General features: G+C 42.4%; 2 protein-coding genes across 5 annotated transcripts; both read left to right on the forward strand.

Moving 5' to 3' along the window:
* The first annotated feature begins 52,131 nt into the window (after nt 1-52,131).
* MCM3 (minichromosome maintenance complex component 3) lies at nt 52,132-76,755 on the forward strand. 4 transcript variants are annotated; one of them, XM_044917313.1, is made up of 17 exons: nt 52,132-52,248; nt 53,362-53,474; nt 54,093-54,301; nt 54,755-54,885; nt 64,392-64,630; nt 65,110-65,218; nt 66,269-66,422; nt 66,767-66,898; nt 67,475-67,683; nt 69,521-69,695; nt 70,043-70,169; nt 70,902-71,103; nt 73,291-73,431; nt 74,541-74,644; nt 75,279-75,364; nt 75,801-75,870; nt 76,039-76,755. In XM_044917313.1, exons 1-17 carry the CDS (start codon nt 52,171-52,173, stop codon nt 76,235-76,237), a joined length of 2,478 nt encoding a protein of 825 aa, XP_044773248.1. In that variant the 5' UTR covers nt 52,132-52,170; the 3' UTR covers nt 76,238-76,755. The 4 variants fall into 4 exon arrangements, with proteins under 4 accessions (XP_044773248.1, XP_021547686.1, XP_044773249.1 ...); XM_021692011.2 differs by having other exon boundaries at nt 70,953-71,103; XM_044917314.1 differs by having other exon boundaries at nt 52,148-52,248; nt 64,443-64,630; nt 70,953-71,103.
* Nucleotides 76,756-97,738: 20,983 nt separating this feature from the next.
* Nucleotides 97,739-99,599, forward strand: IL17F (interleukin 17F). The gene is made up of 2 exons (XM_021692081.1): nt 97,739-98,030; nt 99,182-99,599. The coding sequence occupies exons 1-2, from the start codon at nt 97,780-97,782 to the stop codon at nt 99,420-99,422; spliced, it is 492 nt and encodes a 163-aa protein (XP_021547756.1). The 5' UTR covers nt 97,739-97,779; the 3' UTR covers nt 99,423-99,599.
* The last annotated feature ends 29,986 nt before the right edge of the window (nt 99,600-129,585 follow it).

The raw sequence follows: 129,585 nt of genomic DNA on the forward strand, positions 1-129,585 counted from the left end.
AGGGTGACCCTTCACTCACCCCTCTGTGCTTCCAGAGCAGGCTATAAAGCCCCTTTCTGTAGTTCTAATGGCACTATATTGTCTTTTCTTCCTTCCTTGTCTCTTAATAGCTTACTGAAGGCAGAGATGGGTTTCACTCACAATTGTATCTCCAGTTCCTAGTACAGTCCTTTGTACACAGAAGATGCTCGATGAGCACTTGTTGAATAAATGAGGACTGAATGTTAACATATTTTTCTCTTGGTTAAAATTTATTTACTTATAAGTATCAGAAAACTCAATCCAAAAAGGGATTAATGCTTAAGCAAAAGGGGGACTTAATGAATAAGCAGAGAAGTCCTGATGTTATGTTGTGTTTAGGTGTGATTTGGTACAGAGGTCCAAATGATATCACCAGGACTAGTTTTCTTTCTCTATCCTTTGGCTTTCTTTCCTCTGGCTTAGCTCTATTCATAAGCCGTGTCTCCGTTGTGGTAGCAGGATGGCTGTACTTGCATCTGGTGTTATATCTTCATACTTTCAAGCCCAGTAGGAAAAAGTGCCTCACTCCCAGAAGCCTTAGCAGAAATCTCCTGGAATCTTAGTGATTCTGAGACGAGGTCTTCTGCCCACTCCTGAACCAATCACTGTTTGTCCAGGAGAATGAAAGTCTCTGCTTGGCCAGGCCTGGGTAACATGCCATGCTCAGATCTGCTGGAGCTGGAAGTTGGGAAGGTGTAGACTCTCCAGACAGCAGTCTTGGACTTGCCCTGGAATTTTGCAGAGGAGATCCCCCCCAAAAAAACAAATTTCCATGAAAGCAATGCCTATCATTCAAGGTATAGGGAGGATAACTATCCAGGAAAGAAATACTAAGTAAGAGACATAGGCAAAGAACTAAAAAGAATGTTTAGTGTCATTAAAGGAAAGGAGACAAATAGTTGTTTAACACCAATCACATGAGAGAAACTTTTCATGCAATATCTCCACCTAAGCCTCACAATAACCCTGCTACATAGACTTTTAAAATTTTTCGTTGACAGACTCTCTGGATAAACTGAGTCTGAGAGGATATGTGACTCACCCAGGCCACCCAGCTAGTAAGTGGTGTAGCTGGAACAGGAACTCTCTATCTCCAGAAAACCAGGTTGTAACAGGAGTTCAGCAAGATGTCAAATCCAGCAAGAGGGCCGAGATGAGTAAGCGCCATGATGAGGACTGGATATTTGGAAATAGGAAGTTCCAGCAGACTCATGATGTCTATTTCAGAAGAGCTGTGAGGGCCACAGGGATTGAGAAACAAAGCGGTGGCTCCTCTTCCAGGAAACTGAACAATGAAAAGAGGGAGAAAGGGGGCACTAATATACACCTGTTTAAATGTGTCTCCCCAGCCACAAAATGCGCTCCTCAAAAGCCAAGACTTTATTTGTTTTTATGTCTCCAACCTAGGAGAGGCCTTGCCCACACTGTCCATCACTAAGCCTTTGGGAAATTAATGAGTAAATGACTGCATGAATGGGAAGAAAAAACAAAACAAAACAAAACTATATCCCAAGAGGAAAGGAAGATAGAGAAAGAAATGTAAAGATAGATTTGAATGTGTTTCAAGGGCAAGTGCAAAGAGGTTGACAATGAGAGAAAAAGTTGATGAATGAAGCAAAGTCCCTGTGTGGTTCAAATCCCATGGAGGAATAAGCCTTACATAAAGGTTTCAATTTTTCTTTCCCCAAGGCAAGGGAGAGGGAGGAAAGTATAGGCTATGATCTTCGGAAAGTCTAGGATAGAGGGGAGAAAAACCAAGAGCACTTTTATCTACTTCCCTCAGTGTTCACTGTGAAATAGTCAAGGTGCTTATCTCTAACTCTATTGAATGTACCTTCAAGGCAGTCCCAGTGTTTTATTTTTTTTAATTTTTTTTTTTAGATTTTATTTATTTATTTTTGCAAGAGAGAGAATACAAGCAGGAGGGGGTAGGGGTAGGGGCAGAGGGAGAAGCAGACTCCCCGCTGAGCAGGGAGCCCAAGGTGGGGCTCAATCCCAGGACCCTGGGATCATGACCTGAGCCGAAGGCAGACGCTTAACCCACTGAGCCACCCACGCACCCCCCCCTTTTTTTTTTTAGATTTAGTCCCAGTGTTTTAATTCATGTCTCACCCTAGAGTGCCAGGCATAGAATAGGAGCTAAAATAAATGCATAAATTTGGGTGGAACTGAATAAAATTAAATGATCTTTTATAAGAATTTGAACACGGCCTACAGAAAGGACAGCCACAATATAATCCTGATGTCATGGCTTGTGGGGGCTTCGTAGGGTGCCGTGGCAACATGGAGGAAGGCAGTACAATGTGTACGTGTGATCTGCTCTACAGAATGTATTTGCTGGGGCAATACCTCCTTATCGTTTCCTTTTAAATACAAGCTTACGCCCCACGTCTTCAGAACATCTGGGCTTGGGCAGTGATGACTAGGTTGAGCATTTATAATCACAGACTGTTGATTTGTCTGTTTGGGGAAATTATAAGACGTGAAGTCTCAGAGGCTTAGCAGTCAGGAGCGATTTCCTAAGCCTCCTATGGGCCAGCACCAGCCGTCTCTCTTAGCGGACTGAGTCAGCCAGCCCTGACACCTGTTCAGCAGGCCACCCTGTCTCTGCCCACATGCCCCTGCTGCCCACTCCTGAAGGGTCTATGATAGCAGTCAAGCAAGTAAAGCCAGGGCTGCCAGGGGGGCCTCCAGCTGCAGAAGGTAGCCTGACCTTGAACTCTAACACAGCTTTAATTCTTCACCTTGCAGAATGAGTTAACAGGGAGAATGGATGATTGATGATTAGAACAATAGTGAATGGAAAAAAATAAAATAATCCATGGTGAAAAACTCACTCTCCTGGCTGTGTTTAGTGTCTAATAGGAATAAGGAAAAAGCCAATGGGTGGGGTGGGGTGGGTGTATCAGGAGGTTCCTTGGCCACTGGTAGGCGCCTTTATGGCTGGATTCCTGTGGGGAGGAACAAAGAAAGGGTGCGGAGGAGAATGGCGTGTAATTCCACCTCTTTGCAGTAGTGGAGAGCCAAGAGTAGGGCTGGGCAAGGCGGGGAAGCAAGAGGAACTCACCTGCCCATCTCCAGGGATTTCTGGGCTTCCTATGTGTATGAGCAGGCGGTTTATCTCCATGTACTGTGCAGAAGGCAAGAAGATTCAGTATGTCCATTTGCTAAAGGATCTTTTTTCTCTCTTTTAAGTTCTCTCACAGAGAACTATTTTACAGAACTAACAGAGCTGGGGTTACAGCCTTCTTGAATAAATGATGTCAGAAGACAAATTCCTACATCTGGAGGGATTTGACTGCCATGCTGGATTTTCAGGCACAGTAATAAGCATGAAATAATTTTCCAAATACCTGACAATAACACCTGACTCTAACTCCATAAACTGAGTCCAAATAAAATGGAAGAATCTCCTAAATCTCTTAGAACCTGGCTTCCTCCCCAACTATTGGACTGAAATTGGTCCCGTCAAGATTTCCTGTGACCTCCTGGCTGAATTATTTCACTTTACACCTGTATCCGTCTTGGCTGCTCTGCAGCCTTTAACTCCTGACCACTGGTTGAAACACTCCCTTCCCTGGATTTGGGGGCAGCAGTCTTTCCTGGTTTTCATCCCAATTCTCTAGCCTCTCCTCTTCCTCGCTCAACGGCTCAGATTTCTCTGACTCTATCTTGTCCTGTTTTAGGTACAAAGGGCAGAACCCACCTTGGCTAGTTTAAGTAGAAAGGGATAATTACAAGGTATTAATTGGCTTACAGAATCAGTGGGAGAGTTGAAGAAGTAGGCTCCAGGCTGAGTTACTAGGAACAAAGCCACACTCAGGACCTGGTGGCCAAGGAAGCTGCTGCTTCTGCCACAACTGGAAGTGCCTGCTGAGCTGGGAAATCGCAGCTGCAGCGGCCTGAGGGCCAGAGTCGCTACACTCCACACCAGCAAAATGGATGCCGCCTATCCTGCCTGGCCCCCCACGAATTCCGCTCTGAAACTGGAGTCTTATGTGAGTGCGTCCAACTGGCAGAACCCAAATCACATCCTTGGAAACCCTAGCTGCAGGGAGTCTCGGAAACGTTTTTAGCTTTCTAACTTTGCAGCACAGGAAGGCGCACTGAAAGGAGATTGAAATAGATGTTGAGTCACACAGTCCCTTAAATTTCAGTGTTCTTCAGAGTTGTGTTCTTGGCCCTTTTCTTTTCTGGTGCTAAGACTATCTCTCAGCAACTCATGGCTTCAACCACTACGTGGGTTGTCTGATTAACTCCAAGTTCCAGACTTGAGTGTCCAGCTGGGTGCTGGACAGCTCCACCTCCTCTAAGTCATATCCTCCCCAGTATCTTCTGTATCAGTGAATGGCATCACCATCTATCCGGTAATCCAAGCCAGAAATTGGGGACATTGTTCTGTCTCTCATCTGCCCTGTGCAAATGGTTGCTGAGGTATGCAACTGGCCTATATTTTCCAGTCTTCCTGCAATATGACTGTGTCCTGGCCAATATAATCTGAACATAGGTGATGTGAGCAAAGTCCGGGTGAAACCTGTGGAAACCTTTCATACGTTATTTGTGTTCTCTTTCTGCATCTGCCAACTGAATGGAGAAAACTTCGGGAACCTACAGGAGGGTTGAACCATAGATATAAGGAGCCTGGGTCCCTGAATGACTCAATGGAGCTCTGCAACTCCATAGTGCGTTGTACTATGATGTGTGTGTGGGGGGTGTGGGGGGAGGTCTTGGGGGTGGGGTCATGGAAGTGTGCCATTCAGATCTACTGCAGAGAGAGGGGGACAAGATTTACTATGACCCCCGCGGCTGCCACACTGGGCCTATCACCGTGTTTGTGCCAAGGCTACATTTCCCACGGGCTGCTACCAGCAAAGGACTGACCACGGTGAGTGTAGAAATTCAGACCCATTCCTGCAAAACAAGGGGTTCCTCTAGCAGGTGACTCTGACTCCTGGAGTCTCCACTGGCCTGGATGAACTTTTCTTAGAATTACAATGAAGTCCAGGAATCTCCCTACCCAATCTTCCTTCCCTGCGGCTCTCCTTCCGTGGTGTCAGATCGGTACCGGGGTCTGAAAGCTCTCCTCTCCTCCCTTGGCATCTTTCTATTTATCCTTCACGGGTGTTTCCCCCAGTCAACCTCTTGTGTGACTAATCTCATCTGGGCATCTGCTTCTCAGCAGCCCTGAACTAACACAGGGGAAAAATTAACCTTTATCGTATCATACCATAGAGATTTGGGGGTTGCTACAGTAGTTAGCATATTCCAATTAACCATCGAGTTCTGAATATTTCTTTCCTTTTTTTTTTTTAAGGATTTTATTTATTTATTTGACAGAGAGACACAGTGAGAGAGGGAACACCAGCACGGGGAGTGGGAAAGGGAGAAGTAGGCTTCCCATGGAGCAGGGAGCCCGATGCGGGGCTCGATCCCAAGACCCTGAGATCATGACCTGAGCCAAAGGCAGAAGCTTAATGACTGAGCCACCCAGGCGCCCCGAGTTTTGAATATTTCTAAAAGTTAGTCTCTCTCCTCTTTGCAACTGTGTTCATTTAGGCCTCCTGAGCTAACTGCTCATCTTCCCGGGTGAGTCTTCTGTGCCTGGTTGTGGTAAGCAACCCAGCTATAGAAACTACCACCTTACCTTCATGGTGATCTTTCTACTATTAACCACCACTTTTTAAACACTGTACAAGCACTGAATACATGCTCTTTCACTTATCACAGCAATCTTACAAGAAAATTATTATTAGCTCTATTTTACACAAAGGGAACTAAGATTTAGAAAAGGTAAATATCTTGCCCAATGTTATCTATCTCATTAAGTAACAGAATTGGGATTTGAACCCAGATCCGTTTGTTACCAAACTTTGCGTTCTTTTCACTTCCCCAGTGAATTGGGTTTAGGCATTTTTTTTTTCCCGTTGCCACATACCACGACAAATGACATTCATGTGCATACCCTCTCCCCTGAGTTGATCTAAGTTCTGATGCAAATTTAACTAGAAAGTGAAGCAAACAGACCACAGACTACTCAGGGAAGAGGTATGGGGTATTATATTAATAAAAGCATATTCTAACTATGTAAGTAAGTGGAATATCCCCTCAATGATATTGATGTTCTATGCATGTTCTCTTCATTTTCATTTTCTCTCCTTTTTTTTTTCTTTAAAGTAGGCTTTCAGGGCTTGAATTCACAACCCTGAGATCAAGACCTGAGCTGAGATCAAGGGTCAGAAACCTGACTGAACCACGCAGGTGCCCCCATTTTCTCTCCTTTTAAAACTAAAAATATAATAATTGGAAAATAAAGATAAAGTGGAAATAAATATAAGATTATAAACAAACTATTTAAATTATACTGGTATTAGAGGTTATATCAGGAGCCTCTGTGAAGGCTGGAACAGGGATAAGCTGGTATGGGAGTTACGCATGCTATTTCCACAGCTCTGTAGATAACTCCATTCAAAATAATATTTAAAAGCCAGTGGCTAAACAAATAATACATTATATGTTAAAAAAAAAAAAGAAGAAGATAGCAGGAAGGGAAAATGAAGGGGGGGACATCGGAGGGGAGACGAACCATGAGAGACTATGGACTCTGAGAAACAAACTGAGGCTTCCAGAGGGGAGGGGGGTGGGGGGATGGGTTAACCTGGTGATGGGTATTAAAGAGGGCACGTTCTGCATGGAGCACTGGGTGTTATACGCAAACAATGAATCATGGAACACTACATCAAAAACTAATGATGTATGGTGATTAACATAACATAATTAAAAAAATTAAATAAAAAAAATAAAAGCAAGTGGCTCAGAGTGCTGTTACATAAACATATAGCCAAGTACCTATTTAATTAAAAGCAAGGCATTTATAATTTCAATTCTTTATTATTATTTCCAAATTGTAAATGCAACTGACATAGAAGCAATCTCCATGCGTGGGTGTGAGAACTCTCACACCTCACCATGCTACACGCAAATCTGATTATGTCATGACTGCTAAATAGCCTTCAGAGGCTCCACATCCTATTGGGGAAAGGAGTAAATTCCTCAGGCAGCATCCCAGGCCCTCTGTGAACTGGCCCTTGTCTCACCTCTTGAGACCGTCTCCTTATCTACCCTCCACCCCAGCCCTAGTAAACCAGTGATGAGCTCACCAACCCACCAGGCTTCCTCCTGCCTCTCCGTCTTTGCAAATGCTATCCTTTCTGGAGGGGACGTCTTTCTCCCACTCTTGTCTTCTGAAAACTCTAAGAATTCCCCAATATGCAGTTTATGTACCACTGTCTCCAAAAAAGCTCTCCCTGAAATCACTCTCAGCCATAGCTGACTCTCAGGCTGAATCAGGTGCCCTCCCCACCACCACCCTCCCCTCCCCTTTCTTCCCTGAGGCTCCTACAGCACCCTCTGTCCTAGTGCACTATTGGAATTGTCTAATTACACAGCGGTTCTCCCATGAACTGACTTCCTTCTTAAAGTTGGAAATTGATTTTAAATAAATACATTATTCCAAAATAGTAAGTGTTTAGCAAACAAATGCTTGTTAAATGAATGAGTGACTAACTGAGGAAGGAAGGATGAATAAAAATGTTGGCTTCCCTAGTATACAATTTATGCATGCTCTACGTAATTCGTAAGGATGAATCATTTGCCAATATAAAAAAATGGAGTTTGTATCCTGTCATGGGCATCTAAGTGTATTACTGGTTTAGCTAAAGTTTGGGGGTCAGAATTTTAGGAACTGAGAGTTAGGGAAGGAAACCAATTAAGTGGTTATTGATGGACTTACTGAGGAGTCCATGAATTCACTGAAATAATATGCAAAATTGTGTTCATGTGTCTATGCACAAGTCTGCACTCACATTTATGCATTCTCCCCTATCAAGCAGGTCGACCCTTTGCTTTGAAAGGACAAGTGGAAAGCAGCCAGGTCTATTCCAGACAAAGCACCATGGAAACACTCTGATGGGCAATGAGGAGATGAGGAGGGGATAGGCCATCGTAAGAATAATGAGATGGCAGCTCCAAAGAAGGGGTGATTTGTACATTTTAATTTATGATTGGGCTCTCATCAGGTGAAGTGTTTCACCATCAAATACAGCATTAAAAATATAGTATATTTACCAATTCCAGTGGGACAGGTCAAATTTTACATCCCCACCACCACCTCTGCTCATGAATCTGTGTCTGTCCTTTGCATGCTGTTGAAGGTAATGAGGACAGGAGAATTGGTATGTGCAGAGAAAGACAAAATTGATTTACACACATAAAATCGATTTGTATATATCCCATGAAAGAAAGGACTAAATCCAGAGGTGGAGGCAAGGGTCTTCTGGAGTTTTGCCAGCAGGAGAAAGGAGGGGTCAGAAAGCAGCAGCTTGAAGATATGAAACCTAGGAATGAGCTGTCGCCATAGGGTTTTTAGGAAGTATGATTTTTTTTAGGAAGTGTGTCCTTGCCACCTCTTCACCAGGCTTCAGTAAAGACATAAACTGTTTTTCAAGGTCTTAGGCATCAGATTTATGCTTGCTTTTAGCGTGGGTGCCATATGGCAACAGGCCTCCAAGCAAGCCTCGATTTATTTGTTCAGGTTACACAGGTTTGCCTGCCTGTTCTGCCGTGAAGCAGCCTGAAGTCTACACCTGACACGCCTCTTTTGGGTCTGGGTTGGGTAAGCTGGGGGATGGTGAGTCACGAGAGGCTGATTGACCCCCTATCAGTAGTTTCACTGACCAAGCTGCTCCCAAGTTTCTATTTGTTTTGTGGGATGTCTGGGCCATTCTTCGGGAGGAGAAACCTGCCCTAGGACAAATCACTAGATTTCTGGAGGGAAGCACAGAAAAGATGGTACTATTTTCTCCTGGGCATTTTTTAAATGACTTGATTTTTTTTTTTGCTGTTAAAATATAATTCATTATAACAACTTAAAAAACATTACAGTGGACACGGTATTGTGCTGCCCTAATCCAGACCCTTCTTTCAGGCCTATTTTCCTTTAGCTAGCTGCAAGGAGGATGGATGGCTGTCAGATCCCAGCTAACCTCCTCTGCCCTGAGATTATCCTCTGCTGAAATGAACAGTTTCATCCAAAATTATGTCCCTTTCTCAGGGGCAGCCCACACCCAATGACTGGTCAACGTCCCCAAGGTGAGAGCAACTCCTCAGGGCCATCCCAGTTCCACAGACTCTCTTGGAATTTGCGGAGGCCTACATTGTGACAGCTTCACAGCCAAACTTCTCTGCTCAATCCTACTTCTTTACACTCCCACAGATGTTGATCCAAGAGTGCCTTCCAATAAGCTTTCTGCATGCTGCCCTCCACTGCAGATTCTGCCTTCCTGGAAACCCAGCTTGTGACAGTTGATGGGGGGAGTGGTGCAAGAAAGCAGATGTTAAATCTGGCTCACCCACCAGTTATCTGGAAATAAGGACCCCATCACAAGTGGTTGGTAGAGCATGGATAAAGCCAGGCCCACAGTAGCAGAGTGATTGTGGACAGTTTCTGGAATGGCATACTTTTGGAAGGGAATGCATTAGCTGGGGCAATGGACCCAGTATTTGAGAAGCATGAGGAAACTGGTAATTATAAGGGCAAAAAATGCTCTGGAGAAAGACAAGGAAACCAGCAATTAAAGGCTAAACATAAAAGCCAGAGGGCCTCCTTGCAAAGTACAATGAGACTCTCTTCTCCAATAGCTGGAGGGCAGATAAAACTGAAGATGGGGCTCAGATCTAAGCATAAACTTAGCAGAGCTCCAGAAAACCTTAAATTCTCAGTGGCGGGTTTGCTACACTGAGGTCCAAGCTCTAACGGGGAAAGAGTGGGACCCTGGTAAATGGGAGGTGGATATTTGGGTTGATGTGATGGAAATCTTGAATCTGCATATTCCCCTGAAGCCTCTAGGTGTGCAAAAAGGACCTACTCCTCCCTGTCAAAGGCTGGTACTCATCCCCGACTTAAGGAGGTACTTAGGCCTCTGACTTGCAAGACATATGTTCTCATCAGAATCTGCCACCATTTCCCTTCTTGCCACTAGACCCATCATAACCCATTATAGTCAATAACATAACCCATTAAGTCACAGCAAATGCAGTCATGGATGCACTGGGTCTACAAGAGGAGGAAAGGAACTATACCCTGAAGGAGCTGTAGGATCTGGCCAATATGTACCAGCAGAGCTAAGAGAAAATGTACAGGATTGGATTCTGAGGGTGTGGAATCAAGGGGAAGTAGAATATAAAGTTGGCTAAGGGAGTGTCATTTGGTATGGGAGCATTCTCCTGGGCTATATAGGATTATTAGGCATTGGCAAGCACCCCAGCATATACTGCTAGGACAGCTCTTAGATACTTGGAGAAAGTGATGCCCAATGCCCAATACTCAATGAGGAGTAAATGCCAGAACCTTTCTTGCAGACTGTGGAAAAAAGAACCAAATGTCCCATAGAAGGAAGCATGCTTGAGTGGATTTATTATGTGAGGCTGAAAACTCCACTAGATGACTATTTTCCATGACATTCCCTGGTAAGAGGGACATCAGATTCACTGCGGAACTCACTGGTGGCTCTCCTTTATAGTCTAGAGCTTGTGGCTAGAGGTGTCATTACAGAACTGGGCTCTTTGATAATGATGGGGATGACAATAAACTGAAATATTAGAGGCCGTGGCAGTGCTTAACCTTTATTTACTTATTTTTATTATTTATTTAATTATTTATTTCACAGAGAGAGAGAGAGCACACACACAAGCAGGCAGAGTGGTAGAAGCAGGCTCCCTGCTGAGCAGAGAGCCCGACGTGGGGCTCCATCTCAGGACCCAGAGATCATGACCTGAGCTGAAGGCAGACGCTCAACCGACTAAGCCACCCAGGCGCCCAGTGCTTAATCTTTAGAAGCAAAATGAGTTCAATTGTTATAGTGAGAAGCAAAGTTAGAGAGGAAGCAAGAGGAGCCTGATCCATAGAAAGCTATGGAGTTTGTTAACAGAAAAGAGTATCTTTTTTTTTTTTTTAAAGATTTTATTTATTTATTCATGAGAGACAGAGAGAGAGAAGCAGGCTCCCAAGGAGCAGGGAGCCCGATGTGGGACTCGATCCCAGGACCCTGGGATCATGACCTGAGCCGAAGGCAGACGCTTAACCATCTGAGCCACCCAGGCGCCCGAAAAGAGTATATCTTCATGGGCAAGATAGATAGACAGCCGACAAGAGTATTGTTCAATCTACCCAATCAAAATGATCAAGGACGGATGATCAAAAGGCTGAGGGCAGCAATACCAATAAAAACTCACGATCCTTTGCGAGCTTCCATACCTGGGTTATTTTACCCACCCAGAACTCTTTTTTTTTTTTTTTTAAAGATTTTATTTATTTATTTGACAGAGAGAGACACAGCGAGAGAGGGAACACAAGCAGGGGGAGTGGGAGAGGGAGAAGCAGGCTTCCCGCCGAGCAGGGAGCCCGATGCGGGACTCGATCCCAGGACTCTGGGATCATGACCTGAGCTGAAGGCAGTCGCCTAACCAACTGAGCCACCCAGGCGCCCCCCACCCAGAACTCTTAACTGAACCACAGAACACGCTAAGCACTACGTAGACAGAATGGCTCAGCCAGTTGACATCAGCTAGGCTTTGTGTTGTAGCTCAGTGTTGGCACAAAAAAGTAGCCATGGTGGCAGGAACGGGATACATATGAGTTCAACAGTGTGGGCTCCCACCCACCAAGACTGCTGAAGCCACTGCCACCACCAAAGTTTTAATCTTCCAGCAATAGAGACCAATCCTTTTTTCCTAATACATGCCATCACTTAGGGGAGATCAACCAGCCTTTTGGTGTCAAGCTGACTTCACTGGACTCCTTCCACCCCAGAAGGGGCAATAATTTATCTTGACTGAATTCAACAAATATTCCAGCTATTAGTTTGTCTTTCCTGTTTATAGGCTCCTGGATGACACCATTATCCAAGGGCTCATGGAGTATTTGATCCACTAATAGGGGGTTCTACAAAAGATCACACTGGAATAAGGTGAGGTACAGTAGTGAGTATATGATCATAGGATCCACTGGCCTTATCCCATCCCATACTGCACCACACAGATAAAGCAATGGAATGACTTGTTGAGGAGCAACTGAGAGACCGGCCTGGAGGTGATACTTTACAGTATATACCCTAAATCAATAGCCATTATACAGTGTGGTGTCCCTAATGGTTAGAGTACATGGGTCTAAGAACCAAGGGGTAGAAATAGAAGTGTCCCTGATTACCCACACTCCAAGAGATCCACTGGGAGAATTTCTGCTCTTATTCCTGCAACTCTGGGCTCTGTGAATTTAGAGAGCTTGCCTCCCAGGAAGAGGATGTTCCACCAGGGTGCACAGCAAGAATCCTATTCAAGTTCAAGTTTGTCTGCTGTCTAGTCACTTCAGGTTCCTCATGCCAAGAAATCAACAGGCATAGAAAGAAGTCACTTGTCTTAGGGGGAAATTGACCCTAAACATCTGGAGGAGATGGGGGGGGCCATGGAATAATATATTTGACCCCAATATATTGGTGACCACTTGGTACTCTCTTGCATCAGCCTTAGCCTGAGAAGGGCAAGGTGACCAGGAGATCAAGCCCCTAAGGCATAAGAGTCTGGGTCATGCCACTTAGAAAAACCACCTAACCCAGAAAAACTGCTAGCTAAGGGTGAGTGAAATTCATCATAGACAGTAGAAGATGGAGTTAATGAGTACTAGGTGGGATGTTGAGACCAGGTGCAGTGGAGGAGACGAGTTTTTTCCATTAATCTTCCTCTAAGTTTCCTTCAGGGAAAGATGCTCACAAGGCTCATCCAAAAATCACTCCTTACCAAGGCCAGCTAGTCCAGCTTCAGAATTTCTCCTGGGATTGCAACAAATCCAACTTTTCTCCACCCACTCGGGCTACCATCACTCCCTCCCAGGTGCTGATCATGAGGGATTAAGGGGTAGAAACCTCTTGAATTCAAATCTCCATCTCAGACTCTGCTTTCTGGGGAACTCAACTTGTGGCAATTTTTAATTTTATCAGTTCCTAACACATCTATTTTATTTTTTTCTGTGTTTCTCCCTAGTGGATGCATATTTTTGCAGGGTGGGTGGGACTTGATTATTATTTTTGTGTACATGTACTTTTGTGTTTATTAACATTGTCATAAAGCACTCTTTCCCCATATTATTACATAGTCTTCATAAATCTGACTTTAATGTCAATATAACATTCCCTTCAGTTGATGTAGCATAATTTTTAAAAACCATCCTTCTATTGTTGGCTATTTAGACTTATTTTTATTATAGAGCACATCTTACATAAAATTAATATCTTCTTTCAGATGACTGTCTTCTGCAATTGAATTAACTCCTTACATAAGTCCTGAATAGTAGGATGATGGAGTAAAAGGGGGTGAACATCTATTTTTAGGTCTCTTTGTATCTGTTACCAAATTGCTCTCCAAAAAAAATTACAGCATTTATACTGCTGCATCAAGGAGCATTTCAGCACAATCTTCTGTCAGTAGAAATTTTTACCATAGAATTTGTTGGTAGTTTAATAAATGTAAAATAGTACTTCATTATTGTATTACCTTGTATCTTTCCTGCAAATTCTGGCTGAGATTTTATTGTTCATTGTTACTGTAATCTCCTTTTGTGTGTTAATGTTCCTAGGAATACTGACAACATTTTTTTGTAAACTAGAAGGCACTCACCACCATCACCAAAATAGAAGAGAACTGAGAGTTTCTGATGAGTAAAATTCAAGCAGAAGCAATATGGTAATCTGCTGGAAAGAGCACTGGACTTGGAATCAGTGCATGTAACCTCAAGTTCTGGCAGAGTCTGTTAGTACTTGTGTTATTTTGAAAATATTTTAGGGGCGCCTGGGTAGCTCAGTCAGTTAAGCGTCTGCCTTCGGCTTGGGTCATGATCCCGGGGTCCTGGGATTGAGCCCCACATCGGGCTCCCTGCTCGGCGGGGAGCCTGCTTCTCCCTCTCCCACTCCCCCTGCTTGTGTTCCCTCTCTATTTCTCTGTCAAATGAATGGATAAAATCTTTAATAAAAAAAAAAAGAAAGAAAATATTTTAGACCACCAAAAAAATTGAGAGACCTCAGAGTAGACCAGATCTTATTTTGATTTTGTTTTGCAAAGATGTTTAAAAATTATAGATACCAAATATAGAAACTGATCAGAAGGATTTCAGTCTCCAGTTTATGCTCTCCAGAATTACCCACATTACACCTGCCCTATACCTGGAGGTTGGAGTCTTCAACTCCCAGGTTGTCCAGGGTATTGGAGCTGACCAGCATGGCTCACTTAGTCTCAGGCAGTTGATGTTTGGTGATAGAGAGGTTATCAGGCTTCTGAAGCAGACACTTGGTTGGCAGAATAGAGAACTAGGCCAACGAGAGAAGGTGTTCAGACCTAAAAAACATTATTTTATGTTCCATGGTTTAAAAACGTTTAAGAGAAATAGGGCTAGTTGACATTAACAGACACTTTGTAAATGATCGTTATTTTTACTTGTTTAGGATTATTGGTTTTTGGTTTTGTGGTTATTGGATTATTGGTTTTTCTTTCATTTTTTCAACATACATTTATTGAGGCACTAAGCTAAGTGCCAGGGATATAAAAGTGAATAACACAGTCCTTGCCCTCAAGGAAGATCATAATTTACAATGGAGACAGAAACTTACAAGATTATAACAACAATATATAATTATAACTGTAAGAGTGTGGTAATCACAGCCGGAAAAGCATACACAATGGTTTTCTTCTCCTGTTGTGAATGATGTGTTTCAGAGTTTTAGTGTTTTAAAATATCTTGTACTTTTGCTTATTAAGTAGAATAAAGAGATTAGAGGCTGAAAAACTAGAAAAGAGGAAGCAAAAATGTCATTATTTGAAAGTGATAAAACTGCATATCTGAAAACCCCAAGAATATCAGCTAAAGGGCTCCTGGGTGGCTCAGTAGGTTAAGCGTCTGCCTTAGGCTCAGGTCATGATCCCAGGGTCCTAGGATCAAGCCCCCCGCATTGCACTCCTTGCTCAGCGGGGAGTCTGCTTCTCCCTCTCACTCTCCCTCTATACTCTCCCTCTCTCTCTCTCAAATAAATAAATAAAAATCTTAAGAAAAAAAAGAATATCAGTTAAAAATTAGCATAAGCAGTAAAAGAATATAGCCAGGTGGTTGCATTCAAAATTAATATACAGAAATGACGTTACATAGAAAAACAACTAGTCAGGAATACACAGAAAAGACCCCATTTATAAAAAAAAATTAAGGATAAAATAGCCATGTACGTATAAATTAAACAGTAATAGATGCATAATACCTATAGGAAGAAAATTTTAGCACACCAGTAAGGAAGACAAAAGATAATTTGAACAAGTGGAAAGTCAAGACATATTCTTGGAGGGGATGATGACTCAACATCATAGGTATGTCTGTTTTCTCTAAATTAATCTATTAATTTAATCCAGTCATCCTCCCCCCACCCAAATTTAATTAGCAAGCTGATCTAAAGTTTATATAGAGAGACAAACAAGCAAGAATATCCAGGAAAATTTTGAACGTAATGAGAAGGGACTAGCTGTAGCATATATTAAAACATACTATAAAACTATAATTTTTAAAACAGTATACTACTGATGTATGAAAAAATAGATCAATGGAGCAGAATAGAGAAGTCCAGGAATGGACCCAAACACATATGGGATTTTGTATATAATAAAGTTAGCAAAGAGATGCATTAGTTACTACATGGTGTTAGGAAGGCAGTGTAGTGGATGCTGTGGTGTGCTATCCATACTCCTGCTTCAGGACCAACGCACCAATTCCCCCAGCTGCTGGGAGTGCTGTTCACTGAAGCTCCTGGCTGAGTCTCTCCGCAGGAATTACTCTCAGCCGAAGGGAGCTGTCACATCTAAAAGCATATCCTTAGGGTCAATAATATCCAAGGACTGGTTGATGCAGGAATACAAATGCCTGGACCTCTTCGCTCAATTTAAGACAATTCTTCAAAGCCATTTCATGTCCAAAGCTCATGCAATCGGATAAAGCTTTGTTGCCGCTGCATCTCAATTCAACTTCTCCCTCTGCCCAATTTCACTTCCTTCATTCCTTACAGGTATGATTCCTGAGAGTACTCCCCAACAAACTTTTTGCATTCAAATCTCTGTCCCAAAATCCGTCTCTTGGGGGAAGCTGATCTTCAAAACGACCTTCTTCTTTGTTGGATGCAAGCCTCACAAATTCAACTAGAATAAATTTCAGCTGAATCAAAGCTTCAAATGTAAAATTAAAAAAAAATTAAGCTATCAATGTAGTCGAAGAAACTAGAGAATTTTTATACCTTGATTAGCTTAAATATTAGAACCCATTTAAAAAAGATAGATTTTTTCCACATTAAAATAAAATTCTGATGAATGGGTAAACAAAATGTGGCATATGCAATGGAACATTACTCAGCTTTAAAAAGGAAGGAAGTTCTGCCCCATGCTACAACATAGATGAACTTTGAAGACATTATGCTAAATGAAATAAGCCAGTCACAAAAGGACAAATACTGTCTGATTCCACTTATATGAGATCCCTAGAGTAGTTAAATTCACAGAAACATAAAGTGGAAATAGCACTTACTGGGGCGCGGGGTGAGGGAAGTGGGGAGGGAGGAAAGGGGATTTGTTATTAAATGGGTATAGTGTTTCTATTTTGGATTTCTGTTCTGGAAATGGATAATGGTGATGGTTGTACAACATGGTGCATGTACCTGATGCCACTGAATTGTACACTGAAAAATGGTTAAAATGATATATTTTATGTTCCACATATTTTACCACAATGAAAAAATAAATAAATAAAATTCTGTTTGGCAAAACCCACCAAAGTGAAAAGAAACAAAGTATTTGCAACTTTTATCAGAATAAAGGGTTAATTGTCCTAAGAAGTAATAAGGAAAAGACCCGAAGTACAATAGAAAAATGGGGAAAATGACAGGAACAGAGAATTCACAAAAGAAACAAAACTGGCTTTTAGATACACAAAAATATGCTCAACTTCACTCCTAAAAAGAGAAATTCAATTCAAACCACATTGAGATACTACCTTATACCTGTTAGGTTAGCTAAGATTAAAAAATAGTTGGGATTCCAAAAAGAAACTTGTGCTTCACTGAAGAAAAATATCTAAACATCGAAAAACTTAAACATTATGGAAAAAAAAAATTGCAAAATATAAAATAAATAAAAAAAGGAAAGGAAACTTTGAACCTTATGTACCGAGCAAATGCCAGGTCTAGCAAACATAATGCTAGTCCCAAATTACTTATTGATTTAAAAAACAACAAAAAAAACACAAAAAAATAGTAAAATATAAAAACAAACATAATGCTAGCAAACATAATGCTAGTCCCAAATTACTTATTGATTTAAAAACAAAAAAAACCCACAAAAAAATAGTAAAATATAAAAACAAATTAATGTTTTATAGACCCTGGGAAAAAGAATTTTCAGCAAAGTACAAAAATTTAAAGCATTCCTTTCTTTAATTTTGTAATTCTTTACTGTGGAATAGCTCAGAATGTCACTTCTGTTTTAAATAACAGAACTGATAACTGAGCAAGGAAATGTAATTTGGATTATAAAATTCTTGCTTTAATAAAAATTCCTTAAACAGTGAAAAAAAAAATAGTTGGGATTCCAAGAGCCAATGAGTGTATGAGGAAATATGCATGTATTGCCACCCCATAGAAGGAACATTGGCAATAATGATCTAAATTATAAAAACATATACCTTTGACTCAGAAATTCCACTCCCAGAAATTTATTCCACAGACATACTGTACTTACAACTCTTATTGTACTAGATTACAAGATGACGCATTGCAGTGTTTTTTTGTAATAATAAAAGTTTGAAAGCAATCTGAAAGCCCATCAATAGAAAATTTGTTAAAACCTTTTTAAAAAGGAAAGCAATCCACTGAAGAAATACGTGTCAGGGGATTTGTGAAGGGTTCCACCTTCTCCAAGTGGGCAAGTGAGTCTCTAAGAAGCTTCAGACAATATTTGGGTAAATAGATGAAGGTAGTAATCTGAACTATGATTGATGTGATCACCGGCTGGCGCAGGTAGTTTGAGTTTTTTCTGCTTTCCAAATGAGCCAATGGCTAGAGGAGTGTTTCCAAAAGAAATATAGGAATTTGATGGTTAGGACTGGGGGAAAAGAAACGCATAGACCGGTCTATTAAGTCTGTAAAGAGTTCCAGGGTCCACACAAAGAACAACGACTTGCACACAATGTTTATAGCAGCATTATTCATAATAGCCCCAAATTAGAAACCACCTAAATGTTCACCCAAAGTTTGTGAATGGATAAACCATGGTATAGCCATACAATGAAAAAACTACTCAGCATTAAAAAGGATCAAATTACAGATGAATCTCAAAAAACTTATGCTCAGTGAAAGAAGCCAGATACAAGCAACCACATGATATATGATTCCATTTATATGAAATATCTGTAAAGAACCTAGCAATAGAGACAGAAATTATCTATGTGGTTCCCCAGGGTGGAGAGCAGGGAATTAACAGCAAATGTGCATAAAGAATCTTATTGGGGTGATGAAAATGTTCCAAAGTGGGTTTATCCTGATAGTTGGCACTATTTGATACATTTACTTTAAAAATCACCAGATTGTACTCTTAACATGCAAAATGCCCCATTTAAATTATTTTGAAAAAATTCTAGTGGAAGATGGTGTCCCCTCAGGTGGCTTGCATACCTCTAGAGCAAGGAGGCTCAGTTGAGGCCCTTTCCTTACTCTCCTACATTGTGGCTTGCTTTTTGCCAGCTAGGATCAGCCTGAACAAGGACTGGTGGATCCCTAGAAAAGGTCAGGGAAGAGGGTGGGCCTTCTCTGGACTGTTGGAGACTCTCCTGCTTCCCAAAGGAGAAAATAGGAAAGGACAGGGTTAGCAAAATCTCCTGAGCCTGGATAGGGAATCTCAGGAGCATCAGAAGGAAGACCCTTTCTCAGCCAGAACTCAGGGCTGGAGCAATATATGCAGGGACTGAGGGCCCATAGCGAAGTGTAAACCCAAGCTGAGGCCAGACGGGAGCACTCTGCCAGATAAGCTAGGAAATGGATTCCTGATACGGCTTGGGCTTGGTGATGTTCCAGCCTGGATGGGTCTCCCTTTTGTGTGGTGGAGGGAACAGCTCTGGTCCCAAGCCTGCAGAGGTAATCCTGCACTAGGCAGCTCTACTAATGATATATGCCACTTATGAGACACAAATTCAGAGTGGATGGAGCAGAAGATGCATAGAGTTCTCTTTAGTTTGATAATTTCATTATTCTGTGGCTGATTCTGTGAGGTTCCAGTAAGAACATAGAGGCTCAACAGTGAGTCATTCTAATAATTACACTCCCAGGGCACTGCCATGGAACCAAGTGGCAGGTAAGAGAGAGATATGAAGGGGAGTGGAGGATGTTGAGAGACATTAAGAAAAATGCTAAGAAGGAAAGAAAGGCCAGGATCCCATAGAAAGGGCACAATGTGTGGCATGGAAGTTGGGCACCCTGGCTTTGCCATCACAGATTGGATTCTGGACCAGGCTACCTCTCACTATTATGTGCTTGTCCTTGAAGAAGTTGCACAAAGTTTCAGATCTTCCACTTCCTCACTTGTGAAATGGAGACATGGCAGTGCCTTCCACCCAGAATTCTCACAGGGATCAAAGGATGTAAAGCATCTACATGCTTGGCACAATCCCAGGCACATAGTGGCTGCTCATTAAGTGCTAGAAAGTTGTATTATTATAAGTGTTTTCTCTTCTTGTCTTAAAAGCACTGAGTGGGGTGACTATAGCAATCCTGTATCCATATTTCAAAGTTGCTAAGAGAGTGGATCTTAAAAGTCCTCATCAAAAGAAAAAACTCTGTGACTATGTGTGGTGATGGGTGTTAACTAGACTTACTGTGGTGATCGTTTGGCAATGTATACAAATATTGAATCATTATGTTGTACACCTGAAACTAACAGAATGTTCTGTATGTCAGTTATACCTCAATTTAAAAAAAAGCAGTGTCATGAAGAGGCCCATGTGGTGAGACGCTGACGCCCCTTGTCTATAGCCAGCACCCATTTGCTGTCCAGATGAGCAGGCCACCTCGAGGGCAGATCTTTCAGCCCAACTCACGTCTTCCGAGGGCAACAGCTCTAGCCAATAGCTTGACAGCAACCCCATGAGAAACTAAACTGGAACCATCCAGCTAAGCTTCTTCTGAGTTCTTGACCCACAGACACTTTGGGATAACAAATATTTATTTTTTAAGCAGAAAAAGGGGTAGTGAGATCATGCATCATTGAGGCATCTCCTCTTTCACAAACAGCAAGTTAACAGTCAACGCACACTTCTGGGTGGGTTGGCGTTCCCGGTGGGTGTACCAAAGACGCTGTCTATTTCTCACCCTGTCTCTCTAACCCTGAAACCATTCAAAGTGAAGGCAGCTTGCTGACTTATAACTACCATCTGCAGAGGGGACAAAGGTACTTTCTGTTCTGGTCAGAGGAAGAATTCATGAGCTGTTTTGTATTGCAAACTCCTTGATCAGGCTGCCAGGACTGGCTCCTCGCCTTATGCCTGAACTGTTGCCAATAACCCACTTTGACCCCTCTTAAGTTCTTAATGGCGGCTTCAATAACTGTGAGAGTTCGGGGGGCAACTTTTTGAGACTTAAATATGCACAAATAAATCAGGTGACTGTTTAATATTGAGCATGTTAATCTGTATTTGTAATACAACAGATAGAATATATGCATTATTTACAATGTCTTGTGGACTCAATTTTGTAAGATTTATGAAATGGTGGATGTTTTCGTGCTTGTGTTAAGTTAGGAATAGCGGTCATCATCTGTATCATGTAAACTTAATTTAATCCTTAAGGCCATAGTATCTCATTTTTATAGCCAAGTATGCCTTTATCTCTCAAAATCATGCCAAGGGCTCCAAATTGTTCCCTTGCCCAGCCAGGATATTTCATTTCTTCTAGCTGGTTTCACTTAGAAGGCAACTGAATCTGAACTGTATCAGGGATGTCAGTTCTGCAATGTGGCCTCCAAGTCCAGTTTTCACACCCTGGAAGATTCTATGACCTTCCCAATACTTTAAAAATAAATCCACTGGGGGCACCTGGGTGGCGCAGATGGTTGGGCGTCTGCCTTCGGCTCGGGTCATGATCTCAGGGTCCTGGGATCGAGCCCCGCATCGGGCTCCCTGCTTGGCGGGGAGCCTGCTGCTTCTCCCTCTCCCTCTACTGTTCCCCCTGCTTGTGCTCTCTCGCTCTCTCTGCCAAATAAATAAATAAAATCTTTAAAAAAAAAAAAAAATCCACTGGCGCCTGGGTGGCTTAGTCGGTTAAGCATCTGTCTTCAGCTCATGTCATGATCTTGGGGTCCTGGGATCAATCCCCACGTTGAGCCCTGCATCAGGCCCCCTGCTCAGCAGGGAGCCTGCTTCTCCCTCTCCCTCTGCCCCTCCCCACTGCTCGTGCTCTCTCTCTCTCTCTCTCAAATAAGTAAAATTAAAAAAAAAAATCCATTTAGAGGGTTGTGTGGGCAGGGCAAAATGGGTGAAGGCGAGTGGGAGATACAGGCTCCCAGTTATGGAACAAAAGACACAGCACAGGGATAGAGTCAATGATATTGCAATAGTGTTGTATGGTGACAAATGGCAGCTACACTTGTGGTGAGCATAGCATAACGGATAGGGATGTTAAATCACTATGTTGTATGCCTGAAACTAATGTAACTGTGTGTCAACTGTATTCAAATAAAAAAATTAAAAATTAAAATTAAAATAAATTTATTTTGTATTTAAACTAGCCAGAATTGGCTTCTTTTTGCGTTACCATAGAGAGCCCTGACTGATACATACTTCTCATACATCAGTTATCTCTTGTAAAATGTGAGGGGTGTTAATTACACATTATTAACCCTAAATTAGATTTAAATGTTAAATAAGTAATCTAAATATCTTTCCTGCAAATAACTACCAGGAAAATTATTTCACATTTAAAAATGAAATTAGACTGCTTGCTTCTTTCTCCATTATTCTATTTTTTTTTCCAAAGAAACTTACATGTGTTAAAATAAGAAAAAAAAATGTCTGGGCGCCTGGGTGGCTCAGTCGGTTGAGCGTCCAACTCTTGGTTTCAGTTCAGGTCATGATCTCAGGGTCGCGAGATTGAGCCCCACAGGCTCAGTGCTCATCACAGGGTCATCAGCTTGAGATTCTCTCCCTCTCCCTCTGCTCCAACCCCCCTTCCCCCCCCCACCCCCCGCCTTGCACACATGCACTCTCTCTCTCTCAAGTAAATAAATAAATCTTAAAAAAAAAAAAGGAAAAAAAATGTCCTTGGGTAAGTTGGAAAGTTATTGTTTCTTAAAACAGCTGTTAACATCCTTTGGTAATAAAAATATTATAATACCTTGAACACTATGGATATTAAAATTTTAATTAATGAAAAAGATATATTTTTGAAAATGTATAAAAAACTTCCAATCTTCTAGGAAGAAAGATGATATAAAATATACGATACCCTCATTAAAAGATATTACAATAGGCATATAAAGGACTTAGACACACAGGAACACCCAGCTGGAAGGGATGGCAGGAAATGGAGTCTTTGTTCCGAGGGGCCTTGTGACCAGCTGATCACTGAGGGGTGTACAGTATGGATGAAGGGGAGAATGGACATGCGGCTCTCTGCTACAAGGGCTTCTTCCATGTCAAAAAATACAGACATTGTTATTTTGAACAATGCCCAGACATTTATATTTCACATTCTCTTTTAACTCAAGGTCATTTTTATACCAGTTTTATGTCTATGTTTCACACAGAGTAAGCATTTTTCTCACCTCATAGGAGTTCCATTTCAAAGAGAAACTTTTAAGGAACTAGACAGGATGAGGCAATATATGGAGATGCCTGGTCACAGAGGCCAGGGGTAAATCCAGTGGCAATCAGAGCCTCTACAATTAGTGATCAGTGCTCCGTAGGCACATGGTGCTTTATCAGGGAGCGTGAGGCAAGTGACAGTGCCGTCTGGGCAAGAAACACAAAATATAGTCCTGGTACTCTCCCTCTGTGCCTCCGTTCTCCATCCATGCATGGAGATTGAATAATTTAGAGAGAAAAAAATGCAAACTCATGCTCTAATCACCCCAGATACTCAATGTTAAAAAATAGAACAAAATAAACTCATGGTTCAACTTGAAGTTTTGGAGGAAATGTATGCTTGTGTTTTCACAGGTTGTTTCTTCCAATTAAAGATTATTTAGTGTATTCATATCAGATTATCTGTGTTTTCTCATCTATGGTTCAAACTTGAATATTTAGAATTTAATAGGGCGTAGTGATGGATATAAAAGAATGAAAAATAGGATACCTGCTTTCAAAGAGCCTTTAGAATCTCATCCATGGATAACTGCAAGGGTCTGCTGGTCCATCTTCCTGAACCCTGTCTCTGTTCTTTGCCCAGTTTACCATCTATCCCGCAGTTTACCTCCAACGCTTTCATCATGTCTCACCACTACTATCACTCTTAGAATAGCTTTCAAGGCCCTCCACAATATGGTCTGAACCTACTGTCTAATTTGGTCTTCCACCATTTTCAAGTGGGAATCAGGCCGTCAAGCTAGCTTTTCAATTGTTCTGAGACCAGGCTCCCCTTCATACCGCTCTCCCAACTCAATGCTCAATCCCCTTCTCCATGTAATCAAATCCTGTCTATCCCTCCTCTCTCTCCTCAACTGCTTCCTTATAGGTCCATATCTTTTTTCCAATTTCCCTTTTTTAGAGAAGATTTCTTTTTTTTTTTGAGGGCAGTTTTAGGTTCACAGAACACCTGAGCAGAAGGTACAGGAATTTCCCATATACCCTCTGCTCTCACATATGCATAGCTGCCCTCGTTACAACATCCCCCACCAGAGTGGTACATTTGTGACAATTGATGAACCTATGTTGACACATCATAATCACCCAAAGTCCATAATTTACATTAGGGTTCACTCTTACTGCTGTACATTCATTCCATGGGTTGTACAAATGTATAATGACATGTATCCACCATTGCTGTATCATACAGAGTATTGTGATTTCCTTTTAATTCTAGGCATTTGCACATTGCTATTTACCTACTTTAGGAGTGTGTGCTCTTCTCTCAGTTATTAAGCAAATACTTAATGAACACTATTGTCTGCCAAACAATGTGATTGACACTGGATATATAGCTGTGAACAAAACAGACCTGGTTTCTACCCTCCTGGAACCTATAAATGAATGAGGCAAGATAGACTGTAAGTAAATAACTAACTAAATGTAAATAATTTCAAGTGATAAGCACTGCAAAGGCAAAACAAAAACGACAACAAAAAAAAACACTAGAAAATTATGAATAACAGAGGGGCCTAAATTAGAGGGGGTAGAGAGTGGGGGCAGGGTGTGGTCAGGGAAGGTCTCCAAGGAAGCGACATTTAAACAGATCCTGAAGGATGGATTAGGTAGCAAGAAGGGTGGCAGGAAGAGTATTCTCAAGAGCAGTTATCTGCAAAAGCCCTGAGGTAGGAAGGAAGGAGCTCAGTGAATTTGAGGAAGTGAAAGAAGTCAGGAGAGGCAAAGGAAAGTTGGGAAAGATGAAGCCCCTTCTTGCCATCTAGACCTTGAACTCCTTAAGCCCAGGGACCCCATTTTGTCTTTTATATATTACTCTTCACTCCCACTGTGAGTGCCGGGCACAGTATTTAACACATAGTAGATATACCAATACATTGATGGATTTGACTGCTTCACTGATTTACATTCTTTCTAAGATATCAAGAGTTTACAGAGGGAATTAGAATAAAGTTGAAATAATGCATAATCAAGCAGAGCTGTTTTAAGACTTGGCTAGGTTCCAGGTACTCTCATTTGCAGAGGCCCTACTACCCCCACATTATTCCAAACTGGTTCAAATGAACCCACAGTTTACATCAAATATTGTTTTTAGGTTACCACCTTAGAGTTGAGTCATAGTTAATTCTTTTTCATGATGTTAAGTGTGTGGACATTTAAAGATACACATATTAATTTTGATTATGCAAGGTACAGCCTGTAATCAAGGGCTGAACCGGGTAGAAAAACAACAAATGCACAGGGATTTGAGATGGGAAAGACAAGGGAAAGGAGATGCTAGCAGAACAGGAAGGCTCATACACTGCATCTGGTAACCTGCTGATTTGCCTGGCCAATAGCGCAGCTCCTAGGGAACAGGAAGTAAGAGGACACTGCTAGTCTGGGCCTAACTTGGACCCCAAAGCAGACACTAGTGAGTCAACTGAAAGCACGAGGAGTGTTGGTAAGAAGTGACTATGCCTTTTTAAAAATTTGGAGTACCCAAGGACAGACATAGTCAGATTCTATGAAGGTAAACATCAAACCATTCAGGTCTGATTACCTGGCCTGAGACACTGAACAGAAAGATGTCTCCAGAAGGTGAGAGAGCCGTCAAAACTCCAACACTGAGGATACAATGAACAATGGTGGCGGCAGGAAGCTGAGAGCGGGAGACACTGCAGGTTGAAATGCAAGCTCATTGAGGTCAGATTTGGAAAAGACCAACTGGGAAAGGGAAAGCATAGATACAAAGACAGTGTCTTTGTTCAGACTGCCAGAACATAACACCATTGACTGGGTGGCTTACACAACAGACATTTAAAATTTCTCACAGTTCTGGAGGCTGGAAGTTTAGGATGAAGGTGCCTGCAAGGTAGGTGTGGTTCTGAGTCCTCTCCTTTGACCCTGAGAGGTGTGCTCACATGACCTCCTCTTTGTGGGCATGTGGGTAGGGAGGGGGTGGAGAGTAAGCCCTCTGGGGCCTCTTCTTATTAGGGCACTAATCCCATCATGAGCGCTCCGTTCTCACAACCTCATCTAACCCTGAGTATCTCCCAAGGGCCCCATCCCCATATAGGACCACACTGAGGGGTAGGGCTTCAACATGTGAATTTCGAGCGACATAATTCAATCCATAGCAGAAGGGGGTACACCTACAAGAGGAGCAAGGGGATGAGCTGAGACTTGAGGAAAAATAAGCACAGTTCTTTTCTTTTAAAAGGCAGTGTAATCATGCAGAAAAGAGCAAGGGCTTCAGATCCAGACAGATCTGGCCGAATCCCATTTATTAACTACGTAGCTGTGGACCAATTACTTAACATCTCAGTTTCCACAGCTGTAAAGTGAAGATAAAAAATGCATACGATAAAGGGTTGTGGTAAGTGCCTGGCACAGAGAAAAGGCCTTGTGAAGCTCTGGATGGAGCATGGAAGGCACGAGTGTGTGGCTCAGGAGCGGAAGTTGTGGAGGTAATGTGGGACGGAGAGAAACCTTGGAATGCTGAAAGGCACTGTTCACGAGTACCAGTTCTAGTGAGTGGGAAGCAGGACTGTGCAGCTTCTCTAGTACCTTCCAACTCCGAAGTCCCATAAATCCACGTATCTGCGAGGAAGTAGATCTATTCGTCTCCTCTCCGTTGTTGTGACTCTCAATCAGTTGTCTCAGCACTCTTACAAAGATCTCTTTCAATCTTCCTTAAGGTCTGACCATCTAATAATAGTAGCTATTATTCCTATTTTACAGAGGTACAAACTGAAGCTCAAAGAATTGGATAACTTAGCCCAGGCTCAGACTGCTGGAGAGTAACAGAATCTGGATTTGCATGTAGGACTTCCTGGTTTCCATCTCAGAACACCAGCTTTCCTGCTCTGACCTTCGTGAAACTGAATATTCGTCATACAAATGTCAGTAGGAAGACGCTGGAGCACAAAATGAGTGGGATATTGTAAGACAGCGCCTAGCTTCGAAAGAGCTTATGTCTCCAAGGTTGAACAAATTTCATTTGGGGGACCAAGAGAAGTTATGTATGAGAAGACTGTTGGCAGTTGTTCAGGGACTGTGGAGCCAGGGAGGGGTGCCAAAGGCTGTGGATGGGTACAAACTGTTCCAATCTGTGAAAAGGGGAAGAGAGTTGATTCTGCAAACTGTAGATGCCAGTCCTGGGCAAAGTTCTTGAAGGGCAAGTTGGGACCATAACAAAAAGGAAGGAAATAATTACTAGGTGCCAGCGAGTTTTCAGTGAGAAGAAATTATTCTAGATAAACCTTGCTCCCCTTTGTGATAAGGTAAAAGACTGCCATGTTTTTACTTAGACGATGAATGCATTTTGCTCATTCTAATGAGCAAGTTCAAAATGTATAGACTGGAGGATAGACAAATGGATTCATAACAAGTTAAAAATCTATTTTTTTCAATTTCAGTGTTTCCATGAAAAATATAAAAAATATAAATTTTGTTTTTCTTTCTCCTTTCCTTTCCTTTCCTCTCCTCTTCTCTCTTCTTTCTTTTCTTCTTTATTTCTGGCATTTAATAGTTTGTGAGCCTCTTTATCTATCTGGAGAGCTACAAAAAGGCAGACTCAGTTCCCTAACCTCAGGGTGTTCCAAGACACCTAGGGTTCCCACTCTTGATTCAAATGCTGGGCTCAAATCCCACCTCCACCAGCTTACTAGCTTTATGACCTGTGGAAATAACTCTGTAAGCTTCTGTAAGCTTCAGCTTCCTCATTCGCAAAATGGGGATAATAACAGTACTAACCTCATCGGGTTGCCTTGTGTACAGTAAGCATTCAGTAATATAGCTGTTATTATTTTCAATAAACTGTTATGACACTTAGAGTAAAGGGAAAGCAAGAAGCACAGGATCCCAGTGTTAATCATGACCACATCCTTTCCTAAGTCTTCTGATAGTCTTTTATCAGCTCCTTTTGAAGTAATTTGTTTAATTTTGCAGGCCAAACTGACTTCCCTTTCTGGTCAGTTTCCATAGGTTTTCTATCAATTGAGCGTTTCTACTTGGCTTCCCAGAATATTCTCTCATGCTTGGGAGAGGCAGACCAAGGCCCTGAAGTGGCCCATGAAGTATAAGAGTAGACTAAGTGGAGAAATGAGGGTTGGCCTCCTGGGAAGGAGTGTAACTCGGCTTAGATGGAGTAGAGCACAGGCCCACACTCAAATACCCACGGGCACCTGGCAGGTAGCAGTGTGTGACTCTGGCTTGGTAAAGACTGTATCTAGTAACTGCCTTTTGTTGATATGTGCAAAATATAGGTCCAGTGTTGATGGCATGTATGAATTTTTTTTTTCCAAAAAGATGGAAATCCAGATTTTTATAAGAAATCTCCTAGTATTTTAATGTTAGCAACTAATTTAAAAACAAAACCAAACCAGTCTGAGAAGCAGGATTCAGCCCACTGGTCATAAGCTTGGCTCCTGAGAGTGTTCAGCGTTCCAGGTGCAAACAGCCTCCCCAGTCAGGTCGACACCCTCCCCTACAGAGGAGGAAAGGGACTCTGGAAGCCACACAGCTGGTTGTAGAAGCTAGGGGACTAGAACCATGCTGACAGAGCCAGAGTAACCTCTTGTTACAGGTTAATTTAAGCATTTATTTCTCTATCAGTCGAAATCCTCTAGTGGCCACCTTCTTGCACCAAAGAACCAAGCTTCTGTGAACCTTGTTTTTGTAATCGCTGGCGGGCGTCTTTACTGCAGAGAGGAAGTGGGAAGCCAGAACTTCAAGGTTTTGAGTTTTTGTTTGTTTTTATTTTGAGGGTTTTTAAATTTTTTTCTCTCCTGCCTATCTTTTTCATTCTGAGAGCCAAGTTACCAAACTGCAGAATCCAATTCAGGTGGTCACCCACGCAGTGGACCTGTCCCTGCTTACCAACTCTCCTTTGTTGCAAGAATCTGCTTCCAGCTAAGAGTCTGCTTGGAAGAAGCCTGATAAATTCATTCACTGCAAGTGTTGATAGCAGCAAGGTCCAGGTATCTGATAAGAGTAACACCCTGCAGCCACCTGTTCTCTCTTCTGGAGGGTTTTTGCCTTTAATACGCTTTAACTTCAAAGTCAGTTTTCCACCCCTGTAAGGGCAGACCCCTCGACAGATGGCTGGGAGAGATCCTTTCGGAGGCCTGGGGAGTGAGAGAACGGTCTTCCCACTGAAGTTAAAGCGTGGCCAACCCGGAAAAAGAAGACAATCGGGGATTTTCAGTAAATGGCAGACAGGAGTCCCTCCAACTATTTTTGAAACTTTTCCGTAAGTTGGCTATATACACTTTAGAAAAGCAAGTAGAGGCGGCTTGGAGGAAGCGAGGAGAAGGGAGAGGCTGAGAAGAGCGAGGGAGGAGGGGCGGATGGCGGGCGGAGGGGGAGCGCGCAGCGGCAACACTTAGAAGCGCCCGGCTCCGGGGACCGGGGTCCGGGGTCCCGGCTCCGCCTCCCGCGGGCGCCGGGTCCCTGCGGCGCGTAGGTCCTCGGGGCTGTCCCGCCAGCAGGGCTAAAGGATGAGCGCGGGCTGGGGCTAGACGGCTCGCCGGCCCCCAGTTGCCGGTGCCTTTGGCCAGGGCTGGGGTTGGCGGGTTCTCACCTGCCTCCGTCCGGAAGCCGAAGTTCAAGTTGGGTGAACAGCGCCCTGCTCCGAGGAGGCGAACCGGGGAGTCAGGTCAGTCCTCGGTTCATTGCATCTGCGCTGCAAGGACGTAGTGCAGGTTTTCAAATTTAACAAACCCCCTTTCCTCTAGGGACTGCCCGGAGGCCGTAACGTGGACAGTGCTGGCGGAGAGGGAGAGCAAACCTTGGGAGAAGGGACGAAGTAGAGCTGTTAGTAAAGGTGCTCTGGGGGCAGTGTCTTGATAAAAGCTTCAAACCGGAATGGGAAAAATAAAGTTCCTAAACTGTCCTCATCCATGTACCGCCCCCCCCCTTTTTAAGGGGTGTGTTGCGGGGGGGGCGGCAGGGGGCGTTGTGAGCACTCATTTTTCTTCCTTTCCACTTCCCACCAACCAATTAATAGCAACTTATTAGCAACAGAAAGACTTGCTCAAAGGTAGGCAATGGGATGCGCAGAAAATCAGCTGGAAACTCCTCTTGCCTCCGTCTCTCCTCGTGGGATCCAATGGGACCAGTCTATGACTGCTAAGGGGAACTTTAAATGGTTTGTGAAAAGACCTGACCTCTAAGATGGTAAGCTGAGTTAATGCTAACTAAGGAAGAAGCAAACTCACTAGACGCTCAGTTTTTAACATGTTAGGAGGAGATATTACTAAAGACTGATCGTGGAGATGTCTTATATCAAAGGCAATAGTAAGGCAGAGAGCACAGAATAGAAACTGACATTTCCTCTTGATCAATGGGGGTTGACTAAGCTGTCATTTCCAAGTGGAAGATGCCAGAAAGTTTAGTAAGAGAGCAATTTTCCAGACAGGTGGACAGGGAATATACTATTAAAATGAGATTACAGTGAGCCCCAAGGTTGTGACAGTAACCGATAAACCACCCAGATAGGAGATAGGTTTAAGTACTACATGGAAGGATTCATCTAAGTCATAAGAGGCCCAAGTGCCAGAATGTTCAGTCTTGCCCAAGTCAAGAATTAGCCACCAATAGCAAGCAGAGACTTTCCATTTACAAACAGCCACCTAGGAAGGGATGAGTAATCATTGCATTTTCTTTCTCTAAGCTGCTCATCTAATAACCAGGGTGAAATGTAATCCCCTGTGCCTGTTGGAATTCCTAGCACATAATAAGGCTCAATAAATATTTGTGGAATGCATTGCTGAATTCATAACGTTTACTACATTATATTTCTTAGACTTTCTTAGAAACAAGCTCTGAGATGCAGTTTCAGCCATCTTAGCTGACATCTTACAGGATCTGGCCTTTTAAATTAGCCCAAAGGATGTTAGAGCAGCAAGGGACCTTAGGGCTAGGTGAGTCCACCCTATTTGCTTTACAAGGAGAGCACCTGAAACACACTGAGAGGTTGTAGCTTTCCTAGGTTCACACAGCCCATGGAGCTAGGACACGAGCGCTCCTAGTCCTGCCTAGGATGGACACCAGCTCTTAGAAAAAGATCAGCCCAAAGGACACATGATGTTATGGAAGTAGATTTTCATTAGGAAAAAAACATCAGGAAAGGCATTGCAGTGGTGTGTGAAGTCCTTAGCAGCCTCTCAGTTCTCAGAGGGTCATTATAAGTGATTTGGCAATGTGGAACTCTCAGATCTAGAACTATAAGTGCTAACATTAAAGCCTATTCTGTCTTGTGGTTGTTCATTCTGAAAACTCTAAGGGATATTTGATCTCTTTTTGTGCTTCTGTGAAGCAGGTCCTTCTTCATAATAAAGAAGTTGAAAATCAGGGTGAAATTTTTAACTAAAAGCCAGGTACCTGAGATTGAAATGGATCTTATCATCTTGCCCTCCAAAATATTAACTAATTAGCTCTTCAGGTGCTTCCTTGTGGGAGCACCAGATGATCAGGGCAAGTAAAACTGGCTGGTGAAGTTCTTTGTGTTTTCAGAGTGACCTTTGATTTTAGTGTGTGGGAGGGGACTTTCTGTAGAATTTCACCAATGTGTTTGCTTTGTGAAGAGATTCAGAAGGCCAGGAGAAAGGAAAAGTCCTCTAGGAGGAGTCATTAAGAAGAAGTCTGTGAAGAAGAGAAGGCAAACTGATAGCCACACTAAGAGCCTAGTCTCATTTGCTCTGAGCTCTTTTATCCTGGCTCTTGTATTGCTGACTCAATCTGCAAGAAAAAGAACGGAAGTTGTTAATGTGTGGGTTACACAGATGAAATTACATTTGTTACATCTAGTTCATAATGGCAGGCCTGATATTCATCAGCTAACTCAACCCTGAGCTTCCTGGTGCCCACACCTACCTGGGGGATAAGAATTTCATTGACCATCATTAGGAAAGGCATACACACCTACACATCACTCTGCCTAACTCGGCTCAGTGGCACCCACAACCCCCAAAGCATGCTCCATGAGTCCAGCCCAGGGGGTGCCACACTTGTTACACAAGCCACCCTGCAAATGGGAGCCATTGTTGCCATGCTTGTGGCTAAGAGTGAAGAGGCTGACAAGGAGGCTGCCCTGGCCGAGGCCATGCAGGTCCACCTGAATGAGGCTGTCCTCCATACCTGGAGAACCCACGCAGTCATCCACTTTCTGCTCAGAAAGCCCAGTCCCTTGGAAGATGAGCATACAGGACTGGGGCTCTCCCTACACAATCTCCTCTTTGGCAGGAACTCCAAGCAGACAGACTTAGCCTTCACAGATGGAGGCAAGCCTTCTGAATGTCTCGGGAGACATTTTACTGTATCTGCAAAAAGCTGGCGCTGAATCTTCAAAGGGAAGCCACCCATAGGAAGCTACCTTCCTCTGTGCCTCAGAAAGTAGCCATTGGAATGTATCTGCTGGCCTCCCCGATGCCTCCAGGCTGTGTGGCTGAGCTCTTTGAAGTGGGCAGATCTAGTGCTGGGTGTGCCGTTCTGTGCTACCTTTCGACACCTCCAGGAAAACCAGCCTGACTTGGAGGAGGTCATGGAGAGGTTCTGGACCAAGTATGGCTTCCTGATGTGTCCTGGGGCTACTGGAGGCACACATTTCGAGGTGATAAAAAGCCGAGCAACTGGACTATCCAAACTATCCAAACAGGCATCGGTATAGTACTTTTCAGTAATTCTTCAAGCTGTGGTTGGTCTTGATCTTCATTTCAGCCAGGCGTTTGTTGGCTGCCCAGGATCCAGCCATAATTCACATGTATTGCAGGGAAGTCATTTTTGCCCTGGGGAGATAGAGGCACTCCCTTACCCCCCAACCAAAAAGAAATGGGGAAAGCCTTAAGGCCATAAGGCTCATCTTTATGGGTGAATAGAATACCTTCTCCATCCATCAGTGGCTGACATCCATCAGTGGCTGACAGCCTCATAACACCAAATCATCACTCTCTAGGAGCTGTGTTTCAATGAGCAGCTCTTGGCTTTCATGAGCTCTTTCGTGGAGCAAGCCTTCAGGCAGTTGGGAGGCTGGTGACAGCGTCTCCAGGGTAAGGCATTATGTCAGGCCCAGCGCGTCTATGATGTGGTCACTGGCTGCTGTTGGCTCCATAATCTGGGTATCCACTGAGGCGAGGTCTTCTGCCTGGAGTGGGACCAGAGCCTCCACCCTTGCTGTGGCATGGAGCCTGCCATGCAAACAATAAGGCCCTAAGGCAGCTGGAGTTCCAGGTGGGTCAGGTCATCAGTTGGCACCTGGTAGTCCAAACCCGGCCAATTCAGAGTGATGACTATCCACCCTGCTTTTTCACTTGAATTTCTCCTTTAGGCCCTCTTCTTTCCCCATTAAGCTTCCCGTCTCCCAGAGGATAAAGTACTGCCATTAATGTCTGTAACCCTCCAAAGGTGCTGTATCTTTTTATAAAGTGCCTGGAAAGGGCATGCAGGCTGGTCATCACCAGAGAAGAAGAACAAATTGCCTGCACAAGAAATTTGTTTCAGGTGTGTGGCTGACTTACCGCCTGAGCAGTTTAGTGTGGCAGACCTGCTCACCGGCTGGTCCTGCTTAAAATTTCCTTAGTGCTGCTTTTTTTAAAAAAAATTTTTATTGTTATGGTAATCACCATACATTTTAGTGCTGCTTTTGTCATCCATAAAGGCATAACGCATTTTCATATACATTTACACTTGTACACACACACCTATGCTGTTCAAATAATAATAAACCAATCCTGTTCCAATAATAATCTGTACTGATTTCCTATTGCTCCTGCAACAAATTGCCACAATCTTGGTGGCTTACAACAAATTTATTATCTTGTAGTTCTGGAGGTGAGAAGTCTAAAATTAGCCTCAGTGTGCTAAAGTCAAGGTGTAGCAGGGCTATGCTCCTTCTAAAGGCTCTGGGGGAGAGTTTGTTCCTTGCGTTTTGCAGCTTCTGGAAACCACCTGGATTCCTTGGCTTGTGGCCCCTTTCTCCATCTTCAAAACCAGCCGCAGAGCATCTTCTCTCCTTTCTAACCTCTGCTTCTGTTGTCACATCTCCATCCTGCTTCTCTTGCGCTCTGAAGTCCCTTCTATGTCTAACAGTCGATGATTCCATGTTCCCCAACTCCTAGTAAGTGCTCACAACTAGGAGAGGACAGAGGTGTGCTGAAGTTGCCCAGGGATCCTTTAAGGCATGAAGTCATCTCCCAACCACTCTCTGCTGGGCAGTGCATGTACTGTTGAGATCATTCATTCACTAAAAGTTTTATGTGCCTACTATGTACAGGGCACTAGGTACACAAAAGGGAAAAAGATCCAGTCCTTGTCTTCAAGAATCCTAGTGGGATAAAAAGCCAAGCAACTGGACAGTTAACACAAAGTAAGAGAGCTGTCATGAGGAGATAAGACCTCGGCATATGGCTGTAGAAGAGGGGCAGCAAATTGAGTAGACCAATACGAGTTTGCCCTTGAGCTGGGTGGTAAAGGACAAGCATGGCTAGAAGGAGCTCCAGGAAGTGGGGCCTGCAGAAGGCACAGGGGTGAAAGCAGTGTGGTGCTCCAGAAGAGTTGCAGGTAGTTCTGCAAGCTAGAGTCCAGAGTAAGGTGGAAGTGTGGGACGGCAGGGGCGGCGGGGGTGGGGCGGGGGTGGGGTGGGGGGGTGGTAAGGGGGGCACTGCATGCCATGCTAAGGAGGTTGAACTTCCGGTGAGCCAAAAGGAATCACTGACGGAATTAAGCAAAGGGTGACACGATCACACGATCAGTTTATCCTTTTTTTTTAAGATGTTATTTATTTATTTATTAAAGATTTTATTTATTTATTTGTCAGAGAGAGAGACAGAGAGCAAGAGAGCGGACAAGCAGGGGGAGCAGCAGGTAGGGGGAGAAACAGGCTCCCCACTAAGCAAGGAGCCGATGTGGGACTCTATCCCAGGACCCTGGGATCATGACCTGAGCAGAAAGCAGACCGACTGAGCTACCCAGGCATCCCTATTTGTTTATTTTAGAGAAAGACAAACAGAGTGGGAGAAGGGGCAGAGGGAGAGGGAGAGAGAATCTCAAGCAGACTTTCTGCTGAGCGAGGAGCCCAGCTGGGGCCTGATCTCCTGACCTGAGCCAAAATCACCCTTAACCAACTGAGCCACCCAGGCCCCCCTCAGTTTAGCCTTTTAAAAAGATAATCCTTGGTTATACTTAACTAATGAATCATTGAACATTATCAAAAACTAATGATGTACTATTGGCTAATTGAACTTAAATTAAAAAAATTCAGTTATGTGATCTTAAAAAAAAGCTAATCCTTAGTAGCACAGAGGGATGAATTAGAGGGGGAAGAAAGAGGGCAGGAGAATCAGCTAGGAAATCAGTGGGGAGTATCTGTACTGCTGTGTGTGCGCCTGTGTGTAGGGGTGGGTGGAGGGCACTTTATCAGATTATCCAGAAAGTTCTGCTTTGTTTAGCATCCACCTTCTTCTACTTGTGATTGGCCATTGTAGCTTGCTGGATGATGGAGCTGTCCATTCTCTGGGTTGGGTTAAATCGAGGGACTCCGGAGATGTAGTTTCTGCAGCTGCCCTGACCCTTCAGCAGTTTTCTACAGGCAAGTATCTTCCCTCCCCTCCCAGAGTCCTCTTCTACCCGCTGAGGCTCACCCACCCACAGAGGCTGGGGCTGGCAAGAGAGAGAGGCAAACTGCGGACTGGAATTCTGTAGAGCTGGAGGAGGAGCCTCGGCTCCTCCAGCTTTAGAAATGTAGCCAGACAATCCCAAACCCAGCTGTGATTTTGCTTGTGTTTACCCTGTACCGCCCCTCCCCCCTTCTCCGTTCTTCTCTCCTTCCCTCACGTAATTTCCTGGAAGTGAAAAACCTCACAGTTGTCTGTGTGGAGGGTGGAGTGGTGGGTGGGGGGGATTTTAGGGTGGACCATGAGTATATCACGAGTATATGAGAAAGCTCTACTAGTTAAAAAGTGTAATTTAAAACAAAGTTTTGAATAGTCTTTTAAAAAAGTCTCTTTTAAGATGTACGGGTCACCTTGTGGGGAGGTGATAGGTAATTTGTAAAAGGAAGCCTTTGTTTTGGTTGAGGGACATGAGGAGATAGGGCAGAAGTTTAGTTATTTGCTAATTTGGGGGGTGAGAAGAGGAATGACTTGTTCCTGAGCTGTTTTCAGGCTTGAGATGGGAGGAAGGCTGGTCTTAGGGCCCCAAGAATCCTAAGCAACTGGCACCAGTGACCAGTGGAGAGGGGGTGGCATTCAAACATTGGACGAGAAGAGTAAACCACACCTCAGGCCCATCTTTAGCTTGCCCCTGCACTCTACCAAGAGATTACAGCTGGGGGTCTGTTGAGATCAAGGTAAGCTTTGGGTGAAGCCTAAACTTGGAAAAGTTCTGGACTGGGAAGTCCATCTCCTGGGACCCCATGGTCTTGGAACCTCTTCAGGTCTTAACTTCTTTCTCTGTAACATGAGAGAGCTGCACTAAAATTAGCAAGTTTGCTTGTAGCTCTAGCACTGCATCACTTCTGGTGTGAAAATGCCATTGTTCTTGCTCATTGTAGACCCAGCAGCATTCTCTGAGGCCTCAAAAAGTTTATGACGATCAGAGTTGGTTCCAGTTCCTGGGTGGAGACTTACCAGCTAGGTGGCAGGAAAGGACGAGGGAAGGGGGCCTGCTTCTCCTGTCCCCTGCCATTCTTAACTTTCTGGAACCAAGGAAGGCAGGTACCTACCCAGAGGCCTGGGTCATGGTGACAGCATGGCCCTGGGCAGAGGAGGGAATTGAGCAATTGAGCAGAGGTTGAGATCATCAAAGATACAGAAGGAGACACGTTTCACCAATGGTTTTACTATCATTTGGTAAAAAAGCATCAAAGGTAACCCTCTTACCTCCAGGAAAAAGGACAAGTCTTTTCAGGGAGTTTGAGAATATCCACGAAAACACCCACCTCCAAGGATTAGTTGGAGATGGCTGGAGAGGAGCATTTATGAGGTAAGTGTGTGTGTGGAGCTCCTACTCTCTGCATAGTAACTGTAAATGAGATACTAAAGATGCTTTGAGACACTTAGGCCTAAAATAGGCAGTATTCCTGCTTGCGAAGACTAAAAAAAAAGTCAAATACAAAAGGCTTACCACAATACCACACAAAAAAAGAATGTTTCAGGATAGGCTCAGGCAACTGTCCCCCTCAGCCCACTCTGTGCTTTAGGGAGGAAGAGGAGTTGGCCTGTGTTTGCTGGTGGGAGACTCTTGCTACCACCACCATATGTCACCTGCCATGCCCAAGGCAGGGGGCTGCAGTTGGGTTGGCAGAGACTCATTTCCAGGACTATTCTACATTTGGACAAGGGAATGAGGAGCATGGCTTTCTCTGAAGAGCCTACTGATCCCTAATTTGCGCCAGAATCACAGAGGCCTTACTGGATCACACCGAGGTGATCTCTAGCCTCACCTGATTACTCTTCCTGTTTGTTTTCTTTCTAGTGGTAATTATTCATTTGTAGTTTTATCTAATGACTATCTTCCCCTTTAAATAATAAGGTCCATGAACGCAAGGATGATGGGTATTCTTTTTTACTGTGGTAAAAAAAAATCCTAAAACCTCCCATCTTCACTATTATAAGTGTACAGTTCAGTAGTGTTAAGTATATCTACATTGTTGTGAAATAGACCTCCAGAACCTTTTCATCTGGCAGAACTGAAATGCTATACCCAGCAAACAAGAACTCCCCTTCCCCTCACCTCAGCCCCTGGTCACCACCATTCTGCTTTCTGTATGTGTGAATCTGTTTCAGATACCTCATATAAGCGAAATCATATAACATTTGTCCTTTGGTAATCGGCTTATTTCACTTAGCACAATGTCCTCCAGGTTCATCCATGCTATAGCATGTGACAGGATGTCCTCCTTTTTAAGGCTACATTGTATTCCACTGCATTTATAAACCACATATTGTTTATCTATTCATCCACTGATGGACATTTATTTTGTTCCAACCTCTTGGCTACTGTGAATAATGCTGCAATGAACATGGGTATGCAAATATCTCGTTGACATCCTGCTTTCAATTCTTTTGGATCTATATCTAGAAGTAGGATTGCTACATCATATGGTAGTTCCAGTCTTAATTTTTTAAAACTGCCCTACTGTTTTCCCAAGATGATGTACATTTTTATCACTAATGAATACCATACCCTGTACTTAAGATAATGCCTAGGCATAAAGTAGACCTTCAAACGTCTCTTGAATGTATGAATGATAACAAAAGGGACGTGGGGTTAACAAGAAAACAGACCTAAGCCTCACCACCATGGCCTCTCCCGGCTGAGGCCTGATTATAATTATTAGAAGCCCTGATCCAGAGGCTTGTCCACCCTTTGCTATGGGGCTGAGACAGAATGAACCATAAGGAGAAAACCTAAAACACTACCTGCTTTCAAATCAAGATCTTTTTATTAAAATCCCAAGTTTCTTTGCTTCTTATTCATCTTTTTATCTACTCCTTTCCTCCACTTAATTTTTAAATTTCTTCTAAAAGAAAAAGGAGGAAAAAGAAGCAAGAATCCAAGTCCCAGTGGAGAAATCTTCCCAAAGTCCTGAGTACCTGGGTATGGCAGAAGCTGTGGTCTGTGGTCTCCTTCCTGGCGCAAGTGGCCTAGAGAGGACCTTAGGAGGGCTACTCTCTTATGGACTAGGTGTGCTAGTGTGACTCCTCTGGCCAGCTGGACCAGGGCTGCCCTGTGGGTATTGTGCTGTTCTAGCTGAGCAGCTGGCTCCTAGACCAGTTCTCTGACCAGGCACCTGTGCCCTGTCATTTCGGCTACAACGGTGGCAACAGCAGTCTGATGGCGCCCGAGGGTCCTGGCTGTGCTGGAGTTTCTGTGTTTGGCCCACCTCTGCTCCAGGGTATACTGTGGACACCCCTGGAATATTTGGGGCTGCTGACGGGAGTCTTTCTGGGAGGCTGGTTTCTGTCTGGAGACTCTGGCCTCCTCTGGAATTCTGCTGGAGAAAGAAATTACAGCTGCTCTCTTCATCCCATTCTTTCCAGGCCCCAGCTTTAAGACTGTAAAAGATGACCATGATGACCAATTATCAACTACATTTAAGGCAAGAGCCAGTTAAAAGCCGGTGGAGGGATCACTGGGCTTGAGTTCTAGTGTCAGCCTTAACATTGACTGGCAGTGGTACCTTCTGCAAATTACTTTCCTCCGGCTAGGTGTCCTCATCTGTAAAATGCTAGGGTTGAAGATAGTCTCCAGCCATCCCTTACAGCCTTAACATGCTGACTCCATCACCTCTAGTGACACCATGCTTTCTTAAATTTTTAGGTGCTCCTTTGAGGGGATCCCAACTTTTATCATCTATGACTTCCTTCTCCACCCAGTCTCATGTCATGGGGGAAGTAGGCTGGAATGAATCCCTTTCCTTTCTTTACAACCCCCAGTGGATGATGGGATAGTCAGGGTGGACCACACCGAGGCCAGCTAACATGAAAGGCCCTGTACTCTGTTTCTACCTCTCTTGCAGATATGCTGGAATGGCAATAGGTAAGGGACAATGTTATCGAGGAAAGAACTCCCAGAGAAGCCCCCACTGCTGTAGAATTTGCTACGGCTGCTGCTTTTTGTGTTCCTTTAGCTGATAATCTCCAGGGAGATTATCAGGGATGTGCCCAGTACAACAGATGATGCTGGGGAAGTTTCAAGACAGGAGAGCTTGCTAATGTTGTAGGCCCTTGTACTCTGCCCTGCTTTGCTCAGGTTAGAGCCTATGGCAGAGAGGGAAAGAACCTACAGAGAGCGTTCACTCACCCAGATGAACCAGAGACGCCAGACCTGCCCAGGACCCAGCAAGACTGGATGTGAGGTGAGGAGTTTCCTTGGCCAGCCACAGGCACCCCAATCTGTTGAAGGGGAAAGGTAAGTATGTAACTACTGTCTTGGGCCCTCTTGAAGCAAACAGTAGGCTTCCTCTAAATAAGCCAGGGTTGCACTGCCCACTGTCTGTCTCACTGCAGTGTGCAATTATCTGAGCTACATTCAGCCTTCTTATTGGCCTCTGCTTCACCCTGGCTTCTGAATGGCTCGCTGCTGAAAGACCCTGGCTGGCCAATAAGCAAGCAGGCCTGAGGCAGGGCCAGTTACCCTCCAACAGACTGTTTGCACAAACATCTTTGTAGGAAAAGCCCTTCGATGGCAACCAAACAGAACAGACCTATTCCCACAGCACAGATGACAGAAATATCTTGCCGGCCAGACTGCTGTCTCTGTTAAGATAGTACCACCCACAGCTGTAAGGAACAGCTGATTTGTCTTGAAAAGAGAGACTGTTATCATGAAGACCAGGGCTGCCTTTGGGAAGCCAGGGTTGGGAGTGAGAAGGTGGTTGGGGGACCCACACTTCCGCCTGGGACACGGGAGGAAGGACATGAACACTAGGTGTCAGGAACTGCCACATCCCTCTCCTTTATCCTCTTGACTGTGGCTCCCTGTCACGGTTCCCACAAAGGAAAAAAGTCAGGTTCAGGACTCTGTGGCACTCCTGGGACACCCCCAGAACATCTCCATTTCCAGACATTGCTCCCAGTCTATCTCCCTTGTCTTCCTGAGAAAGCACTCTGTGGGCCACCTAGAAGTTGTTTTGAGTGTCCCAGCTTAGAGCTGGACAGAGGTTTAAAGGTTTTAAATTCTGAGAGTCTGAAAGAGGACCCAGGAAGGCGGTAAGGCAAAAGAGAAAGGCTTGGAAGGCTTAAAAAAGAAGACAGGAAATCACTTAAGATCTGAAGTTGTGTATTCACCGTTAAGTCATTCATTAAGACCTACTCTGTCAGACATGTGCTAAGCACTCAAGGTAAGAAGTGGAATAAGACATGGTCCAGTGGGGGAGATAGCTATGTAAACAGTAACTGCAATACAATGAAAGGAGCGCTAATAGAAAAATGCCAAAGCAATGAGGTGAGATCATTCCATCCTGCTTTCTTTCTTTTTATTTTTATTTTTAAGATTTTATTTATTTATTTGAGAGAGACAGAGAGAGAGCATGAGTGGAGAGAGGGAGAAGCAGACTCCCCCCTGAGCAGGGAGCTCAACCTGGGACTTGACTGTAGGACCCTGAGATCATGACCTGAACCAAAGTCAGAAACTTAACCTGACTGAGCCACCCAGGTGCCCCCATCCTGTTTTCTTCTATAGGGATATGTGGGGGGTGGCTCCCATGTGAGCAAAGTGGATCAGTAGCCCTCTACCGTAACTCTTTCTCCTTCCCCACTCCCTCCCCCATTCTTTTCCTTTTCTTGTCTCTCTTCTTTCTTCCTTCCCCACAGCATCCAATAGCTCCCAAGAGTACTCACTCATCCCACTAAGAGAAACAATGTTAATAAGTTGCTGACCCTTGTCCTAAGTAAACAGAACTTTCCAGTGGAATTGGGTTATCTAGCTCCTTAGTCCTCTGGTGTGAGGAGGGCTCATTATGTTAGATTATTATTTTGTGGATGAAGTTTCCTAAGTGACAAAAATCAAGTTCGAGTCCTAAGATCTAAACCAGTCAGAGAGAAACAATCCAATACAGAGAAAAGAGGAAAGTATCTGGATGGATGTGTTTCTTTTGAACTTGAGTTTTTATTTATGAAAAAATAAGAGTTTAAAACTATTATCAGTTTCAAACAATATAGTCTGAAACCCAGGTACTCACCACCCACATTTTATAGGTTGACACTATCATATTTGCTTCAGATCTTTTCTTAAAAATATTTAGATTCAACTAAAGATCCACTCCCTTTCCTTTGCCCCTCCTCCTGAAGAAATCACTCTCCTGAAGTTGGGTTGTGTCATTCATTCCCATGCATATTGTTATACTTGACATATTTTTGTGTTAATAAAAATAAATACTAATAGTTTATATGTTTTGAAACTTTACATAAAAGGTTTAATACTGTACATATCTTTTGCTACCTGATTTTTTTTTACTCAATATGCCCTTGGTATATGAGGTTCCATTAAAATTCTGTACTCTCATTGTAAGAAGAAACTGGTATATTTCTTATTTATTTCTATCGTATTTGTTATGCTTTCTATTTATCATGCTTTTCTTTGATTTCTTTTTTCCATCTCTTTTTCCTACCTTCTGTGTATCAACAGTGTTTTCTTTATTCTTCTTTCCTTCTACTACTTTGGAAATGATACATTCTATTTCAATTTTTCTAGCTTCTATCCTTAAATCTTTAATATAACTGCCTCCAAAATGTCCCTTCTCTTTCCAAACAAAGACCTTAGACTATTTAACTTTGATCTGCTCTAGCCACTTACCATGTTACTATTATGTAATGCTGTGCTGTCTAACATGGTAGCCATTACCCACATGTAGGTACTTAAGTTGAAATTAATATTAAATATAATTAAATTTTTTCTTGGTTGCATAGCCACATTTTAAGTGCTTCATAGCCACATGTGGCTAATGGCTACAATATTGGACAGAGCAGATATAGAACATTCCCATCATTATAGAAAGTAGTATTGGACAATGCTAGTTATTTATATCTACTTTTAACCCTCTCCAAATTAATTGTTATTAGTAGTAATGATTTTTAGAGTCAGTATTTCTTTAGATTTACCTTTGTGTTTACCAATTTCTTTACTCACCTTTGTTTTTTTCCTTACTTTTGTATTTAATTTCCTTCCTTCTGAAATTATCCTATAGGAGTCCGCTATGGACTGAACTGTGTCCTCCCCACAATTGATATGCTGAAGCCCAACCCCCAGTGTGATTGTATGTGGGGATAAGGTCTTTAGGAGATAATTAAGGTTAAATGAAGTTATAATGGTGGGGCCCTAATCCAATAGGACTGATGGCCTTATTAGAAGATGTTCTGTAGGGATAGATGTTTTTGTGATTTGTCCCGCATAACTGACCACCTGGACCTGCATATACACAGGCAGGCTAAGGAATGTGGTTTGTGAGACTTGTGCTGTGTGAATAAACTTGGGAGCTTAGTTGTTTGAAATATATGATCTGGCCTCCAGGTCAGAACTGGCCCTTCTGTTCTGGATGCCAAGAGCTACAAATCTTGTCTCCCATCCCCTCCTGCTCCAGGCTGGGTTGGGCCCCTGGAATGGAATCCAGGAGGGGAGGCAGATACACATAGCCCAGGTTCCTTGAAAATATAGAAACATGATAACATAGAAAATACAGCTTGCTCCAAACTGCACGTAGGAACAAATGGTTTAATTTCAAACCCTGTTATTTGCCATATAAATATGGCCTTATGGGGATGATCAGTTGGAAGTCTCACCTGAGGGGAGGATGCTCTGCCCAGGCCTCTCAATCAGGACTCCAGCCTGGCTGTTTCCATGGGGCTGCCCCAGCTAATGAGGTTGGATGTTGTAGGTACCCGATTTGATGTAATTTTGCCTTATTCTCATTTCTTGCCGGATATTACCTTTATCTATGCGTAGATTCCTTTCTTCTTCTGTTTCTACTAGGTTTCTATAATAATAAAGTTTTCTTTCCTTTTTCAAACCAGAATATGGCTGTTGTGAATCTTTTGTTTAGAACAGAAGAGGAAGAGAGACCCTTCTTTCCCTCTCTCTCTCAATCTCTTGCTCTCTCTCTCTGAATAGGCTCATAGGAAAGGTCATGTGAGGACTCAGCAAGAAGGTGGACATCTGAAAGCTAGAAAGAGAGCTCTCACCAGAAACCGAACCCTGCTAGACCTCAATCTGGGACTTCAGCCTCCAGAACTGGGAGAAATAAGTTTCTACTGTTTCAGCCATCTAGTCTGTGGTATTTTGTTATGGCAGCCCTAAAACACAAATATAGAGTCTGTTCAACAAAGGTCTCAAGTGTTATTCTGAAAGTCTTTATTTTGTCCTAACTCTTTAATAATTGTTTAGCAGGGTATAGGATTCTAGGCTGTCAGTTATTGTCCTTGGGAATTGAAAATATTATTCCATTGTTTTTTAGCCTTTGTTGTTATAATTGAGAAATTTGTGGCCAGTCTAAAATGTTTTTCTTTTTTTGGGTTGCTTTTAATATTTCCCCCAATTTTCTGGGTTTTGTTACAATGTGTCTAAGTGAAGGTGTGATTTCATATTCCTTGCTTCGGGTTCATTTTGATTCTTTAATCTGAGGATTCTTGTCTTTGACCAGTTCTGGAAAATGTTTACTTATTATTTATTTCCTTAATTTTTCTCCATCTAGAATTCCCATTAATATATTGAAACTTTTCATTCTATCATTCATTTCCCTTAACTCCTCTTTGTATTTTTCATTTCCTCTACTCTGCTGCATTATGGCAATTTTCTCAGCTTCACCTTCTAGTTTCCTAATTCTCTTTTCAAATGTGTCTATTGTGCTTTTAACCAGTCCATTAATTTATTCCTTCAATAACTATATTTTGCAATTCTAAGAGTTTGATTTGCTCAAACCTATCTTTCTTTTGGGGTCTTGTTGTGTACCGAATGTTTCTTTACCTATTTATTGTAAATATATTGATTTTAGAATCTAATTGAATTTCTCTGGACTTCAGTTGTCTAGATTATGAACTGTGGCATTAAATTAAATGGCTTCTGCAGTGACTTCCACCTCTGAAATTCTAGTATGCACTCTGATATTCATTTATTTATTTATTTATTTATTTTTTAAAAGATTTTATTTATTTTTCAACAGAGAGAGAGGGAACACAAGCAGGGGGAGTGGGAGAGGGAGAAGCAGGCTTCCGTGGAGCAGGGAGCCTGATGTGGGGCTCAATCACAGGACCCCCGGATCATGACCTGAGCAGAAGGCAGACGCTTAATGACTGAGCCACCCAGGTACCCCATTTATTTTTTTATAAACACTGCTGCCATACTTTGCATTTCCAATCAATGAAGGTGGCATTGGAGCCTGGCAGTGACTAAAGAATGATTATTTTAAAAGCCACCTTCACCAGACCTCTAGGGCTCTGAGCCAACATCTTCCATTTTCTCATCTCCCCTTCCTGTATTAGCACAGAGAGAAACAGGTGGCTAACCAGATGAAAACAGGCCAGGAAAAATATCCATCTGGGTTTGGTTTCAGATCAGAGATATTTTTTGGAGGCTCTTCAAAGAATCCAGCTGAAAGGCTGGGGAAAAAAGGTAAACACTAAACCTCTCAGCTTTTCAGAGATTTTTGGATTGACTGTTGTAGCACTTAAAATATAAAATTAGAGTGATAATAGTTTCTCTACACTCTCTGGAATATTGGAGGGCTGAAAGAAGGATAATGAAGGCCTGTATTTCTTTTTACCTAAAGATTACCACAATTGAGCTAGAAGAATATAAGAAGGTGCTGGAAGTGAACTGTGGGGTGAAGAATGTAGGACATGATTTTAATATATTTCTATAAAAGGAAAGTGAGTGATCAATACAACCATCTCTGCAGCTTGTATCCCAAAGTGCCTCACAAGCATCTTTCAAATTCTGTTCCTATGATGTCAAATGTTCAGTGACTAGAGGACGCAATGAGACTCAGTCTTCCCAAACCCTGGCTTCTGGTCTATCAGACTGACTGTGAACGCTGTGGACAGGGCCTGTAGGTTCTTCGGCAAATGGCATGGAGCCAATTAAAATTGATATTCAGCTTACTTCAAAGGGCACTGGCTTTCCCCAGCATCCTCTCCCACCTGCCCAGATACAGTCATGCCGCTTTTATGATTTATTTCTTTTGCTTAGATTTTTAGAATAAAGTTGACTGAGGCATAATCTATGTACACTTTGCTTTATTGAGGTGTAGTTTATATATACTTTGTTTAAAATTCAACAAAGTATAATTTTCCTTCCTTTTCCATGCTGTCCTAGACAAAGTTTTGGAACTAAATGTCAAAGTTGTATAGCTCTCCTGACTACTGGTGTTTTGAAAGATGTGGTTGCCCCTTAAATTTCTTTTCCTCTGTGTCATAACTGCAAAACAATTTTTCATTCTGAACAGAGATCTAAATGAAGATCATTAGCAATGAGATGCTTTTTATAAGCCCTTGAGGCATTGTGTGTGAGGCATATGTGTTTATTCGTAATTTTTATGTCTCTCTCCTTCATTCCTATTTTCATCTAAATAGCTTTTAGATCTATTTTTCCTCTGAAATGTTTCACTCTCATCTTTTTCTTTTTTTTCCTTCTTTGAACACCCTTTCCAGGCCTCATTTCTTTTATCTGATGAAAACAATCCATTCTACATATTCTCTAGCCAGATTAATCTTCCTAAAGCACTTCATACTGTCTCTCCTTTGCTCAAAGGCTATCAATGGCTCCCTTCTGCCTACTAAATCAAGCACAGCCTTACTCTGCTGGTCAGTGTCCTCTACAGTCAGGCCTAATGCATCCCTGCTTCTAGTCCTACCGTGTACTCACCTGCCTTCATATTTTGCTTAGAATGTCATTACTGTCACATCTCCCTGCAGGAAATACTGCCCACCTGTTGATCCTCAAATCAAATACTATCCCCTTTCTCTAGCTTTCTATCATCACTCCTATGCAAATTTATATCTGCCATTTTTAAACTCCTGTGGCACTTTGTACCATGCCAGAACACATGTTGCCTTTTCTCATGGCAATTTATGTTTGTGCCTTAAGTTCCATACCAGATTGTAAACTTTTCATCTTATCCATCTTGGTATTCTCCTAAATGCCTTGCATATAATATAATAAAATACTGGTAGTATTATTTGTAGTATGAATAAATATTCACATCTCAAAGCTCTGTTGGCTGAATAAAAACAGGCACTTAAATGATTCTGAAACTTCAAAATTATGATATACAGTTTACTTGAAGGATAAGATAGAATAAAAACTGATGACAAATAATATCTAATTTACTGTACCATACATAACTCACACATAATTGATTAAATGAATGAATAAACAAACATTACAGGACACATACAGACACTAGCCCATCTGTAAACTAGCAGAAGGTATTCATCATGTCCAGAGAAAAAGTCTCTTTATACTTTGAACAGTAAAATGAATAAGAAAAACTGTAATGCACTAAGGTAAAATTACAATACACTGTCTTTTTAACTCAAGTAAAGTATTTTTTTTTTTAAGGATTTTTTATCAGAGAAAGAGAGCACAAGCAGGGGGAGCGGTGGGCAGAGGGAGAAGCAGGCTCCCCGCTGAGCAGAGAGTCCTATGTGGGACTCGATCCCAGGACCCTAGGATCATGACCTGAGCCAAAGGCAGATGCTTAACTGACTAAGCCACCCAGGCATCCCTCAAGTAAAGTATTTTAAAATATAAAATATCTGTTTGCTTAATATTTAAGTAAATTCTACTGAATCTGTTGGGTCAGATTCTGCATTTGGATCTTAACATACTCAGCTGTTCTTAAATGAGTGTATAATATATAGCCATACAGACCTGGGTTCATATCCTGCCTCTGTCCCTTATTGGTATGGGATTTTGGGATCTTTAAAGCTGTAGTCTTCTCATCTGTAAAATAAGGATCAAAAATACCACATCACAAAGTATTTTAAAGATTAAATGAGATTATATGGTAAAGTGCTTAGCACAGTGTCTGGCATATAGTACACGTTCAATAAATGGTTGCTGTTTTTTCAAGTTAAATCATAACCTGTTTCAAGAGACAGATTTTTGTATTCAAAAGTTGTGCTGTCTAATGGTAGACACTACCCATATGTGGTAATTGAGCAATTGAAATGTGGCTAGTCTGAATTGGGATGTGGGTGTATAAAAATCACACTGGATTTTTATTTTATTTTTTATTTTTTATTTTTTTTAAAGATTTCATTTATTTCTTTGAGAGAGAGAATGAGACAGAGAGAGCATGAGAGGGGGGAGGTTCAGAGGGAGAAGCAGACTCCCTGCTGAGCAGGGAGTCCGATGCGGGACTCGATCCCGGGACTCGATCCCGGGACTCCAGGATCATGACCTGAGCCGAAGGCAGTCGCTTAACCAACTGAGCCACCCAGGCACCCCCACACTGGATTTTTAAAGACTCAGTATAAAAAAAGTAAAATATCACATAAATACTTCTTTTATATCAATTACACATTGAACTGATATTTTAGATAAATTGGGTTAAATAAAATGTATCGCCAAATTAATTTTCACCTCTCAAAAGTAAAAACTGTTTTTACTTTTTAAAATGTTGGTACTAAAAAACTATATTATATATGAGTCTTGCATTGTATTTCTATTGGGCAGCACAAAGCTAAAGTCCCCGGTAAGGACAGAATTAGGTATACAGATGTTCCACTAATACATGACTGGTTGGTTGATATGGCTAAATCTCTTCATCATTTCATTACAATGGCAAAATTAAAAGCATAAGAGACTGTGTTTTTTCAAGTGCCCACAAATCAAGACAGATTTCCAGAGTGGTTATTATTAGAGAATCTCATGTGTAAATGAGTTATTTACTCAGTAAGTTTTTGGTGATTTTCTCCTGCAAATCTTTAAGCACTGAAGCAAAACTCTTCAAACAGAGCTTTAGTGAAATTTGTGCAGTTAAGAACGGGAATGACCTTTTATTTGTCAATAATACCTTAGTAAAGCTGAAACAAAACAAAACAAAACAAAACCCAAAAAAGAACGGAGATGACCTTTCCGGGACTAAGAAATCCAATTGCTGAAATTAACTTTGGCAAATGACAATGAATCACAAATTGTCTGCAGGCCAGCTATGTTGTCACATCTAATGGGCAAATCAGGATCACTGATGCCCTCTGGCTCCTGCATTTTCCTGATCTTTATAGCATATCTAACTGGAAGGATTCCAGGAAGCAAAGGATGGGGGCAGATGCTATGACACTCTCCTGTCAGTACAAGACATGCTGGCTAAGTCCAGAGACCATTTGGTCTTCTTCCATAATGTTCCATAAGCATGGAACAAATGTCTCTGATGGTTTTAAACACAGGCAGAACTGGAGCCAGATAATACTCTCTGAATGTATTACTCCTTTGGCCAATTGGATTTGCAGCAAACAAGATCTCACTGAAAGAAATGTCTGGATTGGTTCTATTCTAAGCTTTTGGTGGGAGTGGGAAGGGGGCCTGAATATGATTGAATTGTTCCAGAATGCACCAGGGTGCTTCCTCCCCCTTTTCCCCAACATCTGTTGACTCTTCTCCAACCACTAATACCTCCACCACCATCTCACTACAACCACCAGTGGTTAACATTTATTTAGTGCTTACTACATGCCAGGCACTTTTCTCAATATTTTTTATGTTATTACCTCACTGAATACTCAAACCATTCTTTAGATACCACTCCTAATTTTCAAGATGATGAAACTGAGGTGCAGGGTAGTTAAGTTGCCCACAGTCGCTCAACTAATAATTAGAGCAGCCAGAAAGAGAAGTTAGCCTGCTGCTCTTGGTGCTCAAAACCCCAGATTATAGCATCTGGAGAAGATTCTGACTAGTCTACAGAACATAAGAGAACAGATCGGCTTAGCCAGGGCAAGCCTGATCCTGTAAGTTATTCCTTAGGCTGCTCTGGCACCTAGAGGTGTAGAGTTTTTTACTCCAATCTTTTGTGGCCTCTGAGTGAGTGTCAAAGGTGTATAATGGCATATGGCATTTTCCTGAGTCCCTAAAGCTCATTCTTAATCACAGAGTATTGTTTCAAGTTTTGTAACACATAATATTGTTCACTGGTTTGAAGAGAGAGATGTATCATTTAGTGAGAATAAATCATTTTTATTATGATGCCTTTGGATACTCTTTGGTACCTAAGGACATGTTAAATGGAAGTACTACATGAACTTTGCAGTCTTGTTTTCCACCATCTTTCTGCATGCTTCTGCTCTCCAAGGAGCCCCCCAGTGTTTCCTAAGCCTCGGAGACTGGCTTAGGTCCATCAAGGCAAAGGGTGGAGAGAAAATGGATACAGAGGGGAAGCAAGAATGTGAGCAACAATAGAAACCACAATCCACTACTTCATCAGGTTACATGTGCTTCTTCATTCTGAGCAAGAAGTAGAAGAAGGCCATTGGTTAAGCTCAGGTAGACTCTATATAGACTCTATATGAGATGTATACAAATACCCCTAACATTTTTTTTTTTTTTTAGTAACAACCTGATTGAATTTTCTTTCTAAGTGGTTTGGAGGAGTAGGGAATAACAAATGAAACACTTTATTTGCTCAAAGATCTCATGCCCTAATGAAAGGGAGAAACCCGATTAAATATCCACATGCCCTTCATGACTGAAGATTATGACATTAAGGCAAATTAAGTCTTTATCAAGAACCACAGCATGATTAATTTTAAATGGAATTGTCTTTACACAGTTCCCAAATTTGCCATGGGCTCATGGGATGTTAGAATGGGATAAATTATTATGAATTTTCTAATTTCCTCATCTTTTATATGAGGAAACTGAAGCCCACAGAAAAGTGCGTTAGAGTCAAGGATTTGGTTTTCATACTCCCGCTCCTTCGGACTTTTCCTTTGCAAATGAAATTATTTGCTTAATTTGCTTGCTTGAACTAAGCTTCCTGGTTCTTTTATTATCAATTTCAACTTGTTTCCAGAGCTGAGAATATGTCAATACTGCCTCCAATTTATTCATAAAATGATAGTTATGATCAAGGGATAAAGGCACTCTTAAGCTAATAAGTAATTATCTCTTACTATATAATTGCAAACAGGATCCTCATCTAGAATTTCCATTTTTTTAAAAAAATTTTGCCTGTTAATATAAACAAAAGGAAGCAGTCAGATGACCTTTTTTCCTTGACTAAGGATCAATGTATCTACCCACAAGGATGACACCAAACACATAGAAACTATAAACTGTATAATAACTAAAAATACATATTCACACACAAATAGACGGCATATATATTTTGTTTAGGCAGGTTATACTTAGAATACTTATTAGGGCACAGTGAGTCCTGGAGACCTTTGAACATAAGCTAATGTTAATTGGCTGAACTTTCAGATACAGAATTAACAGGTGTCTAGTCCTGTTCAGTAAAACAAAAAACACATGCTGGGGCAATGGGACTGTTCTTGACTGCACTGGGTGGTTACATGGGTATACAAATAATAAAAATTCATTGAGCTGTAAACTTAAGATTTGTGCATTTTATTGTATATGTTATACCTCAAGAATAAAACTAAAAAATATAAACCACAAAAGACTAGAGACAAGCAAAAAACCCCACCTTTTTGCAAAGGTTGCAAACATGCAATTGGTCTTTTAGCTGTTTGTAACTTCAGATTTGCTATATCTTAATTACGATACTTGAGTGGCTTGAAACACTTTTTTGTTTCTTCTGTTTATCTTTCAGTAAACTAAGTTATTTTAAAAGATCTTGTGATCTCCTTATAAGGCGAAAAGGCTTTAACTTACCCATTTGCAAGTAAGATGGTGTAGTAATTATGTGCAGAATTTTGTAGAGTAACACATGAGGCCATCTCTATGGGGCGGGATACAATACTGAAAATGTTTCTTTCATTTCGCCCTCTTCCGCCGCCTATTTTTACGGGGTACTTCAGGCAATGGTATTGAGAGAACAAATGGGTCGCTGAACTAAAGAACCTTTCCCAAAGATGCTATTATTCTATTTCCATCCCACAGATTGTCAAAATCCACTTTTTTTTTTCTCGGAATGCCACTTGAGGGCAGTTGCTTGAGAAACATACTCAGCACACCTGATTTGTATACATTTAAGAAACGATTTGCTTTTATGTTTTTATATCTCCCTGCGTATAAACTCCCAGTCCCTGACATTTAGGCTACTTTTAGTACAACCTCTCACTCTGCGACAAGTCAGGGCATCGCAGTTTGAAAACAAAACAAAACAAAACAAAACCCTACAAAACATCCGGTAAAAGGGGGAAGACTACGACTCCCAGAATGCAGCGCGTCCTCGTCTTGCCCGGCTGTCCAATGATCAGACTCCGCGAGCCTCCTCTCGGCCCCGTTGGTCAGCTTGCCTGTCAGTGAGGGGAGAAACAGAGGGCTCAGGATGTCATATTTCCCGCCAGTGCGAGGCGCCGTTCAGGAAAGCCGAAGTGGAAGAAGTTGTCGATTGGATACTCGCTATTCTTACGTAAGAGGAATCAGCCAATCAGAATGTGTATATCCTCCCGGAAAACCCTGCCCCTTCTCGACGTAGCCTTTGGTGGCGGGAAAAGTTCGGGAGTTTTCGCGCCGGGGCGGGGTCATCTGAGGACTCTCCGCGCGGGTCTGGAGGAAGCGGTTCTCTGACGGCGAGCATGGCGGGGACAGTGGTACTGGACGACATAGAGCTGCGAGAGGCGCAGAGAGATTACCTGGATTTCTTGGATGACGAGGTGAGGGAGGAGCGGGGGCGCGAAACTCTGGCGCTTGGAGCCCCTGGGGACGCTGACGGGCCAAGCGAGGCCGCGGCAGATGCTGCTCCACGCAGAGCCGGGGCAGGGCCCGGAGCTCCCGGGAGGTCCGCCGAGCTTCCGGACTGTTGCGGCCGGGCCGGCGCCCTCAGGAGTCTTCCATCCCGGATCTCGTAACGTTTCTCGCGGTGGATTCCGTAGTTGGTTTGGTCTCCTGTACGTGCAGCCTTGAGAGAGCGATCCTGTAACTCTCCTAAGTGCAAATGGTGGCGGGGTCTCGCGAAAGGCGACGGGTTTCTTTCAAGTGCACACGAAATGGCAAAGCTCCCTGTGGCCTTTCGGAAATCACTCCCCGCTCTCTGAATTTGGCAGGAGTCGGGATGGGGGGGGCGGGGAGAATGCTGTAGAATGTCGTGACCCGCTACCTTATAGACCTGCAGATTTTAAGGACTGACTTTCCAACCGGGCGGAAAAGACTTCCTAACTTGGCCGCATTCTTTTTCAATGCCAAAGGAGATGCAGAAGAGAAGTGTTTGCTATGCTGGCAAAGGGGGTTTTGTATGCCACCCAGGACTGGAAGCCATAGAATATTGGTAAAGCATCTTGAAAGGGTTGATAATGCTGGGTCTGTAAACAAATAGTAAGGCTCCCTATTCCTTTAGGTCGGATATGAGAGAACTCTTTACCTATTATACAGCAGATCGGGAAATACAGTGTTTTAATTCCCTACGTAATTCTTAAATGAAAAGTCATTTTAATATGCTAATTTACATTTTGACAAGATTTTTACTTGTCCTTTTAGACTTATTATGAGCTTGTTTTAATTCCCCGTTAGAAGTTGAGAAATGACTGCATACAGAAAAGCTGCAGATAGTAATAGAAATAATAGCATGGACGTTGAGGAGATCATTATAACTCCTGCAACAGCCTCTTAGGGTGTATTTGGAATCTCATGCTAGTGAGTGAAAATGTGGAGAAATTTGAGGTCAGTTCTGCTGCAGAGATTGATTTATCTTGCTGTGAGAACTGCCTCTGTTTAAATACAGTCCTATTTTGAATTTGTGGCTGTTGTGATATGTGGTGGTTATTTTGCAGGAAGACCAGGGAATTTATCAGAGCAAAGTTCGGGAGCTGATCAGTGACAACCAATACCGGTTGATTGTCAATGTGAATGACTTGCGCAGGAAAAACGAGAAGAGGGCTACCCGGTAAGTGGTAAGGGTTCCCAAGAGGATATCCTGGCTCTGGGTGCAATGGCTTCCCTTTCTCTTCCCCGGATTGGACAGGCTTCCCAAGAGAGGACCTGGATGAAATGTTTTTGACCCTCATTGCCTCACCCGCTTCTGTTTTTCTCTTCTTCCCAAAGTAGGTGGTGGGTGTTCCCCCCCCCTTTTTTTTTTTTTAAGATTTTATTTATTTATTTCTCAGAGAGAAAGAGAGCGCACAAGCAGGGGAGTGGCAGACAGAGGGAGAGGGAGAAGGAGAAGCAGGCTTCCCGCTGGGCAAGGAACCCGATATAGGACTGGATCCCAGGACCCTGGGATCATGACCCAGGCTGAAGGCAGCTGCTTAATCGACTGAGCCACCCAGACATCCTGGGCGTTTTCCTCTTAAGAGCTTCTCCTTCCATGTTTTAACTGAGTTACCATTTCTGCATCTTTGAGTAGTTGAATTCAAGTTAGCTGTCAGTTATGATGTATTTTACTGAGTCTTCTAGGACAGCAGGAGAAGGGCACTAGATTTTCACACTGCTTTTATTTTTAAGTGTCGATTTCTTTGAGTTTTTCTCTCTCTGCCTAATTATTCTCTCTGTCGTCCATGTCCAGCCTCCTGAGCAATGCCTTTGAGGAGCTGGTTGCCTTCCAGCGGGCTTTAAAGGATTTTGTGGCGTCCATTGATGCTACCTATGCCAAGCAGTACGAGGAGTTCTACATAGGATTGGAGGGCAGCTTTGGCTCCAAGCATGTCTCTCCCCGGACTCTTACCTCCTGCTTCCTCAGCTGTGTGGTCTGCGTGGAGGGCATTGTCACTAAGTGTGAGTGGCTTCAAGTCGGGGCTAAGGGAATGGAGGTGGGATACCCGTTAAGAGGGGCTGGGGAAGCAGGAGAGGCTGAGTAGAGTTGGGTAGCATATAGCATTGAACTTAACAGGGTGAAGCTGGAAGGAGCTGTAGTGTGCACAAAGATTAGGGGGTCCAGAATGCTGAATTCCGCTGAGCGTAGGGGAGTCTTGCTTTTGGCAGTCTCCTCATTCTAACTCTGAACTCCTATCATTTCTTGGTCAGGATCGGTTGTACTTGAAGTTTTATATAGACATGTTGATGTTCTAAATATAAATATAAAAATGAATAAATGACAAGTATTATTGAAGCAGCTTAAACTAGTCAGAAGAACACAGTATTTAGAGTCATGATAGACTTGCCTGGGTCAGATTCCACCTCTGTCACTGTCTAGTTGCATGACTTTATATGCATGTTTTCCATTGCTAGGCTCTCTAGTTCGTCCCAAAGTCGTCCGCAGTGTTCACTACTGCCCTGCTACCAAGAAGACTATAGAGCGACGTTATTCTGATCTCACCACCCTGGTGGCTTTTCCTTCCAGCTCTGTCTATCCCACCAAGGTGAGGGGAATTAATTAATTGGGCTTGGGGGTTGGAATCAAAGATGTCTGTTTTAATGCAAATAATTGAGTGATACCTGAAGTCTTCTGAAGTAAATCAGATGAAAAGTAAGGATTAATCTAAAGGAAAGATTGATTGTTAACCAGAGTTTAATATGAAAGTCTTCAATTTTTATTTTTTTAAAAAAGAATAAATACTCTATAAAATTTGGCAAATTATGGAAGGATTGAAAAAAGTCATTAATCTACATAGATCTTTTAGCAAAGTTATATATAACTTTATAATTTACTTAAAGTAATATGGGAGAATACTTACTCTATAATGTTACCATGAAATATTTGCAAATATTTTACTTTGGGTTGGGAGAAGAATGGTATTGGAAATGGCTTTATAGTGTTCAGATTGATCTGAACTGAGGACAATGTGAGGGTCTCTTAATGAAACAGAAGATGATTAATGTTGGTTACTTGATGTCTGAATTCCCATTCTATCAAAGAATACCTGCCGCTGCCATCAAATTTTAATTGAGAGCCACTGTATCCAAAGAATTGTTAAGCACTGTGGAGGATACAGATATGAATGAGACCCAGTTCTTATTTTCAACGCAATGGGGGCAGGAATCTTAACATAAAACAAGAATGAGTATCTTAGAATTATAACTGAAGCATACTTTAGAATCATTTAGTCTGTCTCCAGGTGAAATGCTGAGATTTGGAGAGGTTAAGTGACTTGCCCATGGGGCGCCTCGGTGGCTCAGATGGTTAAGCGTCTGCCTTCGGCTCAGGTCATGATCCCAGCTTCCTGGGATCGAGCCCCACATCGGGCTCCTGGCTCAACGGGGACCTGCTTCTCCCTCTCCCTCTGCCTTTCCCCCAGCTCATGCACGCTCTCTCTCTCTCTCTCTCTCTGTATCTCTGTGTCTCAAATGAATAAGTAAAATCTTTTAAAAAAAAAAAAAGTGACTTGCACATGGTCCAGTCCTTAATGATGACCCTAAGGACTAGGACCCAAGTCCTTTTACTTTCAGGCCAGTTGCATTTTCTAAGTCACCCTGCTCTCTTCAGTAAGATCCCTCCTTCTAGAATGTCTTCAGTAACTACCCAGGGAGTACTCTTCTGCTGATTACTGGGGCCAAGCTTCTTTGCTCAAGACCTGAAATACACTGGACTCCTGGAGGTCATCTATTGTGGTACTGAAGAACATGGCTTTGGAGTTAACAGTTGCCTCAAGTCCTGGCTCTGCAATTTCCTATGTGACTTGGGGAACTTATTTAACCTCTTCAGCCTCGGTTTCCTTATTTGTTACATGTGAAAAGTACCTGCTTTACTGAGTTGTTAGGATGATTACATGAGATAATCTCATAAAATAATAGCACAATACCTTGTATGTAGTAAGCACTCAGTAAGTGGCAGCTGTTGTGTTTTTAGAAAATTCAAATGGCAAGGAAGTAAAAGTTAAAAATGTTTTTACTAAAGTTTAATATACATACAGGAAAGTTTATATAAGTATGCAGCTCACTGAAATTTCACAAGCTGAAAATACCTGTAAAATCAGCATCCAAACCAGGAAACAGAACCTTCCTAGCACTCAGAAGTGTTTGAGGGCCCACACTCCCCAAGGTTAACCCCATCCTGATATCTAGCAACATAGAGTACTTCTGCCTTTTTATTTTTTTATTTTTTTATTGTTATGTTAAACCCCATACATTACATCATTAGTTTTAGATGTAGTGTTCCATGATTCATTGTTTGTGCGTAACACCCAGTGCTCCATGCAGAACGTGCCCTCTTCAATACCCATCACCAGGGTAACCCATCCTCCCACTCCCCTCCCCTCTAGAACCCTCAGTTTGTTTTTCAGAGTCCATCGTCTCTCATGGTTCGTCTCCCACTCCGATTTCCCCCCCTTCATTCTTCCCTCCTGCTATCTTCTTCTTTTTTTTTTTTCTTAACATATATTGCATTATTTGTTTCAGAGGTACAGATCTGAGATTCAACAGTCTTGCACAATTCACAGCACTTACCCGAGCACATACCTTCCCCAGTGTCTATCACCCAGTCACCCCATCCCTCCCACCCCACCCCCCACTCCAGCAACCCTCAGTTTGTTTCCTGCGATTAAGAATTCCTCATATCAGTGAGATCATATGATACATGTCTTTCTCTGTTTGACTTATTTCGCTCAGCATAATACCCTCCAGTTCCATCCATGTCATTGCAAATGGCAAGATCTCATACCTTTTGATGGCTGCATAATATTCCATTGTATATATATACCACATCTTCTTTATCCATTCATCTGTCGATGGACATCTTGGCTCTTCCCATAGTTTGGCTGTTGTGGACATTGCTGCTGTAAACATCGGGGTGCACGTACCCTTTCAGATCCCTACTTTTGTATCTTTGGGGTAAATACCCAGTAGTGCAATTGCTGGGTCATACCATAGCTCTATTCTCAACTTTTTGAGGAACCTCCATACTGTTTTCCAGAGTGGCTGCACCAGCTTGCATTCCCACCAACAGTGTAGGAAGGTTCCCCTTACTCTGCATCCCCGCCAACATCTGTCATTTCCTGACTTGTTAATTTTAGCCATTCTGACTGGTGTGAGGTGGTATCTCATTGAGGTTTTGATTTGGATTTCCCTGATGCCGAGTGATATTGAGCACTTTTTCATGTGTCTGTTGGCCATTTGGATGTCTTTGGAAAAACGTCTGTTCATGTCTTCTGCCCATTTCTTGATTGGATTCTTTGTTCTTTGGGTGTTGAGTTTGATAAGTTCTTTATAGATTTTGGATACTAGTCCTTTATCTGATATGTCATTTGCAAATATCTTCTTCCATTCTGTCGCTTGTCTTTTGGTTTTGTTGACTGTTTCCTTTGCTTTGCAAAAGCTTTTTATCTTGATGAAGTCCCAATAGTTCATTTTTGCCCTTGCTTCCCTTGCCTTTGGCGATGTTTCTAGGAAGAAGTTGCTGCGGCTGAGGTCGAAGAGGTTGCTGCCCGTGTTCTCCTTTAGGATTTTGATGGACTCCTGTCTCACATTGAGGTCTTTCAACCATTTGGAGTCTATTTTTGTGTGTGGTGTAAGGAAATGGTCCAGTTTCATTCTTCTGCATATGGCTGTCCAATTTTCCCAACACCATTTGTTGAAGAGACTGTCTTTTTTCCATTGGACATTCGTTCCTGCTTTGTCAAAGATGAGTTGACCATAGAGTTGAGGGTCCATTTCTGGGCTCTCTATTCTGTTCCATTGATCTATGTGTCTGTTTTTGTGCCAGTACCATGCTGTCTTGATGATGACAGCTTTGTAATAGAGCTGGAAGTCCGGAATTGTGATGCCGCCAGCTTTGCTTTTCTTTTTCAACATTCCTCTGGCTATTCGGGGTCTTTTCTGGTTCCATACAAATTTTAGGATTATTTGTTCCATTTCTTTGAAAAAAGTGGATGGTATTTTGATGGGGTTTGCATTGAATGTGTAGATTGCTCTAGGTAGCATTGACATCTTCACAATATTTGTTCTTCCAATCCATGAGCATGGAACGTTTTTCCATTTCTTTGTGTCTTCCTCAATTTCTTTCATGAGTATTTTATAGTTTTCTGAGTACAGATCATTTGTCTCTTTGGTTAGATTTATCCCTAGGTATCTTGTGGATTTGGGTGCAATTGTAAATGGGATCGACTCCTTAATTTCTCTTTCTTCTGTCTTGTTGTTGGTGTATAGGAATACCACTGACTTCTGTGCATTGATTTTATATCCTGCCACTTTACTGAATTCCTGTATGAGTTCTAGCAGTTTTGGGGTGGAGTCTTTGGGGTTTTCCACATAGAGTATCATATCATCTGCAAAGAGTGAGAGTTTGACTTCTTCTTTGCCGATTTGGATGCCTTCTATTTCTTTTTGTTGTCTGATTGCTGTGGCTAGGACTTCCAGTACTATGTTGAATAGCAGTGGTGATAGTGGACATCCTTGCCGCGTTCCTGACCTTAGGGGGAAAGTTCTCAGTTTTTCCCCATTTAGAATGATATTCGCTGTAGGTTTTTCATAGATGGCTTTTATGATATTGATGTATGTATACTCTATCCCTATACCCTAAGGAGTTTTGACCAAGAAAGGATGCTGTACTATGTCAAATGCTTTTTCTGCATCTATTGAGAGGATCATATGATTCTTGTTCTTTCTTTTATTAATGTATTGTATCACATTGATTGATTTGCGGATGTTGAACCAACCTTGCAGCCCAGTGATAAATCCCACTTGGTCATGGTGAATGATCCTTTTAATGTACTGTTGGATCCTATTGGCTAGTATTTTGGTGAGAATTTTTGCATCCATGTTCATCAGGGATATTGGTCTGTAATTCTCCTTTTTGATGGGGTCTTTGTCTGGTTTTGGGATCAAGGTAAGGCTGGCCTCATAAAATGAGTTTGGAAGTTTTCCTTCCATTTCTATTTTTTGGAACAGTTTCAGAAGAATAGGTATTAATTCTTCTTTACATATTTGGTAGAATTCCCCTGGGAAGCCATCTGGCCCTGGGCTTTTGTTTGTTGGGAGATTTTTGATGACTGCTTCAATTTCCTTAGTGGTTATAGGTCTGTTCAGGTTTTCTATTTCTTCCTGGTTCAGTTTTGGTAGTTGATACATCTCTAGGAATGCATCCATTTCTTCCAGGTTATCTAATTTGCTGGCATAGAGTTGCTCATAATATGTTCTTATAATTGTTTGTATTTCTTTGGTGTTGGTTGTGATCTCTCCTCTTTCATTCATGATTTTGTTGATTTGGGTCATTTCTCTTCTCTTTTTGATAAGTCTGGCCAGGGGTTTATCAATCTTGTTAATTCTTTCAAAGAACCGGCTCCTAGTTTCATTGATCTGTTCTACTGTTCTTTTAGTTTCTATTTCATTGATTTCTGCTCTGATCTTTATTATTTCTCTTCTCCTGCTGGGTTTAGGCTTTATTTGCTGTTCTTTCTCCAGCTCCTTTAGGTGTAGGGTTAGGTTGTGTACTTGAGACCTTTCTTGTTTCTTGAGAAAGGCTTGTATTGCTATATACTTTCCTCTTAGGACTGCCTTTGCTGCATCCCAAAGATTTTGAATAGTTGTGTTTTCATTTCCATTGGTTTCCATGAATTTTTTAAATTCTTTAATTTCCCGGTTGACCCATTCATTCTTTAGTAGGATGCTCTTTAGCCTCCATGTATTTGAGTTCTTTCCGACTTTCCTCTTGTGGTTGAGTTCGAGTTTCAAAGCACTGTGGTCTGAAAATAGGCAGGGAACGATCCCAATCTTTTGGTACCGGTTGAGACCTGATTTATGACCTAGGATGTGATCGATTCTGGAGAATGTTCCATGGGCACTAGACAAGAATATGTATTCCATTGCTTTGGGATGGAATGTTCTGAATATGTCTGTGAAGTCCATTTGGTCCAGTGTGTCATTTAAAGTCTTTATTTCCTTGTTGATCTTTTGCTTAGACGATCTGTCCATTTCAGTGAGGGGGGTGTTAAAGTCCCCCACTATTACTGTATTGTTGTCGATGTGTTTCTTTGCTTTTGTTATTAATTGGCTTATATAATTGGCTGCTCCCATGTTAGGGGCATAGATATTTACAATTGTTAGATCTTCTTGGATAGACTCTTTAAGTAGGATATAGTGTCCTTCCTCATCTCTTATTACAGTCTTTGGTTTAAAATCTAATTTGTCTGATATAAGGATTGCCACCCCAGCTTTCTTTTGGTGTCCATTAGCATGGTAAATGGATTTCCACCCCCTCACTTTCAATCTGGGGGTGTCTTTGGGTCTAAAATGAGTCTCTTGCAGACAGCATATCGATGGGTCTTGTTTTTTAATCCAATCTGATAGCCTGTGTCTTCTGATTGGGGCATTTAGACCATTTACATTCAGGGTAACTATTGAAAGATAGGAATTTAGTGCCATTTTATTGCCTGTAAGGTGACTGTTACTGTATATTGTCTGTGTTCCTTTCTGGTCTATGTTGCTTTTAGGGTCTCTCTTTGCTTAGAGGACCCCTTTCAAGATTTCTTGTAGGGCTGGTTTTGTGCTTGCAAATTCCTTTAGTTTTTGTTTGTCCTGGAAGCTTTTTATCTCTCCTCCTATTTTCAATGACAGCCTAGCTGGATATAGTATTCTTGGCTGCATATTTTTCTCATTTAGTGCTCTGAATATATCCTGCCAGTCCTTTCTGGCCTGCCAGGTCTCTGTGGATAGGTCTGTTGCCAATCTAATGTTTCTACCATTGTAGGTTACATATCTCTTCTCCCGAGCTGCTTTCAGGATTTTCTCTTTGTCTATGAGACTCGTAAGTTTTACTATTAGATGTCGGGGTGTTGACCTATTTATTGATTTTGAGAAGGGTTCTCTGTGCTTCCTGGATTTTGATGCCTGTTTCCTTCCCCAAATTAGGGAAGTTCTCTAGTATAATTTGCTCCATTATACCTTCTGCCCCTCTCTCTCTTTCTTCTTCTTCTTCTGGGATCCCAATTATTCTAATGTTGTTTCGTCTTACGGTATCGCTTATCTCTCAAATTCTGCCCTCGTGATCCAGTAGTTGTTTATCTCTTTTTCTCAGCTTCTTTATTTTCCATCATTTGGTCTTCTATATCACTCATTCTCTCTTCTGCCTCATTTATCCTAGCAGTTAGCGCCCCCATATTTGATTGCACCTCATTAATAGCCTTTTTGATTTTGACTTGGTTAGATTTTAGTTCTTTTATTTCTCCAGAAAGGGTTTCTCTAATAACTTCCATATTTTTTTCAAGCCCAGCTAGTATCTTTAAAGTGATGATTCTGAACTCTAGATCTGACATCGTACTAATGTCCGTATTGAGTAGGTCCCTGGCAGTTGGTACTACCTCTTGTTCTTTTTGTTGAGGTGATTTTTTCCATCTTGTCATTTTGTCCAGAGGAGAACAGATTAATGAGAGAACAAAATGCTAACAGGGTAACAACGTTCTCAGAAAATATACTCTAAACAAATCAGAAAAGACCTGAAGCAGTGGAAAAAGAAACGGAAAGAGAGAAAAAAGAAAAAGGAAAAAAAAAAGAAAAAGATAAAGATAAAAACAAAAACAGAACAAAACAAAACAAAACAAAAAACAGAATGTGATCAAATATGATGAGGCTGGTATATAGATCAGTGCCACACACTAGATTTTGGGTGTATTTTGGTCTGTTAGAAGAAAGTGCCTCCCAAAATTTTAAAGAAAGAAAAACTTATATATGTACAAAAATAAGGGTTGATATGATGAAGGGATGGAATATGACTGTAAAGATGGAAATTATAAAAAATTTTATACAAGGAATTGATAAGAAGTTGTTTGAAAAAAGAAAGAAGAGAATTTAAAAAAAAATAAAGAGGGAGAGAATGTGATCAGGCAGGGGAGTAGAAAAAAACTATACACTAGAGATTTAGGGTATATTTTGATCTGTTAGAAGAAACTATCTCAAAATTTTAAAGAGAGAACAACTTATGTATATATGCCAAAAATACGGGTAACTACTATGAAGGGATAGAATATGACTCTAAAAATGAGAAATAAAAATTTTTATTTATTTATTTATTTATTTTTTAAAAGATTTTATTTATTTATTTGTGAGAGAGAGAATGAGAGACAGCACGAGAGGGAGGAGGGTCAGAGGGAGAAGCAGACTCCCCGCTGAGCAGGGAGCCCGATGCGGGACTCGATCCAGGGACTCCAGGATCATGACCTGAGCCGAAGGCAGTCGCTTAACCGACTGAGCCACTCAGGCGCCCTAAAAATTTTTTTTTTAAAAAGGGATTGATAAGATGTTGGTTGAAAAAGGGAAAAAAAAAATTCAAAAAAAAAAAGACAGTTAAAAAAAATTAACTTTGAAAGACTAAAGAATTGGTAAAAAAGCCATGAATTCTATGTTCATTATTCCCCTAGCGCTGGAGTTCTGCCATTCTCATTGATCAGTAAACTTGGTCTTGGCTGGCTATTCTTGCTGATCTTCTGGGGGAGGGTCCTGTTGCCGTGGTTTCCAAAAGTCTTTGCCGGAGGCGGAATTGCCCCGCCCTTGCCCGGTCCAGGCTAAGTAATCTGCTCGGGTTTGCTCTCGGGAGCTTTTGTTCCCTGCAAGCTTTCCGTACAGCTTTGGAGGTGGAGAGTGAAAATGGCGGCCTCCCAATCTCCACCCCGGAGGAGCTGAGAACTCGGGGCCCCGCTCCTCAGTGAACCCCCAGAGAAAAGCCGTCAGTCACTCCCGTCTCCCCGGTCTCCGGCCGCACTCCGTGCTCACCCGGCCTGTGACCGCGCCTTTCTATCTCTGGCACCCGACCCCGGGTGGAGTCTCCAAACCCAGCAGATCCCTGCAGTGCGCTCCCGCGCCACTCCTCCTGGGGGAGGAAGGTGAGTCTCCCCGGATCTGCCACTTGTTGGGTCCCTGCTGGAGGAGCAGTGGCCCGACTGCCGCGGATCACGGTTTATGGCAACCCCGACCTGAGAGCCCGCTCCTCGGCTCCGTCTCTGCAGCCGGCTTCCCCGCTTCGATACCTGGGAGCTCTGCCGCACTCGGGTACCCCCGGTCTTTCTGTGACCCCAAGGGTCCTGAGACCACACTGTCCCATGAGGGTTCTACCCCCTGCTTAGCTACCGGAGTGACGTCCCTCAGCGGAGCCGACTTCTAAAAGTTCCGATTTTGTGCTCCGCGGCTCTATCACTTGCCAGAAGCGGCTGACGGAGGCCCCTCCCCCGCCGTCTATCCTCCCGAATATCGCCTCGGATTCACTTCTCCGCTCGTCCTACCTTCCAGAAAGTGGTCGCTTTTCTGTTCAGAGAGTTGTTGCTCTTCTTTTCTTCGATCTCCTGTTGAGTTTGTAGGTGTTCAGAATGGTTTGATCCCTATGCAGCTGAATCCCTGAGAGGAGATGAAATCCAGGTCTCCTACTCCTCCGCCATCTTGCTCCGCCCCCCTCTTGCTTGGTTTTTATATTTTATCTAAATAGTCCTGTGTTGGGCTTCCTTTGTTCAACAGATGTTTTGAGATTCATCCATGTTGTGTATAGATGTATTTTATACATTTTCATTGCTGTATAGTGTTCATTTGGGTTGATATACCACATTTATTCAACCATTATATTGATAGCATTTGGATATTTTCTAATTTTTGGCTATTGGGAATAATGCTGCTGTGAGCATTGTAATATGTGGCTTTGGAAGAATGTTTCTGTCAGGTATTACCTAGGAGTGGAAATATTATGTCATAGTACAGAGGAAATAAGAATCTTAATTTAGATGTTAATATAGCCATGGTTCCCTCAGACTATAGTTGTCTCTTCCATTAGATGATTTGTTACTAGAACAGATGGGAATGGAAAAAATTGGAGAAGACGTTTGGCTTTTTTTGTTCCTAGATACTAAAATCTCATGAGGTCATTTCCAAATTATGTTTGTTTCCTACAAAAAATGAGTGTGGCATTTCTAACACCAGGATGAGATAGCAATGCTTTTCTCTGTGTCTTTTTCAGGACGAGGAAAACAATCCCCTCGAGACCGAATATGGCCTTTCTGTCTACAAGGACCACCAGACCGTCACTATCCAGGAGATGCCAGAGAAGGCCCCAGCTGGTCAACTTCCCCGCTCTGTGGACGTCATTCTGGATGATGACTTGGTAGATAAAGTGAAGCCTGGTGACCGAGTCCAGGTGGTGGGGACCTACCGTTGCCTTCCTGGAAAGAAGGGAGGCTACACCTCAGGAACCTTCAGGTAAAGGGGCAGTTGTGAGGTATTTGGCATGCTGCTGGCAGCTTGCATTTCTGGTAGTATTCTTGCTCCAGTTTGCCATATTCTGGATCATACATCAGACAGGTGGAGCAGTCTAGCTGCCTGGGAGATGGGATACATCTTTTCCATCAGATAAAACTGGTAGTATTATCTTATGCTAAAAGTGGGAGTTACCGGTAACATGAGTATAGCCTCTTGGCTTACATGAGTTTCTCACGTTTTCTCACGTATTCCCACCTCCTTCTCATCCACACTTCTGTCTGAAGGAAGATCTGTGGGACAGCAGAGGATAAATTCCTGAGGTGAAGAATCATCAGCATATTTGTGTTGCAGACTAAGAGAGTATCAGTTGTTGAATTCAGAACAACTTGTGTTTTTTCTCTTTATTGTTTTCCGATTTGCTTTGGCTCTGATGTTAGGAATTGAAAACCGCAGGCTTCTTATTCCCCTCTTTGTCCCAGGACTATCCTGATTGCCTGTAATGTGAAGCAAATGAGCAAGGATGTTCAGCCTTCATTCTCTGCTGAGGATATAGCCAAGATCAAGAAGTTCAGTAAAACTCGTTCTAAGGTCTGAGCATCTTTTAGGGATTTGAGGGTGGGGATGGATTTGTTAGGGTTGTGTTTTGCATGGACCACCTTTCATCTTTGTACTGGATCAGGAGGAGGGTCAAGATTTTTTCTCTAAAGGATGTGGTGTTAGCTTTTAGTTTGACCCAGTCAGCAAGTAAAAGGGTGTTTTTGCTGTTTAATATTTCTGTTTTGTTACCTGCTGGGCTGCTAAGTGAACCTAATACAAGTACTAGAATAAGAGAATATCAGTGTACCAATAAGTCCATATGGAAGACAGTAGTGATGCGTTACTTAAGTTTAAGATAGGTTATTTTTGTTTTAGTTCTCTAGTTTGTTTTTCTTTTTAAAGACAAAATGTCCACAGGAAGAATTGAAGAAAATACAGTTGACCCTTGAACAACACAAGTTTGAGCTGTGTGGGTTTGCTTGCTTGTGGGTTTTTTTTTGATAAATACAGTATGGTACTATAAATGTGTTTCTCTTCCTTATGATTTTCTTAGTGACATTTTCCTTTCTATAGCTTACTTATTGTAAGAATACAGCATATAGTACATATCAAACACAAAAATGTGTTAATTGACTTTTTATGTTATTCGTGAGGTGAGGTCAGCAGTGGGGCATTAGTAAAGTTTTGAGGGGATCAAAAGTTATATGTAGATTTTGGACTGCACGGGGGTTTGGCACCCCCAACTTCTGCATTGTTTAAGGGTCATCTGTGTATGCCTGTGTGATTAAGGTTATTGAAAAAACAAACCAAGCCAAACCAAAACAAGGTTACTGGAATCGCATTATATATTCTTATTAAACCTAAAATGTTTTGAACCTGGAAATACTTTTTTCTTAAATATTAAACCTCTAAGCAGGTTTTGGAATACAGGCTTTCTCTTTATCTGTTCTGACAATGGTCTGTTCAGTGTACAGTTAGAAACAGTGTCTACACTTGTGGAGTTCTTCAAGCATTTTTATAAGCTAAAGTATAAAGCAGAGCTCAGCAAAACCCAACTGAATCTCACTAGGCTTTTCACACCTTTGGTTATTCCTCCTGTAGGATATCTTTGACCAGCTGGCCAGGTCATTGGCCCCTAGCATCCATGGGCACGACTATGTTAAGAAGGCAATTCTCTGCTTGCTCTTGGGAGGGGTGGAACGAGAACTTGAAAATGGCAGCCACATCCGTGGGGACATCAATATTCTCCTGATCGGTATGACACTGGGGATCAGATTCTTGGTCTTCCCTTGTGGAGTGTGCTTGTGGGAATCTATAATCTGTAAGATTGTGTATTCTCTACATGGTGTATTTCATTTCCATCAAAGGGCAAAAGACTAAAATGAATCTTTTCTTACTATTCTCATTTTTGTATTTCCTGATTTATAATGTCTAAAATATATTCTTCCTGTAACTTGCCTTTATAAGTGAAAGGAATATTATTTACAACCAGTTACTGTAAATTTCTGTTATGCCAAGAGCTGTACTAGAAAAGTAGAATTTGCTGGGGGCGGGGGGAGGAGTTTCCTAGCAAGTCATCACTGCCCCACCCAATTACAGGGGACCCGTCGGTTGCCAAGTCTCAGCTTCTACGCTATGTTCTGTGCACTGCTCCCCGGGCTATCCCCACCACTGGCCGGGGCTCCTCTGGAGTGGGTCTGACGGCTGCTGTCACTACAGACCAGGAAACCGGTAAGGGTGTAAGGGTCTTTGGCAAAGGTCCCGCAGTGAGATCAAGCATAGTTTCCTTGAGTTTGCTCTCGGGAGCTTGTATTGGGAAGATACACTAGAAAGGTTAGTTTGAGCCAGGCTGTAGAAGACTGAGTATCTCTGGTAATAGGGGGTGAATCATTTAAGTCTTTGGGTGGCCCTCTATGGATAAGAATGTCTCCTAGAAGACAGTTTTTGAAGGAGAAACCTTTGCAAATTGGAAGGGAAATAAAAATGAAGATTGTGCTATTTTATAAATTAGAGAAAGGGATTTGAAGACTAGTGAAAAGAGAGCAGAGATCTAGTTGGGGAATCACTTGAGGATCAAGATAGAGAATTGATGAAAGAAGTTTGTTGGAGGCTGGCTACTTCGGGATCATTCAGATTGGAGCTAAAAAGGTTGACCCACGAGGGTTTTTCTCTAAGTCTCTAGGAACTGACTGCTCCTCATTATATTCTCATGAGCAACATTGAATGCTTAGGAAGGAGATTGAAATCTCTCCCCTCGTCTTCTACAACCAGGATAGTAAAACGTATCTTTACCTCCTCATTTCCTAGGGGAGCGCCGGCTAGAAGCAGGGGCCATGGTCCTTGCTGACCGAGGTGTGGTTTGCATCGATGAATTTGACAAGATGTCTGATATGGACCGCACAGCCATCCACGAAGTGATGGAGCAGGGTCGAGTCACCATCGCCAAGGCTGGCATCCATGCTAGGCTGAATGCCCGCTGCAGTGTTCTGGCAGCTGCCAACCCCGTCTATGGCAGGGTGAGTGGAATCAGCACTTAACCGTTGTCCTCACCTTTGTTTGGTTTTGCTGAGTAGCTGGGCCATGAAGTTGATTCTTGGTGTCCCGGAGGAATAATAGGCCAAAGATTAAGTTAAGCTCATCCCTCATTTTGCTGTTGTCCTTGATTTAGGGCAGTGGTTTGTCACTTTTTTATCCACATCAGAATCCCCTGGAAAGTTATTTATTTAAAATAACTTTAAAAATACAAAGAAGAAAACAAAAGTGACCTGCACTCTCTCAACCCAGTAACCTGTATTGCCATTACAACAAAAGTACCATATGCAGATGGTTAGATGTATAAACAGAACAGAGAGTGCAGTATGGACATTAAAAGCCTTCCTTTGCTCTCCTATCCCTTCTCCAAGAGATAACCACTAACAACTCTTGAGTGGGGAAACAAAAACTTAAGTGTATACCAACAACCATACTGGCTCCTTGTTACCAAATTTGTCTGTTTATCTTTGCTTTTCACTATGATGATGATGTGTTAAGGTGTATCTTTTATATTTATTCAGCTTGGGGTTTGCCGAATTTTGCCTTTATTTTTTCTTTCTTTTTTTTGGGCAGCTGTCTTATATTCCGTAATTTGTTTAGTCTCTATTTGATGGGCATTTGGCATTTTCCCTTTTCCCCCTTGCTATTATGAAATGAAGTTGCAGTGAATATCCCTTTATATGTATTTTGTTACAGATATCGGTATGATAAATACCTAGTAACAGAATCAGTGGATTAAAGAGTTATATGCATTTTCATTTTGGTAGAGATTACCAAATTGCCCTCTTTAAAGTTTGTACCATAATAATACTATTAATTAAGACTTACAAGTAATTTGCTTTTATCCTCACGATAACCTTGTAGATAGGTAGTTACTATCCTTATCTTACAGGTGAGAAAATGGAGGCATAAAAAATTAAGTAAGTTACTCAAGAATCACAAACTAGAAAATGGCAGAGTCAGAATTTGAACCCAGAGCCCATACTGTGCTCTGGCAATTTACAATTCCACAGTGTATGGGGTTACCTGTTTTCGTGGAGTTTTTTAAACGTGCAGGTGCCTCGTCCCCAGTCTAGGGTTTCTGAATTCAAATTTTTGGGTTGGGGCTTTTGGTAACTATGGTTTAGAAAGGCTCCATAGGTTGGTGCTAATGCATAGCTTGGGTTGAGATCCTTGGTTTTTAGATTAATGGTAACATATGTTTATGTCATCTTGAAGAATTATATTGGGAAATGTAGGGAGAAAATGGCGGGTCCTGAAATGGGAACGTGGTCAGAATCATTATTAATGTTACCTACAGGGATGTTAGACCCTCTGACTGTGAAGTGTCTGCGGGTGGGTAGCCTCATAGGCCCAGAATTGAAAGATAAAAAAGTATAGAGGTTCTTGAGTCCCAGGGAAGATCTCCCTTGACCCTTAAGACTTCATGATTTATAGATTATTGACCATTTTCGTTGCGATTTTACTCATTACTTTTTGAGTAAGGGACTCCAAAGTTTCCAAGTGTTTTTGGCTTAGCCTTCTTGTCAATAACAGGCAGGGGAGGAGTCATCTTTCAGGGTTGGTCCTGCCCTGGGAATGGCCGGGGCAGAATAAAGCTTGGGAAGGAGGACGCTGGTTTCGAGACCTACGATAAGCTTATTAGAGGCACCTCAGCTAGGAGGTGGGGCTCTGAGTTCGCTCAGGTCTCCCGAAGCTTCAGTGAGAGAAGGGTTGCAGGTAGACAAACTGAAGTAAGTATTTTAATAGCTTTAAATAGCCTCCTTGTCCTTTCTTCCCATTGATGTCGCCTCCACTTTCCTTTTTCCTTCCGTTGCACAGTATGATCAGTATAAGACCCCCATGGAGAACATTGGGCTGCAGGACTCACTGCTATCCCGGTTTGACTTACTCTTCATCATGTTGGATCAGATGGACCCTGAGCAGGATCGGGAGATCTCGGACCATGTCCTTAGGATGCACCGTTACAGGGCCCCCGGGGAACAGGATGGCGATGGTGAGCCCACGGGAAGAGTCAGACTGATTAATGGAGGGGGACCTAAACAGATGCGATTATCTCAGACCTGGCCCAGGTCGTGGTGGGTGTTTCCGTTTCTGGGTTGATGTTGAAGGTGCCCTTGCCTTCGTGACCACTCCCTTCTTGCTCTCTGGGAGTTATCCTAAGGTGTGTCTTTTTTCCATTTCTGGGTCTAGGAACACCTTTGAGCATCTTCTGGGAGCTAGGTAGTTCCACCTTTCTTATTTGTGGGCTCCACGTGTCTATGTGTCTTTGCTTTATTAGTATTTTATCTCTTCAGAAGAAGCAATTTCTTACTCTCCTTTCTCCCAACTTGGGTTTTCCAGCTATGCCTTTGGGTAGTGCCGTGGATATCCTGGCCACAGACGATCCCAATTTTAACCAGGAAGACCAGCAGGACACCCAGATTTATGAGAAGCATGACAACCTTCTGCATGGGACCAAGAAGAAAAAGTGAGCATTCTTCATACTTCTCCTTTGAAGGAACCTGAGATTTCTGTCATATTAGCATATTTTTATGTGCTGCCCAGGCAAGATCATGCTTGGATTCGTAGCCATGTGGCCCTGTTTTCTTTTCTGGATCCCACACTTAGATACTTCTTTTCCTGGCCAGTTGCCTTGTTAAGTGTTTGTGGCGAATGGGTTTAGGTTCTAATCTTCTAAAAAGAAGGCTTTGACACATGCTCAACTGATGGTGGGTATGTTATGTTATCCTCGTACGTGAAGTACCACACAAGTCCTTTAGCCATTTGTGACAAGCTACTGTTGAAGGGACAGTAGATGGCAAGCCCTGGGTGCTGTTGTGCAGGTGGATTTGGATAAAGGAGACTAGGGTTCAAGTGTTCAAAGCACAAAATATGAGATCTTATACCTGTATTTAGGGCTGTGGTGCAGTAGGAAGCATATAGATTCAAACCTGTTGTTTAAGAACATGGAATTTAGAGTCAGAACACTGAATTTAAGTCTCCTCTGAGCTGTAGTTTTTAACCTATTAAATAGGGCACATAATACCTAAATTTTTACCTCACAAATACCTAAGTAATAGCTACATTCTGATTCAACTGACATACATGAAAGAGTCTCATACACATTCTATATAAGTGGGATTTCTGATGACGTATTCTAGATTGTATCTCTGCCACTTGACCTTGACTTCTCTGAGGAGAGGCCAAGCCCCCAGCCCAGTCAGGTGCCGAGGTGTGGCAAAGAAGAAGAAATCACTGTGTGTGCCCGCAGGGAGAAGATGGTGAGTGCAGCATTCATGAGGAAGTACATCCACGTGGCCAAAATCATCAAGCCCATTCTAACTCAGGACTCAGCCGCGTACATTGCAGAAGAGTACTCACGCCTGCGCAGCCAAGACAGCATGAGCTCGGACACTGCCCGGGTGAGTCCCCACAGGGAAGATGGACCTGGGAATTCCTGAAGTAGAAGGCTGGGGAGTCCCTGTTATCTGGGAGCTCTCGAAGCATTTCAACTTAGTGATTCCTCCCCTTTTACTTTCTGGTCTGAAGGGCTTCCTGTTCTCCAATTCTAATCATTTCCTTCTACAAAGGAAAACGAAGTGAGAACACCTTTATCTCATTAGTTCAGAGGACATTGGCTTCCAGAAGCTGTGATTCATTCAGCAAACATAAGGAGCCACTTTTGGGAACTGAACTGGTGTCTGTTCTTGCATGCAGGGTTAAAATAGGAAGAGCTATCCTCCGAGAACTCGGATCTGGAACTTAGGAGGCAGGAAGGTAGATGGAAAGATCATATATGCCTGTTTATAAATATCTACCACAGTGTGGTACCTAAAAGGAAATGAATGTGAAAGATGATTGGAGTGAATATAGATGAAGAAGCTATTAGTTTTTCCTTTAGACTTTATAGAAGAGGTATGAATTTGAGGGAAGAGAGTATGGTATTTGAGCTGGACTTTGACAAATGATTAGTTGGATAACTATAATGGTTATCCAAAGCCATTTCTAGAAATCTGCCTGTGAATTTATCTAAACTCTTTGGGGCAGTAGAGTTCATACAGGATTTCATGGCAGAAAGACCCAAGTCCAAGACCGTTGTTACATGCTATAGACATAGACTCTTGGATTTAGACATGATCCCAGGTCGCCTATTCCAGCCTCACACACAGACAGTGATTCCATCTTCCGGAATTTCTGCTAAGACTTCCTTGACATCTCCAGTGGCAGCATGCCCGGCACATCACTGCATTGAAATGTTAGAATATTCTTCTATTTAAACTTGCTTCCCCATGACTTAAACCCATGGGGCTTAATTTGTTTTCTGGGGATTGTGTATGACTTGTCTTCTTCAGATTAAGCAGCCCCTTTTCTTTTTAATTGTTTCCCTCACCACATGAACATGTTCCAGTGTGTCAGAAGCCTTCTCATTGAACAAAACACTGTTTTAGTTGTGGTCTTAGTGGGTCTTGTAAATCTCTCAATTTGGATTCTGTAGTTCTGCTAATGCAAGCTAGGATTTCATTTGCTTTTTAGGTTATCCAGGAATTGGAGCTTATAATGGAGTGTGTAACTGCCGCACTCTGGTACCTTTTAAATCATTAAAAGATTTGGTGAATTTATTTAAAAGTGAATGTATTTGTTTTTGAACGTGGGACGGGGTATTGTTTATACCATTCCATGGGCTATAAATAATACCCCATCCCATGATAATTTGGGACACTTGAAAGTAGAAGTGACCAGATCAAGGATCATACAATGGGAGATGTGGGGGTGTGACAGAAAGAACTAGCCCTCTGTTCTGATCCCAGGTCTTCAGCTAATTTTTGGGCCTTGCACAGATCTCTTCACATCTCAGCTCACAGTTTTTTTTATCCATAAAATGAGAAGGTTGGATAATGTCAGGGATGCTTAACTAGGTGGGTACATCACCTGAAACTTAAAAAGAATACATGTCCAGTCCTAAACATAGACATTCTGATTCATTAGGTCAGAGATGCCATTCAGTCAATAGCATTTAAAAAAGATAGAAGCACACTAGTTTGGTATGCACCCACCCCCATGAGAACCACTGGATGAGAACATGCCAGAATTCTGTTCATCCTCTGGACTTGAATTTATCCAACTTTAAAAATTTGTCCTCAGATGACCTCTTTCACGCTCCTCCTTTAGTGTGACCTTGCCCAAGTTACTTGAAACGCTGAGTCCTATTTCCTCATCTATAAAATTTGGAGAAGTTATCGAGAGTGTTAAACAATGCAGTTGATACAAAAGCAAAGTTCCTGGAGCATTGCAGATTGGCAGTAAGGATTATTTTTCCTCCTTCACTATTGTAGTCTTTCTAGCCTTTTTTCTTTCCAGCTGTAAGATGCCTCGTTTTCTTCTTCCTTGTTCACCTACCCTTTTCTCGAACCTCAATACTCATATTTTCTTGGCTGTTTTTATTTTTGTGAATTTTATGTGGTGTTTATACAGAATACAGAGCTCTGAATCCTTTGCTTTTACTTCCTAGAGTCATTCCAGGAGTATCTTTATCCTTTTCTGTACAGTGGGAATGATAGGCAAGCCTAAGGAATTCTGGACAAGTAATCCTCCCTTGTTTTCTTCCCCAGACATCACCAGTTACAGCCCGGACACTGGAGACTCTGATTCGATTGGCCACAGCCCATGCCAAGGCCCGCATGAGCAAGACCGTGGACCTGCAGGATGCAGAGGAAGCTGTGGAGTTGGTCCAGTACGCTTACTTCAAGAAGGTGAGGGTCCACATGCTTGGGCCTGAGAGCTCCTTCTGAGTAAATGTTGGTGCTTGGGCTGCCCAGCCCTTCATGGTGACCCCTGTATTTGGGTCATCAGTGGAAAGCAGCATCTAGCTGGGAAGCTTTAAAATACTGATGCCAGAGCTACCAGAGGCCCCAGAGATTCTGGTTTCATTGATGTACTGCATCATCAATCGACTGCTTCTCTGCCTATTCATACTTCCTTTGTCTCTTAAAAAAGTAGATGTTTCCAAAGGATTAACCTGGGTGATCTTCCTCTTCCCTCTGTACCTTTTCTTTTGCCAGTCTCTTCAGGTATCCCATTGGCATCTCAAAAACTCACATCAAAAGTTGAACTCTCAAATTCGGGCCTGTCATTCTGTTTCTGCTTCTGCTTCTGCTTGTAACATTGTGTTTCTTTCGTTTTAGACACCAGGCCTTGAAGCCTTCACTGTCTTTTCCTTGTTGCCCACCCCCTCTCCAATTTAGTGAACTGTAGCCCTCTGGGGTTTAGTTGTGGGTCTGATAGGCTTTTCCTGGCTTACTCTTTTTGCTAGGGTGGGAGTTGTCTTAAATTTAAATTAACTACCTGATCTATAAAGAAATGGATTGTTTTCCACTTAACCGTTATGGGCTGGGCTTTTTTTTCATTCACTTATTTGTTCCTTAAATACTCATTAAGTATCTACTATGTCAAAGGAATTGAACATACCTCTCAGTACTTTTTTTTAAAGACTTATTTATTTTAGAGAGAGCCCAGGAGGAGGGGCAGAGGGACAGGGAGAGAGAATCTCAAGCAGACTCCCTGCTGAACAAGGAGCCCAATACGGGGCTTAGTCCCATGACCCTGAGATCATGACCTGAGCTGACACCAAGAGTTGGATGCTTAACCGACTGAGCCAGCCAGGCGCCCCACCTCTCAGCATTTTTAAAGATAGGCAGCAGCCTATTCCTCTGCCCCTGGTTCTGGACTCAGGGATGAAAGAGGCTCGCTGTTTCATCTTATTTCTGCTGATGGTGTAGAAGGGACTCTTACTCAGAATTTTTCATTCAGTTTCCCAGCATCAGTGACCCTTCCCACCCACCCATGCTTGGCTTGGTCTTAGGTTCTAGAGAAGGAGAAGAAACGAAAGAAGCGAAATGAGGGTGAATCAGAGACAGAGGATGAAGAGGAGAAAAGCCAGGAGGACCAAGAGCAGAAGAGTAAGAGGTAAGGCGGAGCGAAGAGAAAGGAGACAAAGACATAAGTTGGGGGAGGGGAGGGAGGTGAATCAGTACTGCTAGTTGATATCAAGTTATTATTGGGAAAAGGTGCCTAGATCTGTAGGGTGCGCGCATGGCGGGGTAGGGGGGTGAGGGCAGAGAGAGAAACTTTAGTAGACTTCTGTGCTGAGCATGGAGCCTGAAGCAGGGCTCGATCCCCTAACCCTGAGATCAGGGCCTGAGCAGAAACTAAGAGTCGGATGCCTAACCGCCTGTGCCCCTCAGGCGCCCCTGGTAGGATGCTTCTGACCTCTTCCCTGCTAAAGAAATGCTAAGTAGCAGGAGCACACTGACTCAAACAGGTTTTTGAGTGTATTATTTTTCAGAATCCTTTCCTCATGGTATTCATCCCTGTGATTGAATGTCTCAGGTGGCTGATAGAGAAAAAGCATTGGGAAGCAGGGCCTGTCTGTGTTCTAGTCCAGAGACTTTTGGTCTCTTTCAAGAAAAAGTAACAGTTTATATAGGCCTGGGCCTAGCATTTTGCTTTGACTGTAGATTGTCCTAGTTCTTTTTCTCTGGTCAGAGGCCCAGGATGGGTTTCTCCAAAGCCTTTCTCTTAACTGCTATGGGTATTTTAGGAGGAGGACTCGTCACATTGATGCCAAGGATGGGGGCTCCTATGACCCCTATGACTTCAGTGACACAGAGGAGGAAATGCCTCAAGGTGAGTGACTGTCTCCTATTGATAATGAGGTGGTTCCTTTGACTGCTAACTTCAGTTGATCTGTGTACTACATTTTCTGGTGCGTTGCCATTTGGTGTCCTGCTCAGGGCCCTGTGTCCAAGAGGTTTGTCCCAAGAGAACCTCGGGAAACCCAGTCAAAACTTTGGAAACTGGGCTTTGCTCAGTTGCTGCTTCCTTCCCGAGGAACCGTGCTCTTTGCCAAGCCTGGCATAAGCATCCCAGATAACGTATGTTGCGGGTCTCTTGCCCGACTCATTTTCTCTACCCTGGCTGGTTCCAGAAGAACCCTAGGAAGTGGGTGTTCTGTAGGCTCAGTGAGGTGTGGGGAGTGGAGATTACTTTCCTGGTGTCTTTGGAATGGAAATGGCTTCACCGTGTTGTCTTCCCATTATCTGCAACCATTTATCCTCTGAAGTGCACACTCCAAAGACAGCAGACTCACAGGAGACCAAGGAGTCCCAGAAGGTGGAATTGAGTGAATCCCGGTGAGTAGAGAGGTGGTTTTTAAAATGGTATTATTTCTCAATGAGCAGGAAGCTCTCAAATTGACTGTTGGGGGATATCTATACTGTATTAACGCTTACATGGATCTTGCCTGAGAGCTTTTCGGTTTGTATACTTCTCCTTTATCCATCTTCTCCTGACTTGGACAGGTTGAAGGAATTCAAGGTGGCCCTCTTGGATGTGTTCCGGGAAGCTCACGCACAGTCGGTGGGCATGAATCGCCTCACAGAATCCATCAACCAGGACAGAGAAGAGCCCTTCTCTTCAGCAGAGATCCAGGTTGCGCTGAGCAAGATGCAGGACGACAACCAGGTCATGGTCTCCGAGGGCATCATCTTCCTTATCTGAGGATAACTCATCTCTGAACTTTGGGGCTGTGCCCAGAATGTTTCTTTCATATTTCCTCTCCCTGCTCCCGCCAGTCTTTGCCTTCATTTCCTGAATAACAGTGTTAATTGAACCGAAGTTGAGGGACACGTGACAAAGCTGAGCTTTGGGAATGGGTAATGAAAGCTGTTGTGGGGTGAAGAGAAGAAAGTGGGCAAGGACTAAGACTCTTGTATCTTCATTCATTCATTCATTCTCCTTATCTCCCACCCAGAACAAACCAAACCATTGTTCGTGGTAAATAACACATAACCTCTGAGAATATGGGGGGAGCACAGCTGGTTTCTGCTCATCCTTTCCTTGTTGGTTGGCTGTTTTTTCTTTCCTGAGCACATTGGTCTGGAATAGTCTTTGGGTTGTTCTCTGCTGCTGTGAGTGAAGCTCTGAAGCAAGTCATGAAGGCCAAGGAAGCTTTCTTTTCTGTAGCACCAGTTAAGACTAATACATACTTCTGACTTAAATATCCAATACATTGAATAAACTTAACCTATTTTTATATTATATGCATGGCCTTAATACTGCGTGCTTTTGTCAACACCTTTAATTTTGTTTTCCTTGAAAGCTCAGCCCTGTAGGATTTTCTGCTTCCACATTTGCACCAAGTCACCACACGGTGGCAGCAGGCTGCTGTGCTGTCCTTGGGGCTTAGGTCTTGAGGCAGTTTTCTTCCTCAGTGACACCAGCATTTATCAGTTAAAGTTATGCAAGCCAAACTTTGCCAATTTGGAATAGCTAAATGGCCACAGGAGGCCAGCAAGTGAAAATCAGGAGAGTTGACCCTTTGCCTGCCTTTTTTGAGCCTGAATCAAAGCCCATTCATGGAGAAGTAATATGTGCTATATCAGACATCTCAATATTGTGAGTTCTGGCCCATTTTAAAGAGATCCCCTTACAGGATCCTCGTGAAACCACTCGCACCTGGATGTTCAGCTCTTCGTATTTTTGCGCAGAAGTTTGTGGAGGGGCCTGGGTGGTTTCTTTCCTGCTGTAATGCTCTGAGTAGCTTCCAAAGAACTTAAAAAAAAGTGTGACTTTATGGGGACCTGCGTCACATGAACTGGAAGCTGCTCTGTAAAGGAGGTTGTGTTGGTTCTAAGATTGGTGAAGTACTTCATTCTTCCTTTTTATCTTTTTTTTAAATTAATTTTTTTTTGATGTAGTGTTCCATGATTTATTGTTTGCGTATAACACCCAGTGTTCCATTCTGTATGTGCCCTCTTTAATACCCATCACCGGGCTCACCCATCCCCCGCACCCCCTTCCTTCTTCCTTTTTGATGAGGGGGGAACACCTTACCCTGAAACCATGGGGGCAGAAGATGGGGAGTTCTAGTTTCAACTTTGATTTTTTTTCCCCCAGATGTGAAATCCAAGTCCTATTGGAAGTAATCTAGAGAGTCAGGAGAGGGCAGTGGTATCAGGACTGGACTCTGACATGAATTGCGCACTGGCAATGAGTCCTATATTGTGCTCTACTCAGCAGTGGGTGTAAATATAGAACTGCATGCTCTTGAGGCACCGGTTGGGGATTTATATCTAATGTGTCCATGAGAAATTTTAAAATCCAATGAGAGCATACACAATAGGAACTGTAGGAATTGAGGGGGGCCATGAGTGTATCAAAAAGGGGTGTGGGCTACCATGGGGTACGGATATGAAGAAAAGGGGGGTCTCCTCAAATGATCATTTCCAGAAAGGTCCAACATTTTGTCAGTAGGACTCTTGCTCTCTATCCTTCACACCTGGAGAAACTGAGGCAGAGTAGGAGAGTAGGCAGATCTAGCAGTCTGCAATAGCTGTAAAGCCAAGTTTACCTTGCTGACTTTTCAGCGCTCTACAAGCTCAATGAATCTTTATATCAGGATTTTAAAAACTGTGTGTGTGTGTGTGTGTGTGTGTGTGTGTGTGTAGTTCCCCCAACTTAGAGTAACGTTAAAGAAGTGTGTGTGTGTGTGTGTGTAGTTCCCCCAGCTTAGAGTAACGTTAAAGAAGTTGGTAAGCATTTAAAGGATATAGTCTACTACTCAGTGTCCTTATGTTTCTCTTCCTGCTGCAGGCATTGACCAGCCACTCATGTATGGGTGACCCCTCTGCAGGTCATTCTCCCCTAAGGGTGTCACTGCCATACATGCTGAGATCTGTGATGGCCCAGATTCACCAGGACAAAAAAAAAAAAAATACACCCTTCATTATCTATATACTTCACTCAAAGAGAGAAGTCTGTTTACATTTAATTTTGCCATTGAAATAATTAAGATAGTTTGTAAACCTTAGAGAACTATGTCCTATCTTGGAAAATCTTATGCTACCTTATTCCTTATCTCTCCTGGATAAATGAAGTATCAATATGAAAAGATAGTTGTCAAAAAAGACAATTTGATAAGAGTTGCTGGAATGGGGTCTCTCCTGTGCCCCTTAGCAAATAACTTAGGGTAAGTGTTGAGCTGCTTGTTTGATCTGTAAAATGGGGGTACTCACTGCCTGGAGGGAGGCTTGTGAGACATAACCGAGAGCAAGTGATAAGTGCCTGCCAGCACGGAAATACTCCATGATACTTCCATTATTACTGCAAATTCCAAGTTTCACAAAAACAAAATGTTTCATTCTGATGTGTTACAAAAAACATCCTTTGGTCAAAGCCATTTAAAACAATATCGCCCTTGCTGAGTTCCTGAATTTTGTTCTTTTCCCTGCCTTTCCACTTCCTGATGGTTCCTGTCCTCTGGTCAGTGTGGCTCTGACTCAAGTGCTTCTCACAGGGATGACCCTTACCCTAGCTCATGGCACTGGGTTCCTCAGCCTTCTTCCAGGGACTGGGATCTGCTCGGTGTGGGCAGTGTTACATCCGTCCTCACAACAGCCCTGTGAGGTATGGTCGTTAGGAAAACAGGACGAAGGTCACGAGGAGAAAGCCTCACAGAAACCAAATAGGTTATGCCCTTCTCATTTTTCCTGAGTTTTCAAACTGGTCTTAATGATTCCAGACTTCCCGCGGTCAGGGTTCCCCAAAGGGTTTGCTCAGTGGAATAAGGCAGGTGTGAGTCACCTGTGTGCTGGCCGCCTCACTCTGTCCTGGCAAGAGCTCTGTGGGAGTTCCCCGCCTCCCCTGCCATGGTCGCTCCCCTCTCCCAGGAGCCAGGTCTTACCACTTGAGCTTCAGAGTAGGGAAGAGGGGAGGTGGAGTGCTGTGCACAGGTCGCACAGGAAATCTCTGCAGAGAGCCCAGATTTGGCAGAGGAAATGAGCCCTGCACTGGGAAGCAAGGGTGCTGCCTTCGAGTTCCTTTTCTGACCTACTGTGGCTGAGTTAGCGAGCCAGGCTGGGCAAGTTACTTCCTTAGAGGGAAATGACTTGGTTTCTTTATCTGGAAAGGGAGGTGGTTGAAATAGGCGATCTGAGGTCCCTTCTGGTAATGCTTATGACTCTTAGCACTCAGTGTCCGTTCTACCCACAAGACACGTTATAGGCCCTGGCACCACTTGGAGGCAGGTTGGAATGAGTCTCCTAGCATCTTGTTAAATATCCTTTTTGAGGGTAGTGATTTTGGGGCTTCTCTATTTTGTGGGTAGAGCTCTGGGATGTTTCCATTTATCTCAAGGGGTTTTATTTAATTCCTAGAAAAATTTTAGAATAAAATTTGTTTTTGTTTAACTTCATTTTAATTTGCTGAACTATAAAGCTAGTTCACTTTCTTTGTCAGGTCTGATGCCTCAGGATTGAATGCTGGTTTCTCTCTGGTCCGTTATTAACCAGCATGTAATCCTAGCTCATTCTCTTCAGTCTTTCCTCAAGGGAAAGAATTAAGATTCTAAATTCTTTTCTGAAATATTTTTACTATTAAACCCTGAGTATGTTCCCACAGCCTGTAGGAGGATATTAACCTCTGCTGAGATCTACTGTTCTGATAATCGTTCTCCCAGCAGGTACTTTTGCTAGCAAGCTAAGCCTTCCTATCTTTAAGTACCAACATTTAGCCTTGACATAGAAAGGTTGGCTCATGCCATCTTACGTATGTGTGCTACTATTCTATTAATGTAAGTGGATGGAGTCCTGAATGAGAGCTGTAATAAAGTTGGATGAGATCTCCAAAAATGTAGCCTAAAGTTGGAGTTGAACTATGTGCATAGTTCTTTTTTTTTTTTTTTAAAGATTTTATTTATTTGACAGAGAGAGACAGCGAGAGAGGGAACACAAGCAGGGGGAGTGGGAGAGGGAGAAGCAGGCTTCCCACCGAGCAGAGAGCCTGATGCAGGGCTCCATCCCAGGACCCTGGGATCATGACCAGAGCCGAAGGCAGACGCTTAACGACTGAACCACCCAGGCGACCCCACAGTTCTGTTTTTTTAAAATGTTACTGTGACTAATAAAACATAATGGACAAAATAGAGAACAAAAATTATTTTACCACCTTACTATAACTATTATAATTTATTCTTGATGAACTTTAAAACCAGTTTTGAAAGTGACACCCCACAATATACCAGCGGTACCAGGGCACTTGAGAGTGAGATTAACAAATAATTGTAGGGATTTAGGGAGTAAGAATGTTTTGAAACTTTGAATTGAAAGCCAGAGTTCTGAAAATCCTGCAGAAGTAGTGAAAGTACATGTCACATTTAACTCGAATGGATGATAAAACACTTAACAAATTAGAATTAACAGAGGGATGCTGTATACAGGTTCCGAGCTCCCAAGCAAACTAACTCCCAGAGACAGCAACTCCATGTACTTAGTGATTGGGGCAGGGGAGAAGAGCTGGCCTTACTAATAGTGATCATTTGTTAAGAGCTTATAATATATATACTAAGTGCCACGTCAATCATCTCATTAAATCTTCCCTACCGTCCTCTGAAATGCATTTTACTCTCCCAATTTTTCTGAAGAGGGAGTAGGCTTGGAGAGGTCAGAGAATTAGCTCAGGGCCTCCTAGCTAGTAGCCTGTAGAGTCCAGATTCAAATTCAGGGCCATCTTGGTTCTTAACTACTATAGTCTAACCATGATATCGTGTTGCTGCCTTCAAAGGGCCGAGACTGCTCTAGGGAGCTGGAGTCGGTCACAGCTACGTCTATGAGTGGAGCTGGTGTGACAGCCCGGGCACCCAGGGTGGAGAGATGAAATTGAAGACCTTCCACCATCGGTGATGCTCTTGGCAATCTGCCCTTGGAAGCCTGTTTGGCAATGACTGGTATTTGCTATTTCATACCATCTCACAAAGTTTGTGCTAGGGTGGGCCCTACAGTTACCAGGAAACTACCATTCTGGAACCTGTTTAAAAATTTTTTAACTAAAACAAGTGTAATTTTTTCTTATTGTAAAAACAGAATCTTTTCATTAGAGAAACCCTAGAAAATAGCCATAAGAAGTAAATAGGAGCGCCTGTAATCTAGTCACCCAGAGAAAATATACCTTGGATTTCTTTTTTTTTTCCAGGTAAGTCTCTATATATTCCTGTATAGTTGGGCATTTATTGTTATTAATTTTTCATGATTATAAATAATACTCTGTTGAGCAGCCCTGTTGCCGAATTTTTATGTCCATACTTATTTACTTCCTTAGGATGATTTTCTAGAAGTGTAATTGTTGGGTCAAAATATGAACATTATTAAAGTTTTAGGTATGTTTCACTAAGTTACCAATTTATAGCCCCACACGTATGTATGAGGGATGCCCTTTGTCTGACATCCTTGCTGACATTGGATATCTTGCTCACCCCCACCCACACCTTTTTTAAATTGCCAAATTTACTCTGGATTTGAAATTAATTTTTTGATCTCATACTATGTACTTCCCATATAATACCTTCCGTAGTAGTTGCAATTCAGACTTACGGAATTGCTTTAAAAATTCTATCATTACAAACAGCAAGTGCAGAGAAAGCAACTTCCCACAGCTATATAATCTTCGAGAACTGGAGATGAAAAGTTGGTAGAGCAAGGCATCTTAAGAGCTGTCACCGAAACCATCTGGCCTGCTCTTGTTTCCATTTATCTGGTTCACAGCCAGAAAAACGTGTGTAAGACAATGTGTAAAGCCTAGAAAGGGTTCAGAATAAAACAAGTCGAAGGCTGGTTTTATTTCTCCTCATCTTCAGAGAACAGGCAGAGTCACTCAAGTGTCCTGACCCCAGTCCAGACATTACTAAGAAAATGCTGCTCACTCTTCAAGTCTGATCCTCTGACAACTGCTCTCCTTTCCCCATGCCCTGGGTATCTTTGTTGTAAATTTTTCTCCAGCCTGCATCTGCATTACCTCTCTGGGCTTGGGGTCAGAAGCCCTGTTTTGAACTGCAAACTCTATTATTTGATAGCTGCGTGGCTTTGGACAGTTGCCACATACTTTTTAGGTCTCAATTTCTTAACTTGTGAAACGGAGAGATTTATCATCTCTTTCTCATGTAATTGTCTTGAGAGGCAAATAAAATCAAGTATATGAAAATGCTTTGTGAGCTGTATGGCTTTCCCTACCATGTAAGGCTATTAATATTAGAATCACTTTCCTTCCTTGATAGCACTTTGTTAAAGAGAAAAATGGCCCTGGAAGAGTTGGAGAGAAGGGCCCCTTTATTTGAAGATGGATATTGGAGGGAGTAGGAGGCCTCGGTCCAAACCGGGCTCCTCCCCCAGAGGTGGTCTGTGGGAAAGCCATCCAACCTCCATCATCAGCTAAGGGGGTTACTTCTGAAGACCTGTGCAGCTCCTGAAATCTGCGATGGAGGCCAACAGCAAAGGTAAAGAGGAGCCTCCCTGCCTTAATGGCTATTGTGAGTTGGGGGCCAGGTGAAGGGGTGCTCTGGACACATGCATTTGTAGAGTATGAGAGGTGTCATGGAGTAAGAAAGTCAGCAGTGGTGTTCTCTGCATTATTTGCTTAGCATAAAACCTGGGTAATGGGCATAAACATGCAATCTACGGGAAGCTTTCTCTCCAGCTTAAATAAGTACGCCTGTCTGCATGTCCAAGAACCTTCTCAGCGTCTATGTTTTTTCCCTGATATCTTTCCCCATCCACTATCTTCTGATCTCCTCTCGGGTCAAATGCAGCAGAGGGAGCGGCGGAACAAGCCTGCTAACCGAGGAGTACTTGCTCTCTGCTCCCACGGGCTCCGCTTTTCCTTCCCACGTCTCTTCCCCTCTGCTTTCCTCCAACTCCATCCTTCTCCCTCGTGTCCCCTGAAGTCCCTTACCTCCGCAACGATGAACCGCCCCTTGCAGGAAACCCATTTCATCCTGCCACTCTACAGTGTTGCTACGCAAATGAGGGGAGCCCCGAGAGTCATCATTGTGAATCAGTCCCATGGCAGGAGTGAAAGTAACACATTTCTCAGAAGGGTGGTTGTTCCGGTGCTCTTTCTCTGGTCTTCCCCCCACCCCCAAGTTATTCTCTTCTTAACCTGGATCTTTGTGGGAAACATACTTAGAATTTTTAGCATTTGGAGTCATGTGATTGTTTTCCATAGAAAGAGGAAAAAACTGAAGAAAAGGGCAGAAGATACATAACTGTATCCACCCACGTGTGCACACTCATAAATACCCCTACTCCCAAGACTGAGATTGTGGGTATGTTTAATTAAAATATCAATACTTTTTTTTTTTTTTTTTTTGGTTTTCATAGGATCCCAAAGTTGAAGAGACCTTGAAGGAGGTCCAGTCTAAAGAGCCCCCTGATATATGATTGCCCTCTGGAATGTCATACCTGATATTCCCCAACATCTTGGTGTGACCTTCTGGTGACAGTCTAATCTCTCTCCATTTTACAAAACTTCCAAATACTTGAAAACAATATTATGTGTCTGTAAGTTTTCTCTTGTTCAAAATAACCCTCTTTAAAAATTTTTGGTCAGCCCATCTGATCTTTTAGGAATTGAAAGTAATGTAGGGGAGGAAAAACTTTCTCCTGCACCCTTTTAGGTTCTGTACCCAGGCCCTGTAAATTAAACTGACAAAAGACAGATTAACGGGAGAAAGGGTTTATTATGTATGCATATGGAGGCCTTCATAGAAGAGATATGAAGTACCAAAGAAGTAGTTAGACGCGGGGACTCATATTCTATTTTAACAAAGAGTGATAAACTATGGAGAAGAAACTAGACAAAGGGTTGGACTTCTGGGGGAAGTAAATTGTGGGAAGGTAGATATATGGGGAAACTAATAAAAGATAAGGATATTTAGTAGGATTTGTTATGCGGACTCCAGTCGGGACTTCACCATTGATAAGAGTTGCCTCCCATGATTAAGAGTTATCCTCCTCTTCCTAATAATGGGAGAGGGAGACAACTTTACAAAGGGAAATAGGGAAATTTATGCCATGCTTTTAGACAGAAAGATCGGGGTGGGGGGCAGAGAGCTTTTCCTGCATATTTTATGGTGGCATACTCTGATCCCCTTCATCAGCGAGAAACTTGGTGGAAGAAGCAATAAACTAGTGTCAACATCAAATTAAATCAAGTGAATAAATATTTACATAGAGTACTAGCTATGAATAGGATATTTTGCTAGGGGTGTGGGAGTGGTGGGAACATAAAGCAGAAGTCACAGTTGTCTCCTTTAAAGAGTGTAAGATCCAGAGAACACATTAGGAATAAGCACTTGAAAACTTAAAAAGCCAAAGCACATACAAATAGCTGTTCAAGTGGACAGTAGAAAAGTTGTCTCTACGTAAATGCTGAGTGAAATGCCATGAGAGTAAGTTGAGAGATCAGAAAAGGGAAAGATACAGGTGGGTTGCCAGTCAGAGGAGATAGATTTTGAGGAAGAGGCTAAGAATTTGTGGTGAACCTAAATGAGCAGAAAGAACCGAAAGGGCCAGTCCAGGGAAAAGGACCTGGCCCAGAGAGAGCAAGGGCTCAGAAATATAAAACATTTTGTGGAGCAGAAGCTGAAAAATGAGTTTCCCTCATGTGGCAAGTCTGGGAAAGTGACTTTCTTTAATGAAGTGGGCTGGGGCCACGCATTAGACTTGGGCCAGTGTCCAGGGAATTGGCAATTTAACCTAGAGGCAAGAATGGAGTGCAAGGTCATCTTCCTAGGGCTAGACTTGCCATCCCAAGTCACCACCCCAGAACTTTGCTGATTGTCAGTATGACAACAGCGGGGAAGTCCAGGAGCAAATGTTACTGATCCCTGGTTCCTGTATGACCCTGGTAGAAACAAGCTCGGGAGAAATTTTAGTGGGAGGAAGCCAGGAAAATTCGACAGCATTTGACAGACACTCACTTGGGCTTTCCCCAGGCATCGGCACTCGGGTCTTATGTTGACTAATTCAATCCACCTTGATGCAGGAAATGAGCTTGGCTGCTGAGTAAGTGAAAGTCTGCACGAAGCCTGAGTTGCCTTCAGCTAGCCTGTGGGTAGCTCGGTTAGGCCACCCCAAGGCAGCTGTTGCTGAATTATGGCATGGAACAGCCTCACTGTCCTATTATTCTCTTCATCCTGCCCCCACCAAGGAGCCTTATGGTTCTTAGCTACGAGGGCGGACAAATTTGAGATTTAAGGCTCAGGCTTTCTTGTCCCAATCACTTTTCCAGGGCACTTGACTCTCCATTTCTGTTTCAGAGAATGTAATGCGTTGAGTGAGCCCCACTGTGATTTTACGGGAAGTCTCATACTTTTTAAATGTTCCGTAAAAGGGCGCCTGGGTGGCTCAGTCGTTAGGCGTCTGCCTTCGGCTCAGGTCATGATCCCAGGGTCCTGGGATCGAGCCCCACATCGGGTTCCCTCCTCGGCGGGAAGCCTGCTCTCCCTCTCCCACTCCCGCTGCTTGTGTTCCTGCTCTCGCTATCTCTGTCTCTGTCAAATAAATAATAAATAAAATCTTTAAAAAAAAAAAAAAGTTCCGTAAAGCAGTGCATCCCAGACTTTCATGCGATGGGAGACTCGTGAAAATGCAGAGTCCGATTCAATAGGTTTGGGGTGGGGCCAGAGATTCTACATTTATTTTTGCATATATTTTCAGGCGCTTTTCTGTGAGTGTACATTTACACATACACACATATATACCCGTATGCGTATACATAGTATGTATGTATCTATACATACAGAGTAAGGTCATGCATTATATGAACTGTTTCTTGATATTTTCAACAAATGTTACAACAGAGCTATTTTTAAAGTTATTGAATTTTCTTGGAAAACAATTTCTAATGGCCATAAAAATTCTATTGTTCTGTATGCTGACATAACCATTACTCTATTGTTGGAAATCTAGGGCATTTTCAGTTTTCCCACCGAAATATCCTTGTATATGGATATTTGAGTGCATCTCTATTTCTTTAGAACAATTCCCAGGGGTGGACCTTTTTTTTAGGTTTTGTTCGATATTATTAAATGACCTACACAAAATTCTACCCAAACCACCCCTAGCTGTAATACCTGAAAGCCCCTTTTCCCTATTCTCCTATTCATATTGCATGCTTAAAAATCAATGCCTATTTGGGACGCCTGGGTGGCTCAGTTGGTTAAATGTCTGCCTTCGGCTCAGGTCATGATCCCAGGGTCCTGGGATAGAGTCCTGCGTCGGGTTCCCTGCTCAGTGAGGAGCCTGCTTCTCCTTCTGCCTGCCGCTCCCCTTGCTTGCGTGCTCTTTCTGATTGATAAATCAAATCAATCAATCAATCAAATCTTTAAAAAAAATCTATGCCAATTTGATAGGCTAAATATGCTATCTTAGTTTAAATTGTATTACTTTGATTACTCTTGAGGTTAAACTGTTTTTTCATATATTTTCTATTTTAATTTCTTTTAGTGTCCACTGTTTCCTTTTTCTTTTTAATTGAGATATAACTGATAGATGACATTATATTCAAGTGTACGATTTGATATTTTTATACATTGCAAAATGATTACCACAGTAAGTCTAGTTAATATCTGTCAACCGAGAGTCTACCTTTTTTTTTTTTTTTTATAAGATTTATTTATTATTTGGGAGAGAAAGCGTGCAGGGATGAGGGGCAGAGGGAGAGGGAGAGAGAGAATTTCAAGCAGATTCCCTGCTGACCGCAGAGCCTGATGCAGGGCTTGATCCCGAGATCCCAACGTGAGCAAAAACCAAGAGTCAGAAGCACAACCAACGGAGCCAACAAGTTCCCAGGGTCATACTGAACAGCAAGGCCCCCTGGATGGTGGGGGCATGGGTGCGGTGCTTACTTTCTCACTGCAAATGTTTGCTTGTTCCACTCCTGCTGCCTCTGTTTCTGAGGCTGCTGTGTCCTCCCTCCACCTCGCTTTGCAGCTATGTCGACATCGTGGGACTCTGTGTGTAAACAATTTTAGACCTGGAATCGATGGAAGAGAATTAAAGCACAATGTCAGCATAGAAATTCTTTAAAGACTAGGCTCATGACTCTTTAAAGTTCCCCTGCTCTGTCAGCTACCGCACTTTCTCACTGGCATCCCTCATTTCTCTTCCCACCGGGGATAACTCAGATTCCTGTTATTTGTATGTGTAGCGCCTTCCTCTTAGCTTCTACCCTGGAAGAACAGCATTTTCCTCTCTGTATTTACCATGGATAGAGAAAGGCTCTTATCATTGCACTTCCCAAAAGGCCCACGGTAAGTTCTCTCCAAAACAGAGGTACCATCTGGTCTGACATAAAATTCATGGCACTCCTGGGTGGAGGAAACTGTCCTGGTGATTTCTTTCCTTTTTTGGACAGTACTTTTATTTTTCTTCTTACCCATGTTAGTTTAGGTGCCCAGCACAGTGACTGGCACAGAGTGGGCATTTAATAAATGGTGTTTTTGTTAACAAGGAGATAAAGCTCTGGTGCAAAAGGTTTCCACAGTCCAGAGAATAGATTCAGAATTGAGGGGTCCCTCATTTGATCTGGAACTTTCTGCAGTGACCTCAACCCTGTCACACCCAGGATTCTCACATGGCACCCTGGGGAAACACCTTTGCTAAGTCTTTATCTTCCCCTTTACATTTCTTCTTTGTCAGCTTTTGTCTCCAGTCTTCTTCCTTCATATCTCTTCACTGCAGCTCTTCACACAGATTCATTTTTTCGTCAGATGATCAGGAATTGTACTCTGTTTTAGACAGAGGGAACACATAGAGAGATATTGAGACACTTATAAAGAGAAGGGAAGGGAGGGGTTTTCTGTGTTTTTTATCCCTGTTGAGCTAAGCCCCACGTAATTCTTATGCCCACAAACATCAGCATTTGAGAATCCTGACACAATATTTTCATTGACAAATGATCATTATAATAAGCTCTTTCTAGTGGTTAAATCACAAGTAAAGTTGTTTTGTTCTTGAAAATTTTTTCACAGTGAAAATGTGTTCAACTTAAGAAAAGGGGGGGTGTTGGTTGCTATGGAGTGTGATTTTTCTGGAGATTCTGGAAAGCACACAATGAGTTTGAATTTAGCTTCAAACAAAATAGGTAAAACCGAATTAACGGGCACAAAGAATTCTGGAACTGGAAATGATCTTTTGCATTGAAAGGAGGAAAAAGGATTATGTGGAGTTTGTGGGGTCTGTAGCTTTACATCTGTAACAAATGCAGTCATGTTACCACATGGTTTTCTTCAACAGGGGATAGAAAGGTAAGGTTATAAAAGGGAATGGGACATGGACTTTCTAAATGATCTAGGGGCTAAAATGGCAAATAAGCCATGTATATGATTAGTTTGAATAGCCTAGGCAGAGGAAGAATTTTTATGATTGAGGAGGAGAAGAGCTGTAAGAAGCTTGAAGATGGGCATTAAAAGCCATAATACTTTGAGGCCATTCTGACCCAATTAATGTTTTGTTTTTTTTTTAAATTTATTTATTTGACAGAGAGAGACACAGCGAGAGAGGGAACACAAGCAGGGGGAGTGGGAGAGGGAGAAGCAGGCTCCCCACTGAGCAGGGAGCCTGATGCGGGGCTCCATCCCAGGACCCTGGGATCATGACCCGAGCCAAAGGCAGACGCTTAATGACTGAGCCACCCAGGCGCCCCTGACCCAATGTTCTTAACTTGTATTCAGAAAGATCTGACTAACATAAATAAGTGCTTCAGAAGGGAAATTAGAAAGCAGTGTTTTAATATCATTTGGAGATAAGACTGAGGTTAAAGTAAATTATATACTAATAGCTTGTGTTTAGTGAATAAGACAGTGAATGATAATCTCAGTTTATTTTTTGCATTTAATTCCTTATAAATATTCTTTAGACCTAGTATATGGTAATATCATTTAACTGGCTATTTTGATAAGGAGTCAGAGCTCTGATAAAGAAAATGAAAATAAACAGAAAAGCCTATAAAATTACTTAATGTTTCTATCAGTTATTTTAGACTGGGATAAAACACTTCAATTTGGAAAGAGAAAGAACGGAAGGTGCATAATAGTTTTGGTCTGTAGCAACCTTGAAATCCTGCGTGGTTGACACTGTGGGGATCCCGTAGCCAGGGCATGTGGGATGTTCTTTGATTAGACCCGGATTTTGTTTTTTGAGAGGGGCCCACCTCCCAAGTACTCATGTGGTCCCTGGCTCCACCTCCCGGGAGTTTTCTCCCCCCCGCCCCCCCCAATAATCTCTGGCCGCATCTGAAATAGTGGTGTTTGGTGAATATACCTTCCTTGGGGCCTTACTTCCTGCTCCTAGATGGGTACAGGACTGAGAGCTGGTTTGTGACTAACTTTGAGAACTCTCAAAAACTTAGTGAACTTTTATCTAAGTTGGTCCTTTTCGTGGTATAATTCCCAGAACTCTCTATTTCTTTGCTTTTTCATTCCTGTAAGTCTCTCTCCCTCTCTTGATTTAGGGGTAGATTACTAGAACTATACCCTTACACTCTTTATTCTGAGTCCTCTTACCCAATTAAAAGCATTTACTAGATGCTTCATTTTGATTCTTGCCTGTAGGAAGTTTATTTGGTTGAAAGGTTTTACTCGGCATTTCTCCCTCAAAGGCTTTTTCAATCTATCCTTTGTTTTTGGAGGCTAGAAATAGTTGTTTCTTTTTTTTTTAAGGTTCTGAATTTCTGGACTCTTCATTCTCTTTCATTTTGTTTGTAAACTTGCCAACTCTTGTATTACCTTGTCAAATACAGACAATAGCATCTAACATACACAACTAACCTTCTGTTTTCCAATCTCTCCCTCCACTGCTCTTTTTATACCTCTAGGTTATCGTAGGTAATAATTTTACTAAATGTTTTGCCATTGCATAACATGGTCATCATTAATCTAGCCTACGGTTGCCCTGTCATCGCAGCCTGCTGCCTGGCCATTATTGATCATGCCGCTATTTTAGCCTTTTGCTGTGGTGCTCCTCACTTCTAGGTATCAATTTCTTTCTTTTTTTTTTTTTTAAAGATTTTATTTATTTATTTGATAGAGAGAGACACAGCGAGAGAGGGAGCACAAGCAGGGGGAGTGGGAGAGGGAGAAGCAGGCTTCCCACTGAGCAGGGAGCCCAATGCGGGGCTCAATCCCAGGATCCTGGGATTATGACCTGAGGGCAGACGCCTAATGACTGAGCCACCCAGGCGCCCCTAGGCATCAATTTCTATACCCACACTTATACTGCTAGATTATGACTGCATATCTTGATCAGATGTACCTTTTTTGAGGATAAAATCTCTCTGATGTAAACTAAATGTGTACATTTAACTATCAGTATCCCCACCCTCTCATGCTATTATCTTATTGATTAATATATGCATATTTGCTTTCTTTCCCTAACTAGATTTTAAACTCATTAAGGTAGAGACTATAACTGTACAGTCTATTTCCTGTAAGAGTAGCCCCCAAAACACGTAGCATGGCTCCCAGCACATAGTAGGGCATAAAAAAATCTTGCTAACTTGAATGTTTGACCAGCTCTAATATTTTACCACACGTGAGGCTGTGTGTAACTCGTTCTTGGAACTATGGCATCTTCTGCCATCTTCTTCTGTGGGTTCTTGGACTTGTGTGTAGAGTGTTCTGGTGGTCAGGGAGTTGAATGACAGCTCCATGTGTATTCCTGAGACTCCGAAAGGTGGTAACAGCTTGGATCATGGGTGGTACATGGGTAGTCATGAAGGGCTTCCACCATAACCAGCTGTGTGTTAATCATATATTCATTATTGTGTCCCTAGTATTGGCACATAATTTACAGTGTAAGAGGTGCTTACTAAATGTTAGATGAAATGATGATCTGGACCTGTTGATTCAGTTCGAACTTAGCAATAGCTGGTTACTAGTTTGACATCCTGATGAGGAACTTTTACCCTGATGAGGGAGAACTTTGTGACCGCTGAATGTAAAAAAGGTCAGTTTCCCTCTTACATAAAGGGTCATTTAATTCTCCTCTGCAATGCAGCAAATACTCTTGTATTGAATCAGACACTCTTTGAAGATTTTTTTTATTTATTTTAGAGAGAAACATCAAGAGCGTGAGTAGGAGAGGGGCAGAGGGAGAGGGAGAGAAAATCTCAAGCAGACTTCATGCTGAGCACAGAGCTCGTCTCAGGGCTCAGTCTCATGATCCTGAGATCATGACCTGAGCTGAAATCAAGAGTCGGATGCTCAGCCGACTGAGCCACCCCGAATTAGGCACCCTTAATTCAGAGTGACTTGTTCCTTCTTTCAAGAGAGCTGGTGTAGTCTTCCATGCATTGAGATTTGGCTCTCAAATCTCAATGGAGATGAGACTACTGAAGAAAGCGAGTGACTCAACCCACTCAATTTAATATGCTTTTAAGGATCTTTTACATATATTGCTTTGGTAGCATGACTGATAATTAGCAACTTTGAAAGCATGGCTCTTGATTTTATGTGCTAGCTTCCCTGAGTCTATGAAAGGACATCTCTGGCACGGCCTTAATTCTCTACACAGTGGGCTTAGGGGCTTCAGTCTGGCTGGAAGGGCTCAGCTAGGGCACTTGTCTTGAATCTGTATATGCATGGAAAATGTACAGTTTTAATTTAGGTTTTAGATTTGGGGATATATATTTAGAGAAGGAGGCTGGTAGAGATCACTGGTCAGGAGGAACTAAAGTTACCCTAAGTCCATGAAGCCCTCAGAAAACCCTCCTAAAACATACACACAAGTACTAAATAGATTAGATATGAGCACAGAGGGCACAGAGAAGGGAAAGATGCCTGAGGGGACTATTCAAGGAAGCCTTCTTATAGGAGTTAAACTTCTCATTGATCTGGAGGTATAGCGAAGAATCCACAGGCATGGGGAGGAGAAATATGGATGAAAGGCTCATGAGCACAGAAGCATTTCGATCAGTCTTGGAGGGGCTTCCAGTGAACCCAAGAGCTGCTTCCTTTTCATTTCTTTCATTTAAAGAAAATGGAGGAAAGTTGTTCAAACATGTTGTGATAGAGGAAAATAACTTACTTGCTAGAGTGTGCCCTGCCTTTTTAAAAGAACATGTGTAATTTTCCCTGATCTTACTGGAGACAAAAAAAAAAAGTAACTTACTGTTATTTCAGAAATATCTGTGTATCCCTAGAATACATTAGCAGACATATAGTATGTGCTTAATAGATGTTTGTTGACTTAAATGGAACAGAAAAATTAACTTCCTTTAGGTCATTTAAAATTATGTTAGAGCATTTAAAGGCTCTACTTGCTAATTCATTTTTGTTAAAAAAATTCTCAATCAGAGATGGCCAAGATAACGGTCAATCATATGCTTTATGAAAATGATTATCTATTAAGCATCAGTAGGATTTTAAGCATGGGGTTAAAATAGAATTTGTTCAGGGAGTCTATTAAACTACCTGGGGATATAATTCTGAATCTCTTACTGATGTCATTAATTTCTTTGGTTTTGTTTTCCCATTCATAAAATGGAGGTAAAGATAGTCCTGTCGTTTAACACCAAGGACCCTGTAAGGATAACCTATCTCCCACTTAAATCATGGTTCGTATCGCATGACTGGAAAGTAGAACATATGGTGCGTGACAAGAGTTGTTAGCTATTTGGGAAAGAACAAAAAGATCATGACAGCAATTTGTAATTTGGTTCATCTCTGTAGTAAATTAGTTAAGAATTTTGCCGTAATTTGAGGGCAAGGGCGGGGTGGAAGAAAAGGAAGATTTGGTCCTTTTTCCGTCATCCCCTTTTAGGGTCCCTCTCTGATTCCCCTTCAGGAAGTGGAATAGAAAAAAAAAAAAAACTACATTCGTCAGTAACTCTGGGGTAACCACAACTAAGACAGTAAGGAGGTCAGTTGAAATAAGGACAAGTGATTGCTATAAAACCGACAGGTACTCTCATTGACACAGCACAGGCATATACAGGGTGACACACACACACAGGAGGAATTACTACACAAAGCAGGCAACCAGAGCAAAATGACAATGACCATCCTGCGCAACACGGCCATGGTGAGTAAAAATAATTCCTGTTTCGTAGCCGTCATCCCTAGGATTTCACGAGAGCAGATTTCTAAAGAATTAGGCCTGATTGGCGTCTTTATTGGGAATATTTCTTAAGGACAGACTGACTTTAATTTTGACCCCTGTCTGGTGGAGAAAAAGAACAAATAACTAGAAGTTATAATGGGGTGCAAAACATAGCTCCTCATATGGTGGCTTTTGCATAGGTAGTTGATAGCTTGCTCAACTCTGGTGTCACAGACAGCTGGACATGATCTCCCCTGTGGCCACCATTATAGAGTTAGATCAGTATAAAGCTCCTATCTCATCATGGGGACTTCCAGCCTTTTAGATAGTACACATGTATTTTCACCAAGGAAAGTGGGTCCTCAAAAGCTTTAATGATTCCCTTAAGACTACAAGTCGACAAAGAGTGCTCAGGGTGAAGGAAGTGAAACCACTCAGTATTGAACTTTGGATAGCTCCCAGAGGAGGGAAATTTGCTAGGTCTCAGATAGCTGATTATTTTTGCATTGTCTCATTCCTCACGGAGGAGGAGAGAGATGCTAGTATGATGGAAATCTACCTCTCCTGGGTCTAGAATCTTGCCTGGCATTAGTCAGGTAAAGCCTGGGAAGAATATAATGTAGAGGAGCTTGAAAACAGGGCTTGGGAAATTATACGCCATATTATTGGCTTAAATAAGCCCTCTTTTTTTTTTTTTCCTCCATTTACAAGTCATGTAACTTAAAAGAGCTTGGATTTTGTAAAAGATCATGGCGTATGGTGATGATAATACTATGTTATATTTATGTATTGTTTTAGAGAATACCAGAAATGCAGCAAAGTGCAGTAGTTAGGGAGCATAAGCTTTGGAGTCAGACAGATCTGGCTTCACTACTTACTAAATGTGGGATTTGGGGTAAATTACTTAGCTGCTCTGTGCATAATTATTCCCTTAACTGTATAGGGGAATAATAATGGCATTTCCCTCAGAGGTTTTCTTGGGGGATTAATTGATATCATTGAGAATGACTAAATCTGTCCTCTGAAATGGCTTAGTTTTTAGTTAAATTGGTCATTTTAATATATTAGCCAATAAGGATAGAGAAAGCATTCAATGTGTTAAATATTAATATTAGTAATATTATTATTTTTACCTCTGAAACTCTTGTCAGCCCAGGGAAGTAGATTGGGACTACTTTCTCCATCATATAGATGAAAAACAGCTCAATTAAGCCAAGTGATTTAACATCACTGGGTACTGTACACGTAAGAACTGGGATATGAATCTAGGTTTACCAACCTCAAGTACAGTATGGTTCTCCTTGAGTGGTTCAGAGGCAGGATTTCTGAATTTGAAGCCATTGTGTCTAAACAAATCTGTCGGATAGCTTTGTGCTCTAAAGCCATTTCTATTTCTGGTTTGTTTGAAGTAATCTGTTGGGCCATCTGCTAGAAACATGGTGATTCGAGGGGCATTAGAATAGGATTAGAAGCTGGGAGGTATAGGCAGGTAAGACATATTCGGTAAGCAGTTGAGACAAATTCTTGTGTGCCTAGGAACTGGCCAGGCTCTGGAGCACATTCCTACCCAGGGGTGAGCACACGTCACAGAGAAGTTCAGGAGACAAATACTCAGATGGTGTCAGGTGAACTTGCAGTAGAGTTGGGCTGTCGATGTCCTGACAGTGCCCACCTTCACTGATGTGTTCTCCTGCCTCTGTTTCCTGTTGTACAGAGTAGGAGTGATACCTATTTATCTGCCTCAGAGGTGGCCTATAAGAATTCAAATCTATAAGATGCTCTGAACCTCTCAGAGAAGAAGTGCTGTGTATGTCATTCTTAAGAATCAGCAAGAGCCATATCAAAGCCTCTGGCGCATAACCACTAAAATCTACAGTTTCAGATCAAAAGCTCTGTGGAGCAAACTAGAGTGCTTTGCAGGCATCATCTGATTTCCTGATAAAGAGCTCTGTGACCTCCAACGCTCATGCAATTCTGACACAGCTGCCACATTGCTTACAATGCTTGGCTCCTCCTGTGGGACAAAGCTAAGATTAAACACCACGAGTGGCTATATATTGATAATAATAATGGACTTCAATAGCAACAGTACTGACCACTGACACCTAGGTTTGAGTCCCCAGACTTGCACCAACAGGCTGGCGAACCCAACCAAGTTGTGTTGTTACTTTCCAGGCATGACCCTTTCACCGGTCTCATTGGGATAATTCATACTAGCTCTGCCTACCTCGTGAGGGAGTTGTAAGAATCCAGTATTCAAAGAGATGTGAAAGTGTGTTCTAACATACTCCAAGAATATAAGCAAATATAAGGATTTGTAGGAGGAATTTCCTTAAGAAACCAAAGGAAGTGATTGGTAGGCTTGGGAAGCTAAGAACCCTCTGGTCTAACTAGGCATCTTTTACCTTTTTCGAACTTATTTCATAGCACTTTGTCTAGACAGAAGATGCATGAGGGCAAATTCCACATCTTTCCTGGCCACTGAGCATCCTCAGACAGGTTGACCTACTGGCTGCCTGTGTTGAATCCTTGCCCCGTGCTGACAGTGCTTTTCCTGCCTTATGTGGATCATATCATTTAATCTTTACATTTTCTGGCAGAAGAAATTGGATCACAGCCAGTCAGAGTCCTGAAACTGAGTTATGGACTCAGGACGCCTGACTCTAGAGCATGTGTCCCGAGTCACCACATAAAGAGTCAAGAAAGAGTTGAATGAATGAATGATTGTAGTAGATGAAAGTGGACAAGTGCTGATTATCTGAAGGCAAATCAGCCTACTTCGGGCTTATCAGAGTCAATCTTGCTTTCAACTTCTTTTTAGTATCTGCTACCTTAGTACACGAAATTGACACTGTGACCTTTCTGCGTACTCTCGTCATTTCTTGCCTCCAGCATCTGCAAAATATAAAAAGGAGGTCCTTTAAGCAGACATGTCCAATCACCTCCCCTACCTTAGCCTGTGGAAGGTGTGAGCCTGAACAACACTGAACCCAGAGAATGAAAGCAACTCAGCTTCAGTTCCTGTTCTGCATTATGTTGAGAGTTGGTGATAGGCCTTGTCCATCCCAGTAAGTTTCGGTGGTGACGGTGGGGTGAGCAGAACGTGGTTGCGACAAAGGGAAGCTGGAGAGATTTTTAGCTCTTCTTTTAGGGAGGTCTTCACAGAGCACTTTCTTTGTGCATTCCTGTAACACCAGATAGACCTATATTTCAGTGTAAGTATAAAGAATATATGTTCCAGAGCTTAAGACAAATAGTTTTCATATTCTCTGTTGTTGTGCATCATTAGTGGCCCTGCTTCTTTCAATGAACATGGATAATTGGAACTTTGCTATAGTTGGTTTTGCACAGTGTTTTTCTTAATGCTTTGAATTTGACTGTATTGTTTTGTTCATTCATTCACTCACCTGCTCTTCCATTCATCCAGAAAGTATTTGTGGAACACCTATTCTGTGGTATGTTCTGCAGGAACTTATAATCCAGTAGGTGTCTGACCTGAACAAAAATGATACATTTCCAGACAGTAAAGACATAGCACTTGAGTGCTATGGCTTCAATGCTAGATGGCAAGTGCTTTATGATTTAAGGAAAATGAACATATTTCTAATTGAATGACTAGAGACAGTTCCTGGAGAAGATCACCTCTGGGTGGGGCCTTGATGGAGGGGTAGGCTTCCATCAAGGTAGAGGTGAAGTAGTGTATTCTAGGTGGAGGGATGGCTGGGAGGAAGGATTTTGTGGAGAATTCATGAAATATGAGGTTGGAAATAAAAATAAGAATTATCATTTATTAATCCTTTATTATTAGATAAATTTATGGGCACTTTATAATAGAATATTACATTTAATCTTGTGAATATTATTATAAAGCAAGTATTATAATCCAGCTGGAAAGAAGAGAAACCAGAGGTTCAGTGATGAGGCCAGGTCAAGATTTAAACCCAGTCCCAGATCCTGATACCTTTCTGTCAGACATTGAGGAGCTCTTAGACTCTGGGAGGCTCAATCACCAAGCTAATGAGTTTACTACTCATTTTGGCACCCTGATATCTTCATGTGTGACTGTTCCCATTTCCAGGTGAGGACCTGAGGTTCAGAAAGAAGCCGTGGTCCCATAAAACACTGGGGATCCTGAGTTCAGCTAGAGCATGGGTTGCCTCTTGCCAGCAAATGACATCAGAGTCCCTAACCAACTCAACCTTCTCTATTTTCCAGGTCAAGTCCCTGCTCCTGGTGGTGTTGGGGCTCACCTTCCTGAGGGAGGGGGCAGCTCGAAAAAACCCAAAAGCAGGGGATGCTGCCCTGTGCCCTCCTCTGGAGGATAACAGTGTGAGGGTTGACATCCGCATCCTCAGGCAAAACCAGGGTATTTCCATCTCAAATGATTTTCAGAACCGCTCCAGCTCCCCTTGGGATTACAAGTAAGTGTAAATGAGAATGATCTTCACATTCTTTTGAAAAATATGTTAATTTATTCTAATTAAAAAATTTAGAAAATACAGAAAAAAAATAAAAGCCCTAATATTTACTCTTAAAAACAGAAATCCCAACTTTGCCCGGGAGCTCACATTTTTTCCTGCTGTTTTGGGCTAGGTCCTCCTGTGTGGTCAGAGGTCCTGCTATTTTGCTTCCAACTTCTCACTGACTCTCTGCCTTTTCCTGCTTCATGATGCCCTAGGTTGGAATTGACAAGCTTTCTGTGCTGGAAGAGAGGGCTCTTTAAAGCAGCCCATATAATGATCTCTGCATGGGGTTAAGTGGGAGCCAGAAGAGTCAGTGTGGAGTGATCCACTCAGATTAGACATCAGTCTTCAAGGAATGAGGAGGAGGGCAGAGTAGACAAGAAAGGCCAGTTTGGGAAAGGGGATGCAAGATGGGGATGGGATGTTCAGGGTACTGTCCTGTGATATTGTCTGATGTGTCGGATCTTGGAATACTAAGCATTCATCTATATGCTCCAGATAGAAGCCTGAGAACAGATTCCAGGGACAATTAGAAGTGCTTCTGGGGCTCCTGTATGGCTTCCTAGAGGAAGGGAGTATGTATGGTGGTGGCAAGTTGGCTGGCATGATTTTGCTGCCTTTGTACCTCCTGGCAGAGGGGGCTTTGAAGGGAGAAACAGGGAATGTGCTGGATTCACAGACTGCTGGGGCTTTGGCTTTCCTTTCCAAGCAGCAGGCTTTGTAGATTTTATATTAGGAGACCTACTAGTGATATTCCATATATCTAGGCAAAGGATGAATAATAATTATAATAATAACAACAGTGTGAGGAAAAATAAAAGAGCTGACATTTATTGAATGCCAACATGTAGCCTTTTGTGTGCATTTGTATCACTGAATATCCTCAGAAGTCCGATGAGAGAGACCTGTGAGAATCCCCATTTTAGAGTGGAGGAAACAGGCTTAGGCAGTTAAGCACCTGCCTGGAGGGCTGTGGATGAATCCAGGCCATCTGGCTGCAGCCCTGGATTGCTGGGAAATGCCTCCCTGCCCAGTGGCGCGGGGCGCTCACATTTGTCCATCTCCCTCTCCCTTGTCTCACCATCTGCTTTTGTCCGCTCCCCCTGCAGCATCACCCGGGACCCCCACCGGTTCCCCTCGGAGATTGCAGAGGCCCAGTGCAGGTATTCGGGCTGCATCAATGCCGAGGGGCAGGAAGACAGCTCCATGAATTCTGTTCCCATCCAGCAGGAGTTCCTGGTCCTGCGGAGGGAGCCCCGGGGCTGCACTCGCTCCTTCCGGCTGGAGAAAGTGCTGGTGACGGTGGGCTGCACCTGTGTCACCCCCATCGTGCGCTATGTGCACGCCTGAACGTCCGCTTGGCTGAAGAAGCCCTGAAATACCACTCCCAGAGCTCTGCAGCTAGTCCTCCATGGTCCCAATTCTCTCCACTTCATCGGCCTCTTGATAAGACTGGGCGGAATTCTCAGAGCTCTGTATTAGATAGAGTGTCAACTTTCTGGGGGTGCTTCCAGATCATAACCTAGTCCTGAGCTGTTCCACTGTCCCAAACCCTTGAAAATGGACGGAGGAGAAGGAAGGTGCGCATAGCCCTGCCGTCGCTGTGATTTGGTGCCATTCCTGGGGAATTCTGTTGCAAATTCTGTTCCGTGTGGATGAAGATGCAGAAAATGTAACCACAGTATGAGTGTGTGGGAGGGGGTGAGGGGTGGGGTGGGGTGGGAGGGATGGGGTAAGGCTCTAGTACACATCCTTATTAAGATTTACTCAATAGAGTTTGGCCTGATGCTCCTATTTTTAAGGAAACTGTCTATCTGTTTATGGTGTATTTTTATATAAAATTTTAGGAGAAAAATTAATATATCAAGTATTAATATAATAAAGTATTAATGATTGAAAAATACTTCAGGTGTTTCTTTCCAGTCTTGGCTTGTATTCACAGAGCTTGGAGCCCTCAAGATTGTGAAATTCTAAATACTTGTCATTTGTTTTTCATATTTTCTCATAAGTTCCTCATTAGAGGACTACTGTTAGTGTTATTTTATTATTATTATTATCATCATTACTCTGTGTGTGTGTGTATGTGTGTGATCTTGGGGACTTGTTTCCTCAGCTTCATTGAGATAAATTGGCAAATAATATTATGTAAGTTTATAGTGTACAGCATGATGACTGTCTTTCTATATATAGTGAAATGAGCACCACAATAAGGTAGTTAACACTTGCATCACCTCACATTTTTACCTGTGTGTGTGTGTGTGTGTGTGTGTGTGTGTGTAGTGAGAACATTTAAGATCTACTCTCAGCAAATTTCAAGTATACAATACAGTATTGGTAACTATAGTCACCATGCTATACATTAAATCCCCAGGACTTATTCATCTTATAAATAATTTTGTACCCTTTGACCAACATCTCCCCATTTCTCCACCCCCAGCCCCCAGCTTCTGGCAACTACTGTTCTCTCTGTTTCTATGAGATAGTTATTTTATTATTAATGGTACTTGGGGGTTACATGGAGAATTAAGGAAAATGGCGTCGACAGAACTCAGTTTCTCTGGTAACTCTTCACTGCTCCATGGTCCTGGCTACATTATATTACAAAGTGAACATTTACTGGCCACTGTGCTAGTCAGCAGAGATACAGAGACAAGTAAGAAATGCATATGGAAGGACCACAGTGTTGGGACTGGCCATCCACGAGCCCCTGGTCACTGGGACCATGCAATCCCTTTGCATGGCCTTGTTCTGACTTCTGGGACTTTTAGGGTTACTGGTTGTGTTTTATCAATATCTTATGCTTCTTGGGGGCTCAGGAGCTTCCAGATTCTGGTCTTCATGCCACTCTGGGGAAAACTCAGAGGTTCTCTCAACCCTCCCTTGTTTCTATATGGCACAGCACATTTTCTCCTTAATGCTACCACAGGCTTAGTATACCTCTGCATTGCCGCTGCTTTCCACGTCCGAGAGAGGAAGTGGGGCCTAAGTTCTCACTCCCACCTGAAACTTGGCTTGAGGATAGGCAGGTGGCAGAAGCCTGACACCCATTTTTAACTCTAGTGTGGGCAACTTTTTTCTAGTCTAGGTGGGAGTGGGAATGGAATAGCTGGGTGGGCTGGCTCTTCATCTCTTGGCTGCAGAATCTTTTGTTTATGGTATAACTATTGATATTTAAATATTCAGACTCTTGAAATCTAGAAAACATTTTCTGTGGTAGCTATCAGCTTTGTAAGTTTGCTGTGAATCTCACAAGTCCATTTTCGTGCTCAGATTTGTACAATGAATCCTTCTTTCTGTTGATGTTGGCAATAATTGCTCCCTCCTGTGGTAGGTTCATATTGTTAGAGCTGGATGGGCCCCTGCAGATCACCTGGTCAAACTTTTGCATTGGCAGATGAGGCCCAGAGGAATTAGGTGACTTGCTCAAGGTCGCGTGAGTAGTTAGTGGCACAAAGGGGCTCATGACTCCAAGTTCATAATTTTTTCTGTTGGGTTTGCAGTACTCGATAATGTTTCCGGTAAATACCCGTATCAGTCATTTCTCTGTGCAGCCTGGGAGCAGGTACAGAAGTACCTGCACCTCGCATACCTCCAACTACGTTGCACCTGGTGCCCCCTGGGGCCTGGGGCCTGAGTTACAGCTTGCTCTGAGGGCTGGCTGTCATTCAGGAAATTGCACACTGTCTCTGGCTCACAAGGTGGCACACTGCGCCCATGGGTCAGTGGCTCCCTTAGGGGGGAGTCTGTCTTTGGCAGCCACTGGAGACACTGCTGAGGTGGAATGAGCAGCCTGTGTTCTTCAGCGCTGAGCCTAGCTTCCCGGGACTCAGAGGTCCTTTGTTTTGAATGCAGGAGAAAGGGCCTATGTTGAGCAGTCCAGATTTTCGAATACTGCATTGCCGTCATAATCTGTAGAGGGACGGACTTCTCTTTCCACATGGAACTGGAAGCATGTAGTCTTTACTTTTGATACCCAGTTCTTATATATGACAGCTTGGCTGAGGGGAAGTACATATTCTCTCTCTCTGTCTCTCCTTCCCTCTTCTTCTCCCCCTCCCCCCGCTACTCCCACATCCAGATAAAAATCATCTATGTTTGTAACGCTCCATGGGAGAAATTTCACTTGTAATTTACAGTGAGGAAAATGGTTATGAAATTAGTTTTCCTTTAAGTTTCTTTCTTTTTTTCTTTTCTAGTAGAAGAAGTGGTAGAAAAAATGCATTTAATACTTAGCTTTTGGCTTCAAATCCTGGTTCTACCCTTTTCTGGTTATATGAATTTAGGCAATTTAGTCCTTCCGAGACTCAGCTTCTTCATTTGTTAAATAGGGAATGATATCTATTTTAAAGAGTAGAGTGTAAAGTAATCGAAATAAAAAAAAGTAAAAGACTTAATACAGTACCCAGGAAATGATAGGTACTTAGTATGTGGTAGTCCTTATCCCAGGAAGTACAGAACTTACGTTTCCTGTTTGCTTGGCCCCGGGAAACTCATAGCCAACTTTTCTGCTTAAATACCACAGCTATATTATTTCCTCATGGTTATTAAGTTTATGGTCTCCATTTAATCTCTATATACACACATAGGTAATTCAAGGTGGTTTAAACAAAAGATCTATACATTGTTAATATTATTATATAGATCTTTTGTTTAATCCACTTTAATTTGACAGGAATAGAGGAAGCTATAGATTTAAGACATTAAAAAAAATTCCCCCGGGTCCCCAAATGTTCATTGTAGTCTACTCCACTGATATAAATTGGAAGAAAGGCATTTTTTTGGGTCCAATAAGCCCCAGGAGTTGTACATGTTCAGCTGGACTTCCCTCAGGGTACAAAAGAACACACATTTTCTCCAACACTGAGATGTTCTTTTCGGCACCCTGTTTGGTGCCAAGAGAATCGCTGAAAAAGTGGTAGCTTCTGAACCTTGTTTGTACCTCTCTTAAGTGTCATAAAAGACTAGAAAAACCCAATCCTTCCTCCTTACAGAGTACCCAAGAAAAGAGAACTCCTTCAGTTAGTGAGAGAAATCAGAAGTGGGGTTTTGGCCTGATGGTAGTGAGGAGAAACATTTATGTATAGAAGATTTTCCTTCATTTGTTTCTTATGTTTGTGAATAGGGCAATCAGGGAGGTTGCACTTACCAAGTCATAACTCTGCATCTTCTTATGTTCGCCGTAGGATTTAATTGCATTTGCAACAGAACCTTAGTTTTCTCTTTTTAAAAGATTTAGAGAGAGTGTGTGCACACATGTGTGAGCAGGGGGAGGGGCAGAGGGAGAGGAGGAAGAGAATCTTAAGCAGACTCCCTGCTGAGCATGGAGCCTGATGTAAGGCTTGATTTCATGACCCTGAGATCATGACCTGAGCTGAAACCAAGAGTTGGATGCTCAACCGACTGAGCCACCTAGGCGCCCTGACAGAACTTTCCTTTTCATGTCTGGAGTACTAATGTGGTCCTGGGGGCTAAACTCAATAACAGTTCCATAGAGGGTTATTAAACATACCAGTAGCAGTTCATATATACTGAGTATTGGCTATGTGTGTCAGACACTGTGCTATTTTATATGCATCTTAGTCTTCACATGGCATGAGTTTGGAAAGATGATTATCCCCACTTTACAGATGAGGCAACTGAGGGATTAATTACTTGCCCAGGGTCACAAGAGCTAGTAAATATTAGCCTCAAGGTTTAAACTTGCATCTCTTGGACTGAAGACCCCCTATTGCCTGGTCATCTCATCAGTCCATCTGTGTAAAGTTGGATAAGTTACCTAGTATGTACTTCTTCACTGGATTTTTTTCTGTCAAAAATTAAGAATGATTACGTTTCTTACATAGGTCACTGGAGGTTCTTAAGATTAACTCTTGATTTACGAAGAACATTGGAGATCTATTACTCACTGCCTTTCCAGAAACACATATCTATTTACTAGTACCAGATGCATGAACTTGGTCTTGTAAGTTTATAATAGGGACTATGTGAAGTGTGTGCTTTAAAAACTGTGATGTACTGGGGCGCCTGGGTGGCTCAGCGGGTTAAACGTCAGACTCTTAATTTCTGACTCATGATCTCAGGGTTGTGAGACAGGCTCCGCACGGGGTATGGAGCCTGCTTAAGATTCCCTCTCTCCCTCTGCTCCTCCTGACCCTAAAAAAAAATTTAAAAACTGTAATGTGCTGCTGTCTCACAGTACTTAGTGGGTGCTGATTTTGAGAATTTTGCTCATCAGTGAAAAGAACATACGTTGAAACTAAGATTAAATTTTTAAAAAGAAAGACTCCAATTTGAGCATGAAGACGTTCTTGCCAGCAAAATGGCCATCTCTTCTCTTAAAATGTACAAACATCGTAGCAGTATCAGAGATCACAGAGTAATGACCGAGAACATGGACAATGGGGCCAGATGCCAGGTAAAAATGCCAGCTTCAGCACTTACTAGCTGTGCCATCACTTGTGATCTTGGCCAAATCACCTAACCTCTCTGTGCCTCCCTTTTCTCTACTGTAAAATGGGGATGATAGCACTACTTACTTCAGAGGGTTGTTGAGAGGCTGGAATAAGATAATATAGATAAGATGCTAAGACTAGTACCTGGCATGGAACGTGTATTGTCCAGTATTTATTAAAAAAAAGAAAAGTCGGGCGCCTGGGTGGCTCAGTTGGTTAAGTGACTGCCTTCGGCTCAGGTCATGATCCTGGAGTCCCTGAATCGAGTCCCGCATCGGGCTCCCTGCTCGGCAGGGAGTCTGCTTTGCCCTCTGACCCTCCCCCCTCTCATGTGCTCTCTCTCATTCTCTCTCTCTCAAATAAATAAATAAATAAATAAAATCTTAAAAAAAAAAGTCATCCAGTAGCATACCCCAATTACATGTTAATTTTCTTTTTTTTTCCTTTTTTTTTTTTTAAATTTTATTTATTTATTTGACAGAGAAAGACACAGTGAGAGAGGGAACACAAACGGGGAGTGGGAGAGGGAGAAGCAGACTCCCCGCCGAGCAGGGAGCCCGATGCGGGACTCGATCCCGGGACTCCAGGATCATGATCTGAGCCGAAGGCAGTCGCTTAACCAACTGAGCCACCCAGGTGCCCTACATGTTAATTTTCATATTTTGCTTTCTGTTCTGTTCCTTTGTCTCACCCGCTTTCTATAGCTGTAACCATAATATATATGCAATCTGTATTTGGTAATTTTTTACTTCACATTACATTTTACACGTTTTCTATGTTTCTATATAATGTTCGCAATAATTTTTGTGGCTACATACTATTCTTTCAGGTAGATAAACCAGAATTTATTCAGTTATTCCTTTTTAAAAAAATTATTTATTTATTTGACAGAGAGAGAGGGAGTGAGCAAGCACACAGGTAGGGAGAGCAGCAGGCAGAGGGAGAAGCAGGCTTCCAGCCGAGCAGGGAGCCCGACACGGGACTTGATCCCAGGACCCCGGGATCATGACCTGAGCCAAAGGCAGGCGCTGAACCAACTGAGCCACCCAGGCGCCTTTAGTTATTCCTTTTTTTAAACCTTTATTTCCACTTACAAAAATTAGATAATGCTTGTCGCTATTCTAGTGTTTTTTTTATTATGAACTATATAATGTGGACAGAAGAGTATATATCTTTATATATGTACAGTTGCCTTCTATGTTAAAATTCTATGTGTGTGCATTTTCATTATCTACAGGTTACCCTGGGCCAGTTACTTAATCTTTTCGAGGCTTGGCTTCCTCACCTATAAAATGAGGATGACAATAATATTTGCCTCCTACAGTTGTGGTATGGATTAAAAAATAATAAATACAAATCATTATAGCAGTTCTGAGTTTGAACTAGCTGTTACTAGTCTTACTTACTGGTTTCATACACCACCTTATATAGGGCCTCTGCATACATACTCCCACCTTTTCGTTCTTGTTTTCAAAGCCAAGTAAATCAATGCATTTGACAAAGATGGATTTATGACTTGTTCTGGGTTGTGGCTGTCACAAAATGTACAGACTTCCTACTCCACTGGCTTACCTCTGTGGTTTTCTTACATGCTGTCTGTAGGTGATACACCACAGCCCTTTGCATGGCCTGAAGGCAAGGACCAGACCTTGTTTATAGTGGTGACAGCACCAGAAGCCATGTAACCATTTCCCACAACCACATTCTCATGATTTTGACAGAAACCAGATCTGGGAGGCACCGCTCTGGATGGGCCCCGTGTGCTGGATGGTGGAGTAGGATCTGAGTGCACCTGGCTTCCTCAGATGGGACACCTCACTCATGGAAAATTCCAAATTTCCTGGGGTCCCAGGCATCTGCCTATTCCGCACTCCTGGGCTTTTCAACAGCTAGGAGAAAAAAAGATACAGATTTCCCACCGATCACTTGTCAAATGCCTAACTGCCTTTGGTGCTCACTCCAAAGCCCAAGTGAGATCCATTAAGAAAACAAGGTTTGCTTCTGCCACTTGCTTTGGACTGTGTCTGCATAGGGGATGCCAAACTTCTGGTTCCTGTATTTGAAAACATGTAGAAAATAGAATGAAGTATATAAAAGAAAACACATCCTTTGGATCTATGCTGCTTCGCTTTTGAAATCTACGACTATCATTTGGGCTTAAGAATTTAGATGAATTGAAGTTGGTACCGTGAGAGCGACCTTACTGGGTGAAGAAATGGTTGAATTACTTCTACTGTACAGAAGGTGAATACCAAAGGCTTCCCAATTATTCTTTTTTTTTTTTTTTTAAAGATTATTTATTTATTTATTTATTTGACAGAGAGAGACATGAGAGAGGGAACACAAGCCGGGGGAGTGGGAGAAGGAGAAGCAGGCTTCCCGCTGAGCGGGGAGCCTGATACGGGGCTTGATCCCAGGACCCCGGGATCATGACCTGAGCCAAAGGCAGACGCTTAACGACTGAGCCACCCAGGCACCCCAATTATTCTTATTAGTAGCAGAACCCTTTATAATGAAAGCTAAGACTTCTTGAATTATTACAATAGAATAGACTCTCTTCTAACTTATATACATTTACTCATTCAATTATAAGAATGCAGTGACTTAGAAACTATTAATTAGTGTCATTGTCCAGAGGAGAAAATTGAGGCACAGACTGAGTGAATACCTTCCTTGAGGTTACAATAGTCATCTGGTGGTAGATTCTTGCCTGTTGTCCCTAAGCTACCTTGCCTCTATGTGAGAGATCCACCAGGAATCACTTGCCTGTCCTGAAATGCCTCAATCATGGAATCTTCTTTGAGGATCCTCCTCTGCGAGGTCCTTCTCAGTGGGAGCAGATAAATTACAGTATTTGCGTACTCATACAATTATAGAATTTTATGGGAAGCTCACTGGAAATGGAATCAATAGATCCTCGACTTCACCAGCTTCCAGAAATACCTTAAATTGTAATGGCCTTCATCTTCCTTGTGCATAAGAATTCCAGTCCTTTACCTGGCCTTCTTCCTCAGAGGTTTCTGGGAATCTCTGAGCAACACCCTCATTTCCCTCTAATGTTTCCCGGGGTTGGTTACTACCTTGGTCAACTGGCTGGCTTTGGAGAACCAATCCCTTCCTCTCCCCACTGTCTGACATAAATCTATCAGGCTTTATGAATTTCCAAGGCTAGGCTATCAAAGGTCATGCAGCTTCCATCTGGTTCTCTCTCTTTTTTTTTTTTATTAAAGATTTTTATTTATTTGACAGAGAGACAGCGAGAGAGGGAACACAAGCAGGGGGAGTGGGAGAGGGAGAAGCAGGCTTCCCGCGGAGCAGGGAGCCCGATATGGGGTTCGATCCCAGGACCCTGGGATCATGACCTGAGCCGAAGGCAGACGCTTAATGACTGAGCCACCCAGATGCCCCCCATCTGGTTCTCTTAACATGCTAATTCTGGTGGAAGCCAATCGTCATGCAGGAAGTCCAGCTGCCCTGAGAATGCCATGCTGGAAAGGCCATGCATAGATGCTCTAGTTGACAATGCTCGATGAGCTCCCAGCCGACAGCCAGCATCAACTCCCAGGCATGTGAAAGAGCCATCGGGGACACTCAGCCTAGCTGAGACTTCGAGTCCCTGCAGCCCCAGCCAATATCGGAATCCAACCGCCTCAGTAGGACCAGCTACATAATGTGTGGGTCCCAGTGAAAAATTAAAGCACACAATTCCAAGACTGTTAAGCAGAGCATTAAACCAAGTGTGGGGCCCATTTTGGAGCAGCGTCCCTACGCAACTTCACAGGTTGTACACGCACGAAGCCAGCCTGCTCGCAAGATGGCCCCAGAACTGCGCCGCGGAGCCCTTCCCAAAGTTTTGCAATCAAAATAAAATGGTTGTTGGGACGCCTGGGTGGCTCAGTCGTTAAGCGTCTGCCTTCGGCTCAGGTCATGATCCCAGGGTCCTGGGATCGAGCCCTGCATTGGGCTCCCTGCTCAGCGGGAAGCCTGCTTCTCCCTCTCCCACTCCCGCTACTTGTGTTCCTGCTCTCGCTATCTCTCTCTCTGTCAGATAAATAAATAAAATCTTAAAAAAAATAAAATAAAATAAAAATAAAATGGTTGTTTTACACCAGAAAATCTGGGGTGATTTATTATGGGGCCACAGTCATCGTATCAGCCCTAAGGACAATTACTTCAGGCTCTAACAGCCCAGCATTGTTACACTTTCTAAAAGTTCATTTAACCTTGAGTTTGTGAGTCTAGGTGAGCTGGGCTATATCTATAGTCCAATTCTATTCATTGTTCTGTCCTCCAGCGGGAATTGAAAATTGTGCCTTGGTATCTTTGCTGCATTTTTGACTATTTCAACAACTGCTAATTAAAAATACCCACTTGTATAATAACAAGCAAGAGTGCACAACAGCACAGAATATGGATGGTTCAAAAGGCACTTTTTCTACAAAGGACATAGTCTGCAGAGGTGGAACCCTGCCGACGGTATCAATGACCTTCAAAATCACCTTTTACAAAGAGCAATGTAATCCCTAGGAACCACAGCTTCCTCAAGTTGTTCCACTTTATATTTGCATAATTAAAAGGCCTAGTTGTGTGCATTTCTTAGGAAAAAATAGGGAGTTTCAAGACACACTTGTGCAAGACAAAAAAAAATTGCTTGTAGGGGCGCCTGGGTGGCTCAGATGGTTAAGCGACTGCCTTCGGCTCAGGTCATGATCCCAGGGTCCTGGGATCGAGTCCCGCATCGGGCTCCCTGCTCGGCGGGGAGCCTGCTTCTCCCTCTCCCTCTGCCTCTCTCTCTCTCTCTCTGACTTTCATGAATAAATAAATAAAACATTTAAAAAAAATTGCTTGCCACCTGGAAATGCAGATTTCCTAATTCTACTATTTGCCCTAAGCTTTCAAAGATTTTAGGGGACTCATACTGGAGGAAAACATACCTCCTCGTTGATTCTGAAATCAAATAGAGCTGAATCTCTGGTTTCATTTATTTGCCAGAATTCTGTATTAACAAGCACTTTTGTGACCTTAGAATCTGGTAAATTGATATTCATAACGACAACAATCTTAGGTGTTGCTTTCTTTCTTCCTTAGGTGATGTTTTCTAAATAATCAAGCGATTGTTATGTTCCATTGTGTTAGGGTGCTGTAGAGTGTCTCTGATTATTTTCTTCTTTGAAAATCTTGCGTGGGGTAGTTGGCTGAATACTGACCCCCAAAGATATCCATGTCTGAATCCCTGGAACCTGTGATTGTTACCTTACATGGCAAAAGGGTCTGTGCAGATGAAGGCTGTTGAGATGGGGAGATTATCCTAGATTTTTATGGTAGACCCTAAATATAACCATGAACGTCTTTATGAGGGGGGTGGGGAGCAGAGGGAGATTTGACAACAGAAGAGTATAATGTGATGGATAGAGGAAGGAGCCACTGGTCAAGGAATGTAGTTCTGGAAGCTGGAAATGGCAAATTCCCTGAGGCCTCTTCTGGAAGGAGCACAGCCCTGCTGACAACTTGGTTTTGGCCCAGTGAACTGTAAGGGAATAAATATGTGCTGTTTTAAGCCACCAGATTAGTGGTAATTTGTTGTAGCACTGGTAATAAACTAATAGAGTGCATATCTGATTGTTTATTTCTTGTTTGAAAATCATTCTTGCATGGGAAACTCTTCATCAGCTTGGTTGTTTGATGAGCCTAAGCATTGTATTTCCGGGCTGCAAGGGCATGCATTAGGAATTATTAGGCATGATCTACCCGTTGGTGATCGCTGGGCCACTCTCCTTGCCACGGAGCAGTAATTGAGCTTCATTGTGTTTGGGCTGCTTTTTATGGACAATTTGCTTTATCTCGTGGCCAACCCAGTTGAACAGCGTCTTCGGTGACTGCAGGAGGTGCAGGCTGGGAAATGCTTCTGACTCACCCCTGCGGTGGGTTGGAAAGGATGCAGAAGGATGCTGTTTCAGGTTGACTGCTGTGTACCCCGTGTGGGAGACACACGAAAAGCATTCTGGGACCCAAAGTTGGCTTCTCACCATCTGACCGAAACGAGCAACTTCTTACAGTAAGCTCAGGGGAAGGAAGTCAGTGTCGGCGGAGTGCTCCTTCCACGAACTTAAGCCCAGATGTCTGACCTACATTTTCATCCTCCAAAATGACCTTCCTTCTACCGTGGCCGAGCAGGATTAAACACAGAAAAGTAAACACTGCGCGGCAATCATGTTTGATATAAAGATTATTTGAAATTCTTTGGCTTCTCAAACCTCTTTGAATTTGTTATATTAAAGGGCGATAGGGCCAAAAAGTTTGAGTGGGTCACTATTTGTCTTTGTGGATGTGATGTTTTTTTAGGAAAACCTGCCTCCTCCACTTCCAGAACCTCTCATTCTTTGTTTCCGTCCTCATGTGGGATTGTCAGCTATGGCTGGGTCTCAGGCTGAGCAAAACAGACTATTTTCTAGGTGCTGTGGTTTGTGGGGGCACTGAGAAGGGATTCTGCCTCCAAAATAGATCTTTGTGATTTGCTTAAATCCTCCCTTTGAAACATCGCTTTTGAGGGCTTTTTTTTTTTCTTTCTTTTTTTTTTAAATACACACCTCCAGGAGGTTGACACATTGGGCTGCTAAGGTAGGTTAAATTTTTGTGACTCCCCAAACTCTCCTCTTAAAGGTCCAGCATTGTGCCAGCTACTGGGGAATCAAAGATCAGTAAGTCACATCTGGTGATATTTCCCTACCTCCAGAGGTATTGTGAAAATTGGTTCATAAGAGATCTAAGGTCGTTTTTGTTTGTTTTTGTTTTTTCTAACAAACTACTAGAAATAATAAGGGTGAAAGAAAATGACTATATATGATTCCTTATCAGTAGGTAAGGAAAATAGATGTGGGCTTTTTTTGGATAAGGAAAGGTATGAAGGTCCTTCCTGCCTTCCTTTCTTTCTTTTTGTAAAAGAAAAAAAATAATTTTGTCCTAAAGTAAAATGATTGTTCCAGGATGGAAAAAATATATAGGACAAAAGCTGAATGGATATAGAAATTTGCAGACGGTTTGTGGAAAAAGAATATTGAGAAAGGAATTTTATGAGCGGTTAAGCTAAAATTGGAATGGATTTGTGTAAGAAGGAAAAAAAGAGAGTTTTAATATCAAATGCACATTGGTGCAAAATTAGAATTTGTTTTTTTTCTCTGTTAAAAGGACAAAGTGGGACGCCTGGGTGGCTCAGCTGGTTAAGCGTCTGCCTTCGGCTCAGGTCATGATCCCAGGGGTCTGGAATCGAGTCCCCCATGGGGCTCCTTGTTCAGCGGGAAACCTGCTTCACCCTCTGCCTGCCGCTCCCCCTGCTTGTGCTCTCTCTCTCTCTGACAAATAAAATAAATAAAATCTTAACAACAACAACAAAAAAGGACAAAGTTTTCTTGGACTCTTGGTCTGCTCTTGATGAGAAATTGTAAACAAAGTTTTTCTTTACCTTTAATGGAATCTACCTAGGAAACAAAGACTCAGTATTTTGTCTTTATCTGGTCTTTGATTGCTTAAGATACTGAGTATTCTCTACTAAAAGAGCTAAGTTTTTTTTTTTGTTTGTTTTACAACTATGTGACTTCTTGTATATGTTAAATTTCACAGGAAGCATTGTCAAATAAGAAGCAATGTAGACTTTCTTTAGAGTATATTTGTATGAAATTCCTAAATCTGATATGCCCCAGTATCATGGTGTCAGTCATCATTTGAAAATGTATCAAAGAAATAACCAAATTCCCTCGTCAATTGCAGTATAAGGAACTCTCATCAGATCCTTAACCATGGCTGTTTTTAAGTCCTTTGTTGTTTGCAGATAGTTATTGCTTTACTCTGGTGCTTTGGCAAAAAGCATTTCTGCAGAAGTGCTTCATCTTCAGGGAGGTTCATGGAAAAGACTCTGATAATTATGATCAATTTGCCTTCATGGGGGAGGGACACTAATGAACCTTTCAAGTGTCTCCCCAAGGCTACCTGCATAGCCTCACAGTAGGTCATGTGATGGTAGCTTAAGATGTGTCCCTGTTCTCCTTCCCTGCATGGACCCATCACGTCAATGATGTAAGGTTCACGTGTGAATATTTGCCTTTGTTGCAGGACAACACCCTGCAGGCTTTGCTGGAACATCTGTGCGGGAGAAGATGTGCCATGAACCCACAGAAAATTCAAGGCCCGGACACTGCCATAAAGTTTTGGGAGTCAGGTAAGATGCATGTTGTCCCCAAAGTTGTGTTTGAGAAGATGCAAACTTCTCCAACCCCTAAGAACATAAAGGAGATATGCATCTTTGTAGGGATTTTAGGGGTTTAGAGGTCTTTTATTCAATCAGGAAGCTGATGCCCTTGTGTGGGTACAAGCGCTAGCAACTGACCCTTCAGTAGATACAGCAGAGTGAGTGCATAGAAAGAGTGGCCACCACAGTGCCGGGTGGGACGGTGTTTTGCCAAGGAAGCCAGATGGCCCTTGAAATACAGTGACTTGGTTAATACAGTAACAACATGTTCTGTGTCTTCCAAACAATGTCTAAGGCCACTGTTAAAATGGGCAGTGGTCCAGGCGCCTGGGTGGCTCAGTTGGTTAAGCGACTGCCTTCGGCTCAGGTCATGATCCTGGAGTCCCGGGATCGAGTCCCGCATCGGGCTCCCTGCTCGGCAGGGAGTCTGCTTCTCCCTCTGACCCTCCCCCCTCTCATGTGCTCTCTCTCATTCTCTCTCTCTCAAATAAATAAATAAAATGTTTAAAAAAAAAATGGGCGGTGGTCCTCCACCAGAGTTCCCAACTGGTGAGGGATTGGTACCTTGATCATATTGGTCCCCCTCCGTGTGAGTGAGGATTTTAAATATGCCTTGGTTTGTGTGGACACTGCATCTGATTTAACCCGAGCTTCTCTAGTCACTGTGCAAACCGGACTGCTGCTATTGGGGGATTAGAGAAGCTAAGTGCCCTGTACAGAAACCCTTGTTGAATAGACAATGATAGGAGGTCATGTTTTAAAGGTTGTGATATACAAGATGGGGCAAAAGAACATGACATTGAATGGAGGGTCCATCTCCCCTATAACCCGCAAGCAGCAGAGTTGTGGAAAGGACAAATGGGATATTAAAGCAGCAAATTAAATTACTAACAGTTAAAACCACCTTGGCCTGGTGGATTAAAGTACTGTCCCAGACTTTAATACATTTGAATGATCGCCCAGTAGGATGTGTTGCTCATGTGCCGGACTTCAGATCCCTGCCGAGGTACCCAATACCATAAAGGCACGGAAGTCATGGAAAACATCCATGGCCTTGAGTCTCACCGTGGACTCAGGTGCTATGCTGCTGAGAACAGCGGGCCCCATCATGCCTGGGAAAGGCAGTATCTACTGGAGTTTGTAATGGGATATCCTGCTGGGATGGGTGAATTACTTCATGCCCGTGGGTGAGGGGGAGCTACTCAATCTCACTGGGATCCAGCTGTCCTGCTGCAAGCTAGGCCTGTAGATATGTGCTATGCCTGGAATGGGACATACACCATTGGAGGAGGGGTGAAGGTGGGGGTCCTGTTACTGGCAGATCCCACCCCCAGTCCATCTCCTCATGCCAGACAAGGCTGTCTTCCCCAGCCAACATGTATGGTATGCACAACCAGGTCAAGTTCCTAAAGCTGCCAACCTACCTCTCCTCAAGGCCACATTCTGTTTTCTACTGGTATTCCTTCATGGGGAATTTTTTTCTTTTCTTTTCTTCCTTCCCTTCCTTCCTTTCTCTCTCTTTCTTCCTTTTTTTGTTTAGGACCTCTTTGAACTTGCTGATCTGTGTGTGTTTGAAGAAATTTAGAAAAAGTACAGCTACGGTAACAACTCAGGAGTATTTCAGGTTGAGCCGTGATTGTGAAAGATTTAACTGTTTCTAGGAGTACGGAAAAGTTTTTTTCTGTTTCCATTTACTTTAGTTCTGGACTTGAAGCTGACGCTGAGGGCTGGCAAAGGGTCTTAAAAGGAAGGGGAAAGGTCTCCAAAGAGACTGGCACTGGAGTAGCTCTCCTTCTGGCTGTGCTAGATTCATTTATATTATTATTCAAGATGAGAATTTCGACTTTGTTGAAATGAAAAAAGCACATGCATTTGTTCCTTCCCCTTTCTCTCTGGAGCTGAGAGAAAGGATTATGACATTCTTGTGGTAAGCATCACTACAGTGAGCCATCATCTAGTCAGGAGATGTAGACAGACTGGTTAACCACACGGCTCACTGAGACACAAGCTAGACAGAGCCGAGAGAGGACAGGGCTTGTGGAAGGAGCCTTGGTTGTGACACAGAGATAGAGTCTAGGTTATCTGGGCCAGGGAGGAGTGTTATGAATACTTTACTCAACAACAAAGTCTATTCAAGGACAAAAGTTAAAACCAGATACTGTACTATATAGTCCTCTGTCATTTCAGAAACTTTGGGAAGTCATCTGACACCCTTCATTAAAGAAATATTAAACAGATGTGTAAGCCCAGTTGCAGCTACTGCACTCCTGATAGAAAAACTCTAACTTATAAAATAAAGTGCAACCTGCAAATATTTCTGTTCTTCTTTTCTAAAATCTGCCCTTGGGCACAGTTGTTGGCTCATCATAAGCACAGTGAAATGGTAGACTGAATGCATGGCTTTCAAATATAAATACAACTTCTTATAATAGAGCTTCTGTGAAAATTTGAGCAGCAGGTAATATGAGGGTATATTCTCTGACAATTGGCTTCTTTCATGTTAGCATGATGTTTCTAAGATCCATTCATATTGTTGTGTGTCAGTGGTTTGCTCCTTTTCATTGTTGAATAAGATTCCATTGTATGCCTATGCTAAAATTTATTTATTCTTACGCCAGTTGATAGGCATTGAGTTGTTTACAGTTTTTGACTACTCTGACTAGAATTTTACATTTCTTTGTGTCGACATACGTTTTCATTTCTCTTAGGTAACCACCTAAGAGTAGGATTGTTGGGGCTTATGATAGTATGTATGTGTAACTGCTAAACTATTTTCCAAAGTGACTGTGTCACTTTGCATTCCTGCCAGAAACATATGAGAGTCCCAGTTGCTCCCACATTCTTGTCAGCACTTGCTTGGTATTGTCAGTTTTTAAATTCGCGTCTCTCTAGTGGGTGAGTAAGGGTGTTTTAATGTCTTTCTATCATCATCTATCTATCTATCTATCATCTATCTATCTATCTATCTATCTATCTATCTATCTATCTATCTATCATCTATCTATCATTTATCTATCTATCATATTTTTAAGTAGGCTCCATGTCAAATGTGGGGCTTGAACTCATGACCCTGAGATCAAGAGTCGATGCTCTACTGACTGAGCCACCCAGGCACCCCATCAACGTGCTTTTAATTTGCATGTCACACTATATTGATTTAAACATTTGTGACACTAAAGAGCTCTGTCCTTTCATTTAGATGTTACCATTTATAGGGGTTTGCACCCATGAGTGGCCAATCCCATGTACCAGCAGTTCCATCTTAGATAATTCTTTATCAGAAAAGTTGATTTTTCACCTTTTATGTCAACTTGTCCGATCTTGTGAGGGTTCCTTTGAGCTTCTTCACAGAATATATGGCATCTTGTCACGTGTCCTTCAGTGAGCAATCTGGTTCCAGTTTCATCCTTTGTAAGTACAGGTCGAACTTTTGCCTTTTTCTTTTCTCTTGGTAGACTGGCATTTATCTTTATTCAGAATCCACACACCCCAGGTGATACAGGGTTTTGCTGGTTTTCATGTTTGTGCCACACTCTACCATAGTCCTATATTGAAAGCTTTGGTCAGTCATCGTTGATTCTCTTAACTGATTTGGTGCTATTCACAATGCCCAGTGACCCTGATTGATCTGCTCCATTAAAAAAAAATATCTTGAGATGGAGGCCTGAACAATGGAGTCCTGGACAGCTGAAGTCAGATAATAGGGATTGGAAATATAAATTTGAATGCCATCTTTATATAGATGACAGCTGAAGTCACAGATCTTAGAAGCATTTCCACATTTAGGGCACAACACAAAGAAGTGAAACTGGCATGGAAACAGAAGAAATTGATAGGGAGATGAACCAGAATGTCACAGAAACCAAGCCAAGAGAGAGTTTTAGGAAGGAGAGGGTGTTCAATAGGGTTAATGCTGCACAGAGGCTTAGAAGGAGGGAACCGAGAAGATGCTGCTGAATTTGAAATTGGGAGGTCATTTAAGACTTTAGAAAGTGCAGTGACAGCAAAGCAGTAGAGTCAGAAGCCAGAATGCACAGGATCAGGTAATGAGAAAGTGGAGGAAACAAGGACAGACATGTCTTTCAATAAGCATGGCAGACATAAAGATAGATCTGAGCCATCCTTTGCTTCTTCCAATAGGGGAAGAGGTGGACATCTTTCTGTGCTTTAGATTCTATTTGCCTTGGCCCGAGGAACCTTACTCTCCTGAACTCTCTGTCTTCAACTGTCTGTCTTCTGTCTTCAACCTCTGGCCATTTTCTCTCTTTATTGCTCAAGAATTTTTCAGTCTTCAAAAAGAAAAACCATAAAAACTACAAATAAGTCACAGGTTCCCTTGGCTACCACTCTATCGCCTTTCTTTTTATAGGCAAGCTACTTCAAAAAGGCCCTTTTCTTGTGTCTCCCACTTCTTCTCCTTCCATTCTCTCCTCCGTCTCTTCTAATCTGATTTTGGCTGCCACCACACGAAAGACACGTCTCTCTCTCTAGGGCTCAGTGATTTAGTTTATCTAACAGACATTTTTCAGGTCATAACTGACGTTTCTTGACATTTGATTCTGTTGACTACTTCCTCAACTTTAAGTTCTCTATTCTGTTGGCTTCTCTCTCTGATTTCCCTTTGTACACCTTGGGTTGCTCTTTCTGAGCCTCCTTCATGGACATTGGGTTGAATCTTCAGTTGTTGGGTCCTTCCACTTTGTAACTTCTCTTCCAGAGATGCCATTGAAAACATCACTTCTGATAATCATTCACATGCTCATGCTGTGCTTTGGATGCCACCTGCTTTGCCTGAGGGGTTTTACTGTCCAAGTTCCTCAAGCTCCAACCTTTGCTGAGCTCATTTCTCCCTTTTCCCACTGGACATTCTATGTAGATGTCCCATAGATATCTCAAACCCAGTATGCTCAAAGTTAATCCACTGCTTCCATTGGCCCCTAACCTAATATTCTTCTTCCTTCCATTGCTTATCTTCTGAAGGACATCACCATCCACCCCATTAACCAAGTCAGAAATCTGGAGCCATCCTTGCCTTTCTCCACTCTTGCTTATTTCTCCCCAACTTCCCCATCAAATCCTATTGATTTTACCCTTAATGTTTCTCAAATTCACCCCTTGTCTCCATTTCCACAGCCACTACTTATTTTCTGCCTCGGAAAAATCATATCTTTTCAATTACTTCCTCCATGCTGAGAATGCTGTTCATTTACCCACTCAATTTCATTCTTCAAACATATTTAGCAACTATGTGTTACATACAAATACTATTAAAGGGGGCAGTATCAGCTTCTAGTCAAGTGTTCTAATCTATCTTGGACACTTCCTCTTGCCTGCTTCCTCACTAAACCACATATTAGGAGTCTAAACCTTAACTAATCTTTCCTCCACTCCCATCCCAACCACCCACCAAACTGGCTACTCTGCACATTATGAAATTCATCACTCTCCAGGCTGGATTGGAGTCAGATATGTCGATCAGACAGAGATTAAATTATACCTCAGTAAAAAGCAGGTGGAATGGAAAAATTAATAGTCAGTAGTGACTAAATGTGAGTCGAGTACCCCAGTTCCAACAGTCTTTGACACTTGCTCCCTCTCCCCCGCTAAACCCTGTAATCAGTTTACTGTCCCTTGCCCTTATGTCATTATTTCCCCTCCCTACCAAGCTTAAATCCCACGGCCAATTATTATAATCACTCCTTTTGCACATGACCTCAGTCCCTTGCCTCTCTCACTTGGTCATATTCAACTGGTAAAACCTCACTCGCAGTTAAATTCAAGTCTCCATTTATTCTGTACTTGAACTTACACTGCTGAATGTGGGTGGAGAAAAATCTGCAATCCTGCTGACTAATCTCACATTAAATTCATGACCACGAACCTCAACTGGGCCTGTAATGCTGCCCAAACATGCATTTGCCACCCACTCTCCTATGTCACTGTTTTGTGTTTTCTCTTATCTCCTGGTGCCAGTTACCAATGTATTGCCTCTCTTCTCCAAGTCTACCTCGATTGATAGATTCCTCAAATCTCCAATACCTCTTCCACTATCTTCCCTCTAGGTAGATAACCTTGCTTCTTATTTTATTCAGAAAAACAGCGATCAGAAGAGAACTTAAGTCCTGTGTATACACATAGCTGCCTACCTGCCTACCTAGATCTGCCTACTCTCCTATTACTCCAGACGACCTGACTGTACTCTGAGCTAAGACTGACTGCTCTATTTAGTCACTGGTTCCTGTGCTCTTACCCCTACTCAAGCTCATAGCTCCAGAATTCTTCCCTACAAAGGTTTCTTCATAGTTCTTTCTTTATTCAAATTACCATAGATCTCTTCAGAAGGGTAATGCCACTTTGTAAGATTCAATTAATTGAATACAATTTAGCATAGTATTATATCATTATATGATGTCATTATGACCAATGCTGTCTTATTACTCAATCAATGCTCTGTTTATTTCTCAATTAAAAAGTAATGTATGGTGATTAACACAACATAATAAAAAAAAAAGTAAGGTTATTACGGCTTCTTGGATATCCCATAGCATGGTCTCCAAAAATGGGGTAATAGCTGTAATAACTTTTTATACAATGATACATGAACCAAATTCAAGACAAAGATTTCAGCTGGGCATAAGCAGAACTTCTTGCTTTTTGGGAGTAATGAATCACTCACTGGATTGTGACATTTCCATATTTGAAGTTCTTTAAAACTAATGTTATTTGATTTCCTACAAGGAAGTCCAACCACAATCTGGCAACCAAGGCCTTTGTAAATACTTCTTGTTTTTTATTCTTTTTTTATTTTCCTAAAATTGTTGGTATAAAATCCTTTCACAAAACAAAACTGATGTTATAATGTTTTTGCTTATGCAGAGTATCACTTTCTTACCTTTTGACAGAGACACAGTTAGGAAGGCCATTCAAACTTTCTTCCAGCATAAACTTTCATAATAATCCTTGTAATCATCCAATAAGATTCAGCTAAGGCCCTCCTCCTCCAGGAAAGCACTGGGAAGATAAAGGTGAATGAGCCAGACTTTTTACCTTTGTCTTCCCAAGTAATTAGCACAGGATCGATGACACCAGGTGTCCTCAGTAAATGTTATGGACCAAATCTTCATTGCCATTATTGTCACCAAATGTACATTTTGCACACATTTGGGTATGTTTAAACTACTGTGCATTGTTACTCCTTCCAGGAACTCATGACAGTAACCTACTTGTAGCATTCCAACATGAGACATGTGAGATACAGGTCACCTTTGATATGAGCCTTTTAAGGCTGCTTGCTTTTAACCACAGACCTATATAGACTTCTCCTATATCACTAGCAATGAGCTATATGCATTGAGAATTAACTTTGTCAGCTCTGCTCTAAATTGTACACCTGGTGAGAGCTGGTGCATGAGGATGTGAGGAAGCAAGCAAAAGGACAACCACTCTTGAAGCTTCCAGACCTCTCTTGTTAGTGTTAGCACTATCCTTTCTTATTGTTCTTTTTGTGACAAGTTCTGAGCTTCTGAACCTGAGTTCTAAATATGCCTTTGTAGTCTAAGAAACAGGAAACACCTGGACCATGACCCTGCTTGCTTGCTCCCCCCGTCTCTCTCTTTTCCTGCTTCCCACCCCTCCCTCCCTCCTCTTTTTCAGTTTCCTAAGCCTCTGGTTACTTTTATCACTTCTTTTTCCAGCTATTCTGAAACTTCTACCAGGCACAGCTCAAATTCCTCATCCTGGGTGAAGATCTTCTTTGCCATCCCTTCCAAAAGTGACGTGCCTTTCTTTTGAAAGTCTTGTGACACTTATAGTCTGTCTCACTAATTTAGTCTATATCCTGCCACAAGACCTCAATTCTTTCTTCGTATGTATCCTCTATCCCCACTCTCCCTGACCCTATCAGGCTACAGGTTCTTTGAGGATGGGAGCCTCATTGTTCATCCTTGACTATCTCCATAGCCCCTAGCAGGATGTTTTGCTCCAAATAAGTGCTCAACACAATTGAAACAGTAAAATGATTGATCAATATTGCTTTTTTATTTTTAAATTTTAAGTAAGCTCCACGCCCATCATGGTGCTTGAACTCACTACCCTGAGATTAAGAGTCGCATGCTCTACTGACTGAGCCAGCCAGGTGCCCCTCATGTTGCTTTTGATCCATGGCTCTATGTAGGACAGTTGTTACATCTGAGAAAAAAAAAAAAGTCAACTGTTTTTGGTCATTTGGGTTTGCCTTTGTGGGGAACACCAAGAAAAGCTGTTCAGTTGAAGAAACCAACTGCTTTCTGACTCTTTGCAAGCTCTGCTCCACCACCGATGATCTGAGATGCGTCCATGTGGTTCCAGCCCATGTTGCCTGGGCCTGTCTGTGTGCTCAGAAGTCTCCTCACAGCACCCTCCACCAAGACACAAGAGCACGAGGTCTGAGATTTGGATCTTCAGGATGGATGTTCTCCATGAATGTGAAGGGAAGCGTCCTTGTTTTTGTTGCAGAACACAGAGCCTGGGGCTTGAAGTGTGAGAGTAGGAACGAACAAAAGCAAACATAAGAATGTTTCTTAGAGGGCTCCTGGGTGGCTCAGTTGGTTAAGCATCTGACTTCAGCTCAGGTCATGATCTCGTGGTCCTGGCGTCAGGCTCTGCATTGGGCTCCCCGCTTAGTGGGGAGTCTGCCTGTCCTTCTGCCCTTCCCCCTGCTCATGCTCTCTCTCTCTCAAATAAATAAATAAAATCTTAAAAAAAAGGATGTTTCTCAGAGAATCTCTCATTCCTTCAGCACGTTCCATTTGAGGCTCTTAGTGACTGAGCCTTGGAACTTAATGGCAGGAGATGCTATATTCACACAGGTCCTTTCCAATCTCAATCTATATCATACTTTCTGTTTAGCTCAGAGTAACCTGGCTGGGGACTCTGTGTGCTTTAAGACTTGGAGTGAGAAAATTTGGAAAAACAATTAGTCATTGAGCTGCTTTTCTATGAAAGCAGTGGGCTCAGAGCTTGCTAAGTTATGTCTGAATGGGTTCATTTGACTGATAGGGTGACTGAGGCTTAGAGAACTTAAGTAATTTACCCGAGCTCATAGAGCTAAATAACAGATAGATCTGGGTTAAACCTAATCCAGCCAGGTCTGTTTGTCCTTTAAGCTCTAGTGAATAGTGCTCAGGGTTTATACACTTTTCTGGAGCCTATAACATGTTTGACATGTGAAGAAGGGAATTAACTCGCTCCAAAATGTCAAAGAAAACTGATACCAGAAAAGCAAAGTTAAATTTTATATTGTCTTTTTAAAAAAAATTATGTACTTTCACAGAAACAAGTATCATGTCAATTAGTCAATTGCATTTTATCAACTCAAATAATTATATACAAATTATGCTTATGGTTGGATATAGATGAATTTTTATGGTTGGGTCTCATGTGTGGTGAGCCTTCAAAAGGAAGAATGCCTAAGGCTTAGGAAAGTTCTAAAATGGACCAATCTATGCCCTCTAGCCTCTGGAGAAGCCATATCTTTTGTCCTTCTTGGAGAACTTTTATTTCTTGGAGAATAAAAAGCGAGCAAGAAGGAGAAGTAGGAGAAGGGAGGAGAGCGGTAGGCATGATCTCCTCTAGGGAGATGGTCTTACGTTTCCTTTTTACTGCCATAAATGCTTAGTTCAAAAAAAGGCACAGATTAAGCATCAAACAAATACTCGAAAGAAGAAAACTCATCAAACTGGTAAAAACCCATTGTTACATTAAATCCCCCAGTTCCTCCCACTGGAGTTTGATTGGGGCTGGGCAGAGGGCAGCATGAATGGTCAAACTGACCTCCAAATGGAGCCCACATCCAAGCAGAAGGGAGAAGAGAGTCCTTTCCAGCAGAAGAGGAACACCACCCCCGCAACGAGATCAAACATATGGTGGCACACGCTGATTCAGCTCTCTCTTAGTTTGGCCTGTGTACTCCACCACGATATTAGCGGGGGTTCAGGATTTTCTGCTGACCACTTCTATATATACTATAGCCAGTTGCCCAGCCAACAGAAAAAAATAAATGCAATAGCAAATCATTTAAGATGTCGAGCCTTTTCTACACAATAGGCACTATGACCATGCTAACAGTATAACGAACATTATTAGGGACATCCAGAATTACTAAAGCTGAGGCCAGGTGTTGACCAAGGCTGTCAAAAGCAGGTTCATGCTTGTTATCAAATGCTCTGCTCCCTCTGGTTTTTGGGGAGTGAGAAAAAGGCTTCTTTGCTCCACTTGATGGTGCCTGGGTGCCCACTATTTGATAATCCTTTTGGGCTAATAGGGAAATGAAATGAAAATGTGCAAGGAGTAATGACACATTAATGTCTGTCCCTGATATCTTAGTATGGATTAGAAACCCCCCTGAAAGGCAGCTGAGAGGAGGATAGAGAGAAAATAGAAATCGATGATTTGTCGAGGAGAGGGAGACAGAGGATTAATTTGAACATAGGAAGAGCCTCCATTTGTCTCACGTTGTATAAGCCAGTTTGGATTTTAATTATTCTTCCCATCGTTCCCCAGATCATTGGATCTACCCTGAAAATGTCAATACTTTGAAGTTTAAGCTTCTTCACGCAAGTTCTTCTCCCACCCAGAAATGGCACACAGATCCCTTTGAGACCTCATGTCTTGAGTATTTTCCCACTGGAAATATGGTCACATTCAGCATGGGGAGCTGCAGCTGAGCCTGTTGATAAAGCAGCAGGAGAAACGGATCATTAAACAAATCAAGGAAAATTGGATTTCATCTCATTCACTATTTTGTCCCAGGACAGGTAGGCTGTGGGTCTATAGGACAGGGCTTCTTGGTGGATCCTTTGAGCATCTTTCAGAGCCCAAGACATTTGATAACAGATACCCCTGGAAAGTAGGTATTCCTTCCAACATGAAGTCCAGCCCAGTGCCCTGGGGTAACTGGTGAGAGTATGAGCCACATTTGGAGGAAAGGTGGGCTGGCGGAACCTCTCTAAGACTTAGGAATGTGGGAAGCATGAATTTCCCTAGGTCTCTAAGACTAGGTTCCAAGCGGGATCTTTGCTTTCCCTCCAGGAAATTAGCTAGGACTTTTTTGCTAGCAGGAAGGAGCCTGTGGGCATGCATTTTCTACTATGCATCCTGAAAAGGAAGGCTGAGGGGAAGGTCAGCTAGGCTCGTAACTCAAGTATCTATGGCATTTCTTGACATTTAAGATGGAGGAAGGATGGTTGTGAGGATTAAATGTGGTAACCTAAGGAGCACCCTTGACACTTGGCTGCATATGGAAGGAGCATATGTGTGTGGGACTTTTTAACTTCATCTTTCCACTTGTCCTTCATGGTGTAGTCATGGTGCTTTTATATCTGAGGAAAACTTGCTTGCAAGGTTAGCCATGGTATGGAAACTGTGGAAAAATGAAAGGAGGAGGGAATGTTTCTGCATGTCAAATGTTGCTGAGAGGAGCGGTAAGATGAAGACTGAGAAATGGCCATGGAATTTGAAAACATGGAAGTCACTGGTGATAGGAGCCATTTTGGGGAAATGATGGAGTGAAAGCTTGGTTAGAGTAGGTGATATAATACTTAAAAATCTTCCCCACTGTAAGAGGTGGAAAACTATTAGTACTTTCTTAGCATTTCAGTTTGTGACATTTTGATATTTAAAATCCTCTGAACCCAATTTCCTCCTGTTTCCCCACCCCCACCTAAACTGGCCCCGTAACTTGTTTTTTGATCTTGCTGAATTGATTTTTCATCTGAGACACCAGAAGGCTGAGCAAGTGGTGGAGATGTGGCAGTGATGACCTTAATTTGATCAAGAGAAACAACCCATGTGGCTAGTTTATGCCCTAAGTAGACTTACTGTGCCTTCGGCATGAAGAGTTCTTAATAGAGGTTTGCAGCTCTCTATCTGTGGCTGTGGTCTTCATTCCCAGGAACCGATAACGACAACATAAAAGGGATGAAAGCATGTGCTTAGCTCAGTGTTGCTTTGTGTGGGTGAGATATTTTCCCTGATGTTTTGAATATGAGCCTTTGTTTTTAGAGTGAATTATTTGCTAGATTTTGTAGTTTTTTTCCAGCTCGAGTGGGTTCTTTCCTTGCTGTTTCTCTACTTGGGTGTGCTGCCACAAGGGGGAGCAATGGGCCACCACCAGGGTGGCCTGTTTTTCTGTTTTATCTTTTGTTTTTTGTTTGTTGGTGTGAAGTTGCAGGCTTCAGGTACTCTTTCCTAGAGCCATTTTCATATAATTTCAATTTCCCACTCATTACACTATTTCATATCACTTCTCCACCTTTTGGCTAAGATCAAGTGCATTGTACTATTTCATTAAACATGGAAATGACTTATTTGAATTACCAAACAACCACTGTTTTTAAAGACGCCAATTTACAGATCATAAAGGTACCAGCATCTAAAAAAGAAGTAGATGTTCATTTAAAATCAGGAATTATAGGGGCATCTGGGTAGCTCAGTCAGTTGAGCGACCAGCTCGTCATTTCACCTCAGATCATGATTTCAGGGTTGTGAGATTGAGCCCAGAATGGGCTCTGCACTCAGTGGGGAATCTGCTTGAGAGTCTCTCTCCCTCTCCCTGTGCCCCTCCCCCCACCGTGCTCGCTCTCTCAAATAAATAAATAAATAATCTTTTAAAAAATTTTAAAAATCAGAAATTATAAGAAAACATTAAAATTCTCCATCCCCTATGATTCAGAGTAATTCCTGCTTGTATTTTTGTGTATTTCCTTCCTACTTTTTAATGTCTTCTTTCAAATAGTTGAACTATTTTCTCTCTCGTCCTGATTTTTATTCAAGTGTATAATAACGTTCTAAACATTTGAAAAAGTTTCATGATATTTTATGATGAGCTATGATAGTTTTGTACACAGAGTTTTGTTTGTATATTTTTAAATTATTTTGCTCTGATAACTTTCTAAAAGTGTAGTTATTGGTCCAAAGAGCATGAACACTCTTAAGTTTCTTGAATTAAATTATAAAATTGCTTTTCAGAATGCTGTACTCATTTATGCTTATTAGCAGTGAATAATTGCTCATCTTAGCACATTGTTGCCAATATGATTAGAGTTAAAAAATTGACTTTGCTAATTTGATAGGCAAAAGGTAGATAATGATTTAATGTGAACTTATTTGATCACTAGTGACAGTAAATGTTTCTGCATGGGTTTCAAAGACATTTTGATCCCTTACTACATTTTCAGTTTATATCTTCTGTCCTTTGAGCAGATGTTCTTAACGCTTCTCTTTTCAATTAACATGAGCTTTTCATATTCATTCAGTTAATAAATATCTACTGAGCACCTGCAAGGTGCCAGACACTGTTCAAGCCACTGAGGGGGCGGGGGGATACAGCAGTGAACAAAGCAGACAAATATTTCTGCCCACAAGGAGCTTTGATTCTAGTGAGGAGAGAGAAACAAAAACAGAATAAGTAAGTGACATAGTATGTTAGGAGGAATGCACACCATGGAGAAAAATAAATCAGAGAAGTTGGAGAAGGAGTGACAGGGTGGTCAGAGAAGCCTTCCCTGAGAAAGTGACCTATGCCAGAAGATTAAAATAAGGGAAGAGAAGCTCATGAAGTTGTCTGAGGAGGAGTGTCCTGGGGGAGGGAACAGCAAGGGCAAAGGCCTGGAGGTGGGAGTGTGTTTAGTTCTTAGATTAATAATCCAGATATTAATGTCTTGCAGTATTTGCAACAAATATTTTCTCAATTTGTTATTTGCCTTTCAGTTTAATGTTTCAACATATAGAAGATGTACAGTTCTGTGTGGCTGAATCTATCACTTTTTTCCTTTGTGTTTTTTCCCATATCTTTTAAAACCTTTTAATTGTGAAATGCATCATATATGCGCAAGAATGAATAAAATGTGGGGCGCCTGGGTGGCTCAGTCGTTAAGCGTCTGCCTTCGGCTCGGGTCATGATCCCAGGGTCCTGGGATCGAGCCCCGCATCGTGCTCCCTGCTCCGCGGGAAGCCTGCTTCTCCCTCTCCCACTCCCCCTGCTTGTGTTCCCTCTCTGGCTGTCTCTCTCTCTGTCAAATAAATAGATCAAATCTTAAAAAAAAAAAAAAAAAAAAAAGTCTTGATCCTTAAAAAAAAAAAAAGAATGAATAAAATGTATGTGTACAATTTAAAGAATTAAATGAAGACAAACAAAATCCCAACACATGAAACTGCGCTATCCAAGTTAAGAAGTGAAATATTGCCAGGACCTGAGGTCCTGGTGCCCCTCCCCTCCCCCTCTTTTCCCTCTCGAAGGGACCACTGTCCTGATTTTTATATTACTCTTTCTCTTGCTTTTTAAAATAGTCACATCACACTTATGTTTACATCCTTAAATGACATATTGCTTAGTTGCAAAAAACCGAGGGGCAACCACAAACCTAGCTGGTGAGAGGCCACATCCCCACGGTTTTGGGGGGCACCCAGGAGCTGTGGACTCCTTTATCTTGGTCAGAGTCTGCCTTCAGCTTTCCTGAGACTTTGCAAGAGCACCTGGAGCAGGCAGGAGTGAGACCTGGGAAACCCTGAGAGGTGTGGGGTGGGGCAGGGAAGCAGAGTGGCCAGCTGCCCCCAGAATCTGGTGCGGAGTTGTAGTTGGGATGCTTCTGCTCATGCAGGGGTCTCATTTCCCAGCACACTTACATGGGAGGGAAAGGAGACTGTGTTCCCAAATCTCCACATGGAGGATGCAGGCACAGTGACCAGGAACATTTCACTTGAAGTCTTATGTGATGCTGTAACAGAAAACCAGACAGTAGGTGGCTTATAAGCAACAGAAACTTATTTCTCACAGTTTTGGAGGCTGTGTCCTAGCATGGCAGAAAGGGTGAGGGAGCTCTCTGGGGCCTCTTTTTAAGGGAATTAATCCCATTCATGAGGGTTCCACTCTCAGGACCTACTGGCATGCCAGAGGTGCCACCTCCAAATCCCATCACACTGGGGATTTGTTTTCAACATATGAATTTGGGGGGCACACAAACATTCAGTCTACAGCATGTGAGCGGGGACAAACTTCTGTTCCACCATTAAGCATTCTGGACCTGTTCCTCAGCCATTTAGCCTACCCTAACTGATACTGCACCTTCTCCAGGTCCAGCAAGAGGATAGTCACAGTGAGCAAGCTGCTCTATATTGCCTATTTCTGAGACTACCAGGCCCAAACTTCAGTTTTCAAAGGTAGATCAAAACAGACCCTTTGGTGGCAGGGAGCTGAGTGTCTTAAACCAATCCAGTCAGCAGGGCAAGGAGTTCTTCAGCTCATAGCCAAGAGAGGCCAAGTACAAATAAGAATTTGGGATAGACTTGTCCGGCTGTTTTGTTCTTAAAGTCAAGAGAGAGCTCAGTGGGAGGGGGGATGTTACTGATAACAGTCTTTACTAGTTGCGTCTCTTGAATCATATGGCTCCGATCTAGACTTGGTGCTCTCCATCCCTAGGGCAGAGATGCCATCCTGGCATCTTCTTTGCCAGTCTTTCAGGAAGTCCCTTTGCCTCTTTCCTATGTTGACTCCCTTTTTCCTGTATTCCATATCTTCTATGTCTTGGTTTATGCTCTTGTTTTGATGGAGCACGTTATTTATTTTTTTTAATTTGACTATAGTTGACACACAATGTTACATTAGTTTCAGGTGTGCAACTTAGTGACTTGACAAGTTTATACATTATGCTGTGTTCACCACAAGTGTAGCTGCTATCTGTCCCATCACATTTCTATTACAGTATCACTGACTATATTCCTTATGCTCTGACTTTTATCCTTGTGACTTACTCATTCCATCACTGGAGGCCTGTATCTCCCACTCCTCTTCACCCATTTTGCCCCTCCAACCATCTCCCTTCCCTCTGGCAACCAGCAGTTTGTTCTCTGTATTTAGAGGTCTGATTTTGCTTTTTGTTTGTTTTTTCATTTTTTAAAGATTCCATTTATGAGTGGATCATGTGGTGTTTGTCTTTCTCAGTCTGACTTATTTCACTCAGCCTAATACCCTCTAGGTCAATCCATGTTGTCTCAGATGGCATGATCTCATCCTTTTCTATGGCTGTGTAATATTCCATTATATATCCCACATTTTCTTTATCCATTCAGCTATTGATGGACACTTGGGTTGCTTCTGTGTCTTGCCTATTGTAAATAATGCTTCCATAAAGATAGGACGACATATAACTTTTCAAGTTATTGTTTTCATTTTCTCTGGGTAAATACCCAATAGTGGAATTATTGGATCATATGGTATTTCTAGTTTTAATTTTTTTTTTTTTTTAAAGATTTTATTTATTTATTTGACAGAGAGAATGAGACAGAGAGCACATGAGAGGGGGGAGGGTCAGAGGGAGAAGCAGACTCCCTGCCGAGCAGGGAGCCCGATGCGGGACTCGATCCAGGGACTCCAGGATCATGACCTGAGCCGAAGGCAGTCACTTAACCAACTGAGCCACCCAGGCGCCCTCTAGTTTTAATTTTTTGAGGAACATCCATACTGTTTTCCATGGTGACAGCACTAATTTTTTTTTAAATTTTTTTTTTATTCTTATGTTAATCCCCATACATTACATCATTAGTTTTAGATGAAGTGTTCCATGATTCATTGTTTGTGCATAACACCCAGTGCTCCATGCAGAATGTGCCCTCCTCAATACCCACCACCAGGCTAACCCATCCTCCCACCCCCTTCCCCTCTAGAACCCTCAGTTTGTTTTTCAGAGTCCATCGTCTCTCATGGTTTGTCTACCCCTCCGATTTCCCCCGCTTCATTCTTCCCCTCCTGCTACCTTCTTCTTCTTCTTTTTTTTTTTTTCTTAAC

Source organism: Neomonachus schauinslandi, chromosome 8, assembly GCF_002201575.2.
Source record: "Neomonachus schauinslandi chromosome 8, ASM220157v2, whole genome shotgun sequence".
Classification (NCBI taxonomy): Eukaryota; Metazoa; Chordata; class Mammalia; order Carnivora; family Phocidae; genus Neomonachus; species Neomonachus schauinslandi.

Excerpts from the sequence above, each read along its gene's own strand:
- IL17F (XM_021692081.1), top strand. The coding sequence starts at position 97,780 with ATGACATCAGAGTCCCTAACCAACTCAACCTTCTCTATTTTCCAGGTC. Across the intron at positions 98,031-99,181 it reads AGCTCCCCTTGGGATTACAA|CATCACCCGGGACCCCCACC; the intron begins GTAAGTGTAAAT and ends CTCCCCCTGCAG.
- MCM3 (XM_044917313.1), top strand. The coding sequence starts at position 52,171 with ATGGCGGGGACAGTGGTACTGGACGACATAGAGCTGCGAGAGGCGCAG. Across the intron at positions 66,899-67,474 it reads CACTACAGACCAGGAAACCG|GGGAGCGCCGGCTAGAAGCA; the intron begins GTAAGGGTGTAA and ends CTCATTTCCTAG. Across the intron at positions 73,432-74,540 it reads AGTACGCTTACTTCAAGAAG|GTTCTAGAGAAGGAGAAGAA; the intron begins GTGAGGGTCCAC and ends GCTTGGTCTTAG.